This window comes from Phascolarctos cinereus, unplaced genomic scaffold (assembly GCF_003287225.1).
Source record: "Phascolarctos cinereus isolate Bilbo 61053 unplaced genomic scaffold, phaCin_HiC Scaffold_9;HRSCAF=440, whole genome shotgun sequence".
Taxonomy (NCBI): Eukaryota; Metazoa; Chordata; class Mammalia; order Diprotodontia; family Phascolarctidae; genus Phascolarctos; species Phascolarctos cinereus.
Genome location: NW_027556402.1, coordinates 224,524,768 through 224,668,946, shown reverse-complemented (window position 1 = coordinate 224,668,946; position 144,179 = coordinate 224,524,768). Strand labels below are relative to the sequence as shown.

General features: G+C 39.0%; 1 protein-coding gene across 2 annotated transcripts; it reads right to left on the bottom strand.

The window, feature by feature from the left end:
* Positions 1 to 25,782: 25,782 nt before the first annotated feature.
* Positions 25,783 to 112,052, bottom strand: BBOX1 (gamma-butyrobetaine hydroxylase 1). 2 transcript variants are annotated; one of them, XM_020977789.2, is made up of 8 exons: positions 111,931 to 112,052; positions 91,366 to 91,619; positions 89,583 to 89,697; positions 60,172 to 60,370; positions 44,037 to 44,142; positions 34,069 to 34,265; positions 27,857 to 28,023; positions 25,783 to 26,384 (listed from the first exon to the last, which is right to left on the bottom strand). In XM_020977789.2, exons 2-8 carry the CDS (start codon positions 91,585 to 91,587, stop codon positions 26,224 to 26,226), a joined length of 1,167 nt encoding a protein of 388 aa, XP_020833448.1. In that variant the 5' UTR covers positions 91,588 to 91,619; positions 111,931 to 112,052; the 3' UTR covers positions 25,783 to 26,223. The 2 variants fall into 2 exon arrangements, with proteins under 2 accessions (XP_020833448.1, XP_078004390.1); XM_078148264.1 differs by having other exon boundaries at positions 91,366 to 91,616.
* Positions 112,053 to 144,179: the final 32,127 nt, after the last annotated feature.

Genomic DNA, 144,179 nt, shown 5'->3' with positions numbered 1-144,179 from the left:
GTTGCTATTATGGGTGCCCTGTGACAACTAACTGCCTTGAGGGGCTGGTGACTCGGAACAGAAGGGGAGAGGCTGAGAGCATGCCCACAGGAGGCCAGCTATGAGGGGAGAATAGTGGGGTAGAATTGCTTGTTAATGGGAAAAGGGAGTGGGATAGTTGTATAAAGACAGGTTGTTTGATTGGCTGTGGATTGAGAGGAAGATGGATTTGATCCTTCTTCTGTCCTCTGGTCAGGGTATCCCTTGGATTAATGTAAGGGCTCACGATGGTGGATGGGACCCTACTTTTGAGACTGCTGCCCTAGAGTTCACATTGTCAGTGGATCACAAATGAGGGCTTTTTCCTTCTTGGTATTTTAGCGCACACCTTGCTTCTTTTATGGGACATTCCAAGAGCTTTGTGCACTGTTTATTCCTAAGAAGAGTTCTTTGTCCTTTGAAAGGAAATCTGGGAAATGTAGGGAATCTTGTTACCTGCAGGTCTCCATGTGGAATACTGGGGCTTTTTAATACAGGAGGCTCAGCTGGCTCTGGGGATAAGCAATTGATGTTTTTGGCATCAGAGTTGACTTTCTGACTGCTATCAATTACCCCATAGCAAAAGCTTAGCCTTTGGGAGCCAGACTTTATTTTCCTTGCAAGTAACACCAGGAGTAACTGGGTATTTATGCTGCACATAAAACAGCATTAATTTAAACAGAATATAGACTGATTTAGAGAGCTACAAATATTCAGCGTGACTTTCTGACTTAATGCTGATGTTTTTTCTTCTAATGCTTCATCACGGAGCCTTATAGGAGAACAAACATAGTCTTAGAAGGCCTACAGAGTTGGCTAAAGAGTGCTGGACTTGGGAGGCAGAAGTGAATCAGCGAGTGTTTATTAACCAAGCATTAGGTGCCAAGCACTGAGATATCCACTGGGGATATAAATCAATCAACAAGCATTGTTAAGTACCTACTATATGCTAGGGACTGTGCTGGGTGAGGAGGCTACCAAAATGAAATGGTCCCTGCCCGCAAGGAGCTTACATTCTATCAGGGGAGACAACACGTACAGAGATAACTACAAAGTAATTGGGGGGAAAGGCATTAGCATCTGGGGAGATGGCAAAGAACTCATAGATCCGGGCTTGAATCCTACCTCACAAATTTACTAAGTGTATTGCCATGGGCAAGTGACTTCATATTTCTGAACCTCATCTATGAAATGGGGATAATAATACTCATAATATCTACTACTTGGTATAGTAGATAGAGAAACAGAGTCAGAAAAATCTAGATTCAAGTCCTGACTGATTCTGGCCACTTAAGGAGAAAGGGAAGAAGCACTTATTAAGCACCTACTAGGTGCCAGGCACTGTTCTAAACACTTTACAAATATTATCTCATTTGATCCTTAACTTTTCAGAGTTACAGCAATTCTTCTAAGAGTACCTGGCATATAGGAAACATTTAATGAATGCTTTATCTAATCACAAGATTATAAATGACAAAGGAATTAGTAATTTGAATTGGTGTAATGAGTTTCCCACTGGGAGTTCACCTAATGGATGAATTCACTGGTGGTGGTAGTAGATAGAGTTCTAGGAGGAGTAGGGTCTCTCTCTCCTAGGGTTGTTGTGAAGCACAAATGAGACAAAGTATGTAATCCTTAAGGGTGATAGAATTGTCAGCTTTTTCATCGCCAAAACAAAAGGAGTGATCTGACCCTGAATTTAAGGAATTATTTACTTCCTCATGGCATTGATGTGATCCTTGTCTCTTCTGGGAGGTCCAACTAAGGTAGAAGGCTTTAAATATGAGCAAATAATAGATGTGTCTTGAATAAATTTAATAAGGGTGGACTGAGGTACATACTTCCTGAGCAAAACCAGTTTATTAATAGTTGTGCATATAACTTTTGAGATATACACACACCCAAACCAGCAACTCCAATAAGAAGGGGAGATCCTCTATTGAAAAACAAGAAAGAAGGGGATCTTGGTAGTTGTGGCGCATTATAATTGGCTATACTAAGAAAAGTGGGCTGGCCTTTAGGTGAAGCTAATCCTGCTCCTCTGCTAATTAAGAAGTGTTTATGGGACCTACCTGTATCTTGTAATTTTTTGCCAAGAGGATCAAAGCTACAAGAGTTGCTTTCTCCTTGAAAGAGATAAAATTTCCCCTAATTTCACAGGGACTGGCAAGGACCAATGACATCTTTTGGGGATGGTTACTTGTGGGGCTTGGAAGTATCCTAATGGATACTGGTATGAGAGGTTACTTTAAAAAAAATATTCTTTTGAAGTAACTTGGAGGGAAAGCTAAATTCCTGAGCTCAATTCAAGGACATAGTAAGGTGACTTTAGGCAGATGCAGACCCAATTATAAAATTAATGCAGTATAAAATCAATTATAATATAGAATTGATACCGTAGAAACTTGAGGCAATATTAATTTTTATCTTTTCAGATGCTGTATCTTTTATTTTAGATAAATATAGGGAGACTTAAGAAAGGATTACCATCAGGAGATTGCTTTTTTAAATTAGATTTAAAATTTTAAAGCTGCCACCATTTATGAAGATGGTCTACTTTGAGTATGGAGGGAGTAAAATCTGCACTGGTTACATATAAGATGGGAGTTGGGAAGAGGGCCCCACATTGGCAAAAATCAAAGATCTCTACAACTGTTGGTGAATCAGCTTCAGTAAGTGAAAAGCTGGCCATGTATTTTGAGTCTTAGAAAAGTTTAGTTTCAGCACGCTATTGGGTCAAATGGACTTTTATTTCTACTAAAGATCTGGTATGTTTAGGAGATTTAACCTATTTCACCAAACATGACAAAACTTAAAATATCCACATGAGATTCCTTTAATGTAATTAAATTTAATGCAATGAATTTAATCCCCTTTAATGTAATTCCTTTGAGAGGTTTCATATTCCAATCTAGCAAACATTTATTGAACTCCTACTATTCACTAAGGTTTCCACAAAAACTTCATTCCAATGACTCATCGTTGTATGGACATGACCCTGGAGTAATGAGAATGATGCTAGATTCTGCCAAAATGGAAAAGCATTGAGTCGAGCGGGGGAGGGGGTGTTCTGGCAATGTACTGAATCTGCCTTCCAAGGACCAGCCTAGCTAAGTAGTAATAACAGCAACATTAGTATAGCTAGCATTTTTATAGTGCTTTAAGGTTCATAAAATGCTTTAAATAGATGATCTCACTGGATCCTCCCAACAACCTTGGGAAGATGGTACCATTATTATTCTCATTTTACACATGAGGAAACTGAGGATGAAAGAAGTTGAGTGATTTGCCAGGGCCCCATAGCTAGCAAGTTCCTGAGGGAAGATTAGAATTTGGTCTTCCGAACTCAGAGTCAAGCACTCTATTCACTATGCCACCTAGTTGCCTCTAAGGAGCGAGACAGACAGACAGACGTCACTGGTCAGTCATTGGTACGGGATCTGGGCAGGTAGTGAGCACTGTAAATACTTATTGACTTGATGGTCAATCAACCAATATTTATCAAGTATGTGCTATGTGCCAAACACTGCTAAGCACCAGGGATACAAAAAGAAGCAAAAGACAGTCCCTGCCCTCAAGGAGCTCCTTTGATGGAATGGGGGAGGCAGTGTGATTAGTGGGCTGGCCACTCGATGATGAGATCTTCTGGTCATGGAAATCCCTGAAACAAAGAAAAGTTCAGCATGGCCCTGTGTCGTATGAAGTCCTCTCTCCTTTTGCAGTGACATTGTAAGAGTGCTGGTAAAAGGGTAGAGGATGCCAAGAATAACATAATTATCAGATGTAGTAAATTTCAACTTGGCCACTGCTATTCCCCATGTGAGATCTTTATTGGGTGATCAGTAAGAGGAAATACTGCTAGAAGAATGATAATAATCATGACATTTTTGATATAAAAGCAATTAGAAGAAGACAAGATTGGTTGGTTATGTGGTGAGGAAGGAGAAAGATGGATGGAAAACCTGAGTGTCCCTCTGGTAAGGATAAGTGAAGGTCTCTGCCATGGTTGTTCCACTTGTGGAGAACTTATGGGAGGGGAGGGGCAAACATGGTTAGGTTTTGATCTTCATTGGTGGAGGGAAGAGCCAAATTGATGACATTATAGATAATCTCCAATATTTAGTGTCATATTTAGAGGAATAAACCTGGAAAGGGATGAGGGATCCAGATTGTAGAAGGCTTTAAATGCAAGACTGAGGGTCTTATATTTTAACCCTAGAGGTAGTTGGGAGCCACTGAAGCTTGGGGAAGACAGGAGTGACACGATTTGATACGTCTTTCAATGAATGTCAGTTTGGTAGCTCTGAGGATGATGGATCAGATGGGGAGAGAGGCTGCAAGCAAGGATGCCAATTAAAAGGCAATAGCCTTTATACATAAGATTTATATAGTGATTTAAGGTTTGTAAAGCAATATACACATGTGTGCACGTGTGTGCATGCATTTGATACTCACAATAATAATCTGAGGGGGGCACTCCTACTATCCTTATTTTACAGCCAGAAAACTGAGGTCAACAAAGGTTAAGTGACTTACCTAGAATCACACAGCTAGTAATTGTCTGTGGAAGGACTCAAATTCAGGTCTTATTTACCTCAACTCTACTGTGCAAGCAATTATGGTCCAAGTGAAACATTATCAGGTCCTTCCTTAGGGGAGAGATATCGTGGGTTGAGAGTAAGGGAATAGATTTCAAAGATATTCTTCATTGAGGCTGTCACTTTTCAGAACTAGAAGGAAGATGCTTTTTTGAAAGTAGCTTTCACAGCTGGTTAACAGGCCACAGAAGAGAAGTCGCCTTTCTGCTGTCTGGAGATTTAGGTGGGAAAACATAGTGGGGAGTACTGTTTGGGATCAGTGATGAATCATGACTCTCTAGGAATGAGGTCAGAAATGGTTTTTTGAGTTTTCTGATCTTTGTAACTTCAGGCAGCATTTCCCAGGTTACTTTATTCACCAGACTTGACATTGGATGACTTTTGTCCTGTCTAGATGTCAAGTCAGTCCTCAAAGGACAGAGATTTTTCTCTGCTGAGGATATTCCCAAGGCTTGCCTTGGGCTTGAAGGCTAATTCTGAAGAGAACATCTGTAAAAAGTCTGTGGTAGTGGAATGGCAGCAGCATTGATCTCCCACATGGGTGGCCTCCCAAAGACTTATTCTGTTCCATACCCACTTATCGACAGGGATTCTACACTACCCCCATGTTGTCTCTCTTCCATTGGTTCAGCTTGGGTCCTTCTGATCAGTGGTTTAATTACTCTCAGTTATTCAACCCATTCTCCTAATTTCTAGTTTAAACAAAGCCAGGATGCCTAGGTAACTGTATAACATGGTAAGCTTGAAGCATGTTATGTGGAAAAGGGAAGTCAGGTGAGCTGTTGATTTCGTGCAATCCCAGCAGAGGAATTCAAAACTCATTGACAGGCTATGGCTTCTAAATATCCCTGGTTTCTGGCAACAGGTCCCCTACAATTCCTTTCTCTCTGGTGACCCAGAACTTCCTGGGTCTAAAAAGTAGCCCAAAAGAAATTGGTTCCCTGAGTCATAGGCTGCTGTGGGCTGCCAAATGAATGGTGGATTTAGATGGTAGTAAGTTTGAGTAGAAGGAATGCTGATGGGTTTATAATATGTCTCTGCTACTTACTTGTTGTATGATTATTGGAAAGTCATTTCTTCAGTAGGCCTCAGTTTCCTTATTTGTAAATGGGGATAATAATGCTTGTGCCATTTGCCTCGTAGGTTGTTGAGAAGCTTGAGGGATAATGTATGTAACACGTTTTGCTAACCTTAAAGCATTAAGTAAATGCTAGCTGTTAATTAATTTTGATTTTGCATACTTAGGTCATAGGATATATAAGAGCTAGACAGGACCGTAGAGTACGGAATATCAGACTCTCTCCTGACCTTCAGGGCTGTGTTAACAACCTTCATCTCTTTCCTGTACTCTGTGTTCTAGCCCAAATGGTCTGCTTCCTGGTCCCAGTACACGAGATTCTATTTCTCCACTCTCTTCCTTTGTACTGGCTGGGTCCCTCGTGCCTGGAATTCCCTTCTTCCTTGGGTCTTGGCTTTTTGCCTCTTAGATGTCCTAATTTACTTCAATATTCAGTTCATGTCATCTTCTTTGTTTTTTTTTTTTTTCAGTCCTGTCTGATCCTTCTCTATCTAGCCGACCCTACTGTCTGTGGGGTTTTCTTAGCAAAGATACAAAGATATTTCTTTTTCCAGTGGATTAAGGCAAACAGTGGTTAAGTGACTTGGTCTGGGTCACACAGGCCAGATTTGAACTCAAGTCTTCCTGACTCCAGGCCCAGCACTCTATCCATTGAGTTATCTAGCTATACCTCCAAGGCAAACAGTTTTTTGATTTTCATCTTTGTATCTCTCCAGTTCCTAGCACAGTGCTGGAAATACAGCAGTTGCTTAATAAATGCATATTAGAGTGTTGACAAATTGATTAGATGTAGATGGACTCTTAAGGTCTAAATTTATGTTCCTATGATCAAATAATGTAAGGTCTGAGACTGAGTAATTATTTCTGCTACTAGGATTTGGGGAAACTGAGCATAAATCAGAAAGTGGCCTGAAAAATGTGTTCATCTCCTTTTGGCTTGTCTGAGGGAGCTCTAGGCTAAGTAACATATCCCCCTGTTGTTACAGTAGATGGCAGAGTGTTTCCACTGAATTGCTTAGACATTTACATGTTAGGACCCTACTTCTCCTCTCAGCCACCTGCTGCCGGAGCTGCTGCCCTTCGAAGCTGATCTGAATTTTACAAGCAATGGGAAGGAGCCCAGATTTAATTGAGGGCAGCAGCCTCTACTGGCTTCCGGAGGCCTGCCCTTTTCAAGTCCTCATGGTGACATCTGGCTGAAGGAGCCACTCCTTGGCCAGTGGGGAGGCAGAGAAGAGGGTGCGATGCTCAGCTGACTGGAAACGGTACCTTGCATTCTGGGTGTCTGCCCATTTCTACACCTGGTGAAATGTTTTAGATGCTACTGGCAACGGGAGGTGCCACCCACAGAAACTATAAACCTAGACTCAGAAGACATGGATGCATGTTGAGCCCCAAGGCTTTAGAAGTGACTAAGTCATTCTCTGCCGGCCTGCCAGGATTTCTGTGGGGAGATTATATTTTTATTAAATTTGGAGCCCTCTAGTTTGATCTTTCTCTTCTATTTTATGTCCAGACAGTTACTTTCAAACTAATATAATTTATAAACTACACAAAGCTCTATTCATGCTGGTCCCATTTACTCTGATGCAACAGCGGAGAAGGATTTTAGTTATATCCATTGCATGGACAGTTGTTACTTTAAAAATATGCATTTAAAAAAAACTACGCTTATTTAAGCAAACATTTATTAAATACCTACTGTATACAAAGCACTGTAATAACCCACTGGTGGGGGGTGGGGAGCCCAAGATAGTTAAAATATGGTCCCTGCCATCTTGGACCTTATGGTCTAACAGGCAGATTAGACATATACACAAAGAGGAAGTAATGTGGACCTATTAAAAGAGCCCTGGTGGAATATTCTGGGCACCACTGGCAGCAGAAGGTGCCACCCACAGAAACTGAAAACCCAGACTCAGAAGACACGAATGCATTTTGAGCCTCCGTCATGCGTCATAGCTAAACTCCTAACTGCAGAATTGAAATAAAAGAATCAACTTGGGGACTTTCTATGTGCTCATGAACTTAACTTCTGATTGGTCTATAACTCAGGTTTCTGGTTCATGTGGAGTGCCTGGGGCTCTAGGCCTAAACCTGTTTCTCTATTTCCCAGATGCTGGAGGAGTTGCAGGAGGTGGGGAGTAAGAAAGGAGAAGGAGGGAGAGGAGGAGGAGGGACTAGGAGAGCAAGTCCTGAATCCAAGCCGGTGTGATCCCTAAGAATTCTGACTCTGCCTCCTACCGGGTTGAGAGCAGTAATCTAGGAGGATGCAAGGCAGAGAATCCTTAGGGTCCATGCTGACATCTAGCTTAACAGAAATTGTTGTTGTTTGTCCTTTGTCCTCAAAGGAGGACCGTGACATCAGCTAGGTGATGTCATCCCTTCTAAGTGAGTTGGATTTAAGTGAGAGAGGGCTGTTCAAAGTCACCAGGAGCCATCCGAGTCCAGTGGCAAGATAGAGATCAAGATAACTAGAGATGGCCCTGGAAGCAGTAGCAGACCTTGGCCTTTTTAAGTTAAGGTCTTCCCCAGGTCTTAGTTTTTATCTAGCCTTAATCGCTGAATGGGCATTGCCTCAGTCAAACTGGGCTTAACAAGAATAATATTGGAGAGGATGTCACAAGCAATGGAGAAAGCTCTGCCTCTGCAGTCAGGGGACCTAGGTTTGTCACTGACTACCTGGGGGGCCTAGGGCAAGTCGAACCATTTTTTTCTGGTCCTCAGTTTCCTTAACTGTAAAATGAGGGAGTTTGATTAGACAACCGTTAAGGTCTCTTCTAGCTTTAAATATATGGTTTTATGAATTCATGGTTTCTTTTAAAACAGCAATTTAGATGCTGAGAGAGTCTTTTCCTCGCATCAACCCTGTGTGGTAGGAACTCTGTTTTATAAATGAGGAAACTGAGAGATCTGAAATGATTTCCCTAAGATTGCATTTAGTGTCAGAACCAGGATTTTATTCAGTTCTCTCAACTGCAAGTACAATCCTCTGTTTGGAGAGTACAGCAACAAAGGGAGAGATAGGAGAGAGTTTGTATAAGCTTCAATGTAGATTACCTTGAGTAGAGTAGTGTATAACCAGGGTCAAAAAGTAGGTAGGTGTCAGCTTATGGCCCTAAGGTTAAGTTTGGATTTTAGTTAGTAGGCAAACAAAGGCTTTGGAGCGGACGGGCAACGTGGGCAGAACTGTGCATAAGGGAAACTAATCTGGCGGTTTGTCCTCTTTGACTTGGCATAGAAATAGAAAAGTTTGCCCCAGATCTCAGGGTGAAGTCTTGTCAACATGGGCTAGACATTTGACAAAATAGAAACGGCCATTTTGGGGCTGACAAATTCAAGTCAGATCATGGCAGAAGACAAAGTTATATAAAGGCAATATTTAAGAATACTAGCTTCTACATCATTCTTTACATAGGTATACCTGAAACAGAAACTAGGGGAGAGGTTAGGTGATGCTTTGGCAAATAATCAGGTGGTGAAAGATGCACAAGAAATATGCAAATGTGATTTAATCTCTGATCTCTTAATAATATCTATTTCTCTTAAAGTGCTTGATTTAAACCTAGCCTTTCCTTGGGGCTCTTCAAGGAAGAAAATAAAAACTGAAAAAAAGTTGAATCTTTTTGATATTTTAAAATAATAAAACATTACAGTTTCTTTCTTACCCTTAGAACCAAAGCCAAAGGCAGACAGATGTGTAGAACATGTGGATATGTTTTTATGGACCTCTTTTTATATTGAAGAATTCCCAATCAAACCCTGGTGACACCCATCTAAGCAAAGTGGGCTCCAGTTCAAGAGGATCCCATTGCTCAAAGATCAAAATTAATTATGTTGGAGCCCTTGGTTAAATGTATTAGAGGGTATTTTGACTTCCAAAATGTGTGTTTCAGAAAAGGCAAAAAAATCAGTTGAGGATATTGCAGACATATCTTGTCTATTGCAGGCACATACTTGTCTTAAGAGAATGGCCCAATCCTATCATGCTGATTTAAGGTGCGACATTTAAAAAGTTTGAGAGACATAGTTTCTGGGTAATTAATAATTTCTTATTGTTATCAAATAATTAATAAAAGGGGCCAGTGACATTCTTGAATGCCAAACATCCCTCATGAAACTCACTCAATGCTTATGTGCTTTTGGAAGAGCTGATGTTCCTAAGGGTGGCAATCAACTCTGATTGGTTAATACATGGGGGGAGGGAGGGGGGGAGGGGGAGAGAGAGAGAGAGAGAGAGAGAGAGAGAGAGAGAGAGAGAGAGAGAGAGAGAGAGAGAGAGAGAGAGAGAGAGAGAGAGAAAGAGAGAGAGAATGAATATGAATATATAACTTGTAATGAGAGGTGGGCATATTCTAATGAGGGGCTGGGAGATGTGACTTTGATCACTCAGATCTGTCTGACTAGAACATAATAGGCCAGATTTCACCCAATTAAATTAAATTTTTTATAAGAGTCTCTAGTGGAGTGAAGCCTCCCACTCAGGATTGAAAGGCATATACCCCAGGGATTTGAGCAATCTCACTGGTCATCAGTGTCTTTCAGAGACTGAACAACCTATAGGCTTCTGAAAAAAACTCCTGGTCCTAATTCAATAATTGGTTCTTAATGTAAGAGAGAACTAATCACTTCTCCCAAAGGTGAAAAAAAAAAACACCAGCTCTCTCATGGAGGTCAAGTTGAGCCTGTGTGTTTGGGAAGAAATCTCCCCAGGGGATTATATATGAAGATTTTGAGTCTTCCTCAGTTGCCTTGGCTTATCTAAGAGTGTGAATCTTGTCTTATTCTGTGATTGTTTTATAGAACCAAGGAGCACTGGGCTTGGAATAAGAGGACCTGAGTTCAAATCTTGTCTCTGACTCTTTGTTTGGGGGTTAGAACTAGGCTGAGGAGAGCTCACCTGAGCTGAAGAGGTCATTTATTCAACCAGCATTTAATAAAGGCCTTATATACTAGGATGTTCAAGAGCCAACCTGATTGTTAAATTTTTGTTGTAAGCATTTACACCCAAGAAATCAGTCAAAGCTACAACTGGGGTTTGATTTAATGTTTTGTTGAATGTCCAGACTTAAGAAAATGATGGGGAAAGTGTTAATGATGTAGATTCAATTTAAGCGTGTTATGAATTTTTTTTTAAAGGAGAGCCTGTCGTTAAACATTTATTAGCATGCCTCTGCTCCTAGTATCAGGTACAGTGCAAGGTTTTGGGGCAGCAGAGAGATAAAAAAGGAAAAAAAAATCCCTGACCTTATCACGGTACAATGGAAAGAGGCTCTGAAGTCAGAGGACTTGAGTTCAAACATCAACACCTGGAATGATTCCCTCCTTACCTCAGACTCAGAGCTCCCTTGACTTATTTCAAGGTTCAGCTCAGATGTGACCTGCTTAGGGATCTTGCCATCTTTGACACTTAGTACTCATGTTTGAGTCTATGGTCTATGACATCTCTGGGCCTCAGTTTCCTCATCTGAAACATGAGGGGGGTTGGCCAAGATGGCTTCTGAAGACCCTTCCAGATTTAAGTCTGATCAGTGAAAAGGTCTTTTAGCTTGGGCTCTGTGGATAGATTACAGGAATCTTATGAATTGGGGGAGGGGAAAAAACCCATGTCTTCAATTTCATTAACCTTTAACCGAAATTCATTTCCTTCAACAGAAGGTGTCCTTAGGCTTCACCAAGTGGTTCATCTCACACACACACACACACACACACACACACACACACACACACACACACACAAAGCATAAAATCTAGGATATCTCTGGGCCTTGGTTTCCTCATTTGTTTAATGGGAGGGATGGACTAGGTGATCTCTAAGGTCCCTTCTACCTCTAGACCTGGGATTCCCAGGGGGAAAAAAAAGAATAACCATTTTTTCTGCTTTGCTCTGCTCACGATGTTGCTTTTTCTCAAAATTCTTGAATAGCAGCTCCCTATTGCCCAGAAAGTAAAGTAAAATTCTTCAGCCTGGCATTCAAACCCTCCACGCTCTGGTGCCCTCTGCTATTTCAGCCCTAGCTCATGTTTATTACCTTCCTTGTACTCTGATCTCTAGCCCAACTGGACGGCTTGTTGCCCCTGAAGAGCTTCGGCTTTCCCATTTCCTTGACTTGGCTCATTTTCTCTGCCATGGCCTGAATTCTTGGCTACTTCTCTTTTTGCCTGTTGGATCCCTGCCCATCCCTTACAGGCTAGCTCAAATGCCTCCTCCTACATGAAGCCTTACTTGATCTTCCTGGTCAGTAAGTAGCACTTTATGCATCTCTCATGTAACTGTATATTCTCACTATAATTATTGGCAGCAACTGCTTCTGAACCTGAACTTGGGTTTCTAAATAAAGGGAAGGAATAGCATATTATTTGTTCTAGTCACTGCTAATTTCCTTCCTTCCTTCCTTCCTTCCTTCCTTCCTTCCTTCCTTCCTTCCTTCCTTCCTTCCTTCCTTCCTTCCTTCCTTCCTTCCTTCCTTCCTTCTTTCCTTCTTTCCTTCTTTCTTTCTTTCTTTCTTTCTTTCTTTCTTTCTTTCTTTCTTTCTTTCTTTTTCTTTCTTTCTTTCTTTCTTTCTTTCTCTTTCTTCCTTTCTTTCCTTTCTTTCCTTTCTTTCCTTTCTTTCCTTTCTTTCCTTTCTTTCTTTCTTTCTTTCTTTCTTTCTTTCTTTCTTTCTTTCTTCTTTCTTCTTTCTTTCTTTCTTTCTTTCTTTCTTTCTTTCTTTCTTTCTTTCTTTCTTTCTTTCTTTCTTTCTTTCTTTCCTTTCTTTCCTTTCTTTCTTTCTTTCTTTCTTTCTTTCTTTCTTTCTTTCTTTCTTTCTTTCTTTCTTTCTTTCTTTCTTTCTTTCTTCTTTCTTTCTTTCTTTCTTTCTTTCTTTCTTTCTTTCTTTCTTTCTTTCTTTCTTTCCTCTCTTGCAACTGAGGTTAAGTGACTTGCCCAGGGTTACACAGCTAGTAAGTGTCAAGTGTTTGGTCTGAGGCCACATTTAAACTCAGGTCCTCCTGACTTCAGGGCCAGTGCTCTATCCACTATGCCACCTAGCTGCCCCTGTCACTGCTAATTTGCAACCCAGCCTGAATTATTCTTGGCCTGGTATGCAAAAACCAGGTAGAGGATTCTCTGTTGATATTAAGTGCAAAACTTGTTAAGAGACTTCATTTCTTCTCTGGTAGATTCTAATGCTTCCTATTTCTTCTGTGGTAGATTTTAATGCTTCCTATCTATCTATACCATGTGGGAAACACATTGTACAGGAATTTAAAAAAACAGGCCAAACCTCCTAGGAAATTTTCTTTTAGAACAATCCTTGCTGGAATATATTCCTATCTGTGTTTTTCTGTATTTTGTCTACAATCAAGGATTAGATCCTTCTATGTGCTACTGAGAGTAGGGCACTTTTTTGGGGTAGGTGGGATGAGGTTAAACAGTAGGGAGAATAGGAATTTCATTAGTGGAAAATCTGTCCAGTTGATGTAGACCACGTGTTGACAGCCAGCCAATTTGGACTCCTTGCTGCCTCCTGACCGTCATGTGCTGTCCCATTTCCTTGACTGTGCTATTTTTCTGTCTTTGCTAACTTGTCTGTAATTTGTAAGCTTAGGGAATTGTAGGATTTGGAGGTAGGGATGATGGAATGTTCATCATGAGAGGTTGTGACTTGTCCAGGGTCATACAACCAGTATATCTCCAAGGCAGAACTTGAGCCTGCTCTGAGATCCATACGCTGTCTCCTGGTGCCTCTTAGGTGGTAATGCCATTCACTAATTTTGTACATGGGCATTAACAGGCAACCCTGGAATTTATGTGTCTAAGAGCGAGTGAACACAAGGCACTCAGGACAGCTTCCAGATATCTCTTGGACAGAGACCATGGTGATATTTGGGTTCATCAGCCATTACTGACAGTGATTGCTTCCATATGGCTTACTGGGACTGAAAACGAGAGTCGGGTCCTATAGCTTGTTCTGGACACAAACAGTTCTGAAGCCAACTTTTGTAGTCAGGAAAAATATTTTGCCGTGAAATTAAATTCAGCCTCTTGAGAGACCAAATGTATTAGTATGTCCTCCCAGACTCAGTGGGTCAGAGGACTATCAGAAATGTCATCTCGTATGGAAAGGGGAAAACAAAAGGTCCCTTGTTACTTCCAACTTGTTCAAAGACCAAATGCAGAGCTCCTGAAGTCTCCCTATGATTGTAGTTTAGACCCTTGGATGTCATGATTGATAGGTATGTTGTGTTCTCTGCTCAGATCACAGACAAAATGCTGCCTTCAGTTATGGTCATCACATTTTACAAGGGTCATTGATAAGAGAGGCAGCCTATCATAGTGGTTAGAGATCTGGCCTCGGTGTGAAAGAGATCGGAGTTCAAGGTCTCATGTTTGCCATTTATTAGCCCTAAGAGCCTTAAACTCTCATTACCTCTGGCAATTCACTAAGGCTATATGTTACAGAGAAGATAGCGGTATGCTGTGGTAGGTGTTCCTTATAGGCAGCCTCTTAGGTCACGCCTGCTCTGAGATTCTCATATTCAATCAAAGTTGGCTTAATTGAACTGAATACGTCTACAGTAACTATTCAAACCCACGCCCATGTTGGAGCTAACACCATGGCTTGAGCTAAATAAGAAGGAAAGCATCTTTGATTTGAAATGTGGAAGCACTGTCATGACTACATGTGGTATTCAATGCTCTGAAATGTCCTAAGGTGGAGAAGCATCAGGAGTGGATAATGAATACTTTTTGACAGAATCAACTGTGGTATCTTCCAGATCTTTCAGATGAGGTAGCTTGCCATGGTGTGATGTGTCCACATGTGCGAACACACGTGTGCACACTCACACACATATACACACACACTTAACTGGAAGCAGATACTTGGGTCTGAGCCTAAGCTTTGTGTAGCATCTTGTTGTGTCAACCATGGGCTGGGCCAGGGACTCTGTGCCTGAAGACCACATGTAGCCCTCTAAATTTTCAAGAACAAATCCCTTTAATAAAAGGATTCTGTTAAGTTTGGATTCAGTCAAAGGGTGGGCTCTTGAGAACCTAGAGGGCCACAGGTTCCCCACCCTTGCCTTTGACCATCAATCAGCAAGCCTTCAATGTTTCAAGTACTAAAGATGCAAATACGAAGCAATCCTTATGCGTGAGGACCTTATATTCTAAAGGAAGGAAAGAAGAAAGGAAAGGAGGAAATAAGCATTTATTAAGCTCCTACTATGTGTCAGGCATGTCACAAATATCCTCTCATTTGATCCTCTCAACAGCCTTGGAGAGATTGGAGTGGGAGTCCAGAGAAATGGATGCACAAACAAGGCTGGCTTGGGCACTTTTCTTAAAATGGAGGCTCCAGGAGAAACTGACTCATCAGCGGAAGGTGAGAAATGAAGGTGAGAAGACTGTCAGGTCATGAGAGAGAAAGGAGTCCAGACCATCAGGAATAGAGCCCATGGAAGAATGATGGAGTCATGAAGACCACTGCAATAATCTAGGCGAGAAGTGACGAGGGCCTGAAGAAGGTAGTAGCTATGTAAATAGTGAGGAGTCGTGTTTGAGAAATGTGGAGGTGGAAATGGTGAGATGCACAACACAGAGCACAAGGTTCCTTGCCTGGCCTTTCATTTATAATTACTTAGATCCTGTGTGATTCAGACTTGACCCCTTTTTCTCTTGGAAAAGATTAGATTGCTTCCTCTCAACCCCAGTCACTAGCATGTATGAGCCCACTGAAGGGGTACAACAATGGAAGTGGGCTTTGAACAGAGAGCCAAGGATTAATGATTATTTATAAGAAAAATTAAGTTGGGAGTTGCTGGTCATTCATAATACTGACTACCTAGCCTACTTATTCAGAACTTATGGGGCAAGAGGAAGAATGATGAATTTATAGCCAGAATACCCGAGTTCAAATCCTGACTGCCATTCGTTATGCCATAGTGTAAGCTATTTTTGCCTCTCTGGGTTTCACCTTTTAAGTGAGGGGGTTGGGCTAGGTGACCTCTGAGATACTTTCCAGCCCTAAATCTCTGGTCCTCTGGTCCTAAGTTAATTTTGGCAACTGTATGAAGAATGGGTTGGATAGGGGAAAGACTGGATGCTGTGTGTTGTTAAGAAGGAGACCTTTTCAGGGGTCTAGATAGGGGATGATGAGCTTGGGTGATGAAGTAGGAGGGCAGTTGTATGAGCAGAAAAGGCGACGAAGAAGAGAAAAATGTTGTAAAGGTTAGGTCATCAAGACCTGGAACTTGATTTCCTTGTTGAGGGTGGGGAAGGGTGGAGCTGTGTGAGGTCAATGGGAGGACCAAAGATGACCCTGCTTGTGATCTAGTGTGGGTAGCAGGCCTTCTCTGCCTCTTAGGATCATGGGATTATAGAGCTAGAGCGCTAAACGATCTCAGAATCCATCTTGTCCAATCACCACTTTTTACAGATGAGGAAACTGAGATTATGTGACTTTTCCAAGGTCGTACAGGGAATAAACTTAAGAGACAGGATTTGAACCTAGGGCTGACTCAAGTGTTCTTTTGATTGAATCCTTTGTGATTCCATGCCTTTCCCTAGAGAGTCTACCTAAGGCCCTAGAAACTTCTCTTTAGGTGTGATTGTTTCTATTTTTTTAGGTCTCACCCCAGTGCAGTACCCTGGCTGCTCACTTATTGCTAGATTGAATCCAATGACATCTTGTTAGACAGTGGCCACTAACACTTATTCCTGTCTCTGAGCTAACAGAATGGCCCAGCAGCATAGGAAATGACTTTGGAGGCAAAAAATTTCACTCCTTCTAAAACCACTGTAATATTTCCTTAAAGCACATTACTGCAGGGATCAATGCAGGCTGACAGTGGGCCCCAATCCCACAAACAAATCTGTTGCAGAATTGTTTTTATGCTGCTCAAATGTATGATTAAGTGCTTATATCAATGCTATAGTCTTAAGGCAAAAAATATTTCCTTTAATAACATCTGCTAACCCCATCTGCATTCCTCTCACATTGTTAATATTTAGCTGTAGTAAGGAAAATAATTAATTTCCTGCTGAAATAAAGTCGTGAGCTAGTTCACAGTATAGCCATTATGCATTCTTTGGGTCTTTGGAGGAAAAAATTCCATATAGATGGTAAAAAGAGGCCTTTTCAAAATTTTTACCAGGTCAAAGACCTTCTGTAAAAGGTTGTAGTAAGTTTCAGTGTCACGTTGTTTCACAACTTTTATTTCAAATGAGATAATAAAGCTAAAGGTCTTCTCAGACTTTAAAGTACTATATAAGTAGGAGTAGGAAGAGTAGTACCACCACTGGTACTGCTGCTGGTACTACTTTTACTCCTACTCCTACTGTTTATGTTGGAGGAAATAGAAGAAACAGTTACTAACGACACCTGACTTCACACAAATATTCAGCAACATAACTCATAGGAACAGTATATAGTGCTTTAAAATTTATAAAGTATTTTACTCACAACAGCCTGTTTTAGAATAGAGGGAAATATGGCTTAGCAAAGGTCAATAAAAAGTGGCCCAATTCAATGGCCAATAATACATGAGGCAATAGGCCTTTATTAACTTCCTTTGGAAAAAAAAAATCAAACCGTGAATGAGATTGGAGCAATCAGGGATACAACCTGTGAGGATGTTGGAGCCTTGGGTGGGATGATCTTCTGGCCATTAGAAGAGAAGGAAAGAGAAAGGGGTGTGTGTGTGTGTGTGTGTGTGTGTGTGTGTGTGTGTGTGTGTGTGTGTGTGTGTGTGTGTGTGAGTGTGTGTGAGTAATGGGGCAATACCAGCCATGTCTTTGCAAGAGGCCACTCTCAAATTTGACAAGCCCAGGTTACTGACTGATTATTCATTTCTGATGCCAGAGTGGGCATTTCTCCCCAAATCTGCCTCTAAGGAGATTCTGGGAAGTGACTGGCAAGGTCCACAAATGTGGGGCATAGGCATCTCTAGCTTGGTTTGGAAGCTTTCAGAAAAAGGCAGTGGGAAATATCAGTGTTAGACATGTCAAGAGTAGAGGGAGCATGAGGTAAATTATCAGAGAAGGTCCACGAATCAAAGGTGTTTGGTTTGTTGTTTTTTAGTCTCATGAGAAGGAAAACCTTTTTTTTTTTAAACTAAGAGATTCAAGTGAAGGCTGGGTGTTGGTTAAATTGTTGGGGGAAAGGGAGTCTTGATCAGACCTAGGTTAGACTAAATGGCACCTGAGGTCTCTTCCAACTCTTGAGACTTTGGATCTGTGACTGATCAAACTTCACATTGCCAGGAAGTCCTGGCACCAACACTTGAATACAGGACTTAAGACTGTCCCCTTTTTCATCAGCATTCTCTCGACCACTGAGACCCCATGTCATCACAAGATATTTCAGAGGATCTCAGCAGCATCAGGGACCTGAGAAGTTGTCTAATTCACCCTCATCTAAAGAGAAGTGCTCTCTGCAATATCCCTGAAAATATCCAAGCAGTTCTCTGGCCTCCAACTGAATAACTCAAGTGTCTGGAAATGTATGTATGATAAAGGTATTATACAATTCACTGGCCTGAGGAATGGAAAAAGTGATCAGGTTAAAATCCTCCCAGGTAAAGGTTACAAGATGGGTAAACTGTTAACTCTTGGCATCCTGGTTTATTCATTCATTCATTCATTTATTTTTGCATCTTCATGATCTGTCAGTGACTGGTCAATTGAGCAAAAAAAATCATCCAAGTTGATTGTCATTTGCATAAACATTCTTTTTAGCTGGTTGTATTGGTGACAATGTGCTCACCTAGGCCTCATTTGTACATACTAGAACCAACAGAACATGGAATATTTATCTGCCAGGGTCTTAGAGCCTGGACAAAGCCAGCATTTTAAAATAAAAACAAAATAAGAAAAACCTAACAAACACACTGATATGCTCTATATGAGCACAGAACTTTCAATTAAATTTAGTAAGCATTTATTGTATGTCTGCTAGGTGCCAGCTACTGTACTAGTGCCAGGGATAAAGGAAAAAAAAAAGAAATATCCCCTACCCTCAAGAAGCTTACATTTTAATAGGGGAAAGTAACATGTACATGCATCATTAAAAACAAAATATATGCAAAGTAAATGCCAAAATAAATTTTTTTGGGGGGAGGTAAAAGTTTAAGGTGGTGGAGGGGAGGGATCTGGAAGGTCCTCCTGTGGATGGTTGCCTTTGAACTGTGTTTTGATGGGAGGTCAGGGTTCTATCAGGTAGAGGTGAGGGATGAGAGCATGACAGACACAAATGACAACTTAGAAACATTGTCGTGGGGGTCATCCCATGGAGCATGCGTGGGCATGTTTCTGTGCCCTAGTCCCTTTCAGTGGGCTGCTTGTACTCTGACTCTTTGAAAAATTAGGACATGAGGCTCACCTTATGAGATCAGGGTCAGGGTTCATCCCCATTCATACTCCATGGAATGGTGCCCTGCCTTGGGAAGAATGTGGGTGTCGCAGTGGGTGATTGGACAAAGGGGATATTGTACTTGATACACACTGGAAAAATGCCATAATTAAGGCAGTCTTGAGCTGAACAAAGGGCTTGGCTGTGGCAATGGGAAGAAAGCTAGAACTGAAAGTAGAGTGTTGGTCAAAACAACATAAAAAAAAAAACCCGAAAAACAAACCCAAACAAGCCAGCACCATGACTCGGGGAGGCAAAGGAGGAAATCAGTTGGGGTCCAAAACACAGGATACTTGTGAATACGACTTTTTTAAAACTGCATTTTTTTAACGTCAGAAAATTGTGTTGTCTATGGTGCACAGATAGATGTTTATTTCATGATGTCCCATTGCGTGCATTGCATGCGAGGCCCCCCAGTGGACAGAAGCACAGAGTGGGTGTGATTTTCAAAGTTTTCTTGGGGTACCCAGACATCCAAACTGCAGCACTGGAACTAAAGACAACCTATAGAGAGTCTGTGTTGTGGAGACAGAGGCCAGTGAGAAGATTACAATTCAATCAGAAGATCTCCTACAGGTTGTCTGATACATAGCAAGTTTCTGACTTGTTCCTTACAGTTACTCCAGAGAAGAACAGCTTTCTGTCTTCCTGAGTTTTACTCCAGAGATCTGATTTTGCACAGATTCCCGCTACTCGTTTTTTTCTCTATCATTTGGGAGAGGTACCATTCCCCACTGAAACTGTTGAAGAGAACCTTGGGGTTTGGTCTTTAGTGACTTCTGGAGTCATTCAGATGAACTAAAGATAGTATGCAATACAGCAGAACAATAACAAAGCGAGAAAACGCCTTCCAAGAGCAAATTAGACAACTAAAGCAGGCAGCCAGTCTCATTTTGACGATCCAGGCCTGGGTTCTAATCCAAGTAGCATCAGATCTATTATGAGTTTGGTGGAAAGTCAAATCTGTAGAGTATTGTATCCAGGAAACCTAATCATCCTTAGACTGTAACAGTTGCCGCAGCCCATAATATGTCATGTCATCTCTAACACTTCAGAAATTGTAGAGGTTATATTCAGTCCTACAGTCCCCATTTCCACTCCAGATTTTTAAAAAATTGCAATAAAAATGGAAGGTTAGTGGCAGAGAACACTGTCTCCTTAAGACATAACCTGATGGACCGAGGGCATGATGAATAAAAGGTGTCAGGGTGGAATGGAAGAAGATGAAGTCATTAGGGCAACCTAACGAAAGGCTTGTGAAATTTAAAACAAAACAAAACATTTCATAGTAACATACAAATTGAGAGGTGGAAGAGAACTTAGCAGTTATCTGGTTTGAACTCTTCATTTCACCGATGAGAAAACTAAGGACCAGAGAATGGTCTCATGGGAAAGTAAGTAGACAAATGACTTGCCCAAGTCATACAGGTAGCAAGTGGCAGATCTGGGAATCAACCTTGGGTCTCGTGATTACAAGTCTGGTGCTGTGTCTATTACAGCAAACGCCTCTCAGGTCTTTGAACAAAAGGACTAATTCCACAAGTGAGGCACAAGACTTAGTTCATTTATGTTATGGGTCATATCTATAGATATGTTATTCTGGGCTTATCTGTGGCTAGTATGGGGTGACTGGGGAATTGTCTCAGGATGCCAGCGTTGGGGAGAGTATGCTTCCTCCCTATTGTGGAGGCAGGGGGTTCACTGCTCTCTCTCGTTTTTCTGCCTACCTATTTGCTGCCACTTCTGTCTTCTATTCTGGATCATTGTACAAATCTCTTACCCTAACTGCTTACCTCGGGAATGGTGTTTCCTGGGAAGGTTCCAAGTTTCTGCTCCTCTCCATAGCTAGCTCTGTTCTCTGCTGCCAAGGATCCTATGCCTTGACGCTGCTTCTTCCCTCAAGTGACTGCCTCTCTGTATTCATCTCTGTTTAGAGATTGTGACTGTGCTAGCTGCCATGTCTCCTGGAAATCAAGAAACTCCATCTCGGGTGGAGCCAAGGTAGCGGAGTGAAAGCAGTGACTTGCTTGAGCTCTCCCCAAAATCCCTCCAAATACTCATAAAAAATGTCTCTAAACAAATTCTGAAGCAGCAGAATCCACAAAAAGACAGAGTGAAACAGATTTCCAGACCAAGACAACCTGGATGATTGATCAGAAAGGTGTATCGCACCAGCCTGGGAGCAGAGCTCAATGAGGTGCGCAGGCCACAGTGAAACTGGAGCAGGCCTCAGAGGACTGAATCGCGGGCAGCTGTGGAGGTTTCCAGACTCCTCAACCCACTAATGCCAAAGACAACTTAGGTCAGTGGGAAAAGTCTGTTTCTGTGGTACTGAGACAAGAAGGTGGGGTCTCAGCTTCATTCCCCAAGAGTGTGGCCCTGGGGGGGGCAGCTGCTTCCCTCCCACTGACTGAGGGGAAATCCAGTGGCTGATCAGAGAGGGATTGCAGGGATCTCTTGCTCTGCCCGTGTGTATCTGGGTTACAGTTCTGGGTGGCAGTCCTGGGATGAGGAGGAACGCTGGCATGGTGGAGCTTATACTGGCTGTAGAGAGGAACCCCTCACAGGCAAAGCCAAGATGGCAGAGTGAAAGTAGTGATTTGCTTGAGCTCTCCTCCAAACCCCTGCAAATACTCATTAAAAAATGGCTCTAAACAAATTCTGAAGCAGCAGAACCCATAGAAAGACAGAGTGAAACAAATTTCCAGGCCAAGACAACCTGGATGATTGATCAGAAAGGTGTATCTTGCTGGGGTGGGAGCACAGCGCAGCGCGGGGTTGGCGTGCAGAACGCAGTGAACCTGGAGCAGGCCTCAGAGGACTGAATCACGGGCAGCTGTGGAGGTTTCCAGACTCCTCAATCCACAAATGCCAAAAACAACTTAGAAGTTCAGTGGGAAAAGTCTGTTTCTGTCGGTGCTGAGAAAGGAAGGTGGGGTCTCAGCTCCATTCCCCTAGAGTGTGTCCCTGGGGGGCACAGCTGCTTCCTGAGCTTCCAGCCCACAGACTGAGGGGGAGTCAGAGAGGGATTGCAGGGATCTCTTTGCCAGTGCTGAGGTAGGAATATCTTGCTTTGCCCGTGTTTGGATCTGGGCCACACTTCTGGGCTGCGGTGCTGGGGTGAGGAGAAGCGCTGGTGCCATGGAGCTTGTAGTGGCTGTGGACAGGAACCCCTCCTCACAGTTACAGGACAGAAAGGAGTACTTGTGGTCACAGGCCAGGAAAGGAGTAAACACCTCACCCCTTATCATACCACCTTGGAAGAACTGAAAATTTACAGGGCCCTACAAGTATCTCTGAAAACAGCTATACAAACCCCTGAAGCTTGGGACAGTACATTCTCCACGTTGGAAGCAGACTCTTACCTTAACAAAGAGTTTAAACTCAAGTAATTGGACGGGATCATGACCAAGTAGCACAAAAAGAGTCAGACTATATTATCTTACTTTGGTGACAAAGAAGATCAAAATATACAACCAGAAGAAGACAACAAAGTCAAAGCTCCTACATCCAAAGCCTCCAAGAAAAATATGAATCAGTCCCAGGCCTTGGAAGAGCTCAAAAGGGATTTTGAGAAGCAAGTAAGGGAAGTAGAGGAAAAACTGGGAAGAAATGAAGTGATGCAAGAAAATCATGAAAAACAAGTCAACAGCTTGCTAAAGGAGACCCAAAAAAATACTGAAGAAAATAACACCTTAAAAAATAGCCTAACCCAAATGGCAAAAGAGGTCCAAAAAGCCAATGAGGAGAAAAATGCCCTAAAAAGAAAAATTGGCCAAATGGAAAAGGAAGTCCAAAAGATTACTGAAGAAAATACTTCCTTAAAAATTAGAATAGAGCAATTGGAAGATAGTGACTTTATGAGAAATCAAGACACTGTAAAACAAATCCAAAAGAATGAAAAATTAGAAAACAATGTGAAATATCTCATTGGAAAAACAACTGACCTGGAAAATAGATCAAGGAGAGAGAATTTAAAAATTATTGGACTATCTGAAAGCCATGATCAAAAAAAGAGCCTAGACATCATCTTTCAAGAAATTACCAAGGAAAACTGCCCTGATATAGTAGAACCAGAGGGCAAAATAGAAATTGAAAGAATCCCAGATCTCCTCCTGAAAGAGATCCCCAAAGGAAAACTCCTAGGAATATATAGCCAAATTCCAGAGTTCCCAGGTCAAGGAGAAAATATTACAAGCTGCCAGAAGGAAACAATTCAAGTACTGTGGAAACACAATCAGGATAACACAAGATTTAGCAGCTTCTACATTAAAGGACCACAGGGCATGGAATATAATATTCCAGAGGGCAAAGGAGATAGGATTACAACCAAGAATCACCTACCCAGCAAAACTGAGTATAATCCTTCAGGGGAAAAAATGGTCATTCAGTGAAATAGAGGACTTTCAAGCATTGATCAGAGCTGAATAGAAAATTTGACTTTCAAATACAGGACTCAAGTGGAACATGAAGAGGTAAACAGGAAAGAGAAATCATAAGAGACTTATTAAGATTGAACTGTTTACATTCCTGCATGGAAAGATGATATTTATAACTCATGAGACCTTTGTCAGTATTAGGGTAGTTGGAGGAAAAAAATTATATGTATGTAATGTAGATAGATAGATAGAGGGCACAGGGTGAGTTGAAGATTAAGGGGTCATATCTGGAGAATAAAATTAAGGGATGAGAGAGGATTATACTCAGAGAAGAAGAAAGGGAGAGGTAGAATGGGGTAAATTATCTCACACAAAAAAAAAACAGAAAAGAAAAGTCTCTTACAGTGGAGGGAAACAGGGGAAGAGAGGGAGGGAATGAGTGAATCTTATTCTCATAGGATTTGGCTTAAGGAGGGAATAACATACACATTCAATTGGGTATGGAAATCTGTCTTACCCTACAGGAAAATAGGGGGAGAAGGGGACAAGAGAGCAGGGGGATGATAGAGAGGAGGGCAGATTGGGAAAGGGGTAATCAGAAGTAAATACTTCTGAGGAGGGACAGGGTCAAAAGAAAGAATAGAATAAATGGGAGGGCAGGATAGGATTAAGGGAAATAGAGTTAGTTTTTCACAGCATGTCTACCATGGATGTGTTTTGCATAGCTGCACATGTTGAGCTGCTTGCCTTTTCAATGAGGGTGGGTGGGGAGGGAGGAAGAAGAAAATTTGAAACCTAAAGTTTTAAAAACTATGTTTAAAAAAATGTTTTCACATGCTACTGGGAAATAAGAAATACAGGAAATGGGGTACAGAAGTCTATCCTGCCCTACAGGAAAATAGAAGGGGAAGGGATAAGAGAAGGGAGAGAGATAGAAGAGAGGCAGACTAGGGGAAGGGATATTCAGAATGCATGCCATCTTGGGTGGGGGGAGGAGATGGGGTGAAAATTTGGAACTCAAAAACTTGTGGAAGTGAATGTTGAAAACTAAAAATAAGTAAAGTTATATTAAAAAAAAAAGAAAAAAAAAAGAAACTCCATCTCAAAGCAACATGGCCAAGGGTCAAGGTTGGGTAGAGGGAGGAGAGAAAAAAAAATCTCTCCTCTCCTCTCTTAGGGGTTTGTTTCTTTCTATACTTCTGGGTACTGGTTTGAAACTCTTCAACTTGCAAATTCCTGAAATTTATCTAGAAATTAGCCACAAAATTGTGGCTAATTTGTTTGTTTAATTAAGTTATTTGTTCTCTTCTTAACTCAGACAATTTCTACCTCATAGAGAGATCATAAGATGTTATACCTTGCTAATTGGATCATGATGTGTTAACATGTGGTGACTATAGCAATTGAGATGGAGGGTGGAGGGAGAAATCGCATGTCTTCTGTTACACGTCTATATTTTTGTCTGTTCTTATATGTGTACGTGTTTTCCTGATGTGATATAAGCTTCCTAAGAGCATGGACTATTTCATTTTTAAATTGTCTTTGGCATTGGTGGATTGAGGAATCTGGAAACCTCCACAGCTGCCTGAGGTTCAGTCCTCTGAGGCCTGCTGCAGGTTTGTGGCGCCATGCTGTGCTGCGCTCCTAGCCTGGTGCGATACACCTTTCTGATCAATCATCCAGGTTGTCTTGGGCTGGAAATTTGTTTCACTCTGTCTTTTTGTGGGTTCTGCTGCTTCAGAATTTGTTTAGAGCCATTTTTTATGAGTGTTTGCAGGGGTTTGGAGGAGAGCTCAAGCAAGTCACTGCTTTCACTCCGCCATCTTGGCTCTGCCTCGACTATTTCATTTTTGTAGGTTAGCACAGGGATTGGCACAAATAAGTCTTAAATGCTTGATTGATTGATTAATGTTGAATCATTAATTTTATCATACTGACACAGCCCAATCACGCACAATGAACATCTCTCTCATTGTTTAGGTATGTTTCTTTTACTTATGAAAGAAAAATCTTGTAATTTTTAAAGATTTTTAAAAAAGGGCATGCTGTCCTCCTTAAATACAAGTCACTGGTGTGCAATGATATCCTTTTCTGTTGTCAGAGAATGCTATTTCTATAACCATAACCCCCTAATGAGATCTTTTTTGTTTATTTCTGTCAGTATTCAAAGGGTACCCCATCAGGCAGTTGGAATGTAGTCACTAATAAGTTCATTTTATGGGCACACTAGTCACTCATCAAGCTAACTATTAAGGAAGAAATTACCTACAAAGAACAAAGTTGAAAAGAAAGCAACAAACTCTCAGGCATTGCCATAACATTTAAAAAAGTTTTATTAGTAACTTTTATTTTTATATCACGATCATTTTCTAGATATATTGCCCTCTCCTGCTCCCAATTTACTGAGCTTCCCCTTATGCAAAAGAAAAATAGTTGAGCAAGAGCAATTGACGCTGCAACCCTGCCTGATGGCGTATATAATGTTCTGCACCCATAGTCCTTGTTTTTCTAAGGAAAGGAGAGAGACCTATTTCCTCATCTCTTTTGTGGATCTAGTATTGTTGCCATTACATTTACAAAAACAAAGGAAAAGGTAATCTTGTGAATCTGGCTGCAATGTTAATGTCAGAGAAATTAATATCTATGTGATATTATCATCCATATACCAGTGATTGTGGCAAGTGGTGATTAAGTCCCTTTTATCTTACAAAAAACCATCCTTAGTTCCACTAATGTCAAAAGTGTAGCTAGCAAATTCAATTTTCAATTTTGACAGCTTTCTTTAAGATACGAAGCCTTGACATAACCACATCCCAGTCTGCGTAACCACCTTCAAGATGGCGAGATATTTCTGTTCCTGCTTCATAACTCCGTCGGCCGTGAAGTAAGCGCCAGTTATCGAATGTAATTACATCACCTAGAACAGATCATTTTGAAACATAACAAAGCATATGTTTAATATATGATTTCATTAGAAAATGCAAATACCTTAAGAATTGATGTCCTCATTTGTCATATCTTTCTTCACTTGAGTCAGATCACATCACGAGGTGCTTTAAGACTTATGATACTAAAATTAAATGCTGTAGCCTATTTAAAGGTTCTGGTATTGCTATAGTATTAAAAAGGGTCATTTTCCACAGTGAAACATAAATCAGAGGAATCTTCCATATTATTAAGACAATGAAGAGGAACTATTCTCCACTTTAGACAGAAAGGACTCACAGAAAGTAGAAACTAATAGAATCAGAGAATTGGAAGAGATCTTTGATTTCAACTAGTCCACTCTTATCATATTAAAGATAAGGAAATTGAGGGCCTTTAATGGGAAAATGATTTCCCCAAAGATCACACATGTAATATATAGAGCTGGGATGATAGAATACAAGTTTCTTGAAGGCAAGGATTGTTTTGTTTTTGTCTTTTTATCTTTGGCACCTGACATATAGTCAGCTCTTAATAAATGCGTATGGATTGATTGGTACAAGATGTCTTCATTCCAAATAACTGTTTTTTCTACTAAGCCACTTGAAGTCTAGAGATATAAAATGACTATCCATCATCATACAATAAGCAGTGGCAGAGCTTGAACTTCAACCCAGGTTTTCTGACCCTTTCTAGAGTTCTTTTCACTTAACATGCTGTAAAGCTAGGGATAGTTGCAGGGTTCAGTTATCTAGAGATACCCTGGAAGAAATAAGAATATTTCTTCTCTTCATTTGTTTAAAATAGCTTCTCATTTTGTAAGGATATGTAAACTAGGTTCTGGGCACTGTACTAAGAACTGGGGACACAAATACTTGCAACAAGAAAGACAGTCCCTGCCCTCAGATCTCTTGCATTCTGGGGGTTGGTGTTGGGGAAAGGTGGCTAACTCCAGAGAATCAGAAGTTACAGGATATGAATGAAGGATGGCTGGTGTAAATAGTATTTCCTTGCTAAATATAGTTTTAAATGAGATGAATGGTGAATCTAGTTTTTCAAGGCTTAAAAATTAATAACCCCCCCCCCCTTTTTTGTTAAATGACTGTCAGGCATATAATGCTATCACACAGGAATAAAATTCTTCAATAGCTTGGTTGTGACAAGTTTAAACTCTGGAATCAAAGATCTTTAACCTGTTTTATGTCCTGGACCCCTTTGACAGGCTGCTGAAGCTTATGGATCCCTTCTCAGACTGGGATTATTAAAGATATCAAATAATATGCATGCAACTACCAAAAACCAAAAACAAAATAACAAAACCCAAACATATTGAAATATATTTATCTGTATCTATATCGAAAGTTCACGGACCCTAATTTGAGAACTCCTATATCATGCTTTGGCTAATTAGTAAATACCAAAAAAAGTTCTCATTTTGTGCATTGATAAAACTTGCATACTTACCTGGATGCATCTTGAAGGTAAACTTGTTTTCTTTGTTGTTCATAAGGTCAACAAACTCTTTCAAGGCAGCATAGAATGGCTGTACTTTTTCAACAGGAATGTCAAATATTGTATCTCTAGTTGAGTTATTGAAGTTGATGCGAATCACTTGACCTTTATTGTCTACTCTGTAAAAAAATTTTTTTAAAAGATGCTATAATTGTAAACAACCCAGGCGCTGGCTATATGCTTATTTAAAGATACAGTCCTTTTTTCTTAGAATCATATCTCAGAAGCTCCTCAGAAGGCCTCATGGGTCTAGTTCAACTGCTAGCTAGAAGGTGAATCCCTCCCACTGGATTACAAATGTGCAGTCATAAAGTCAGAGAATCTGAACACAAGAATCACAGAAACCACAACCCTAGACTAAGAGTTCTTTCTCCAACAGCCTCAAAAACCAGTGTCCTTCAGCCTTTACTTGAAGATATCCAGTGAGGACGATCTCATTGCCTTCCAAGGAAACCCATTCTTTGGAAGAGCTCATTGTTGGGTGAGTTTTCCTTACATCAGGTCTAAATGGCAAATAATACTAATAATAATCATAATCATAACTACCATTTATGTAGTTAGTCAATAAGCATTTATTAAGCACCAACTCTGTAAGGCACGATATTAAGCACTGGGGATACAAAGAATGGCAAAAGACAGTTTTTGCCCTCGACAAATCCACAATCTTTAAGGTTATACAAAGTGCTTTATGAATATTATTTCATTTTGTCTATGTCTCTGAAACTTTAAGTCATTGTCCTAGTTCTGCCCTCCGGGTTCAAGTCAAGCTAGTCTTGCAAAATATTATAAATACAAGATGTCTCCATACTCTTAACACAGTTTTAAGCTATTAAAGCTAGGCCACACATTCCTAGTTTATTTAGCTTATCTCCATGTGGCATATTATCCACCCTTCTAAGTATTCTGGCTACTCTCTTCTGGACACATTCAAGCTTATCTGTGGCTTTTCTTAAAAGTACTAAAAAGCACTTAAAATGGGGCCTCACCAGGGCAGAGTAGACCAGAAATATTACCCCCATCTCTCTGAATGTTTTGCCTTTATTAATATAGCCTAGTATTGCATGAGCTTTTTTTGGCAGTCACATAATATGACTGACTGCAGTGGATCTCAGGGAGTTCCTTAAGATCCCCAGATCTTTTTTTCAGATCAAATATCATCTAGCCATGCGCTCTCTACTCTTTGTCTGAAGTTTTCTTTTTTGTTTTAGAATCCAAGTGTAGAACTTTATCTTTTCCCCTATTCAGTTTCATGTTTGATTTGGCCTAACCTTCTAACCCATCAAGATTTTTCCAGATCTGGGTTGCCATCTTGAATTTTAACTATCCGTTTCCAAGTTTATCATCACTTGTGAAGCACAATATCTCTGTCTTCATCAATGTCAGTGATCAGAATGTTCAGTTGTGTAGGACCAAGGACAGATGTATGGGGTACTCAATTGGTGACCACTCTCTCAATTAAATATGGAACTTTCAATGATTACTCTTTGGGTCAGGTCATTCAGTTAGTTCAAAAATTGACATTACTGCACTCTAATCTAGCTCATCTCTTCCCATATTATCCACAATTGTAGCATGAGAGTCTTAGTGAAATGCTCTGTTAAAATATAGCGTAACATAGCTATAGCATAATCCTTATTAACCAGTTGAGTTACTATGTCAGAAAAGGAAATCGGCTTAGTCTGACCTGATTTTCTCTTGAAGAAGCCATATTGCACTTTGGTGATCCATGTTTCTCTTCTCAAGCACTCAGAAATCACCTCCTTAATCACGTGTTTTAGAATCTCACTAGGTATCAAAGTTAAGCTCATTGGTTAAGAGTTTGCACATTTTAACCTCTTTCCTTTTTCATTGAGAGGATAAAGGTACTTTCCAGAAGAGGACAGCAAGCCTCTGTCTGAAAGTTGGTACAACTGAGGCAGCCTGTTCAATTGTTTTGATAGCTCTTATTGTCCAATCTGTCCCTTTCAACTTCTACATTTGTTCCTGGGCTGCCCTCTAGACCAGGGCATCTCAACCTGGGGTCTGTAAGCTTAACATTTAAAAATAATTATTTTTCGATATAAGTTGGTTTCCTTTGAAATCATTTTTTTTTTTGCATTTAAAAATGCCATTCTGAGTAGTTCAGAGGACTCACCTCTGGCAAAGAGATCTCTGACACATAAAAAGTACAAAACCTTTGCTCTAGACAAAGCAGAATAAGTTGAACCATTCTTCCACTTTGCAAGGAAATAGCTACTTGGCTTCTATAGGGTTCTAGGGGGTAGAGCTGGAAGGGACCTCAGAAGCTAGCTACTTTACTACCTCTTCCCAATTTATAGATGAGGAAACTGAGGCCCAGGGAAATTAAATGATTTGCCCAAGATCGTATGACTAGCAGGCATCAGAGATGAGATTTTAATTCAAGTCCTATGCTTGCACAGCCAATGGTTTTTCCACTGCACCACGGCTGTCTTCCCTTCTATTCTCTCTTGCTTTCTCCTTTCTCTCTCTGTCTCTGTGCTGGGCGCCTTCATTTTTCATTGTCTGGATGGTGTTTACAGGGCTTCCTTATTGAGTAGACACTGGATCCAAATTACAGATTCAAGCTCAGTTACTACCAGTATTTCAGTCTGTTCCAAAACCCCAAGGACAGAATCTAATTCTTTTGGAACAGAAGAGACAAATTGATTCAAACTTTTTGGATCAGGAATAAGAAAGAGGGGAAAAAAGAAGATGAAGAGAGTGAGTAGAGGATGGTCTATAAAACTGGAAGCCATGAGGCAGAAATGGATGCATTTTTCTCTCTATCCCCCCAACCCTCTCCTCCACCCCTTTAAAGCCTGATTGTTTTAAGAGCCAAGATCCCAAGTATTTGAGCAAAGGAATTTGCCAAGCTAAATAACGAACTATAGTCAAGGACTATTGTAACTCATTGGAGTCATTGATCTGCCAACACCAGGCATCAGTTCCAATAAACCATCTTGTCTTCAATCACTTTCCTACCCACAATAGCTTTTCAGAAACTTGAAGGCAACAGTCTTGCCTATGTCTAGACTTTTCTTCCCCAGATTAATCATGTCTCTTTCCTTCTATAGGATACTGGAGACAAATGTGAAAAACACTGTGAAAGATCCCCCAAAAAGGCCCAAAGGGCCTTTAGTATCAACAGCCAGGATTCACCATTTTCTTAAATACCTTGATCTTTTGCAATTGGCCACCACAAGTGACAGTTTGAATGCTGGGATTGCTAGCCCAGTGAAGGTTATTTTTCCTGCACTTATGTAACATAGACTTTTCATTTAAGTGATGTTTTCTAAGACTAGTTTTCTTAATTACTCTTATTGGAGAGAAAAATGTCATTTTGTTGTGTTACAAAAATTACATCATCATGAAGTAGTTAAAACTCCTTTGAGCTTCTCTGTTGGTACCTGTCTTTCACAGCACTGTAGAATCACAGAATCTAGGAGCCTGATGGGACCTTAAAGATCACCTAGTCCAACCCTATAATTTTATGGATGAACAAATATGTACTGTAAACCGTCAATTAACCTGAAGTCTAGTAACTGAAATCATGCATTAACTGGATTAAAGAAATTATAATTGACTTTTAGGAGTAATAGACAATTTTAACAAAACAAACTCAGCAAAATGAATTGAGCCCCAGAAAGATGAAATCATAGGGTCATCACAGGGTCACAAATTTAGTGCTAGAAGGGACCTTAAAGGCCATAGAGTATAAACCCCTCATTCTATAGATGAGGAAAGTGAGGCCCAGAGGGTCTTATGACTTGTCCAGGATAATGACTTATCCTAGGTCACTTGACTAGTAAGTGTCTGAGGCAGAATTTGACCCTAGGCCTTCCTGACTCTAGCTAGGTGGTGCCTGGAATCAGGAAGACTCATCTTTGTGAGTTCAAATCTGTCCTCAGACACCTACTAACTGTGTGACCTTGGGCAAGTCACTTAACCCTTTTTGTTTTCAATTTCCTCCTGTGTAAAATGAGCTGTAGAACTATAGTGTTTTTGCCAAGAAAACCCCAACTGGGCTCATGAAGAGCTAGACACGACCGAAATGACTGAACAACAACTTCCTGGTTCCTGTCCCCAGTGCCCAATCTATTGCACCATGTCAAGGTGATGGAGCTAGGTAGGGTTAGATCCAGAAGGAGAACATGGGTTCTCTGCTTTTTAATCTGATGTTTTGTTCTAGGCCTTCTCTTCTTTCTATGCTTCTTTCTCACTTTCTCTTGGCAATCTCATGAACCTCCATAATTCAACTACCATCTTCAGGCTGATGACTCTCTAGCCTACATATCCAGTTCTCACCTCTCACCTGAGCTCCAGGCTCCCATCTCCAGCTGCCTGAGGGAGATTGTCCCATAGTTATCTCATACAAATCAACGTGTAGTTATTTTGTCTGCATCCTGACCTGACTTGTCTGTGAATTTGTATCCTGCTGAAAAAAATCTAAGTTCCTTGTGGGTAAGCATTGTCTCACTTTTGCATTTGTATCCCCAGTGCATATCACCATGTTGTTTTTCAGCCATTTTTCAGTTATGTCCAACTCTTTGTGTTTCCATTTAGGGCTTTCTTCATGAAGACACCAAAGTCGTTTGCCATTTCCTTCTCCAGCTCATTTTACAGATGAGGAAATTGAGGCAAACAGGGTTAAGTGACTTGCCCAGGGTCACACAGCTGGTAAGTATCTGAGGCTGGATTTGAACTCATGAAACATGAGTCTCCCTGAGTCCAGGCTCAGCTGGGGCCCTTGTAGGCAAGAACTGTCTTCCTTTTGCATTTATATCCTTGGTGTATCTCACCATGCCCATAATAGACTCATTGACTGCTTGAGGCTTCTTTATACTAGTCGTGAGATTTTACAGTTGAAGAAATCTGAGAGATTGCCTAGTCCAACCTTCTCATTTGAGATGATGAAAAAATCCCTTTATTGGGGATTTGTTCTGTGAAGTTTGGATTGAGTCAAAGGGCCGCACTGGAGGACCTAGAAGGCCACATGTGGCCGAGGCCGCTGATTCCCCACTCTTGGATACTATTACATTGAGGGGACAGCCCCTCAAACTCATCCAATGTCTCTTCTCTCTTAGTCCCCTCCCGATCCTTACTTCCCTCCTTTGGATATGTGCAATGGGTTGTTGTATATGTTATATATCTGGTCAACCAGAATTGAACATAATGCTCCGTGTATGGTCTAACCAGCCTAGAGCACAGTGAAATAATTGCTACCCATGAAATAGACTCTATACTTCTATCTGTGGAGCCTAGGATTGATTGTGTTAGATTTATCAGGGTCTGCATCACACTGTTGACTCATATCGGGCTTGTGGTACACAGAAATCTCCTGGGCATTTGTCACACAAAGAGCTATCAAGCCATATCCTTTCCCCATTCTTGATTTAAACAATTTATTTTTTATCCAAATGCAGAACTTTACATTTATTCCTATTAAGTGAATAACAGATATCTTTATATGTGTTCTAGCCTGTCAAAATCTCTCTGAATGTTGGTTTTTCTCATCCAATGTGTTTGGTATCCCTTTCAGCTTCGTGTCATCCATAAATCTGATAGAAATACTTTTTACATCTTTAAATCATTGCTAAAAATGTTGATCAGAACATGGTTGAGGATAGAGCTCTGTGGCATGTCACTAGAAATTTGGTTCAGGCTGATATTGATCCTTTCATCCCCTTCTGTACACAATAATTAGCTAATAATAGTATCTAGTATTTATATAGCACTTTAAGGTTTGAAAAATGCTTCGTAAATAGTGTCTCATTATCTCTCTCTTAGAACTCTTAGAAGGTAGATGCTATTTTTATCTCTGTTTTACAGATGAAGAATCTGAGGCAGGAGAGAAGTGAGTACAAATCCATCTAACTACTATTGTCCAGTCCACATTTTATTCTTATCCATAGGGATACTGGGAATCTTGAAAAAGTTTCCTTCTAGCACTAAATCTATGAGAAATTTGTAAAGGTGCCTTGATGAAATCTAGTACCCTATACCTACACTACTTCCTTGTTCAATACAATGATCACAACAAGAAATGAGGTTAGTTTGACAGTGACTTTTTCTCAATGAACCCAATGCATAGCTCCACATTCCTGTTCATAAGTTCTCATGCTACCCATTTAATAATCCACATGATTTTAAAATATATTACTCACTCTATAATTTTGTGCTTGGATTGCACTGAGAAATCACAAAAGTCAACTCCGATATCTGTAAAATCCACAAAGGTTGAAGAGAGGATCTGGAATGCCTTAGGATTTTGTTCCTTGAGCTGTCGGCATACATTAAATCCATCTACAATTTCACTTTCTCCACCAGTGGCTGTTTGCTTTATGCAGTGAAGGAATTGGACCTGTAATCAAAAGGAGAAATAGTTTTTAGAAGACACTCAATTAATTAAGATTGATTGATTAAGAACACTTTTTTTTTTGTCTCCCTGATCAGGACAGTTTCAAGATTTTTATTAAAAAAATATAGTCAAGCATTTATTGCAAGTCTTTTGTGTCCAAGGCTTCACAGGGGATACACAGGAGTGTAAGACTCAGTCTATCCTTGTCTTCTAAGAGCTTACACTTTAGACAAAAGGCATTCCCAACACTTAACACAGTGCCTGGCACATACTAAGTACTTAATATATGTTTGCTGACTGACTGGTAGGTCAAATAACAATACAAGATTTTGATGACAATTCAAGGTAACACTGAAGAAATATTAAAGGGTGAGTGGTATTATAATTGCATGATGAGTGATGAAGCCAATGTATTTTTTTTTTTTTTGGGAGAGGCAATTGGGGTTAAGTGATTTGCCCAGGGTCACACAGCTAGTAAATGTCACCAATGTATTCTTAGTCAGCAGAGGGAGATCACTTCAGTTTGGGGCTAACAGAGATAGCTGCATGGAGAAATGGGGCCTTTGAAAGGTGGGTAGTTTTAGATAGTAGAGAAGGATTGGCAGGAAAATGGGGGTTGTTGGGTGGAGAACAATATGGGCAAAAGTTTGGGAACCATAATCTCATCAATACTGCCATTCTTCTGGAAACTATGTGTGCCAACCCACTCACCTATGGATCCACTCACCGTCTTGATACTTTCTCAAGCCCAAGTCCCCCTAATATTTACAGCCTCTATATATGTTGATTATTAGAATGGGAGCTCCTTGAGGGCATAAGCTGCTATCACTTTTCTATTTGTGTCCCTAGTGCTTGGCACATGGTAAAAACTTAAATGTTTTTTCATCCATTCATTTCAAAGCAAAAAGAAAAAAAGTTCAAGGTGTGTTTTAGGGGTGGCAAGCAAAATGTATGGCAGGGATGGAGTAAGAGATTAAATTAAAGAGATAGGCTGAAGCCAAGTTGTTCTCAAATATCAGGCCAAGGAATTTGGGCTCATTTTATAGGCAGTAGGGAGCTGCAGAAGGCTTCCCTTCTGTAGGGAAATGATATGATGAATGTGTAATCTCTAGAGTGATCATTATCCTGGGATAGATTGGAGCAGGGTCAGACAGAAGGAAGGAATATCACTGAAAAACTTTTATGGTGGTGCCATGGAGATGGTGATCATGACCTCAGTCAACTAGGGTGTTGGACAAGGAAATAGAAGAGAGATAGAGTTTTTATCAGTTTTGTACTAAAGTATATTAGGAATGAGAATCTTAGGTTGTTTTCTTAGGAAAATTGAAAAATCTAATTTTTTCATATTCTTCTGGGTGGAGTCCTTTTGAATTAGTTGGATATGTGACTTATTTTTATTATCACTGTGGATGTTTGTGTAAAACTAAATATAGAGAATTATTTTCAGCAGGAAGAAGCCATTTAACATCATTCAGCTGTGAAAACTACATGCCAAAGTAAAATAAAAATAAAAGCCAATGTCTGGCTGAAGGGTCCCTAAATGGGAGAGCCAAATATGACCAAATTCAGATATTAGAAGGTAGCAGGTCCAGTGAAAGGAATTTTAAAATTAGTTTGCTTGGTTTCCCTGCCTCCCTCCATCAACAGGCCAAATATAACAATTCCCTGACTCTTACTCTGACCTGAAGGTGAGGGAAAAAAGCTTCATACAGCGTACAAAGCTTGAGAGGAAGGAACAGCATTAACTCATGAGGATTTTCCTCTTTAACTTTCTTAGTAACTAGAGAGTCAGCTCTGTCCAAATGGAAAGAACACTGCATAATGCTTCCTACTTTCCCCCATCACACTAATTATGTGACATTGAACCATTCGTTTCATTTCTCTGAGCCTCAGTTTCTTCATCCTTAAAATGGACTTAGTAATCACAGTACTTAACCTCATAGGATTGCTATAAGGTTCAATAGAGAATGTATGTAATTCAAACTATGTACTCAAATTTGCACCATTGAGAGTTACAATTATGTAAAATACAGTAACTGGTTCCAATTTAGTGGAAACACAAAATGTGAATTTGAATAATGCTACCACTTCAGGGGAATTCATTATTTGCTACTTTGTAATATAAAGCATTCAACTGATCTATGACCAAACATTTATTAAAGTGCCTGTCATGTGTTGGGATCTGGAGACACACAGACAGAGATGAAACAGCCCTTCCCTCAGAGAACTTAGATTCTATTTGGGTATACTATAACCTGTCATTGTTGGCCAAAATGTATTAAAATACATAACTAGAAGGACATAGTCATGGTTGTCACAATCTTCATGGAAACTAAAAAAATAGTTTACCTCCTACCATATCAGATTGACAAATATGACAAAAAAAGAAAAGAAAACGGAGACTGTTGAAAGGGAATGTGCAAAACCGGGAATGTTAATATACTACTGGTAGAGCGATGAATTGGTTTAGCCATTCTGGAAAGAAATATGGAACCATGCCTCCCAAAGTCACTAAACTGTACAGGTAATTGATGCAGTGATAGCACCACTGGACCTATATCTTAAATTTTGGGGTCTAACGAGATAAAGAAGAAAGTAGCCATAAGTTCTCAAGATCTTCAGGGATGCAACCCCCTTCCCCCAAAGCCAGTTGTCTACCTCATATCTACATCAAATTGGAAAAGATGATGGAAAGGGAAAATAGCAAATGTGGCTGGGAATGTGCCCAAACAGGTACATTAATACACTATTAGTAGAGCTGTAAATTGGTCCAGCCATTCTGGAAAGCAATTTGGAGCTGTACCCCAAAACATGACAAAGTTGAGCATACTCTTTGACCTGTGATACTATCACTAAGCCTAAACTTTAGGGCCTAAAGAGATAAAGAAAGGTGAGAAGCACCTAACTCTCCAAAAAATATTTACAATGTTGTTGTTATTTGTAGTGGCAAGAGAGTAGAACGAAAGGGCTATTCATCAACTGAGTAATGGCAGAATAAATTATAACACTTGAATGAAATTGAATATTATTATACTTGAAGAAGATGAGAGGAGTGGTTTCAGAGAAACTTGGGGAGACCTGCATGAACTGATGCAGAGTTAAAGTGAGTCAGGAAAACGATTTTTATAATGACCGTGTTGGAAAGACAATTTTGAAAGGCTTAAGAACTCTGATCGTTGCAATGACCAATTGGGATTCCACTCATTTGGTCATTCGACAAGCATTTTTTTATTAAGCCCTTATTATATGTCAGGCACCACTGGGGAAAAACATATGGTTCCTGCCTTCAAGGAACTCATATTCTAATGAGAACCAATGATGAAGCATGTTACTTTCTGAGAGAGGTGATGGATTCGAGATTCAGAATTAGACATATGTTTTTGGACTTTGCCAAATGTGGAAACTTGTTTTGACTGCATATTAGTTACAAGGGTTTTCTTTTTCTTTTTTTCCATTTGGTGGTAGGTGTGAAGGAAAGGGAGGCCAGGGATAGCATGTTTCTTCTTCCCTTCCCTCAAATGAAATGAGAACATAAAGAAGGCCAGAAGGAGTCATAGACAAGCAGGACAACTTTGAAAATCACATGTTGAATTTATTATATACACCAAAAGAAAAGCCTATATAATAGAGATTTGCAGTTTTATATATAATCTTTTTCTGATCTGCTTTGTGTATGGAAATGCTTATTTTATTTGGTGTTTAAGTTCAGAACAAAAATGAAAAAAACCTAAAAACAAACTTGTTTCTTCAGAGTGATGGAGAGTTAAGTGACGTGATTAGAAAAAAAAAACAGAAAAGTTAACCTCAAAATAAACCAAATTCCTTGAAGATAATATGGTATAAAGGTATACTTCAGGGAAGCAGAAAAATGTTCTTAAAATCACATTTTAGATTTTGACATAAGAGAACTGCACATTTCAGGAATAAAACTTTTAAAAATCCAACTGATTTCTTTTACATATGGTAAGGACCGTGGACATCTTTGCCATCTAGATTTTTAATATAATTTTGTGAAAGAATTTTAAATGTAGGAGCCAGACAACTTAACACTTGTGCTAATCCAAATGGTTAATATGTGTCTGACATATATAAAACCAAATTTTATTCCATACAAGCGGTTCCGAGCTGAAAAGCCTTTTTATGTTACTTTGTAGCAGCATGTGATTTTTGGCTCAGATAAAGACAATGAGCTAAGCTGCATGTGGTTTGAATTAATGGAGTGAACCCACTCTTCCTGTCCCATGTTAGTGATTTTGATCAAAATGAATTCTCAACAGGTAACTAATTTGTCACCTGGACCACTTGGTACCAGTTTAGGATGAAAAAAAAACCCAACCTCAGTTGTTTGACCTGCTTTTGTTGCATTAAAATTTCAGCCCATTGGACTGAAATAATTTTATGTAATAGACATGTATTTTTTTTTAAAGTGGAAACTTGAACTATACCCATGTTAACCACTATTCCTTTGGAGCTAAAGATTTCAAGAACCAAGTTCTACCAAAAATCTCTCTGAGTATTTATCCTCTCCCATGTAATTTTAGATTTTTCATTGATCATTTTGTTTGGAATCTGAGAGAGAAGGAATCCTATTTGTTGTTTCTCACCATCTTGTTGTACCATATTAGCCAAGTGAAGAGGAAAACTTGGGAAATTGCCCAGCTTTTTCATGCAAAAATAGGTTTTTGTTGAACACTTACATGGTGCAAGACACCATGCCAAATGACATTGGAAATATGAAGTGCTGTGAAAAAAGATGTCTGAATCACAGTACCTGAGATCAAGGAACTTAATGATACTACGAAAAAATGTATAAACTATAACTGTGACTCAAAACTCGGAAGACTGGGTAGAAAGACTGGTCTAGCCTGGACTCAGTGAAGAACAGCGACTCAAAACTTGGAAGAGTGTGTGGAAAGAGTTCTGGGTCTAGCCTAGGCTCAGTACAGCAATTACTTTGTACAATGAATGGCTCATTATTAGCTATTAGCTCATGAACTTTGCTAGGTTTCAATTTTCTCTGTGTAAAATGAGTTAAACTATATAGTGTAAACTGTATGAGGTCAGAGACCACAGCTTCTCCAAACTTGATGTCTCCTGTGGAGCCCAGTACTATGTCTGAACACAATAGGAAATAATTTGTGAATTTCAGTTGAAAACAAGTATTCATGAAGCACCTACTGTGTGCTGGCCAGTGTATTAGGGATTATAGAAACAAAGAACTTCCATTCTATCGAGTGGAAACAGCACACAAATACACATCACTAAGTTTTAAATTTACTTTTAAGTAAATTTACTTAAAATATATATAAGTAAATTCAAAATATTGACCAGACAGTCCTTAAGGTCGCTTCTCATTCTAAAAATTTGTAGTTGTCTCCCTCAAAGAGTTTTTTAGAGGCTCCAATAAGAAGCACATGAAAGCATTAAAAAAAAGTCTATAAAGCACTGTTCAAATGTGAGGCATCATTATCATACAGCAGGGAAGTGTGTGGAGTCATTTAATTAGTTTTATGTAAGTTTAGATTATGTCTTAGAAACAATACGTAAGCTTGTGAAAGGCAGGATGAGCTTTTAAAAATCAAGCAGTGCCTTTGGTTTGAGGGTGTCTTCCTCTAAAACTCTGAGTTTCCCCTCTTTCTCAACTGGCTTTTGGCAGAGAAAGGGCTGAGCTGATCAGTCTGGCATTTAACCCCTGGACTTTAAGAGGTTACTAGATTCCAAACTTAGGCCATATTTAGAACAATCACATTGCATTTCTCTTCTCTCCCTCCTCCTATCCCCCCAAGGTGCCTCTGGAGGGTCACTTCTCTGTCATCATTTAGTTCAAAGAACACATGTGGTATTTTTGAATCGACACAGTAATTTAAAACATGTGAAGTCAAATATTAGATTCCAGTATTATTTGTAATAATGATAGCATGCCTTCCATAAAAAGCCCTCTCCAGTGCCTCGCTGAGTCATGGAGGTAATCCTGAGATTCTCAAAGGCCATTCCGGTGAGGTATGGACTTCAAGAGGCCCTGACAACATGGAGAGGACCCAACTCTGGGTCTGGCAACGACATATGCAGCTGATGTCTGAGGATGAACCTATGTTAGCCTAGAGACCGGGCCCCAAGTGTCATATAAACGTGTATGTCAGGATCTATAGCGATAACATAGTTTTGGCCACAATAACTCATGAGACTATTCACTAAGTTATGGAGGTGATATTAAGATATGTTGCATTAAGTGGAGAAAGTGTCCATACTTCATTTCTATTTGTCTAAATCCAACACTTAATTTTAGCCCTCTCTTCTTTAAAATCTCCCCTCACCATTCCACACTACAAAAATGTCTCATGTCTGAAATCTATTAGCGCATACTGACAGCACCATTCTTTTTCTTTATTGTAGAGTCATCTCTTATGTATGCATGACCTACGTGAAGTGTAGAAACCATATCTTGTGCGGTTTATACATAAAAGATTTTTCTTTATTGGCAGGGTAGGGCTTTAGCTAGATCTGTGATTTCATCATGTATGAGATCCTGGTAAGGAACTCACTCTCTTAATACATGTGGGCATTTCTTCTGCATCACATATTGTTAGGAGTCTGGGGAATTGAAATCTAAGTGAATTGCCCAGGGTCACACAAGCAGTCAGTGTTAGAAGTGGGATGTGGACCCAACTCTTTCTGGTTCTGAACCCAGTTCTTTATGCTAACTCTCCTACATAGAAGGAATTTGGTAAATGTGGATAGCCAGAGATATACTGTGAATCATCCAGGTCTGAAGAGGTTTGGCTCTTCACCTTCTACACTGGACTTGAGTAAGGGACCTGAGTTCAAATCCAACCCTAATGATTACTTCCTGTGTGATCTTGATCACTCAACTTCCCTGGGCCTTAATTTCCTCATCTGTAAAATGAGAGGTTGGACTAGAAGGTCTGTAAGGCCCCTTTTAGTTCTAAATCTCTGATCCTCCATGCCAGTGTCTGAATAATCCTCCTATGCATTTCTAGGAGCATATCACTCTTGTATTCAAAAGGTTTTAATGGTGTTCCATGCATCCATTGAATAAACTTATGATCTAGGTATTGAGTGCACTCCAGACTGGTTCCAACCTACCTATCCAGCCTTATCTTATACTACTCCCATTCATTGTGGTATAATGGATAGAATGCCGGACTGGGAATCAGGAATAGCTTCATTCAGTTCTATAACCCTGAGTTCACATAGCCAGACAGCTGTAAAATGGGGGGGTGGGTGAAGGGGAGTGTCTTAAGGACTCTTTTAGCTCTGAATCTGTGTCCTAGGATTCTACCTACTCTCAGTTCCAGATAAATTTTTCTCTTAATAATAATACTGATAGTAATTAGCATTTATGTAGTTCATTCAGGCTTGCAAAGGGCTACTTATACAGATATTACCATTTCATTTGATCCTCACAATAACCCTGGGAAATAGGTACTATTATTATCCCCATTTTACAGAGGAAGAAAATGAGACTGAAAGGGGTTAGGTGATTTGCCCAGGGTCATGCAGCTTGTAAGTGTCTGAGGCTGGATTTAGACCCAGGTCTTCCCAACTCCTGGTTCAGCTGTCTTATCCACCAGGACACTCCGTGGCACCTTGTGATTTGTTCTGGTCCCTGCTTCAGCTTCAGCTTTTGTTCCTTTGCTCATGCAATTTCTCATGTCTGGAATGGAATTGTGATCAGCTTCTATTTCCATCTGGTGATTTTCCTCCAATGTTTCACTAAGTTGTCATTTCTTCTATGATACAGGCAAAGCATTTTCTTCCTTAATTTTCTGTGGACTTCTGTAATGATCTCACTCACCTTTGTCCCAACTGTTTGTGGATTTGTTCTTTCTTCCATTAAGTTGCAAGTTTCTCATGAGCCAGACCTGTATCCTCTCTATCTTTGCATTCTAATACTGAGCATAGCGTCTTGTACATTCATACACCTAACAAATGTTGAAATGTGAACTGAACGTCGTTATTGACAGTTGACAAAAACTTAAACATCTCTCTATAATTCTGTAGGTATATGCTGCCTAAAGTAATTTACTGATTCTATGAAAATATGAATACAGGTGAAACTATGTTACAGGGGGTGGATCAATTCCACATAAACAATGTTAAAAATCTGTTAATCAGCTGGGTGATGTTACTGGGCTAGATTTCCCCAGTATTGCTAGCAGGTTTGGTTAGAATGTATTAATGATGATCATAGGACCATATATTTATAGCTAGAAGGGACTTTTGGAGGTCATCCGCTCTACCCCCCTCATTTTACAGATGAGTAAACTGAGGCCCCGAGAGGCTTGGCACTTTTGACCAAGCTTACCCATGTAGTAAATGGTTAAACTGAGATTTAAATTTGGGTATTCCGACTCAAAAACCAGTGCTTTTTCTCACTGTACCGTAGCATACTCCTTGCGGATGTTATTGTCAAAAATGTTCACAGAAGCCATGTTACATTGAATAAGCTTATATATATATATATATATATATATATATATATATATATATATATATATATATATATACGTTGTTGTTTTTCAGTCATGTCCAACTCGTGGTGATCCCATTTGGGGTTTTATGGCAAAGACACTGGAATGGTTTGCTGTTTCCTTCTCTAGCTCATTTTACAACTGAGGAAACTGAGGCAACCAGTATTAAGTAACTTGCCCAGGGTCACACAGCTGGGAAGTTTCTGAGGTTAGATTTAAACCCCACTCTTCCTAACTCCATGCCCAGCATTCTGTCTACTGACACCTAGCACTCTCTCTCCCCTCGCCCCTCTCCTTCTTCCCTCCAGATATAAACATTTCTATACATGAAAGACAGAAGAGGATTGTATATGAAACTACAAATCTCATATGTGTGTATGTATACAAACCCACAGTAATAGAATAAATTCAACATATTATTTCCAAGCTATCCTGTTTATCTGTAAGAATGAACTTAGATCAGACTACTTAAGCTTTTTTTTTTTTTGTATGTGTGTGATGGATTCCTGTGGCGCTATGGTGAAGCCTCTGGACGCTTTCCTCCTCAAAATAATATTTTTAAATGCATAAAATCAAATGAAAAAATGAAGAGGAAACCAATTATGTTGAAATATAATTATCAAAATATATATGAAAAGATTCACAGCCCCCAGGTTAAGAATCCCTGACCTATATGTAATACATGCACACACAAAATTAGAATCTCAGAATTGAAAGGGAACCCTGAAGGCATCATGTAGTCCAACCCATAGCCATAGCTACATCCCTAACATTCCTCGACAAGTGGTAATTCAGCGTGTAATTGAGTATCTTCCAGGGGATCTCATGGATGCATGTAAATACACGCATAAACATACACACATATGCAAGTTTCTCTATGGTTTATCTTATATATTGTATATACATGTCTATATACTCACACATAATTCAAGGACATTCATGTTACAGATTTAGGATTTCATAATTGAAAGGGATGTTGAAGGATATCTAGTCCATTCCATTTCTAAAGCAATCTCAATAGCATTCCTTGACAAGTGATAAGCTTTCACTGATGAACATATAAGTATATACATCAATCATAAATGTATGCACATGTACCCTTCATTATTGTATATCTTGCATATAATTTAGATGTGTGTATATGTATATGTATGTATCCACACATATATCTCTCACACACACATACATACACAAGGAACCCATAATCTGTTGGCTTCAAAATGATTGAAAAAATTCAGTTCCCTGGCCTGCCTTGTGGAAAAAGTGATGAGGCTCACCTTACCCCAGGTGGGTGATGTAGTGCCGGATAATCTGTGTGAAAGCTTAGCTTTCCAGTTGTGTAAGCCACGTTATTCGCATCGATTTTGTCTTGTACTTGCCAAGTATGTCTGTAAAATAAGAGAAACACATGTTTGCACAGGCTGCTGCCAAGCCAGACAGACAAAACGTGGAAGTATGAACTCGATACCCAGAGGTGGCTGGGCCTCTTCAGAACAGAATATGAAGTGGTGGGTGAGGCTGATGAGTGGAACAGGGAGTCCCTGGGGTCCTGTCCTGCTCCAATCAGCCACTGGCAAGGAGGCTTCTCCCATTCCTACTCCCTGTAAAGAGGCATTGCATGAATGCTTTTTATCCAACAAGCTTTCTCCAGGGCTAGCTGCGATGAGCCCACAGCTGCAGCGTTCCAGAATAGGTCCCTTTTCTTGTTGGGGCTGAGGGTCAGCCTTTAGCTTGATTGATACGAGGTGTATTTCTTCATGACATTTTGATACTCATGAGCATTCCTATCCTATAATTCACTCCAGCTGTTCTATGAATATTTTGGTGTTATTTCTTGATTTTATGCACATATGTATGGATATATGCACATGGAAACCGACCTCTGGCCTTGGTGTTTCCAATGCCATGCCTAAAGTCTTGATGGTTTTTTAACTGGTCTCCAATCTTCTCCAATAAGCACAAATTCTCTGTGCAGAAGGCTGGGACACATAGCAAGGGAGCCAAGAACCATGAGTAGAATCTCTTTTCTATGTGACGGCTTTCCCCATAGTTAAAGACAACTGCCATGTTGTTGCTTACATGATTGTTTTTCAGGCTAAACATTTCCATTCCCTTTAGCTGCTCTTCCTAAGGCATGATCTCCAGCCCTTAACCATCCAGGTGACCTTCCTCTGGGTTTTTTCCACAGAGGATCAACATCCTCCCTAAGATATGGCACCCCGAGCTGAGTCTAGATGGGACCTGACCATGGCAAAATATAGGACCTTATGCAGAATCCTTTATTTTTCTTGGGCTCCTACATAAACCACACGGAGATGCATACTGAGCTTATGGTCTGCTGATACTAACTAGATCCTAGTTAGAGAAATTATTGTTCAACCACATCTCTCTACCTTATATTTTGTTGTTGTTGTTTTTTTTTTAACTCAATGTACAACTCTACATTTAACACCATTAAATTCTGTCTTAGTAAATCAGGCCCAAAGCAAAATTCTTTGTGCCTGGAATTCCCTTTCCCCTCTCCTCTGCCTGTCCCAAAACTTACTCATTCTGCAAAGGTCCTAATCACATCCTATTGTCATCCGGTTATTTTTCAGTTGGGTCTGACTCTTTGTGACCCCATTTGGGGTGTTCTTGGCAAAGATTCTGGAGTGGTTCTTTCTCCAGCTCCTTTTACAGATGAAGAAATGGAGGAAAACAGGACTTGTCCAGGGTCACTAGTGAGTGTCTGTGGCCGGATTTGGACTCAGATCCTCCCAACTCCAAGCCCGGCACTCTATCCACTGCACTACCTAGCTGCTCTTAAAAGGGCCTTCTTTGAGCACTCCATCTTACCACAATCTCTGTTATTCTTGAACTTGAGCGACACTTTCTGATCGAGCCATTATTTCACTCATATTGGTAGTTATTATTTTTAAAAAATAAATATACCAGTCAGCCAATAGGCATTTATGAAGCACCTGCTTAATAAGCACCTACTATATGCCAGTCATTTTGGTAGGCACTAAGGATTCAAGTACAAAGAATGAAACAAGCTATACTTTCAAGAAGCTCATATAAAGTTCCTACTATGTATATATGTCCTACTTCCCCACTAACTTGTAAATTCCTTGAACGTAGGGACTATCATACATCACATAGACATATAATATCACATGTTATTTAAATTTTATTATTTATATTATATGCCATATCATATTAAATTGTTATACTATATTATGTTATGTTATATTAATATATATTGTTACATGCTATAACATGGTATAATAAATATTGCTTGCCTCCTTGAATTCTTGGGGGGTAGGGGAAGGATCTTTTATTGAGCAGAGATAATGCCATGTTAAGGGGTTTTAAAAATACCTTATAAGGAGTGTAAACTATAACACTGTCTTTTCTTTAAAATATAGCAAAGTCACACCCTCATCTATCACCTGAGAATATCTTTCTTATTGAATAAGTGTACAGTTTCTTCCCTGTCCTGGGGACTAAGAATGAATTTCTTTATTTCTCTGTTTTTCTCACCTAAATTTAAGATGGAACCACTAGCAAAGCTTTCGGAACTATACCAGGCAGTGTAGGGTCATGAACTGAAAAGCTGACTGAGTGAACAGAGCAGAGGTATTTATAACTTATTGCAGCACATTTCAAGGTTGAATCAAACAATCCATTATATCGTAGCAACTGGAGCCAAGACATATCTGTTCTTTATGGCGTCCATGTAATTGGATGCACTCCATAGGTAACACAGAATTCAGATCCACACTATTGTCAACATAGACAATTTATGCATAATCAAGATTTAGGAAATTTTAAAAGGGGCGGGGGGAGGGAAGGAAAGGGAAAAAAAGGCTCATTTCACCAAGATGTGGAATGTGTCTTCTCCTCTCCATGAAGGCAAGACTCCTGACTTGTCCGTGGGACATGTGTTTTGAATTGAATTGATTTTTATCCCCCTGCCCCCAAATGGTGATGGTTTTTCCTTGATCCTCTTCTGCCCACTTTTTCATCTTGTCCCCTTCCTGATCAAGGGGAATCATTTGGGAGACAGCTGGCTGGAGTTCAGGGTGCCATCTGTTTCCAAAAAGCAGCATTTTTTCTCTTTTTGAAGTTAACTGGATCTCATAGGGATCAAACCTGAAGCTGCGACCTAGGCTTTGTCAGTGTTCTTTCTAGCTAACTGGCAGGTGATGAGTAAATATTTCTCATGCTCCCACATTAACTTAGGCATGGTATAGGACGAACCAGACTGAAAGATTGAACCAATACAGAAGTGAAGATGGGACTAATCAGTTCTGGTCACAACGTATTTTGGTAATGGTTATAGAAAAGGTCTGGGAAGGATCTTGTGAAGCCATCTTTCTCCTGGGTGGAACTGAACCATTCCACAGAGATAGCTATTTATCTTCTATACCTATCATTCTTTTTTTTTTTTTGCAAATATTAAATCTTCAAGAAAACAGCAGAAATAAATGCAATGAACTTGACTTTTATAGAACACATACAGCCACATTGCTGTACCCTTCAGTTTCATGGGGCTCATACACACACACCTACGAATATATGGCACCCATATATATGCATATTGTACATATGTACATGCCCACACATATACAGACATACAACACACATGTATGCACGCACACACATACACACACAGGTATGCACGCACACATGTACATGGTATACGCACACATACGTAGACATGGATATACACACACATGCACACATGGATCTATGCATGCATGTTTATGTATACATACACATAGTACAATACACATGCACTAGCATATACATACACATGCAACACATGTATACACACATGCATACACACATGTACATGCACACACATGCACTTACGTATATATGTATACATGTGTGCATGCAACATGTATATACACATGCACACATGTATATGTATTTCAGGAAAATCTGGGGAAAGAGGGTAAAATTAGAGGGTCGATATACTATAGGCCCATTTGTGTTTCCCTGTATGCGATATTCCAATCCTTTGCATCTTTCTATAAGTTGATTTTTCAGGACTGGACACTCTGTCTTCCACTTCAAGGCTAATCTCACCTACCACCTCTAGTCCCCCCAATTGTTAGAGCCCTGTACCACTAAAACCAAATTCCTTTGTATCTATCCTCGTCTACTTTCGTATCTACTGGTTCACTGCATCACCATTACCCTCAGTAGAATGTAAGCTTCTTGAAAGAAGGAATAGTTTATTTTTGCCTGTGGACCTCAGGACCTGACATGTAGTGGTGCTTAAAAAATGCTTCTTTAATTAAACTACCTTGAACTGACTCTATGGAAAGCATCGTATTCCCTTATTTTATATGGCCTGGCAAGTCTGTAACTTGCCCAGGGTCTCACAATTAATACATGAGAGGTCTAGTCCTGGATCTGTGTCTTTTGATTTAAAATCTATAGCTCTTTCCACAGTTACTTGCCTCTCAAACAGGGATGTGCTGGAGGTGGCTCAAAGCTTCTCATAAGAGTTGATCATTAACATCCAGAAGTGGGCAAGCTACAAATCGGGACCTGATTTATTGCTTTGTTGTTTAAACTTAAAGAGACGGGGAAAATGCTAATAATGAAGATTAAATTTACAAGTGTGTAAGGCATGTTCTTTTTTTTTTTTTGAGAGCTGGCTGTTAAACATATACCAGCACATATGTGGTCTTAACTGGAGAAGGAAATGGCAAACCACTCCAGTATATCTACCAAGAAAACTCAAATGGGGTCGTGGAGAATTGGACACACCTGAAAAATGACTGAACAACCATGACAATCTGCTTTCAAGGTACTAAATATTTACCAAATTGACTTCATATTAATAATAATTTATAGAGTGACTTCAGCAGTTATATTTAAAAAATTAGTTTTCTGTTCTACTCTTATCAAATGAGGGTCCATGAAAGCTATATTATGTGGATGAAAATGCATTTCAGTACCTTTTTTTTTTTGGTGCATGGATATCTTAAGATCTAAAACAAATTATGAACAAAACAAAGGACAATTTTCCATTTTTATGTGACATTCCTTAAATTAAAACAAAAAAGAAGCTTTGCGGCATTTGCAATATGAAAAAAAAACTAAAAATAAATGTGTGACTCTGAGCAGGTCCCTTAACTTATGAGAGCCCCAAGCATCTCTCTGATGTGAGAGACTGCAGATATGAAGAGTTCCATTACTGCAGGAAGTTTACGCATTAAGAGTTACCTTGATCAGTGAAACCCACAGATCTTGACCAAGCCTACAAAAAGTAAAGAACCATTTTAATACTAAAAAATCATTCAATTAGTATGATAGCTTTGGGTGTTTGGAGGACCTGGGTTCAAATCCTCCTTCTGATGCTTACTATCACCATGACCAGGCACAAGTTACTCAAACTTTCTCAGGCTCCTTATCTGTACAATGAGGTAGCTGAACCAGATGTTTGCTGAGACCCTTTTGACTTTGATTTCTACCGTCCTATGACCTTTGATTCTACAAATTTAGCGAAGCATTTTTTGAACACCTGCTAGGCAAGACTGAAACAGATTAGCCTAGGGGTGGGAAACCTGTGGCCTTGAGGCCACATGTGGCCCTCTAGGTCCTCAAGTGTGACCCTTTGACTGAATCCAAACTTCACAAAACAAACCCCCTTAATAAAAGGATCTGTTCTGTAAAACTTGGACTCAGTCAAAAGGCCACACCCGAGGACTTGTAGGTTTCCCACCCCTGGTTTAGCCCTTGCATTCAAAGAATTTTCATTCAAATAACAATAACGGCCTCAACCAACTGTTGTTGTTCGTCCTTGGAAGAGGACCATGACATCATGGAGGTGATGCCATGACTTGCAAGTGAATTGGATTTAAGTGAGGCAGGGCTGTGCAAAGTCACCATCCTCGCTTTCTCCTCCAGAGCCATCTGGGTCCAGTGGCAAGAAGTAGGTCAGGATGAATGGAGATGGCCCTGGGTGCAGTGCCTCAACCAACTAGTTAATATGAAAATAACTAATGAGGTCAAGAATTTAAAAAATGAAGTCAACGGTGAGAGTTCAGTATGAAGTTATTGCTTTATTTATCAAATGGTATGGTACTTACTATGGACATTTCATCTGGCTAGGCACTTGGTAAAAGGGTAAATGAAACTTAGTTTTCAAACTCATAGAATTTATAATCTAGTGGGACATCTAGTATGTATCTTCAAATAGGCATAAGTAAATGCAAAAAAGGCATGGGTTTGGTAACATGAGCTATCAAGTCAATTGAAGAAGAGATGATTTCCCATGGGGGGTGACATACGTTGAGAAATTCTTATAGTTTACTGTGCATATTTTAACTGATTAGAGCAATTAATGACTCCTGGGTTTTTTTTTTAAGATTGAAAACAAAGGAGGCTAAAAAGTAGTTTTTGGTGTCAAATAATTTTTATTCCTATAAAAATTCCATACCTGCTACATTTGTACTTTATGCTTCCTTTGAGTGTTAGAGAAGAGTACATGGCCATTTCCTAGACAGGCCACTTAGCTTGTTTCCTTGAATCCAAGGGTCAGTCACCTGGCAGGAGACGAAGCTGATGATGAATCCATTAGCAGGGAGTAAAGGGAAAGCCATGTCAAAAACAAGGGCCACGCCATCTGACTGCAGTGAGTTGGGATGGAAGCCAGTTAACTGAATCTATGAAGGAAAGGCAATGAAGCCCCGAGAACTGTGGTGCAGGATTGTTTTTACCAGGGTGTCTCATGAATTTCCACAAATGATTTCTGGAAGAGCATGAGACTCACAAATTATTTTTCCTTTCATATATGAGGTGACCTCATACTCAAATGGTTTTGTTGGCATCCATGTTAATTACAGAGAAACCTAATGCTACAAGGAGACCCCAAGGGATGAGCTCTTGGCTGATAACCTGAACTGGGACTCACAATAGCCTGAAAGAACTTAGCTTGACTTGACTGAGGGGGGAAAACTGCCATTCCTTGGGGTACACATTTTTCAAGATTTTCCCCCTAATTTACCATAATAACAAATTTTTCTAAAATAGGTTTTTAAATGTCCCAACATACATACGAAAAGGGGCTTTTCTAACAAGCTTCAAAATTTAAAGAGGTCTTTTCTGTTTTCCTTGCAAGTCAAACTGATTTGTAGGAGAGAGGTCATTATTGTTGAGGGTGGGCTGCATGGTTTTCTCAAGTTTTCATTAGGAGCTGCAATAAAATGAACATCTTTTTCTTTCTGTATTACCTAAGCAGGTAGATGGTGCAATGGATAAAATGTTAGCCTTGGAGTCAAGAAGATGCGAGTTCATATCCTGTCTAAGACACTCACTGTATGACCCTATGAAGATCACGTAGTCTCTCTCTCTCTCAATTTCTTTTTCTTTTTTTTAATCTCAGTTTCTTTATCTGTAAAATAGTGTGTAAATCTGTAAAATCGACTTCATAGGTTGTTAGTGTAGACAATTCAAGTTTTGCAGACCTTAAAGTGATACATGACTGTTAGCTCTTACTATTTAATTTCAGTGGTCTGTTTTGTTCTCTGGTGGCTCTTTCAAAGTCAGTAGTATTTTCTACTTAACCAAGAGAGGGAGTGTTATATGTCACAAATCAGCAGCCATTCTTTGTTCTGTTTGGCTAAAACCTGCACATCAGTGGTAATACTCAGTTACTTGTGTGCTTTCAGTGGGCCAGACGCCAAGAAATAAGCATATTTGCTCAGACACATAACCCGGATCCATAACATTACCAAATGTGTGAAATGCCACTGGGCTGGCTTGCAGAAGTGCTTGCAGGAATATGGTGAGTGTTGGAAAGACTGTGTGGATCTACCTTCCCCTATCCCCTGCCCACAGAGGCTATTTCAGATACTGTTAATTCTTAACTGGTCTGGCATGCTTTCTTTGACAAAGATCCCACCAAGAATATTTTAAGGGCACATTTTGCTTTCACTTTATCAGTGGATAGGGCTTATGAAAAAGACATCCATGCTGATGACAGGGCTAGGGCAGTAGCATTTTAGATTTCCATGCAAGGATCTGAGAGTGTTTGGCTGAGATAGGAATGAACTCCCCTAGCTTAAGTGCTAGCTGAGTATTCTATGGGACGTAGGGATAGGGGAAATTACATGGCAAGGTGATACCAATGGCTTCCCAGCAAAGAACCAGTGATAGGACTATGCTTAAACTCAATTTCCTTTTCTTTTATTTCCATTTGTGGCTTTTCTGTTTGATGGATTACATATACTTTAGTGTTCCTGATAGTAACTTCTCTTCCTGTGGCTGATAGGGTCCTGAACTTGGAATCGAGAAAACCTGGATTCAGACCTTGTCTCAGAAACTCACTAGTTAATGTAATTCGGGACAATTTCCTCATGTGTACAATGGGGATAATAATATCACTTATCTCTAGGTATTGTGAAGATCAAAGGAAATCATGTACAAAGTACTTTGCCAACCTCAAAGCACTAAATAAGAGGGAGGGGAGGAAATAAGCATTTCTATAGCATTTACTCTATGCCAGGCACCATGTTAGGTGCTTTTACAAATAATATCTCATTTGATTCTCACAACAGCCCTGTGAGGTAGGTGGTATTATTATCTCCCCTTTACAGTTGAAAAAACTGAGGCAAAGATCAAATGACTTGTCCAAAGTTACGTATCTAGTAAATCTGAGCGGTTGTCATTTCTCGTAAGACAGTGTGGCTCAGCCAACCAACACGTATGTGTTGGGCATCTACTATATGTAGGGCTCTCTACTAGAGTTGTAAAGAATACATAAAGAAAGATTCAATTATTCTTCCACTATAACTTGTAATTATTTTTTTGAGGCAATTAAGGGTTAAGTGACTTGTTTAGGGTCACACGGCTAGTAAGTATCAAGTATCCAACAAGGTTGGATTTGTACTCGGGTCCTCCTGACTCCAGGATTGGTGCTTCTATCCATTGTGCCACCTAGGTGTCCCCGATCTTTCTTAGTTTTTTTTTTTTCCCTTAGATTTTTGTTTAAATAACTTCATAGGACTGACACCTTGCAAGGAGTCTTACATGCCATAGATATAATAAATGTACTTTTATTCTCTGTCATTATATCCCTGTGCATAGCAAACTGTCATACATGTAGTAGGGTCTTAATAAATATTTTTCCTTTTCTGTTCTCCAAACAATTACTTAGAACCTACTATATTGAAGGTATAGTGCTAGGGGCTGGCATTTGAGAGGCAAAAAGCCCCTTCCATCAAGAAGCTTGTATCATATACGGGAGATATCTATATAGGTATGTGTGTATGTATATGTATATATACATACATGCACATTACATTTAGGTATACATACATACATACATACATATACATATATGTGTGTATATGTATATACATACACACACACACACATACACACAAAGTTATGCAAATTAATTTCCAGGGCGAGCTAGCACTAATAACTTGAGTTGGGCTATATCAGGAAAGACCTTGGATAGGAGATGGCACCTGAAGTATGCTTTCAACTGGCTAGTGATGCTAAGAGGTCATGGTGAGGAGGAAATGCACTCCAGGAATGACATGTGCGCAAGAATGGAGAGAAGTGGAACTTTATGTCCTGTGAACAGCCAGCAGGCCAGTTGGGCTTGATTGCACTCTTGAAATAACTCTGGGAAGGTAAACAGAAGCCACGTTGAATCGGATTGGATTGAATTGGGGCCAAAGTCAATGACTAAGGCAGTACGAATTCTTCCTTTGTCCTCCCTTCTCTCTAAGCAGTACAAATCAATATTTCATATAAACATGTTTTTTTAAAATTATCTACATAATGGGCTTGCTAATCTAACCAGTTCATCATTTGTAAGTAGCATGTGTTCAGCTACATAGTAAACATTTTAGAAGAGAAATACATCTCAACTTCTGTACCCTCATTGGAAAGAAGGCAACTATTTGCTATCTCTTTTTGGTGTATAAAGCTTTTCAGGTGAAGGAAGAGTTTCTCTCAGTTGCCTGAAGAGATTTGATTTTTAAACAAAGGCTCTGAGATTGAAAAAGGGGTATAAAAAGGGATAGGATCTCTGCTGTCTCTGTCAGAAAGGTACTGATGGCTTAGTCTGGGAGCCCCGTGCTCAATTGATCTAGCTGTGAGATGTGTTGATAAAGTAGGAAACTTTCTATTGGACAAAGGACATTGAGGATAGATATGCCCCAGCTGCCTGCTGCCAACTTGGTCTTAATGTTGTTTCTGGTTCTGAGAGATGAAGACCCACACCAGAAGTAGTTAGACTGGATAAGTGGTGTCATACTCTGTCAATCAATTGGTGAATCAAGTGTTTATTAAGTGCCCACTATGTGCCAGGCACTGTGTAGGCTCTAAGGATAGAGAACAAAACTGAAGAGTCTTTGCCTTCAAGAATCTTGTGTTTTATTTGGGAAAACATGGCTATATGTTCATAATTAAAATATATACACACAATAAACATAAGGTAATTGTGTGTGTGTGTGTGTGTGTGTTTGTGTGTATGCATGTGTGTGCGCATGGGAAGACAGCTGGGGTGATTAGGAAAAATCTATGTAAGGAGATAGAGCTTGAAATAAGGTTTGAAGAATTATGAATTTTAAAAGGTAGAGGTGAGGAAGGAGCCAAATAATGATAAACAGGGGCTTATATAACTACTTTGAATGGGCTGTATCTGATGGACAACATCAGTCATTCTATCTGTTGCTACTTGTGGGTCCTTCATCTTCTCTTTGGAGAAGAAGGTTCACCTCCTTATATGAGATCAGTGATAGATGAGAGATGATGGCAGGGAGTATCTGAGTGCTGAGAGAAGAAGGAGGTCTTGGTCAATGGCCTCATTTTTTTTTTCAGTGAAAAATAAGATTTTCCGTGGAGAGAGTCAGGACAGGGGGAACCTAGGAAGTTTGAGGAGGGGTGAAAAGGTTTGGAAAAACTGCTATGGTGAATGGGATAGTTATCTGATTAGAGGGATGAAAATAGATTGCTTTGCCATATTGAGGGCTCAATTGAGCCCTCAACTGAGATTATGTAACATGAATTTTTGGTGGATCCAGTCAGCATGATTTACTGATTCTCTCCGGTTTGTAAGTGGAAGTTAAGGTGGTGGATGAATGGAGTAATATCAGGCTGAGGCTTGTAAAGGCAACATCCTCAATTGGATAAGGGGGCAAGGGACTTGAGAAGAGGACACAGGGAAGGACAAATGTAGCTAGTGCAGGGGTGATGGTCAGGGAAAATTCTGATAGGTGGATGGATTGGAGCTCTATTTCTTTGATTAGTTTCCTCTTCTATAACACGAGGGAATTGTATTAAATCACTTCTATGGTCCCTTCCAACCCCAAACCTAAGATCTTTTGAATCCAATCAAGTTGCATTAGCTTACCACTACCTATCTTCTTCATCTTAACCCTTGGGTATAGTGGTACCTGAGTTAAAATTCTTAAAAAAGTGTCCTAAAAGTAAATAATAATATTATTATTACTAATGAGAGATGAATAATAATAACAATAGTAATAATAATAATGATAATGATAGTTCCTATATGTGCTAGGCACTGTGCTAAGTACTTTATAAAAATATTTCATTTCAGCCTTGCAATGATCCTGGGAGGTAGATGCTATTATTATCCCCATTTTACAACTGAGAAAACAGAAAAATAGGTTAAATGATTTGTCCAGAGTCACGTAGTCGGTTTCTGAGCTTGGATTTGACTTTGGGTTTTCCTGACTTCAGGCCCAGCACTATACCCTCTCTACCACCTACAGTGGAACAAAGAAATAGTCATTTGCTCTTATAACAAGGCAATCCATCATCCACCATGCTATGTCCTTGAGAGGGAAGCATCTAAAAAGAGGCATGTACCACATTCTTCATGCTGTATGTTATGACATATAGCATGCTTGGAAGAAGAAAACTTTCTATCCATTTCTTTGGGATCTGTGGGCATATACAAACTAAGGGAACTTCCCCTTTAAGTGATGGCGTGCTTTATTTGTCAGAATATGAATAGCCTTGTTATGAAATAACTAATGTTTGCTCTTTGTTTGTAACAACTGTTGATGGGGTTTGGATTCCATACACTTCTTGGCTGTCTCCAGTGTTCATATTAATGAGATTATTGCCCAGTTTCTGATTTGTTTCTTGCTGCGCTCAATTTGTGCAAAACTTTCTGCATATTTTTAATCTGAGATTTATCTATTACATGTTTCTTCCATGGTACTGCTAAGATATCTCAGCTCCTATCACTGCAGTGGCTTTGTAATTGGTCTAGAATATTTGATGTAAAAATTTTAAATGTTAAAAATCACCATGCCTTTCCTAAAAGCATGATGTCAGAAAAACACTTTGAATTATGAAGCTACTTAACTGCCTCAGTTTCCTTATCTGAAAAATGAGAGGGTCAGACTAGATAGTTTTTGAAGTCTCTTCAGCACTTCTCAGTATGATCTTATTCTTATTATGATTCTAAATAAACATGACCCTAAATATAAACTATCATTAACTACTCTAAAATATTTCAAATCTCAAATAATCAGAGATAGATTCATTAAAACAACCTTGAGGTATTACCTCATACCTATCAGACTGCATGGGAAAATCATATTAGATTGGCTGAAGGAAGAAGACATACTACAGCAAAATCTATGTGCAGCAGCTGGGGAATGGCTGAAGAAATTATGGCATGTGAATGTGACAGAAAATTACTGGACCATAAGGAATGACAAATATGAAGAATTTATAGAGTAAGGAAAACAGAGCTGAAAGAACGACATGTGCAACAACTAAAACAATACCAATTAAAAGTCAACATGGAGAGGCAACAAAATATGATGAGTTACACAGTCTTCTTTATCACTATGCTGCCAAAGTTCAAGGACATATCGATCTTTTCTGTTAATAAATAAAGTCATTTTCTTGGAGAATGTACTTTGAAAAGTGGTTTGGGTATTGGGAGGAATCTGTAATGGCAACACAAAATACATCAAGAATTCACTTAAAAATAAAGTATAACATCCCTGAAGAGCAGTTTTGTTTTGTGCGGAAGAGGTCTGGGAAAAGATCGAGACATAAGAATTTAAGAGCTGGAAGAAGGGACCTTGGAAATCCCCAAGTCCAGTTCTGTCACTTTTACAGATGAGAAGAATGAGGCCCACAGGTGAAGTGATGGATTCGAAATAGCCTGGCAACAAAGGGACAGGCCAAGCTGCAGGGCTGGAACTCAGAAGTGCTTTTAATTCCTGGTCCAGTGATTTTTTTTTTCCACTAGCTGACTGATTATAGAGTAGGAAATTCTCCTATTAACTGCCAGAGGATGTGGTTCCTTTGGAATTTACTCCGGGATGCATCATTCAAAATTTTGGAATATTCATTGAAGATAGGTGGGTATAAAGAAGCATCATGTCCTAGGAACATTCCACTTCTGGTTAAGTCATGTCTCCTTTTAAGACTCCTTTTGGAAATCCTGTTTTAATCTCATTCTCCAAAAAAGACAGCAAATGATTTCTCCTTTTCCCTCTCACCACCTCCACCCCCCCTTCCCCACCCCAGTTTTAAATGTCTCCAGGGATCTGTTGTTATCGTCTTCATCATCATCATCAACACCACCATTATTATTATCAGGCTATTTATTCAACTCAGTTATTTAATTGCTCTTCATCAGTTGTATTCCCTGGAATCATAGGATTACATAGCTGTATAGCAAGAAGGAAACTGAGCTCACCTAAGCCAACTCTCTGTTTTCACAAATGAGGAAACTGAGGAAAAGAGGAGGTAAATGACTAGTGCAAACTCACACCCAGGGTCTGTGATATTCTTTCCATTGAACCACACTACTCTAAAAAAAAAAAAAGGTGCGAGTCCCTCCCTCCCAACCATGGTATCTTAATTTCTCTGGGTCTTGTGTTCCTCACTTGTAAAATAAGGGGATTTATTAGATTCTGGTTCTCAATCGGTGACACTACATATACATGAAGTGCTTAGCATAGTACCTGGCACATATTAGACAATAAATGTTTACTGATTGATGTGAAAGCATGGCCTTCCCTCTGTTCTTATTTTTCCCTTACTGAGCAAACATTCATCCTTCGTAAAATAGGGACTTATTGACCATTTTATCTGGTTGTGCAGATAACGAGCTGACAATTTGATGACATCATCTGAGAAGAAGTAGCTGCTAAAAATGACATGTGTTTTGGCCTCTGGGCTGTAGCTATTTTGATCTAATATTTGTACAGTAGCACCTTAAAATTATTTTTTAGAGGCACAGAAAACTAAAAAGTCACTAAACTATGCATGCTCTTTGATCTGGTGAGACTATTACTTGTCCTATATTTCTATTATTATTATTATTATTATTATTATTATTATTGGCTAGGCAATGAGGTTAAGTGATTTGCCTGGGGTCACACAGCTAGTAAGTGTTATGTGTCTGAGGTTGGATTTGAACTCAGGTCCTCCTGACTTTAGGGCTGGTGCTCTATCCACTGTGCCACCTAGATGCCCCCTATATTTCTAAAAGATCAAAGAAAAGGACTCATATATATGTATATGTGTATTATATATATATATATATATATATATATGTATATATGTGTGTGTGTATGCACATATTTATGTATATATACATTTATGTGTATAAATAGGTGTGTGCATGTATATGTATATATGCAAGTCTTTGTGGTAGTTCCAAACTAGAAATTAAGAGGGATGCCCAGTTCTTGGGGAATGTCAAAACAAATTATGTTGTGTGAATGTAACAGAATGTTATTAAGCCAAAAGAAAAAAAATCCTTAATAAAGGTTTATTGAATTGATTTTTTATGAACTTAAATGTCTCCTTATGTTAGGAGTATTTATAGCACTGAGCTGCCTCAAGCCCTTTTGGAAAGAGAGTGAGGTATACCACTTAAATAATAGGAAGTGACTGAAAGAAAAATAATCCTAGGTTTAAAGACATCAACTTCACAGAAGGTTTAATGTGGAATATGCTGTAAATATATTAAAACTATATCATCCAAGGAAGCAATAGGATAAGGTATATCTCTGTGCTGATTAGAATGTCCAAGTGCTATTTGTCACTCTTCTTTATTTCTTAATCATTTAATATTTTATTCACTCCCCCCCAATTACATGTAAAAACAATTTTTAACATTTAAAAAAAATTTTGAGTTCAAAATTCTTTCCCTCCCTCTCCACCCTACCCACTGAGAAGGCAAGCTATTTGATACAGGTTATACAGGTGCAGACATGCAAAATATATTTCCCTATTAGTCATGTTGTGAAAGAAAACACAGACAAAAAAAACCCCCAACCAAAAACCAAACAATAAACCCAAGAAAAATAGAGAATAAAAAAAGTGTATTTTGATCTGCTTTCAGACTCCATCAGTTCTTTCTCTGGAAATGTCATCCTTCTCTTTTGAAGAATCTCTTAGGCCCTTCTTTTAAGCAACCTCTTGACTCAGAATGCAAATGCATTATATTTCTGGCTATTTGCCATGGGGCACAAATAGATTATTTCCATTCACTTAAAACTCGTTTAGTCCTGCTCTTATGGGAGATGCAGTGTTGATATAGTCAAGTGGATGGAATACTGGACTTTAGAAAGGGTACTGTATTTGGAATGAGGGTTACCTGAGTTGTAATCCTTACTCTGATGCTACCTATATAGCCTTAGGTAAGTCATCTCACCTCTTGGGCTTCAGTTCTCATTTGTCCAATGAGTAAATTGAGGTCTCTTTCATCTCTACATATGTGATCCTTTGACTCAGAAATACCTAGGATCAAATCCCACTTATAATACTTTGGATCATGGATTTAAAGACAAAAGGGACCTTGGAAGTCATCAAGGCGGACTCTCTTATTCTGTGGATGAGGAAACAAGCTCAGAGAGAGAGAGTGACCCTGGCAAGACACTTTACCTCTCTGAGTTTCAGTTTCCTCATCTGTAAAATGGACGTCATAATAGTACCTGCCTCTTAGAGTTGTTAGAAGAGAGATATAGTACTTAAAGCACTTTTCAAACCTCAAAGTACTGTATAAGTGTCAGCTACTTGTTTCTGCCTCCTCTTCCCAGCACAGATGGTAATTGGTTTCACTTTCCCGAGACTAGGCTTTGTTATATTACAGCTCTAACATCAATGCTGGTGAAATCTGAGTATTTGGAAAGCAGAGTGGGAAGACTTGATCTTCTTACACACTCAAGACTGAATTACCAATTGCTCCTGGCATCTTGTGGCTTTAAAGCTAATTCTGAAAATTTCTCCAGTTGTTGCAAAGCCTCCTCTTTTACAGGCTTTCCTCTTATCTGGCTTCCAGTTGGTTATGGAAATTTCTGCCTCGACATTGATAGCTGAAACAATTCCAGTGAAAGAATTCCTCTGTAATGCAAAGTGGAGCAAATATTATGTATGTTGGCTGAGCCGGAACTCACCCATAAAACGTGAGATACAGGAAGCCAATCCTCTTGCCAAGTTTAGCGACTTCACCCCGCTGGGCAGCTGCTCCAGCTAGCCGCACTATGCCGATTTTCTTAAGAGTGGACAGCCACTTATAGGCATGTTCGTCACTTGTTAAAACATCTTCAAAATCCAGAGTAGGAAGATGGAGACTTGCACCCCAATACTGACATTCTGAGGGTCAAGAAGGGGTAATGTAAAATATCATGATTTTGACATTACTCGTGTTAATTATTATTTAATTTTATTTATTATTTAGCTAATATTTTCATGTTAATAATAGAAAGGCCATCCTTAATAAACCAATGAAGCAGCAACCCTGTGAAGTGGCTAGCATAATAATATTATCCCTATTTTACCAATGGGGAAACAGGCCCAGATTAACAATATGACTTTCCTAAAGACTGCCAACTATAAGGGATAGAGCAGGGAACTCAAAACTCATATGTTTGGGCCCTGAGCCTTCTACTCTTTTTGCTAAATAGGGGAGGTAAGATGTGCCCAAGAAACTACAAGGTAGAGCGTACAAAATTGTTATTAAAGATAAAAAATAGAGATTATTAGGGGACTTCTGAGGAAGAATTTAGCTCTCAGATCTTGGCCTTTTTCAGTGTACAGATAGACACCAATTAAATTTATGGATGATGTGCATTATGAAAGAGACATTCACAATTGGCTAGTATGTCAAAGGGACACACCCTCAGCTTCTGTGCCCCTTGAGTACCTGGCATCTGCCCAGAAATGTTTCTGAGTATTTCTCCTTTATGTACCATCTAGCTGTTTTATTGCAAAAGGCATGATGAAATCAATGTGGATGCCATTTGAAAAATGGGTATGAGAAAGGAAAAGGAAGAACACATGCTTCTCATCAGAAGAGAGACAGATCTTTCTCCAGCTTCTCTCTTCTGAGAAAGGGCTTCCTTGGAGCTCAGTGGAAGCTACCCAGAGTGAGGGCAGAATGAGAACTTGGTCCTGGGACATCAAGATTGTACCTGGGGCTTTAAACCAATGAAGTGGGCTCTTGTTGGCAGCATCACAGAATATAAAATGAGAAATAATGAGAGGCATGGATGCTGAGCTGCTCCTTCTAATCGAACAATGTCTTATGTATAAATTATTCAGTAGAATTATTCATTGTAGAAAGATGAAAGTAAAACCAATTTTGCAATTCTCTGAATTGCAAACTGGTGTCTTCAAGGGAAGACAGAACGGAAAGGAAATCAGACTTTGCCAAAGGAAACAATTCAGATATTAACAACTGTACTCAAGAAGGGTATCATTCCACATCTTTCGCTTTGGTTTCTAGTTCTCATTCACATGTTGTTATAAAGTTAAAACCCACTTTAAGTGTGAGGCGAGGTGTTCAAGATCCTGGAATCAGTCGGTGTCATGAAACACCTCCCCCCCCCTTTTTTTTAACTTGGAATCTGTCATATTAAGGGAAAAGATTCACAATTTAGGAAGGAATAATGAACCAGTGTCATCCTATCAGAGATCTTCATTTTTCCCAGGTTTGCTGGGGAAGGGGAAATAACTATTCCCTCTTTGAAAGGAGCCTGGTTACTCCCTGCATAAAAACAGAGAAAGTTCAAAGGCCACCCATCCTAGGAGCCTTTCTATTGTCATGCTGTATAAGGACATCTATAGACAGGGAGTACTGGAGCCAGCTTGAACCCAACCAGCTGGAGAGCTGATTGTTAAATTTTCAGTGTGAACATTTTCACCCTTGGAAATCAGCAAATGCTACAAACCAAGACTTGAATTTGTTGATTGGACAAAATGTTTGTAATGCGCGTAAAACTGAAAAGTGTACCACAGGCTGGTTGTTAAATATTCAACAGCATACCCCTGCTTGCAGAAGAGTGTGTGTATGTGTATATGTGTCATGTATGTGCACTGTGTGTGTGTGTGCTCATGTCAGCAGTGAAAGGGGGAAGAGAGAGGCTCATATACATAAAATAAACTAGTTTTTAGGTATAACAGCTTATACCACGTGCTAAGTTTTCTCAAGGTCTGAACCAGGGGTGGGAAACCTGTGGCCTTCTACATCCTTGGGTGCAGCTTTTTGACTGAGTCCAAGTTTACAGAGCAAATCCTTTTATTAAGGGGATTTGTTCTGTGAAGTTTGGATTCAGTCAAAGGGCCACACTGGAGGACCTAGGGGCCACACGTGGCCTCGAGGCCACAGGTTCCTACATGCTGGTTGCAGATAGCTCTGTTCTTCCTGCATCCACTAATAGAACGAAAGCTTCTTGAGGGCAGAACTCTTCCATTTTGTGTGTGTGTCTCTAGCATGTAACACGGTATACACACTAAGCATTTAATAAATCCTTGTTGACCGATGGATTAGGCTCCTTCAGGAGTTACCTTAACTCAGACTACTATGATTTCCTTTCTTGAATGATACTTGAGCTGGTCAGACCACACACATCTGTGTTATTGTATTCAATTCTTGGTGCCAAGCTTTTGGGATGCATCAGTAAGTTGGAGTGTGCATACTCTTAGCCCTTTCTCTTCCTTTGGTTTCTGTGACTCTGCTGTGCTCTGGGTTCTCCTATCTACTGCTATGAAAGCTCCTCAGTCCCATTTCTTGGACTATCACCCATCTCCTAAGCCCTCAAGCAAGACTCTGTCTTTGGCCCTGTTCTCTTTTCACTCCATATTCTCTCTCCATGGCATTGGATGCTATGGGATCAATTATCATCTCTATGTAGCTTACATACATACATACATATATACATACATCCACTGCCAATGTCTCTTCTGAACATGAAGCACGTATCACAATTACTGGCTGGCACCATCCATTGAGATGTCCTGTCAACAAATCAACCTCAATGTATCTCAAATGGATAGAACCCACTGTATCTTCCCCTAAGCCTGTTTCTTGTTCAATTTCCCCTTATTCTGGTGATGCCACTACCATGTGCTTCTGCACTCAGATCTGTAACCCCAGAGTTGTCCTTTGCTTTTACCTCCCCCTCTTTAGTCCCCCTCCCCCCCTCCCAAAGGTGAGTGGTTACCTGTCAGGGATGATGTAGATGGGATTCATGATTTGAGTGAGGAGCTGAACTAAATGACTGCTCAGGTGCCTTGCATTCCTGATATTCTCTGATTCAACCCTAACATACTGAATGACAATGCGTCTTCCCAGGGGAAAGTGGGGATCCAATAAACAGTAGATTATAGATGTCAGACTTGAAAGAACCATACAGAATCTATAATAGATACCCTATTTTATAGTGGAAGAAATAAAGATTTGCTAAAAGAATGAATGTAGTCAGACCATTAAATCCAACCTTCTCATTTTACATCTGAGGAAAGAGTTGGGAGCTTCTTTATGTCACAGGTGTTCTTAACATAAGGTTCATGAACTTTTTAAAACATTAATAATTATAGTTTAATATCAATTGATTTCCTTTGTGATCTTTTGCATTTTATTTTATGTATTTAAAAATAGTGTTCTGAAAAGGAGTCCATAGTGTGCTTTACCAGACCACCAAAAAAAGGATAAAAACTCCTGTTCTATGGGAAGAATCTTATTCTGTTTAGAGCACAGGATTTAGAGCTGGGAGGGATATTAAGGTTCATCTAATCCAACTCCCCAATTTTACAGATTGAAAAAAAAACAAAAAAAATCCAACTCTTTCCATTTTACAGATTGGGGAAAAAAAAAGAGAAAGGAACAGGACTGCCCAAAGTCAAGATTTGAATTCAGGTCCACTGACTTCAAATCTTTTCCTTTTCATACTGAATTATTTCTAATGGCACCTTTTAAGTAACTAATGGACTAACCAGCAATGAACTATGGTCAGTTTCTCTTCATCCCCTTTCTTGTTGTTTATAGAGTCCTCTCTCCCCCTCTCCCAGTCCCCAGTTGTACATCTTGGCATAGGGCAAATCGTTAGTGCATAGGTTTTGCTCAGGTTTATTTAAAAATAAGAGGAACTTCCTAAGAACTTTGGATGTCTCCTCTATGGAATATTTATGAGGAAATATGGAGAACTCAAAGATGAGAATCTTAAGAGCTAGAAAGAACATAGGAAAGAAGGGATTTATTGGGGAGAAGGATGGAGAGGCACAAATGATGGGGAGGGGGAACCTGAAAAGCCTTGTGTTAGAGATGAGACAAGGAATTCTAAGAGGTAGAAGTGAATAAGAGCATTCCATGCTTAGGGATGGGGTCAGCCTGTGCAAAGGAACGAAAATGGAGGAATTTGGAGAACAATAAAAATAGATTAACTTATAATGTGTAGTATATGAAGAATAATGTGAAATAACTTGGAAAGTTTGCAAGGGGCTTTAAATTGCCAGATGGACGATTTATCTTAGAAACATCAGGGAACCATTTAAGCTTCTTGAGGAAAGAAATGATGCAGTCAAATCTCTAGGTGACTCAGTCTACCCTTACAAGTCCAACTGTCATTTGTCACTAGACAAATTTCAGATCTGTACTTTCAGTAATGACTTTTCTTGATTTCTGCAACCCAACTGCTTATAGAATATTTCTCTTTGCGCTCTCCATCATCAGGTCAGGTCAATTAGCTTTCATCAAGCACTTAGTTGCCAGGCTCTGTGATAAGTTCTAGGAATATAATACAAGCAGAAAGACAGACTACTCCAAGCTTCCTAAAACAGAATCACAGAATTTAAGAGTTCTGTGTGTGTGTGGGGGGAATCTTGGTGGCCATGCAGCTTAACTCGTACCTGATGCAAGGGAAATGAAAGCCTGAAATGGGTTTAGGCTTCATTGGCCTCATGAATATAATAAGGAAAAGAATGTTAGTTAGACCTGGAGGAGATAGTGACTTTATCCCTTGGGATGAGTTTTGTCTTTTTGCCTTCTCTATTTCCCTGCTCTAGCTCTCATGTATATGAGGGAATAGAAAGGTTTTTAGAATTGAGAAAATGGGAAACCCTGGACCCTAATAGCCCTGGAATGAAAGTGGCTAGGTGGTGCAGTGGATAGAGTGCCAGGCCTGGAGTCAGGAAGACCCATCTTCCTAAGTTCAAATCTGGCCTCAGACACTAGCTGCATGATCCTGGGCAAATCACTTAACTCTGGTTGCCTCAGTTTCCTCATCTATATAAAATGAGCTAGAGAAGGAAATGACAAACTACTCTGGAAATCCCAAATGAGTTTTCCCAACTCACGAAGAGTTGGACATGACTGAAAAATGACTAAACAAGTATTCTAAATAGCTTGATACCTGGCACAGGGAATCTCTTGCTAAAGCTGAAAAACTAAGACTAAAAGGAATGGATCTCTTTTCTTCCTTTTTTTTTTTTGTAAAGCATTTTATTTTATTTTATTTTTTAGGCAATTGGGGTTAAGTGACTTGCCCAGGGTCACACAACTAATAAGTGTCAAGTGTTTGGTCTGAGTCCAGATTTGAACTCAGGTCCTCCTGACTTTAGGGCCTATGCTCTATCCACTGCACCACCTAGCTGCCCCTGGATCTCTCTTTTCTCATCTCTAAATTGTGAGAGTTGGATTGAATGATTTGTTCAAATCCCTTTGCTCTAAGGCTATTGGAATAGGAGCCAGAACACAACCAAAAAGATTTTCTTCTAAGTGGCAAGTTCTAAGGCTTGATAGAAAGTACTGCTGTTCCGAACGAACTATAGAAAGCTTTGAGTCAGAGCTTACTCTTTTCATTAGGAAGAGATGGCACTACAGCAAATAGACACTAGCTAAATCAGAAGCTGGCAGCAGAAAGCAGCTGTATTCCGTGTTAAACTCCTTAGTATTTTGAAATTCCAAGGTAGAGCCAACATGGAGGATTAGAGGCAGCAAACTTTGCTGAGCTCTTTCAACTTTCCCTTCCAAACGACTTTAAAATAATGCTCACATCAAATTTTAGGGTAAGAGGTTTTTTTTTTTTTTGGCTTAAGAAAACTCAGGAGGTTGGCAGGAGAAGTCTATGGCACTGGATGGAGGCCTGTCCAGAGTACATAAACATAGCAGCAGCAACACTGAGTGCAGTAGCAGCGTCAGGAGCTCTCAACCCAGAGATGGTAAGGGGGTCATACGACTGGTCAGAAAGAGATTACTAGGGATCCTCTGTTGATATTGTGTGTAGCTGGTGCTGGATAGACAACTCTCTTTCCCATACATATTTCTGCATTATAGTTCTAGGGTGGAGAGGACTGCTGGTGGTCAGTCACAAGGGCACAGGGGCCCTGGTCACAGTTCTGAGGCAAAGAGGAGCCCTATTGCTTGCATTTGCAAGAGAGGATGGGCCTAGTCACAGATTCAGGGCCAAGAGGAGCTCTAATGCTTGAAGCTGTAGGGGACCAGGGGCCCTTCCTGGGTAAAGACTAGAGTGCAGACCAAGGGATCACCTTTCTCATACATCTCCCCAGATCATACCACCTTGAAAGCATTGAAAACTGGCAGAATCCAGAAGCAGCTCTGAAAACAGCAACACAAAAAAGCTTGAAGCTTGGGACAGTGCCTCCCCACTTGCAGGTGAGCAGAGCCCAACTTTAACATAAAGTTCAAATCAGGAAATAGGTTAAAAAAATGAGACCAAAACAAACAACAAAAGAAGAACTTGACCATAAAAAGCTTCTGCAATGTCATGGAAGACCAAGACACAAACCCAGAAGATAATAATGTGAAAACAGATACAAGTAAAGCCTCAAAGAAAAATGCTAATTGGACATAAGCCCACAAGAATTCCTGGAAAAGTTAAAGAGATAAGAGTGGTAGCAGAAAAATTGGGAAAAGAAATGACAGTAATGTAAGAAAGTTACAAAAAGAGAATTAACAGCTTGGTAAAAGAGGAACCAAAAAAATCATTGAAGAAAGCAACTCCTTAAAAAGGAGAATAGGTCAAATGAAAAAAAGACATAAAAGCTCACTGAAGAAAATAATTCTGTAAAAATTAGAATTGGGCAAGTGGAAGCTAATGACTCCATGAAATATCGAGAAACAATAAAACAAAGTCAAAAGTGTGAAAAAATAGAAGAAAATGTGAAATATTTCATTAGAAAAATAACTGACCTGGAAAAATAGATTGAAGAGAGATAATTTAAGAATTATTGGATTACATGAAAGCCCAGATCAAAGACAGAGCCTAAACACCATATTTCAAGGGCAATTTCTGTGATATGTTAAATAGAGGGTAAAGCAGAAATGGAAAGAATCTACTGATCACCTCCTGAAAGAGATTCCCCAAATGAAAGCTCCCAGGAATATTATAGCCATATTCCAGAGCTCCCAGGTCAATGAGAAAACATTGCAAGCAGCCAGAAAGCAAAAAAACCAAAACAAAACAAAACCATCAAATATTGTGAAGTCACAATGAGGATCACATGAGATGGAGCAGCTTCCACATTAAAGGATAAAAGGGCTTAGAATATGATATTCTGGAAGATAAAACAGCTAGGATGACAACCAAGAATGACCTACCCAGAAAAACCAAGCTTAATCCTTCAGGGGAAAAAATGGATATTTAATGAAATGGAAAACTTTCAAGCATTCCTGATGAAAAGACCAGAGCTGAATAAAAAATCTGACATTCAAACATTAGACTCAAGGGAAGCATACAAATGTAAACATGAAAGAGTAATCATAAGTTAAGCCGTTTACATCCATATATGGGAAGATGATGCTTGTATTTCCTAAGAACTTTATCATTATCAGGGCAGTTTAAAGGAGTTTACATAGACAGCATGGGTCTGAGTAGATAATGTTGGAATGATTTTTAAAAAATGAAGGGATGAGAAAGATGAAACTACTGAGAGAAGGGAGAGGTAGAATTGGGAAAATTATTTCACATAAAAGGAGGCAAGCAGGGAACAGTTTTACAGTGGAGGAGGAAAAAGGGAGAGAAGTGAGGGTCAACGCTTGAACCTTACTGTTGTTGGCATTGGTTCAAAGAGGGAAGAATGTATATATGCATATATATATATGTATATATATATATATATATATATATATATATATATACATATATATATATGTGTGTGTGTGTGTGTGTGTATAGATGCATATATACACATACATACACTCATATATACACATACATACATATACACATATACATATATACACATTCAGTTGTATATAGAAATCTATCTTACCCAATAAGGAAATAGGAGAAAAGGGAAAAGAGAAAGGGGAAGGTGATAAAAGAGAGGATGAATTAAGGGAGTCAGTGGTTAGAAACAAAATAGACTTTTGAGGAAGGACAGGATAAAGAGAGAAGAAGAAATAGAAGAAAATGGGTTGGAGGGAAATACAGAGTTAGTAAATCAAAACCATGAATGTGAATGGGATAGGCTCACCCATAAAATGAAAGCAGATAGTAAAATAGATTAGAAACCAGAATCCAACAATATTTTGTTCACAAGAAACACATTTGAAACAGAAAGACACAGAATTAAAATAAAGGACCAGAGCATAATCTAATATGCTTCAGTTGAAGTAAAAAGAAAAAAAAAGAGCAATGGTAACAATCATGATCTCAGATAAAGCAAAAGCAAAAATAGATGCTAAAAGGATAGTTAGAGAAACTACATTTTGATAAAAGGCACCTTAGATAATAAAGTAAATAAAAAAATTCACAAGTTTTTCTGATAAAGATCTCATTTTTCAAATGTACACTGAGTATAGAACTGTGTCAAATTTATAAAAGTACTAGCCATTCCCCAATTGATAAATGGTCAAAGGCTATAAATAGGCCACTTTCAGAAGAAGAAATTGAAGATATCTATAATCATATGATAAAATGTTCTACATCACTTTTGATTAGAGAAAAGCAAATTAAAACAACTCTGAGGCACCACCTCACGCCTATCAGAAATGACAAATGTTAGAGATGATGAGGGAAAATAGGTCCACTAATGCAATGTTGGTGAAGTAGTGAACCAGTCTAGCCATTCTGGAGAACAATTTGTAACTATGCCCAAAGGGCTATACAATTGTGCATACCCTTTGACCCACCAGTACCACTTCTAGTTCTATAACCCAAAGAGATAAAAGAAAAAGGAAAAGCACCAATACGTATAAGAATATTTATAGCAACTTTTATTGTGTGGTGGCAAAGAATTGGAAATTGAGAGGAAGCCCATTGATTGAGGAATGGCTGAAGAAGTTGAGAAATATTATTGTGACAGGCCACTGTGAAAGACTTGGCTGCGCTAATCAATACAAAGATCCAAGACAATTTCAAAGGACTCGTGATGAAAAATGCTATTTTCCTCCAGAGAAGAAATGCTGAACTGAGTGCAAATTGAAACATAACTTTCTCACTTTATTCTTCTTGCTTTTTTTTGAAATGTGGTTAATATGGAAACGTGTTTTGCATGATTTCACATGTCTAATTGATGTCATATTGCTTGCTTTCTCAGTGGGTGGGGGAAGAAGTGGGAGAGAGAGAATTAGGAACTCAAAATTTAAAAGGAAAAATGTTAAAAACAAATAAATAGTAAATTAAAAAAAACTTCATGCTTTTTCCAGAGCATATTACACATAGTAGGTTCTCAAGAGCTATTTATTAGTAAGTTGATTGATCAAGGAATTTCGAGTTAGACAACATCTTGCATTTAGTCCAGACCTCTCACTTTACAGATAAAGAAACTGAGGCCTGATGTGAAGTGACTTGCCTAAGGTCATCCAAGTAGTAAGCAGCAGAGCACAGGATTTGAACTCAAAGTCCCATGACTCCAAATCCAGTGTTCTTTCCAGCCCCAGACAGTTACTAGTTGTGTGACCCTGTGCAAGCCATTTAACCTCTGTTTGCCCCGATTTCCCCAACTATAAAATGGGTATAACAATAGCATTTACCTCCTGGGGTTGTTGTAAGGATCAAATGAGTTGTTATCAAATGTGATAAAATGCTTAGCACAGTGCCTGACACATAGTAGGTGCTATACAAATATGTATTCCCTTCTTTCTCCTATATATTACACCATCTCTCTTCTTCTCTGGTATGTCTAGGTGTAAGGAATCTACATGGATCAGTAGAATTTGTTGATTGGTGAGATGAAGAAGAAAAAATGGTTACTTTTTCTTAAAGTAAAATTTTCATTTTAACATGCTTGTTCTTAAGTTATCAAAATGGAATTAGCATCCATTAAGATAGTTTTTCCAAAGGTTTTTTCCCCTTCCCTAAAGGTGGGGATAAGAGAAATGTAGAAGGAGGGGAAAAAAGTCCTCCTTTATCAGGAGCCAGGATGGTATTGTAACAAGCACCCTTGTACCATAAGCAACAAATTATCCTGGATTCCATCCATAACATTTTTGTCTGAAGCCATCTGGGTAGAACTCTCAGCAGTTCTGACAGTATTTGAACAAGCTGATGAAGAGTAAACATTCCAGTTTTGTAAGTCTGTCCGATCCTGTGAGTTTAATAAGGCTTCTTGTAAAGGCAGGAGTTGTGCTGACTTGTCTTTAAAGGACAAGGAAGGCTTGAGAGTGTTTTAAAGCCTGCAAATCTTCAATTACAAAACATTATTTAAAGACACAAAACCACAACCAATACCCTACCCCTACTGATTTTTCTTTGTAGGCTTGAAAAAGCACACAGCCCATGGTGACTTTGGCTAACCCTAACCATCTTTCTTCTAAAGCTGATGGACGCACTTTAGACTGTGGGAAATGAGGATTTAGTTGTTTACGTGTCTGTATTCCTTAAGATCTGCCACCAGTTTTTCTTTTGGGTGGCCCTCATTGTCTCAATTGCTGTTTTTCTTCCAAATGAGCTTCATAACCATGAAGCCAGCCAGCTTTCTTCAGAAAAAGATATCTCCGCTTGGTGGAGAAGTTCATATCATGCCAACATTTTTCTGGCCGCTCCTGGGATTGCTCAATCCATTTTAAATCACTTATCAGGCTATAGAATCTGTTATCGATGGAAAAGGCCCAGATGGTGATAAATACGTTGGATGTTGACTGATCTCTAGGCAATAAAATCGACCAATTTCAAGTTGGAAGAGAATTTCATTATATAGGCATAAAAAAGAAACCACCATTTACTTTTATCTAAGGTTATAAATAAATGAAATATAACTGTCAACTTAGACTGAATACAGATAATGACTTCAATTTTATCAAGCCTGAAACTTAATAACCGATTCATGGAATTTTAGAGCTGGCATGATGCTTAGAGATCAAATGATCAATCTGTCATTCATTTTAGTCTGTTAGGTTCCCTAGGACTTTTGACATTCTGTATAGTCAACAAACCAATTAATTTCTTTTTGTTTGGTTAGCAAACCATGCCAATAAGGGTGAGGACAAGAAGTGATATGGTGGAAAGGACAGGGAACTTTGAATATGAAGACTTGGGTATTCTGGCTCCAACACTGTATGACCTTGAGCAAATTATCTCATTTCTGTAAGCCTTAATTTCCTTATCTATGAAAAGGGGATAGTAGTATTTATTGTTACCTATCCCATGGGGCTCTAGTGAAGAGCAGTGATCATTTCCTGTTATTTACTTTGTAAATGTAACCTATTAAAGGATAATAAAAAGGATCACAAGATTTAGAGCCAGAAGGGACCAAAGAGGCCATAGAGTCCAGTCCCTTCGTTTTACAAATAAGAAAACTGAGGCATAGAGAGGTTAAGCAGTTTGTATGGCCATACAGCTTGTAAATTTCTAAGGCAGGATTTGAACTCAGGTCTTCCTAATTCCAAGCCCAGCATTCTATTCACTATATCGTATAGCTAATTATAAACATATAATAATAATTACCATTATTTTACTCACACAGGTTGGGTAGTGTTACTCTGGTCTCTTAATAACATAAAATAGTCATCTTGCAAACGTATCCCTTTAGTCATAAAGTACACTGACAGAGAAAGCATAGCTGGATCAGTGCATACCTATCACCAATAATGGAAAGCAAATGGGTCTTACCATTGGTGTGCATAGAGTTCTATGCATGCCTATGGTCTTACTGATGCAAAGGACAACATTTTATATTAGACGTCTAAATGGCTTAGCGGATGGATAGCAGAACTGGGAGTTGGGAAGACCTGAGTTGGAATTCGGCCTCAGACTCCCTAGCTAAATGAGTCTGATCAAGCTACTTAACCTCTATCTGCTTCAGTTTTCTCATCTGTTAAATGGGGATATAAATAGTCCCTATCTCATAGCATTGTTGTAAGGATCACATGAGTTAAAATACGTCAAATGCTTGTGAATTTTAAAGTACTATATAAATGCTAGCTATTCCTGTCTTTGCTATACTTACTGAAGAATAACAAATAAATGAAACCTGATATTTGACATGGCATAATGGACAGTATTGGGCTTTGTGCTGGAAAGATATGGGTCTTATTCCCAATACAGACACCAACTGAGTGATCCTGAACTTGATGTTAAAATTCTCAGCCTCAGTTTCCCTCACCTGTAAAATGGGGCTTTAAAATAACACCTGCTATGCAGGACTGTTGGAGGATCACATGAAATGATGTATATAAGGCACCTTGTACACATTTAAGTAGTGGATATATGTGAATTGTTATTATTGTTTTATTATATATGGTCAAATGTTATTATAGCTGAATGTTCAGTATAATAATAATAGCTAGCATTTATAGAGTGCTTTGAGATTTGCAAAGCACTTTACCTATAATATCTCATTTTATCCATACTACAACTCCAGGAGGCAGATGCTATTATTATTCTCATTTTACAGATGAAGAACCAGAGGCTTAGAGGAGTCAAGTGACTTGCCCAGGGTCACATAGCTGATGTGTGAGGCAGGATTTGAACTCTGATCTTTGTGACTCTAAGTGTAGCATTCTAGCCACTGTGCCAAGTATCCTAGTAAAGACAATCAGGACTTGTTTGCTGAATATGAATATTAAGGCCTTGACCTATTTTGGTCTGCTTAATTTCTTTGATTCTCTATTTGAATTCCTAGAACTCTGCTGGTTCTTTATAAAAAGTCCCCTGGGAGACAAAAATGATACTGAAATCTGTCCCTCAAAATGTTAATTTCAAGGCTATGTTTTAAAAATCTTCATCAGACTCTTGGGAACTTGGGGCCAAGAGCTGAGTGCTCCTCTTTTGGTTTCCATTCCTCCGTCCCTCTCTGGTTCTCTTTGTACCTGCCCAACTCCATCTTCTCATCAGACGTCTTCGGTACCCTAAGCATTTCTGAACCTTGAGTCTCTTCTCTCTGTTCCTTCTCTTGCTGATCTCATCCACTCCCCTGCTGGCATCGTCATAATCTCTTGGTGTAAGACTGTTCTATTTATGTTCCCAGCTCTAATTTGTTAGCCACTTGGGCATCCTTTGCACGCCTCCATTTAGCACATTAAAAGTTTTAGTCTACCCCCTCCTCTACACTACCTCGTCTCTGTCGAGGTCGCCCCGCCCTCATCTCTACCCGAGGTATCTGGGTTTAGAATCTGAAAGTTTTCTTTGGTACCTTCACATCATCTCTAAGATCCTTCTTTTCCATTCATTCCCATGGCCTTGCCCAAGCTGTTGTTTTCTCTTAATTGGTCCCTTTGCTTCTACTCTTTCCTTGTTTGGCCTTTCCTTCACACGATTTCCAAATAATCTTCTTAAAGTGCAAGTCTGATCATATCATGACCCTCATCATAAACCTTCAGTCCTTCCTTATTGCCCTCCCCAAATTAAGCACAAACTCCTTCAGGGCGCCAATTTCACACTCAATGCAATTTATTTCCAATATATCTTTCCAGTCTTATTTTGAATGACTTCCCACACTCTGTAATCCAGCCAAGCTCTTCTATATGCTGCCTCCTTGCCTGGAAAATACCATCTTCAGCCTCCATGCATTTGGATAAGCTGTTCCTCATTTCTGCAGTGACCTCTATCCTCAGTTATGCTTCCCAGAATCCTTTTCTTCCTTCAAGGCCCAGCTCAGATGCTTTTTCTTCCATGAAGCTTTCCCCTGATCTCATAGCCTTTAGTATTCCCTCTTCTCAAATATTCCTGGATATCACTATCTGATTCTTCCTTTACTCTCTTGTACTTATTTTATATCTTAGGAAATTAGGTTCCTAAGCTTAGAGCTGCAAAGGAACAGGCCACGAAGTCCAGCACTTTAATATAACAGTGAGGAAACTGAGGCACAGTCAGGTTAAGTGACTTGTTCCAGGATCATGCAGTCAGTGTCTCAATATGGATCTGAACCTAGGTCTTCCAGACTCCAAGTACAGTGCTCAATCTATTATGTAGTACAACTTAAGATGAGAGGATCTTTCATAGTTTTATGGTATCAGAGCTAGAAGGGACTTGAGAGATTATTTTAATTCATCCCCTTCACTTGCGAGTTGAAGAAATTTAGTCTTGCAGAGGTGAAATAACTTGGCTGAATCATACAGAGAATCCATTTCATGCTTGTTTTTGTATTCCCTGAGTTTAATACAGTACTTTACACGGACTAAGTGTTTGACAAATATTTATTGAATTTGGTGTTGGAATTGAGAAAGCTCTTATTTCACCATGCTTGAATCTGAGCATTTAATGATAAATACCACTTAGGGACGAGGATTTCAGCATAGAAAACCCCACAACACAAGCAGGTTTCATTGCACAAGATGATATACAACTGAGACTTGGCATTTCTAAAATGAATAATGGTTCAGCACAGCTAACAATCAACCAGCTTTTTTTCCCCCTTTGGTAACATGTGCCTGTATTTTGGGTAGCCCATTCATTTGGACCATTTGGTTTTGCTTAAGACTGCTCTTATTTTACAGGAAGTTTCATTGAGTTGAGTCTTATGCAATTTTAAAGTCAGATTAAAAAGAAACACATTTGCAGGAAGGTAAATATTTAAACATGCCTGAAGTTGGTCAAAATACTTTGACCATCCAAAAGAAGATGTGTGTAGGGTACAAACTAGGCATGATTGGGTACTGTTGGTATTTTTATTTTTGTTCACTTTTCCTTTTAAGAGCATAGACTCAATCAGATTTTCCGAGCACGGTAGAGGGGAAAGAACACCGAATTTGAACACCAGGGCTGCCATTTACTATGTTATATAATTCAGAGTTGACTGCTCTGGGACTCATTTTTCTCAGGGGTAAAAGGAAGAGGTTGGAGTAAGGAATAGTAATAGTTCACCTTCATGTAGTGTGTTAGATTTGCAAAGCATTTTGCATTTGTTATTTTATTTGAATGTCACAAAACATCCCCATTTTATAAAAGAGAGAACAGCTTCAGAGAAATTGAGTTCACATAAGTGTCTGAGGTAGGATTCAAACCAAGGTTTTCAGGAGTCTGAGTCCAATACTTTCCATAGATGAGGCTATTTTTCCTAATGTTTCTCTTTAGATGAGTAGTATTCAAACTTTTTTGACGTCATACCCTACCAGCAAAAATTGAGTGTGCATTACACTATTTACTTCTAAGTTATGTCTATATAACTATTACGTCAATAATTATGTATATTGCAGAACTTATATAAAGGACAGGAAGACAAAATAATTGTTCCTTGTATCAATGGGGAGCCAATGTCCTGGTCTACAGAAAGGTAACAGTGAAAAACAGTGCCGCACAACTCCGCTGCCCTGCTTATCAGGAACAGCATGACGCCATACCACCACTATTACTAGAATTACGTTATTTGGATTATGTTTTTCTAACTTACCAGACTAAGAGGGAATGGTTATAATGATCTTGAAATTCTGCCAAGGTGGCAAATTCCCAACCACCAGTGCCCCATTGGAGGTTTCTGGCATAAAAAAACTCTAGAGAAATGAGGATCCAAGCACATGTCTCTGAATGTTAGCCATTCATGCAATCTTTTATTTCAGATTTTAGTTTTAAAGAAACTGCTCTGGGACAAACCAGTTATCAAGTTCATTAAGATTGTCAAAGAATGAAAAAACAACCCAATGGTTGGGAAGAAGTAATATCACACTTCATTAACCTGCGCTTGCAAAAAACAAAACAAAACATGATACTGACAGTAGTTACTCAATATTCCTGTCTCCTAAAACTTAGAAACCAAAATAAAATTTAAAAGACAATTTTTCTTTTTATCTCTTCTCAAATGGAAAACAAATACCCAGGGACGTGAATAAAAACACACTTGACTATAATAAATCATATGTCAGGAGAACTCATTCAAAACAAATTTAACTTTCACACTTGGGCATGGGAATATAAACAGTGTAGCAAATTACAGAATATTTAAGGTATGACCCATTCTTTCTACTTTAACTTGTGGCCTTACTAATAAATACTTCCTTGGACATATGCTTCACACATAATAAAATTTATTCACATACAGTGCTGGTTTTCAAGGAGTCATTTGTTGGGATCATGTCTCAGGGTTCAGAGCCACATTCCTGGATCTTAAGTTTCATTTCAAAAGAGAAGGACCTCGAAATCTTCTTTAGAGAAAGACTTAGAAGTCCAGGACATTGGGCTGAAATGTATTATTTCAGAAGCTTAGGAACTTCAACCCACCTGCTGTGAACTGTTCTTTGGCTCTGAGACCAGCTCATCTAATGGGCAGAAGAAGAGCCAATTGTTCTGTATCATTTCCTGTAAATAACTTCTCTGGGCCATGCCCAGGAACCAAAAAAAAAAAAAGGCAAATAGGAATGCCCAGGAACCAAAAAAAAAAAGCAAAATAAGAGTGAACCAAAAATCCTTGCAGAGTGGAAGAACCCTCACTCGGGGCAAAGGACTCTGGAGTGTTTTTCTAGTTAAGAGTGGATTTGTCCCCTCATCTTAAACCTTTGACAATTTCTCAATTATTCTTCTTCTGGTAAAAGACCTGGCATAGAGCTTAATCTTATATTTTAAGGGGGGAAAAACAAATCTAAAAATCCTCTTTGTAATAGACACGTTTCTACCTGTTTTGGTGTGTGTGTATGTAAATGAAAAGATGATGGAATTAAAGTGATGCCCTGGGAACATGGTGGAAAAGCTGCCACTTATCACTATGACTTTGGACTTCTTTGCCTCTCTGTGCCTCAGTTTCCTTATCTGTAAAATGACTAGTCCAGTGGTTCTTAACTTCTTTTGTGAGTTAGTCTGGTAAAACCTAGGGATACCTGAGTGATTTTATTTTAAATGCATAAAATACACAGGACAAAGGAAACTAATTATATGGAAATATAATTTTCAAAATGTTTTAGAGAAAGTTCATGGACCCAGGTTAAGAATCTCTGGACACAATGATCATTGATCATCTGCTCTACTTCTAAGACACCATGTTTATCAAACAATCAACAAATATTCATGACATGTCTTTGTTGTTTAGTCGTTTCAGTAATGCCTGATTCTTTGAGACTCCATTTGGGCTTTTCTTGGCAGAGATGCTGGAGTGGTTTGCCATTTCCTTCTCCAGTTCATTTTACAGATGAGGAAACTGAGGCAAAAAGGGTTAACTTACCCAGGGTCACACAGCTAATAAATGTCTGAGGCTGTATTTGAACTCCTGAAGATGAGTCCTGGTTCTAAGCCCAGTGCTCTATCCACTGCACCACCTCACTGCCCTCAATGAGATACCTATTATGTCCTCACTAGGTCCTGTGATATGAAGGCAAATAGGTAGGCAACCTGGAAGAAGTTTCAGCTATGCATCAAAAGTATAGAGACTAGCGCTATTTTACAGGGCCTCCAAGCAAGAAAACGATTCAATGCATCCTTCAGAAGCCACATTCCAAATTCCTTCATCTGGCATTCAAAAACTTCCCAATCCAGCCTTCATGTGTTTTTCCAGTCTTATTTCCTGCTTCTTCCCTCCACGCAGCCCATGACCTAGAAAAGGAGGATTCCTTGCAGCTCTCCAAACATGGCCAGTGTATTCCTTTCTGTTTGTGTCTTTGCTCAGGTTGTTTTCCCTGTTTGGAATATCCTCCTGTGCGAGGCCCAACCAACCCCTTCCTACCCATTCTTCAAAGATTAGTTCAAATGCCGTCCTTTCTATTGAAGTGCCCTGGATCCTTCCAGCAAGAACCAGTTATTCAGCCCTGCAACTGAGGACTCTATATCTCTCCAATACCATATTTTCACATTCTTCCTTCTATTGTAACCAATCAGTAAACATTTATTAAGCACCTAGTATGTGCCAGGCACTGTATTAATCACTGGCAATATAGAAAGTGTCTTTACCAATTAAGTTAACCAAATATTTATGAAGCAAAATTAAAAAATATATATTTATTAAATGCCTACCAAGTGTAATTTACCATGGGAATACAAAGATAAATTCAACAGAGATCCTGCTCTCAGGGCCCTTAGAACATAAGAATTTAGGGAAAAAAATAAGCAGTTAGATGATTCATGGAAGGACTATGATTAAACTAAGTTTTCCTGTCCTTTTTTTTCCATTTAAAACTTTACTTTTCAACGAGCTATAGCCTTGTCTCATTGATACTAACTTAGGTAGAGCAGCAGAAAAAATGCTGAGCCTGGAGTCAGGAAGACCTAAGTTCAAATCGAACTTTAGTTGTACTAATTTCCTATTTAGTAGCTGTGTGACTCTGGGCAAGTCACTTAACTTCTGTGCCTCAGTTTCTTCATCTATAAAAGGGGATAATAATAGCATTCATATCCCAGGGTTGTTGTGAGGATCAAGTGAGATAATATTAGCAGACCATGAAGTAAACCTCAAAATATTATACAAATAGGGGCAGCTAGGTGGTGCAGTGGATAGAGCTTCAGCCTTAGAGTCAGGAGGACCTGAGTTCAAATCCAATCTCAGGCACATAACACTTACCAGCTGTATGTCCCTGGGCAAGTCACTTAACCCTATTTGCCTCACCAAAAAATATATGTCAAGTGGTTGGCAAATGGTTGTCATAATACTTATTATTTGCAATACAACAAGAAAAAAGAAGCTCCGGTTAGGTTGAGGAAGCTCAAGCACTAGTTTCCTAATTATTTCACTTGGATTTTGGTTTGAACCAACAGAATGAATGACCTCATTATTATACAAATGGACAATATAAAAAAAATGGTGGTCCACATTTCATTCATGTCAGTTGCATAGGGGAGTATTGGAGGATCTAAATCTCGCATACCTGTTGTGAAATTGAGAATAATCCTTGTATATCTCTGGGCTCCACATTGGAATGCTATCCTGAGTTACTGAGTGTAAGCCTACCACCTGGATTGCCTGCTTGAGGAACTGGGGTAGAATCAGGGTCCAGGAGTAATGAGTTTTGACTCTGTGCTTCCTTTTTGGCATGTAGCTTTCCCAACATGTGCGCTGGTAGAATCGGCAAGCCAAAATCTGTCCCTTGGGTGTACGGCCTCTGATAAAGATGAGGCCAATGCATAAAATCATCCAATTCCACTTCACGAAAGTGTCATACCATATAACTTCCAAATTGGATGTTTGCTGTTCAAGCGCCAATGTTATAAAAACATTCCCTGACTATAAAATGGAAAGGAAAGGAAAATGGGGCATGGACTAGGGGGAGGCAGCCTTGTTCATGAGAACGCTGAGTGCTGTTCACCCATGGAAGAAAATCCTTTCTAGTTTTCTCCTACTTGAAAATATGGTAACTCATTCTTGCAAAACTATCATTCCATTTGATTCAGCAAATGTTTATTAAATGCTCACTCTATACAGGGCACTTGTAGGAGAAAACAAGAGGGCAGGAAAATGCCCCTGTTTTGCTTTTCCAATTTTACAAAAGTTAATATATTTGTTGGGGTAGCTAGATGGCACAGTACTGGGCCTGGACTCAAGAAGACTCATTTTCATGGGTTCAAATCTGGCCTCAGACACTTACTAGACCCTGGGCAAGTTACTTAACCCTGTTTGCCTCGGTTTCCTCATCTGTAAAATAAGCCAGAGAAGGAAATGGCAAACCACTCCAGGATCTCTGCCAAGAAAACTCCAAATGGGGTCACAAAGTGTAGGACACAATTGAAAAATGACTGAACAGCAATATATTTGCTGTGGTTTTTAAGTTAGTCATCAGATTGGAAAAATAAAAGGGAAAGGAATGAACCATGTGTATTTTACTCTCGCCATTTTTGATGAAACTTCCTGACCTTATAACAAATTAATTCAACTTGTTCTGCTTGTTTCCAAAGGGAAGAGCTAGGAGAGAGAGAATTTACAGAGGGGCTGGCTCATGAAAGGAAAAACTAACAAGTGGACCCTGTCTCAAAACGGCATGGGTGAAATTACTTCTCTATCAGTGTCAGTGGAAAAGAAAGGTCAGTCTGCATAATGATGTTCCTTTGGTGAAAAAGGATTGCCCAAGGATTTTTCATCAGGCCAGTCCCCCGCCCCTTCTCCAGATCTTTAAGAAATATTCGGTATTTGAAGTCTGTTCTGATTATTTAAAAAGGAGGGAAGACACAGAAATGATTTGCAAGTAACACAAAGGGACCTCAGTGGCCACCATTTCAGTCCAGCCTATACCCGCACAAGAATGCCCTGTATACTATACCGTGTCTAAGGATGCATAGATTTTAAAGGGGTAGAATGGGGATTCAAACGCACGTCTTTGGAATGTTTTAACTTCATTCTCAGCGCTCTTTCCATTTACACAAACAGAGCTTGTATATTGATAGTGTTTTGGAAAGCAGTCTGAACTGCCTTCCAAATGTAACACTCAAAGTCAGGGTTTAACTTGAAATATTTCTGTGCTGTTTCAAAGAAATAGGAAAACAGGTTAGCTTTTTGGCAATTAGGAAAAAGAGAGGCAAGCATATGGATTTAGAGTCACATATGGAAGAACACACAAGATACAGATTTTTCCCCCTTGTTCTGTGAAATACATTAAGTGCTGATCATTTTGACTACATGATGGAAATTTTGCATTTCTAAGTAGAAATGAATCTCTGGCCCTTCCAGCCAGCCATATGACAATGGCAAAATTCAGCAACCTTTGTTCCTAAATCTTTGAATGACATTTTGAGTTTTTGGCCAGAAATGTGATATCATGGAGTCATAACTCTATATTGTAAACTGCTATGCATAATTCATAAGAAGAAAAGGGAAAAACCTCTTAACATCCTGTGTGTTCCATTGGTACCCTGGGATATCAAGAAACTAGAGCAGGGGTTCTTAACTGTTTTTGTTTCTTGATTTTAGAGCTAAAAGTTACCTTAGACATTATCACATCCAACTTTCTCCTTTAGACTTTGAGAACTTACGTGATTTGCCCAGAGTCACACAGCTAGTATGTGTCAGAGGCCAGATTTGGAGTCACATCTTCTCTCTGTTAAGTGTCTACCCACTGTGTGCCACCCAGCAGCCTCTATGACCCAGGCAGAACTATTTGCCTTCCCCCTTCACTTTGCCTCTCTCCAAACATTCATATTTTTGTCAAGAGCATGTTTGTCCTCTCAGGTTTATAACCATAGAATCCTCCTTCACTCTTCTCTCTCTACCCCCTTCCCATACTTAATCAGTTGCCAAGTTTTATTAATTGTATTAGCACAGAATCATTTAAAAACAAAACTCTTATCTCTCTTTTTCTTGTTGTACTCTAGGCCAGGCTCTTATCACTTACTGCGCAGACTACTGCAATAATTTCCCAGCTGGACTCCCAACCCCTCCCTTCTTCAGTCTGTATTCCATGAGGCCGCCATGATAGTCTTTTTAACCCACAAGTCTGACCATATCACTATGCCACTCAAAAAAACCTTTTATGGCTCCCAACAGGACAAAAAAAACCCTCCTCAGTCCAGCCTCTAAAGGCTTCCATAGCTGAACGTCAGCTGACCTTTCTCGCCTTGTTTCCTACTTCTCCCCATCCCGTGCTAGATACACTGTAGCCAAAGTGGATCAAGAGCTGTTTTCTGAACTTAACATTGTCTCTTTTATCTCCACCTATTCCTGCCAGGCTTCCCCATGTCTTCAATGCAACCACCCCAACCTGGGCCCCCCAGAATGTTTACCATCATTCACCACTTCTCCATCACTATCGATCACTATCGCAGTGGACGCTTGTTCCGTCCCCTTCTCCTCGAGCAATCTGATCTCTTTCTTTGCGTACGTGTTGTCTACTCCTGTTACAATATAAGCTCCTTGGGGTGGGAGGGAGCTGGGAGCCGTTTCATTTTGGTATTACATTCTCCATGCTTTGTGTACAGTAGCTATTTAATAAATGTTTGTGAAACTCACCTTGGTGATGAACTTCTCTGTACTTTGCTAGGCTGGTTCTCATCCCATAGATATATGGTCCATTACTGGGCCATTACCAGGGGTGGGGAACCTGCAGCCTCTAAGCCACATGTGGACTTCTAGGCCCTTGAGTGCGGTCTTTTGACGGAGTCCAAGTTTTACAGAACAAATCCTTTTATTAAAGGGACTTGTTCTGCGAAGTTTGGATTAAGTCAAAGGGCTGCACTTGAGGACCTGGAGGGCCACGTATGGCTTTGAGGCTATAGGTTCCCCACTCTAGAGTCTGTGTGCTGCTACCATTGCCACTGAGAACCCAGGATTATCTTCTTCTCACGGTGAGGCATCATAATAGAACTTTACTGGAGAATCTTTTATAAATACACTGAATTGCATACTAATTACAAAGTATAAATGTTTGGTGGAAGAGAGTAATAATAAAGCATGTAACAAAACAGAAAAACCCTCCTAAATATCCATATAGATATCTATACATAGCATTGTTTCTTCTTTGACCCACAAATTCTATGGCTTGGAAATGTGTTTTAAAATTCAGGGCCCATTTGAAACCATGACAAAGTTTTCCAGTGTGTCCTGGTAGCAGAAGCCAGTTACCTTCATGTTTTTCTGGTCCGTATTCTGGTCTGTCAGTATGATTCCATTTTTCCACTGTCTAAATGAAAATCATATCACTTCTATTTTGCTCCATTCTGCTGGTCCTGGCAGGTATGTCACTATACCTTACCTACATTATTCTCTCTCAGTAGCTGTGATTTTTTTATCTGTGTGAATATACCCTCCACTGAAGCTAATTGTGACCCCTCTGCGACCAAAGCAGAGAAGCTGGACGATTCATCTGTGGGGCAGAAAGGCCACATGTGCAGTCAATGATCCTGATGAAGGCATCGGCCTGTTTTTCATGCTGATGCTGCCTGTGGCTAGCACAGAGAGATAGGGAAATCTAGACCCTCCAGCCTGCTGTTTGTTGTGGTTTAGGATGCAGTTTGTTTTTTGGGTTCTGTTTGTTGTTACTTCATTATATGACAACCGAAGAGCTAGGTGTGTTGGAAGGTGAGAGAACAAGAAGGTTGAACTGTGCAGCATTAGGGTCTGGTTCTGCTGGGTGGCTCTCCCGATGTCTGGAAGTATTGTACACTCAGCAAATTGATATGCCTGGGGCCAGAGGCAGGCATAGCAACAGCAACAGCTATAACAATGACCATACTACTGCTAGTGATGACAATGATAATAACAGCTGGCATTTACAAAGTGCTATAAAGTTTGGGGCATCTCGATGGCTCAGTGGGCAGAGCACCGGGCCTGGAGTCAGGAAGTTATTGTTCAATCATATCTGACTCTTTGTGACCCCATGGACTATAGCACTCCAGCATTTCTATCCTCCACTGTCTTTCTACATCTGTCTAAGTTCAGGTTTGCTGTTTCCATGACACTAACTATCCATCTCAGCTTCTTCCATCCCTTTCTCCTTTTGCTTTCAATCTTTCCCAGCATCAGGGTCCTTTTTTTTTTTTTTGGCAATTGGGGTTAAGTGACTTGCCCAGGGTCACACAGCTAGTAAATGTCAAGTGTCAAGAGGCTGGGTTTGAACTCTGGTCCTCCTGACTTCAGGGCTGGTGCTCTATCCACTGTACCACCTAGCTGCCCCATCATCAGGATCTTTTTCAATAAGTCCTATCTTCTCATTATGTGGCCAAGGTATTTAAGCTTCAATATTTGCATTTCCAGTGAATAGCCTGAATTAATTTCTTTAAGTATTGACTGATTTAATTTTCTTCCTGATTAAGGACTCAAAAGTCTTCTCTAGCACCACAATTTGAAGGAATCAATTCTGCGGTGTTCAGCTTTCCTTATAGTCCAACTATCACAGCCATACATTACTACTGGAAAAACCATGGCTTTGACTAGATGGACCTTTGCTGGCGAGGTGATGTCTCTGCTTTCCAGTGGCTGTCCAGATTTGCCATAGCTTTCCTTCCAAGGGGCAAGCATCTTTTAATTTCATGGATGCAGTTGTCATCTGCAGTGATCTTTCAGCCCAAGAATATAAAATCCGACATGGCTTCCATTTTTTCTCCCTCTGTTTACCAGCAACTGATTAGAACAGTTGCCAAGATCTTAGTTTTTTTTTATGTCAAGCTTCAAACCAGCTTTTACATTCTCCTCTTTTACCCTCATGAAGAGGCTTTTTAATTCTTTATTTTCTGACATCATTAAAAATAGTTCAAAGATTTTATTCTGGTAGCTTTAATTATAATGCTTGCTTGTCGAAATGAAAACTGAAGACAAGTATACAAAACAGTTGATTACTAATTGTGTATTGAAAGCAGTAAGAGATTCCACAACAGCAAACAAACCAGTTCTGAGTTTTTCCTGAGATAAAATTTAATAACTCCAGCATCTTTAGTATTTATCAAAATATAAAAGAAAGATAATCATATTTTGTTTTCAGATGGCAGATCTGACCCTTTTAGTATGAGGGAAGTAGTAAAGCAAAGTTCACACATATGCAGACACGGGAATTAATCCAAAAGGAGATGGGATACTTCTAGAATGGTGTCAGAGTGGTATCATCTGCATATCTGAGATCATTGATATTTCTCCCAGCAACCTTAATTCCAGCTTTTGATTCCCCCAGCCTGGCATTTCACAGGCTGTATTGTACATATCAGTTAAATAAATAAGGTAACGATATACAACATGATCATACTCCTTTCCCAATCTTAAATCAGTTGTTCCATTTTTGATTCTAACTGTTGCTTCTTGGCCCGTGTATAGGTTCCTCAGAAGACAACTAAGATGATCTAGTACTCCACTCTCTTTGAGGGCTTGCCACATTTTGTTGTGATCCACACAGTCAAAGCCTTTAGAATAGTTAATGAGGCAGAAGGAGATGTTTTCCTGGAACTCCTTTGCTTTCTCCATAGTCCAGCTAATGTTGGCAATTTGGTTCCTATGCCTCTTTGAAAACCAGCCTTTTCTTCTGGTAATTCTCAGTTCATGTATTGCTGAAGCCTAGTTTGCAGAATCTTGAGCATAACCTCCCTGGCAGGCGAAATGAATACAAGTGTTTGGTAATTTCAATGTTCCTTAGCATTGTCCTTCTTTAGGACTGAGATGTAAACTCATCTTTTCCAATCCAGTGGCCGCTGTTGGAGTCAAGAAGACCTGAGTTCAAATGTGGTCTCAGATACTAGCTGTGTGACCCCAGATAAGTCACTTAATATTTGTTTCCCTTAATCCGCTGGAGAAGGAAATGGCAAACCACTCAAGTATCTTTGCCAAGAAAACTCCATGGACAATGTGATTCATGGAGTCACGAAGAGTCAGACATGACTGAATGACTGAACAACAGATGATGTTTAAAAAGCTTTTTTTTTTTTAACAAATATTATTAACTCTATTTTATAGTTGTGGTAATGGAGGCATTTAGAGGTTATATGACTTGCCCAGGGCCACGCAGCTAGTAAATATCTGAGGCAGGTTTTGAACTCAGGTCTTTCTGATTGCAGGTCCAGCCTTCTCCCCATTGACTCATTTAACACTGAATTTATGATGATTTTATGTCAAAAGGTCACTGACTGTGCCTACCCAATGGGCCAGGTGCCTTCCTCAGGCTCTCTTGACCTCTAAAGGATAACAGTGGACCAGAGCTCTCTATTGGTTACCTCTTGCGCTCACTATGCGAGCAGTTCATCTTCTTTCTTATCATATAAGAAAGGTCAGCTCAAAGAAATAAAATCATAATGGCCAAGAAACATTCATATACTGTGCCTGATACTTTTACAATGCTTGAAAGTTATAAGCTTTAGTAATAAAAAAGAAAGCTTTCTTATTGTTCAAATAGTCAAAACGGACAGCAGGAAATTTTTAAGGAAACAAAATCAAGAGAATTTTATTATTTAAAAGTCAAATTAGGGGGGAAATCCTTAAAGAATGATTAAGCCCTAAGATGGTGGTGCTTAATAATGACAGTAGCAGCAAAAATAAAAATAGCACGTTGGCACCAGCTGTTCTATCGTGATTCCACCGTGGCAATCTTCTTGTCAAAGTACATGAGTTAATATTTGATTCAGAATGTTAGTGTTGGGAAGGTGCTTAGGGATCACTGAGTCTGACCTCCCAGTTTTATAAATGGGGCACAGTTCCAGAGAACTTGTGGAAAGGCATGAGCTAGTTCATGGTACATAGGTCCTGGATAAGGACTTGGGTCTGCTGCTTTGTACTCAGTGTTCCTTTTAAATGATGTGCTGTTTGACATTCATCTTTACTTAATTTTTAATCAGATTCTTCATGAAAAAATTGAGAAAGAAAACAGGTTCCATTCTCTTTTTCTAAGGTAGGAAAATGCAGATAATTTCTTTTCCTTTACATGGGAGGGAAGAATATCCTCTGATAGCATCTCAGCCACATTGTCTTGTTTTGGCCAAACTGGATAAAGGGTAGGACGGATCCAGGGAATTTTGTCTAGCTCCTTGCAGTACAGTGCCATCTTAAAAGTGCTAACAAGAAGGATCTTTCAGAGTTTGATCTCACCTCAAAATAGGAAAGAAGCAATTTTACATGCTGGGCTGATAGTCCAGGAAAGGGGGAAGCACATGTTATAATGGACAGAGTGCTGGTGATCTGAGTCAGGATGTCCTCATTTGGCTACTTGTGACTTTTATAACGTCAGAAATTCACTGGACTTATGTAGGCTTATGCTTGAATGTTTCCAGAATGTTGTTAGCTTTGGAGTCAGGAAAGATCTAGGTTCAAATTCTACATTAGTTCAAAGCAGCATGTGGAAGCCCCCTTCTCTATAAGTGCTTTCCTCTTTTATAAATAACCAGATTGTATTAATTGATCTCTAGGGCCTCCATATTGAGTCAGCTGCTAAATCTTGTTGGCCCTACCTCTACAACATCTCTTGCAGTAGCCCTCTTCTCTCTACCCACACAGTACCCTCTTAGTTCAGGCCCTCATTACTTCTTGTTGAGACTATTTACGATAGCCTCTTAATCAGCATCCTGATTCCAAACTCTCTCGTCACCAATCCATCAACCACATAGCTGTTAAAATGATATTCTTAGACTACAGATAGGGCTTTTACTGTCCTTACTGAAAAACCATATTCAATGGCTCCCTATTGCCACTAAAATAAAGTTAAAAATCCATAGCCTAGCATTTAAAGCCCTCTTAATATTGTTGGTTGGTTGTGTTCAACTCTTCATGACCCCTTGGACCATTTTATGCCAATATTATCCATTGGGTTTTCTTGGCAAAGATATTGGAGTGGTTTGTTATTTCCTTTTCCAGTAAATTGAGGCAAACAGAGGTTAAGTGACTTTACCAGGGTCATGTAACTGATGTCTGAGTCTGAATTTGAACTCGGGTCTTCCTGACTCCAGGTCCAGCTCTCTAACCACTATAAAATGAGCTGGAGAAGGAAATGGCACCACTCCAGTATCTTTGCCAAGAAAACCCAATGACTGAACAACAACAACAACAAATGAAGAAGCCATAGTAGCATAGTGGATAGAAGGCCAGCCTCAAAGCCAGGGTTTAAGTCCTGTCTGTGACACATACTGGGAGTTAAAGGACTGGCCCATAGTCACACAACTACTAAGAGTGAAATGTGGGATATGAACCTATGTCTCTCCTGACTTGTGCCATACTGCCCATTACTGTGTTCTAAGTTTACCTTCACCCCTAAAAAGACCAATTGCTCTGACTTTCCAACTCATCTTTTTTTTGTCACTCAGCATTTACTAAGTGCCTAGTGAGTCCAGTTCATTGTACTCAGCCCTTTGGGGAAGCCAAAAAACAAGCAGACAGACAAACAATTGAGTAAGATAGAATCCTTGCCATTGTGGAGATTATAGTCTAGATAGAAAGATGACTCTTAGACCTTTAAATATCACTGACTCACTAAACGCTCAGTATTTATATATAGCACTTTGAGATTTGCAAAACTCTTTGCAGATGTCTCATTTTATCTTCATAACAACTCTGGAAGGTAGGTGCTATTATTATCCCCATTATATAGATGAGGAAATTGAAGATGACAGAGGTCAAATGACATGTACAAGGTCACTCAGCTAGTTAGTGTCTAAAGCTAGTTTAGAACTCTTCTTGACTCTGGTCTAATGCTGTATCCATTGCACCGTCTACTGCTATGTAGTAACAGCAAATGCTTAACTTTTGTACATCAAGGCCCATCTAGTCCTGACCTGGCTCTTAGTGGTGCTAGCTGCTTATGAAAAGATTTGCATTGAAAATTAAAACTAGATTATCAGTAGACATAAAGCTGTGAAGAGAGAGGGCAGAAGGAGGCAGTTCAGCAACAGAGGGATGAAAAGTGAAGGCATTTTAGGGATGATTACATTAGATTTGGATGGCATTCAGGTTGGACCTAGAAGGACTGGTAAGACCTGGGGAGGTGGAATTGGGGGTTAAAGGTGAACAAGGCAGAAGGGATAGTTAGGAGCAAACAGAAGGCTGGACAGAAAAGGGCACGTCTGAGGAACAGGGGATAGTCCTGCAGATAGTAATAAACCTAGAAAGGTCAGTTGGGACCAAAATGCCTCTGTAGTCTCAGCTTCCAATTAGTAACCACCTTGGGAACAGGAACTGTGTTTGCTGTTGTGTTTTATTCTTCTCATATTCATTGCACTGCCCTAATAAAAGGGATAGCCGTAGATGAAACTGATCCATTAGGTTCTGGTGCCCTTTCTTCTTTGTCTGGGTTTCCTGAGTAACCATCACTTGCCTAGACACAAGTACCTAATGTGGACAAGCTTTTAGTAAATCCTCTTTAGAAAATCACTTTTTTAATTAATTTATTTTGATTTATCAACAATCACTTCCATAAGCTTTTGAATTTTAAATTTTCCTCCCCCTCCTTCTCCACCTCCCTCCCCAAGATGGAGTGCAATCTGATATAGGCTACACATACACATTCCTATTAAACATATTTTCACATCAATCGTGTTGTAAGGAAGAATTAGAACCAATAGGAGGAACCACAAGAAAGAGGAAACAAAACAGAACAGAAGAAAAAAAAAACAAATAGTGTGCTTCGATCTGCATTCAAATTCCCTAGGTCTTTCTTTGGATGTGGATAGCATTTTCCATCATGAGACTTTTGGAGATGTCTTCGATCCTTGCATTGAAAAGAAGAGCTAAGTCAATCAAAGCTGGTCATCACACAATGTGGCTGTTACTAGAAGATCACATTGGCTTTTTTTAAAATCACATGTTAGGGAATGATTTCAGGGCGGGGGGGGGAGTGCTTTAATACGATTTTAAAGATTATAATAGATTTAAAAAGTACACCTACCTGGAAAAAACAATTCTTTTTGGAGTTTTGCTCTGGATTTTTGGGAAAAACATCTTTTCTTTAGCCATTCTGCTTCGAAATCACTAATGTGTTCATCAGGCCATATGATATGTACCTTTTAACACAGTAAACAAACGTGTGTTTATATGCTGTTAGACACTCAGTACTTTTCAGTAGAAGCTTCAAACTCAAATAGAAATGGATCTCTGTTGACTTAGATCTTGCCTGTTGACTTAGAAAACTGCAAATTAGCATTATCTTTGTTATATTGTATTTTTATTTATTTTGTTAAACATTTCCTAATTACATTTTAATCTGATTCAAGTCTTTCTGGAATTTTGAGCCTGTCACCTCTACTCTACAGTCACTTAAAAAAAATGTGGAGAATTGGGAGATTTAGCAAATATCTGGATTGAAATGTAAACCAAATTACTCTTTAGCATAGAAGCCAAGAATTCTAGAGTTTTGAAGTCTGTCTAGGCCCAACACTTCATTTTGTAGATGAGGAAACTGAGGCCCAGAAAAGAGCTGTCTCTTGCTTAAGGTCGCATGATTTGTTAGTGGCAAGAGTCAGAACAGTGGCTCTGGTCTCCTGACTCCCAGTTCTTTGTTTTGCTAAGTCATCCTGCTTCTGAGGCTAGGTATAGTTAATGAAAGATATGAAATTGGCACGTCTGGGGTTGTGACATGTTACAGCTGTGTGACATGCTTTAGAGTTCTAGATGGAGTTAAGGTTGCATCCTGATGAGAACATGGTCTCCTCTCTCCTCTCTGGTTGTGAAAGCACAGGCTTTCAGCCTTTGTACGAGACCTTTTGTTGATTTATCCAAGTCTACGTCATCATTGTGAGGTCAGGCTTGGGGTCCGGGAATGAGGGGAGTGGTGTTCAGGAGCACATGAATGCTAGCAGTGAAATCCTTGAGTCAGTGAAAGGCCCAATGGGTGGACAGCACAAGGTGGCAGAGTTTTCCTTCCTTTCCGGGAGTCCATTTCAACATTAGAGAGGTGGATTATGGTAAAGAAAGGCTATGTGTGTGACTGTAGCAACCAGATTGGTAGCCAAACCACATACAAATTAAGTTCAGGAGTCAGCACACTTGGATTTGAGTTTGAGCTTTGGTCCTAACTTCAGGTATAGCCTTGAATCAGTCACTTAGTCAGAAGAACAGAATTTTGGAGCGGAAAAGGACCTAAGCAGCCATCTAGCCTATCCCCACATCTGGAACAGAAAAACCTTTCTGAATATTAGTTACCTCAAACACAAAAATGAAAAAGGTTCTTAGCTGGGATTTCATTGACCAATGGATAGATTTCGGGGGCTCTGTGAACTTGGTTAGAAAAAAATTCAATCTCATTTTCACTAATTTCTAACAAAAATTTAGCATTTCATTTATTTAAAAAAATGATTCTGAGAAAAGTTCCGTGGGCTTCACCAGTGTGATGAAGGGGTCCATGACACAAAAATGGTTCCAGATCCCTACACTAACTGTTCTTTAAGATCCCTTTCTGAGGATTCCATTCTATTCCATTCAATAAAATTCAATTCTAAGACTTATTGGTAGATCCCAACCTTCTGGCTGGAGATTTCTGCATTGAGCTTTGGGCTCAATCAGTCAATTGAGTATTAAGCACCTAGTGCGCACCAGACACTGTACTGATATCTAGGGATATGGGCATACATTTGTCTAGCAAGGTTAAAAAATAGCCCCTTAATACAAATTTCTTCAAAATTAGTTTAACTTTTTCTTAAAGGCAATATTAAAGGTTTAAAGAGAGAAAATACCTTTCTTTGGTTGATCAAAGTTAAGTGCTTGACCCATGTGTTAACGTCGAGGGCTTCGATGAGGAGTTTACGAGCTTTTGCAGAGTCCAGGTAGCAGCAAGGGCATTGGCAATTGTCTCTCAGCCACACGGCAGGGTAGAGAGACTCTTCGCCGTCATCCCAGTGAATCTGGACCAAATGGTCGGCATCCAGAGCCTCCACCTTCAGGATAGCTGAACTCATGCTGCCAGCCCTTGGCAGGAATGTCCAACCTGCTGTGGGAGAGCAGAGTTAAAAGGACATAGCTTGTTCTTTTGCCCCACAAGCAAAGTACATGGTGTGTTTGTTCTTTACTTAGCTACCACGATTCACATTTTGAGGAGACCTTTGTTGCTGTTAGATTATTTTACATGCTGGCAACAGAAGCAGTAGATGGAAAATAAACAAGATAATTATTTTGAGTCAAGGACTGGGAAGAAAACAGTCCTTCAGTTCTTCCACTGTGATTTTAAAGAATCACATGCACTGAGTTTGGACTCGATGAAAATTGTAATTTTATCATTATAACTGTATGAAATTTTTAGAAAGCAAAATTCTCCATAATTGAAAAATATACCTAAGCTTATTTGTTATTTAATAACAAATGCCTATGAGAAATGGAGAGAAAGAGGACCTTAGGAAGACTTAGGTTCAGATCTTGCCTTTGACACATACTGACTATGTGACCCTGGGTAAATCACTTAACAGCTCAATTGCCTGAAAGAAAATGGAGACAGAGAAATAGCCTCAGGCAGGAAGACCTAGATTCAGGCTTGCATCTGAAATATACTGGATGTGTGATCCTGGACTAGTTATTTAAATTTTCTTTGCCTTAGTTTGCTTATTTGTAAAATAAGTGAACTTGTTCCAACCCTGAGAGTTTGTGCTTATTATTTATTTATTTATTTAATTTTTTTTGATGGGGCAATTGGAGTTAAGTGACTTGCCCAGAGTCACACAGCTAGTAAGTGTTATGTGTCTGAGGCCGGATTTGAACTCAGGTCCTCCTGACTCCAGGGCCAGTACTCTATCCACTGTGCCATCTAACTGCTCCTCTGTGCCTATTTTTTTTTAATATAAATTTATTTATTTGTAGTTTTCAACATTCATTTCCACAAATTTTTGAGTTCTAAATTTTCAACCCATCTCACCCTCCCCCCATCCCAAGATGGCATGCATTGAGAATACCCCTTCCCCTAGTATGTCCTCTTTTCTTTCTCTCCCCCCTTCTCTTATCGCCTTCCCCTTCTATTTTCCTGTAGGGCAGGTTAGACTTCTGTACCCCATTTCCTGTATTTCTTATTTCCCGATAGCATGTGAAAACTTTTTTTTTAAACATATGTTTTTAAAACTTTAGGTTTCAAATTTTCTGTCTTCCTCCCTCCCCACCCACCCTCATTGAAAAGGCAAGCAACTCAATATAGGTTGTACATGTGCAGTTATGCAAAACACTTCCATAGCAGACATGTTGTGAAAAACTAACTCTATTTCCCTTAATCCTATCCTGCCCTCCCATTTATTCTATTCTTTCTTTTGACCCTGTTCCTCCTCAGAAGTATTTACTTCTGATTACACCCTTTTCCAATCTGCCCTCCTCTCTATCATCCCCCTGCTCTCTTGTCCCCTTCTCCCCCTATTTTCTTGTAGGGTAAGACAATTTCCATACCCAATTGAATGTGTATGTTATTCCCTCCTTAAGCCAAATCCTATGAGAATAAGATTACTCATTCCCTCTCACCTTCCCCTGCTTCCCTCCACTGTAAGAGACTTTTCTTTTCTGTTTTTTTTGTGAGATAATTTACCCCATTCTACCTCTCCCTTTCTTCTTCTCCGAGTATAATCCTCCCTCATCCCTTAATTTTATTCTCCAGATATGACCCCTTAATCTTCAACTCACCCTGTGCCATCTATCTATCTCTCTATCTATCTATCTATCTATTTATCTATCTATCTACATACATGTAATTTTTTTCCTCCAACTACCCTAATATGACAAAGGTCTCATGAGTTATAAATATCATCTTTCCATGCAGGAATGTAAACAGTTCAATCTTAATAAGTCTCTTATGATTTCTCTTTCCTGTTTACCTCTTCATGTTCCACTTGAGTCCTGTATTTGAAAGTCAAATTTTCTATTCAGCTCTGGTCTTTTCATCAGGAATGCTTGAAAGTCCTCTATTTCACTGAATGACCATTTTTTCCCCTGAAGGATTATACTCAGTTTTGCTGGGTAGGTGATTCTTGGTTGTAATCCTATCTCCTTTGCCCTCCGGAATATTATATTCCATGCCCTCTGGTCCTTTAATGTAGAAGCTGCTAAATCTTGTGTTATCCTGATTGTGTTTCCACAGTACTTGAACTGTTTCCTTCTGGCAGCTTGTAATATTTTCTCCTTGACCTGGGAACTCTGGAATTTGGCTATATATTCCTAGGAGTTTTCCTTTGGGGATCTCTTTCAGGAGGAGATCTGTGGATTCTTTCAATTTCTATTTTGCCCTCTGGTTCTATATATCAGGGCAGTTTTCCTTGATAATTTCTTGAAAGATGATGTCTAGGCTCTTTTTTTGATCATGGCTTTCAGATAGTCCAATAATTTTTAAATTCTCTCTCCTGGATCTATTTTCCAGGTCAGTTGTTTTTCCAATGAGATATTTCACATTGTTTTCTAACTTTCCATTCTTTTGGATTTGTTTTACAGTGTCTTGATTTCTCATAAAGTCACTAGCTTCCAATTGCTCTATTCTAATTTTTAAGGAAGTATTTTCTTCAGTAATCTTTTGGACTTCCTTTTCCATTTGGCCAATTTTTCTTTTTAGGGCATTTTCTCCTCATTGGCTTTTTGGACCTCTTTTGCCATTTGGGTTAGGCTATTTTTTAAAGTGTCATTTTCTTCAGTATTTTTTGGGTCTCCTTTAGCAAGCTGTTGACTTGTTTTTCATGATTTTCTTTCATCACTCTCATTTCTCTTCCCAGTTTTTCCTTACTTGCTTCTCAAAATCCCTTTTGAGCTCTTCCAAGGCCTGGGACTGATTCATATTTTTCTTGGAGGCTTTGGATGTAGGAGCTTTGACTTTGTTGTCTTCTTCTGGTTGTATTTTTGATCTTTTTTCACCAAAGTAAGATAATATAGTCTGACTCTTTTTGCTGCTTGCTCATGATCCCGGCCAATTACTTGAGTTTTAAACTCTTTGTTAAGGTAAGAGTCTGCTTCCAGTGTGGAGAATGTACTGTCCCAAGCTTTGGGTGGTTTGTACAGCTGTTTTCAGAGATACTTGTAGGGCCCTGTAAATTTTCAGTTCTTCCAAGGTGGTATGATAAGGGGTGAGTGAGGTGTTTACTCCTTTCCCGGCCTGCGACTACAAGTACTCCTTTCTGTCCTGTAACTGTGAGGAGGGGTTTCTCTGCACAGCCACTACAAGCTCCATGGCACCAGCGCTTCTCCTCACCCCAGCACTGCAGCCCAGAAGTGTGGCCCAGATCCAAACACGGGCAAAGCAAGATATTCCTACCTCAGCACTGGCAAAGAGATCCCTGCAATCCCTCTCTGACTCCCCCTCAGTCTGTGGGCCGGAAGCTCGGGAAGCAGCTGCCTCCCCCCCCCCATGCTCTTGGGGAATGAAGCTGAAACCCCACCTTCCTTTCTCAGCACCGACAGAAACAGACTTTTCCCACTGACCTTCTAAGTTGTCTTTGGCATTAGTGGGTTGAGAAGTCTGGAAACCTCCACAGCTGCCTGTGATTCAGTCCTCTGAGGCCTGCTCCAGGTTCACTGCGTCCTGCACACCCAAGCAGCCCTGCGCTGTGCTGTGCTCCCAGCCTGGCCCGATACACCTTTCTGATCAATCATCCAGGTTGTCTTGGGCTGGAAATTTGTTTCACTCTGTCTTTTTGTGGGTCCTGCTGCTTCAGAATTTGTTTAGAGCAATTTTTTTTATGAGTATTTGGAGGGGTTTGGAGGGGAGCTTAAGCAAGTCACTGCTTTCACTCCGCCATCTTGACTCTGCCCCCCTCCTCTGTGCCTATTTTGGTGACTGGGAAGTATGACTAGATAGTTGCTCACGTGTAGTAAACTATAATCTCAGTGCAAATTAGCATTGTATTTGGCATCCACAAAAAGCTGTTTTGAATTTAGGCTGCATCAATCCATCAAGCATTTATTAAGCACCTACTATATGCCAGACGCTATGCCGAGTGCTGTGGTATACAAAGAAAGGGCCAAAATATAATACTTTCCTTCAGGGAATTCACATTCTACTGGGAGAAATAACATGTAAACAATTAGGCAAAGATGCGATATAAGTAAAAGGTACTGATCTCAGGAGGAAAGTACTAGAGAGGGTGGGAGGGGGAATTGGGAAGAATAGCCTAGGAAAGAAGAAAAGATTGGAACTGAAGCCAGGGAAGGTAGGAGGCAGAGGAGAAGAGGGCGGGTATCGCAGGCGCGGGGGTCAACCAGTGCAAAGGCACAGATTGGGAGAGAGTGTTGTGTGTGAGAAACAGCAAGGAGGTCAGTGTAGTTGAATCTTAGAATGAGTAGAGGTGAGTAAAGACTGGAAAGGTAGGAAGAGGCCAGGTTGTAAAGGGATTTACATGCTAAACAGATGATTTTATATTTGATCATGGAGGCATCTGGGAACAACTGGAGTTTATTGAGTTTGGGTAGAGAGGGGACTGGTGTGGCCAGAGCTTTGCTTTAGAAAATGAGAGAGCTGAGGCAGGGAGACAAAGATCATCATACTGCAAGTCATGACAGTGTTCCAGATGTGAGATCAACAGAGTCTGTACTGGGGTTATGGCTTTGTGAGTCTAAGAGTCTCTGAATTTAATTATGTTGAGATTTGGGCAGAATTTGCCTTTGGCCCCATGTCTGAAGACCAGCATTCGTGAGAACAAACCTCAGAATGTGAAATAGTTTTAGAGTTAAATTTATTAGGTTGTTTGGAAGAGTGAAAAAGAGGGAGAGGGGAAGGAAGGAAGGAAAGAGGGAGGGAAGGAGGGAGGGAGGGAGGGAGGGAGAGGGAGGAAAGGAGGGAGAGAGAGAGAGAGAGAGAGAGAGAGAGAGAGAGAGAGAGAGAGGAGAGAGAGAGAGAAGAGAGAGAGAGAGAGAGAGAGATGGAAATAAGAGGTGGTTCCCTTTCCTCCAGGTTATGGAAGGTTTACATTATGTAGGATTTAGACAACTGTACCCACACATGAACCCAAGTATGCAGTTATGCAAGTTTCCCACCAGAACAATTTGAAAGCAAAGTAAATTGAGATGGATATCAGCAAATATAAACAGTCAGCAAAATTGAAAAACATAAGGGAAACCCAAACACAAACTTGATTGGACCCTAAGAAAGACCTGGGCAAATGGATCCGAAACATAATGTTTGGGGTGGATCCAGGAGCTGGGGGACCCCAAAATTTCTTACAGCCATCTCTGGTATTCCTAGAAAGTTACTGAGGTCAGGGCAACATTCTGGGTTCAAACAATCTCTAGTCACATGAAGGTATATTTAAACAATATAATAATTATTAAAATTTCTGAACAATATAGTAAAGTGTTTTCCACAAGACTTTCTAGATTGATAGGACTTGCTATGGCTTGCATTCCACTGAGTAGCCAGTGGGTTATACGTGAGAAAGTCATTTAACCTCTCAAGTGCCCTAGCCAGCTCTCCCAGACTATAAGCTGTAGATCTGCTTTGGTAGGGGTTCCCTTCTGATTGGTGAAATAACAGGTCCAAACCAAACTGAACCAAATCAAACCAAACAAAAGCACACCCTCCCCAGGCATTTAATATCATTACAGAAAAATCTAAGCTTGTTAAAATGCTTCTTCTCCAAATCAGAATGTTAATTCTAATAATTAAAGCCTCATGAAATGAAACTCTTTCAAATAATGGAAATATGAGGCTTTGATTCAAAACCCAGATAATCTCACGGTTGGACAGGACCTCAGAGGCCACCATCTCATTCAGTTTCTCCCTGGATAATAATAATAGGTGGTGATAATAGATAATAATTAGCTTTGAAAGCCCTTCACAACCTGGCCACTTTCTACCTTTGAAATCATCTTATGCTTTGCTTCCTTCTACTTATTCTATAATGTAGCAACACGAGTCTTCTTTCCGTTCCATCTATTTGGTATTCTATCTCCCAACTCTGTGTCACCTATGCCTGGAATGGTCTCTCTCCTCACCTTTACCTATTGTTTTCCTTGGCTTCCTTTGAGATTCAGCTGAAATCCCACCTCCTGCAGCAGGCTTTTTCTGATCTCCATTCTTGCTACGGATGCTGGTGCCTTCCTTCTGGGATTACCTCCCATTTCCAGTATATCCATCTTATATGAACATAGCTGTTTGCACTTAGTCTGTTCCATTGGAATATAAGCTCCTTGAGGGCAGGGACTGGTTTTTTTTTTTTGCCTTTCTTTGTATCCCCAAAGCTTAACACAGTTCCTGGTATATAATAAGCACTTAATAAATGCTTATTGATTGATTGAACACTATTTCTGCCATACCATAGCTTAAGTTCAAGTTGCTGGTTGCGGCAGCCATGTACAAGGTCGATTCACATAGAGCTCGTAGTCTGCTGTATATAAACTGTTCCGTATATATGTTTTTCATTCTAGAATCAAGTGATTCGCATAATTTCACTGTTGGAAGGGATTCCCTTAAAGGAAAACAAAGGCCTGAGAAGGTCAAACCTTTGGAATAATTAACAGAGCTGGGAGTTAAGTCCAGGCTCCCTGGCTCCAAATTCACTGCTCTTTCATTGGCCAGCACCTGGTATATATTTATAGTATATATTTATATCTACATAGTAGATAGTTAATACATGCTTACTGATTGATTTTTTAACCATACTACCTCTATTATAATATATGTGAAGCCCTTTACAAACTATAAAACAAATGTTGGCTATTTCTATGATTATTTATGCAGTTGATTTTTAAAATCCAAGTAGAGAATTTTTCATTTGTCTCTATAAACTTCATCTCTAGAGGTACAGTGAATAGAAAGCTGCCTTGAGGAATCAGATGGACCTGGGTTCACAAATATTTGTTTTGAAGCAGGTTAAATATCTCCTTGCCAAAGTTGTAGGCCCTCATGAATTTCTGTGGCCAAGAAACATTTTGTTACCTGCTAGGCAATAGTTGGCCCTCATGCTGATTAAAACTGTAGGAGGAAATGGCAAACCACTCCAGTATCTTTGCCAACAAAACCCCATAGACAGTTTGTCCACAGTGTCACAAAGAGTCAGCCGCTATTGATTGACTGAACGACAATAACAAGGCAATAGTGTGGTGAAGAACTTCCCTGAAACTAACCAGGCTGGGGTTTGGACAGAGTTTGTCTACAGGCCCCTATCTGAAAGCTTTCTAGATTGGTCAGAGCTGCCACAGCTTACATCCCACTAGTAATATAGTCTACAGGACCCAGCAACTCCTCCAAGGCACCATGGGGCTCTGACACTGACTGATTGTGTGATACTGGGCAAGTCATAGCTCAGTGCTCATGATAACTTTTTTTTTTAATTTTTAGAATAAAACAAGCAATTCTATAACATAGTATAATAAAAAAAGATGACTATGAAACTAAAAAAAAAAACAACAACCCCAAAACAAACAAAAAAAGCTAAATCACAGAGAAAATCTTCTGACCTACATTGGTAGAAGTGCTTCACCAAGAGCACCCCATGCCTATTAAATCACAGGTCCAGAAACATTAAAATAAGAATCTTATTAGATTTGATCAATCATTCTGGCTTGTTGAGTCTCTATTGTGTAGACTGGGAACTCATCGAGGGCAAAGACTCTTTGTTTTTTGTCTTATTTCCTAGTTAGCATGAAGCCTTCCACAAAGCAGTACTGTTTATTGAATTCAATTGAATTTGTTGAATTTGTTTTCATGGGTTTTTATGTTTAGTCAGAAGAGTTGCACAAGGTGCTGCTGGCTATTGGAGATGGCACTTGTGCTGATGAAATCAGCCTTCATTGAAAATATCAGAGCAGGCTTTACTCGGGCTATTTACTACATATATTAATAGATCATAACTTCAGAGCTAGAAGGGAATTCAGACACCTCTGGTCCACATTCCCCCTCCCCAATTTTACAATGAGGAAAATGAGATTAAAATGACTTGCACAAGCAGAGATTTGAACTCTGGTCTTGTGATTCCAAATACAGCATTCTTTCCATTGTAGTGGACTGCCTCTGAATCATAATATGGCATAAAGAATATACATCTTGTAGTTTGAAAAAGTGGGTCTGAGTCCTGAAGGCTGCTAATTCCCTCTGTCTTCTTGGATAAATCATTTCCCCTCAATAGATCTTCATCTATAAGATCATTAGATCAGATCTCTACGGTCCTTACTAGTTCAAAGGGCTGACTCAAATCCAATTCACGCTCAAGTTAAGACATCACCCTCATGATATTGTTGGTTCTCCTCAAGAACAAATGATGAACAGCAAACAATAACAATTACATGTTTTATGATCTATAGCAGCAAACTTGCCTCCACCCCAATTAAAATTTTAAAAATTGTATGCATAATGCCCCTAACCAAGATTTAAGGCTCATATTTTAAAATCCATTTTTACAAAGTAGACTATTAGTACAAATCTCCGCATCTATCAATCTGTCTATCTAGATATCTACCTATAGTATTCTTATGAACTTTTAAGATCATAGGATTATAAATTTTGAGCCGGAAAGGTTCTCAGCAGCTTATCTAGTCCATCCTCAGTATTTTATAGATAAAGAAACTGAGGCTCAGAGAAGGTGTTTGCCCCAGGTCACTTAGCTGGTGAGTGACTGAGGTAGGGCACTGAGGTCCTCTCACTCCAAATCTTGGGCTCTTCCACTGTTTCTTTCTACTTTGATGGCTCATTGTAGCTTGGATGTGATGTAGGATTCTTGAAGGCTACACCATTGGAACCTAAGCTAAAGCAGGTCTTACCCATCTAGAAAGCCTTTAGAATGGGGCCTGAAGACAAGTTTTAAGTTCTAAACTGACAATTTCAGGAAAACTCTTCACCAGAATGTTGCCCAGTAGGTGAACAATTATTATTATGTTAAATAATATTTTACTTTTCCCTAATTACACATGAAAACATTTTTAAGCATTCATTGGTTTTTTTTTTAAGGTTTTGAATTCCAGAATCTCTCCCTCCCTCCCTCTTCTCCCCTTTCCTTGAGATGATAAGCAACGTATAGGTTATACATTAGCAGTTATGTAAAACATTTCCATATTAATCATTTTGTGGAAGAAAACTCCAACTGAAAGCAAGCATGAAAGATAGTATCCTTTCTTCTGTATTCAGACAACATCAGGTCTTTCTCTGAGGCAGATAGCATTTTTCATCATGAGTCGTTTGGGATTGTCTTGGGTCATCTTACTGCTGAGAAGGGCTAAGTCATTCCCAGTTGGTAAAGAATTATTTTTGAACACAGAAACTCACAAAGACTATCCACTAAGACAAGGAGTGATTTGATTTACTTCAAAAACAAATATTTATGCATAAGAGGCTGCGCTTGGTTTATTACAGGGCGTATTATCATTACCAATTAAATTATAGGCAAATATGCATCTGATGAATAGATGTGTGTTTTCTATATACTTTGCTATAAGCCTTCAAGGAAACAGATTAATAAATTTGTGGTCCCTGACCACAAAGAGCCTATAATCTTATAGGGAATATAGGACTAACAAATGTTAAATAATTAAGGGGTAAATAGAAGTGACTTTTTGAAACAGTACAGAAAAAGAATAGATTAGAATAGACTTGAGTGGTGAGGGAAACTTTGATCAAGTATATGAAACCGTGAAGAAAGGATGGGATTTGGATAGGTAGAGAGGAGGAGGAAAAGTATTCAGGTAGAGAGAAGAGTGAAAATAAAGACATTGCAGCAGTCACTCAAGAAAGAAAGCATTTATAAAGCACCTGTTGTATACCAGAGCCTGTACAAGGGGATACCAATACAAAAATGAGACAGTAACTGCCCTTAAGGAACTTATATTCTTTTGTTGTTTGTTGTTTAGTCGTTTTCAGCCGTGTCTGACTCTTTGTGATCCTTTTCTGGGTTTTGCTTGGCAAAGCTACTGGAATAGTTTGCCATTTCTTTCTCCAGATAATTTTATAGATGAAGACACTGAGGCAATTAGGGTTAGGTGACTTGCCCAAGGTCACACAGATAGTAAGTGTCTGAGGCTGTATTTCATCTCAGATTCAGTGCCCAATGCTCTGTCCATTGTACCACCCAGCTGCCCTAACTTACATTCTGCTAAACTGCCACTAAGCATGAATGAGCTTGATCTCTGTGGAACATTACAAATACTAATTTAACTAATGTAGTACAAGGTGCAGAGTGCTAGACCTGGGTTTGAGAAGACTGGACCTTAAATCCAGTCTCAGACAATTACTAGCTGGGTGACCCTGGGTAAGTCACTTAACTGCAATCTGCCTCTGTTTCCCCATCTGTAGAATGTGAATAATAATCACAACTACCTCCTAGGGTTATTGTGAGGATAGGATACAATAATATTTGTAAAGCATTGTACAAACCTTAAAGCACTGTGTAGGTACAAACTACCAGTGCCAGTAACACTCCCACTTCCACTCCCACTCTCAGTACTAAGTTCTAAAGAAAAAATGGTTGGGTAAATAGGCTTGAACAAGTTTGAATATGAGGAGTTATAACTTGATATAGTAGGCCCCCCAAAGCTTTTGAAGATTCTTGTGCAAAAGCACAAGACAAAAATATCTGGAAGAAAGGAAAAGAGAAGTATCTGCAGTGGGAGAAATTAGATCCATTGAGACCAGATTAAGAGGCTGTTGAACAAATCCATGTTTAAGATAACAAGGACCTTTGAAATGAAGAGGGGAAAAAAGAGACAAGGTTTAGCAAGTCATTAACTCAGTAGAGATAAGGAAAATCCAAGAACTTTCAAATTAAAAGGGATGGTAGAGGTTCTATAATCCAGTCTCTTAGGCAGTGAGGAAACCCATCTATTGCATCCCCAAACACATGGGCATCTAAGCCCCTCATTAAATACCTTGGGGGAAAAAGAATGTATATAGCAGGAAAGAGAATCCTAAACTAGGAAGCTGAAGGCTGGCTATAGGCTCAGTCTCTTCACTTACTCCTGAGCCAGCCATCTGATCAGTAAAATGAAGGTAATAACTACCTGTCTACCTCCGAGGGCTATTGTAAGGGTTAGATGAGAACATGTATGAAAAGTGCTGGGTAAACCATACAACACTCTACACAAAAGTAAGTTATTACTATTACCTCCCATGGCAGCCTGCTGGACATATTGTACCATTCTATTAATTAGAGATAACTTCCTTATTGTGATCCAAAGTTTGTCGTTTTGCTCCATTGCATGTAGTTGTGCCTTCTGCAATACCACGGAAGTGCGCTAGTTCATTACAGCTTGTCATCTATTTGAAGACGGTGCTTGATTCTATTTAGTTTTTTTCCCTTCTATTTTCTCAGCTTTTCAATTTTCTATGGAAAGATTTTGGGGAGGGAGGGAGGAAAAAAGTGCACAGCAGAGAACAAAAGAAAAGTTAGAAGGAACCACAGAAAAGTGGGATAGCGTTGAAAATGATGTGTAGTATTTATTACATAGTTTTTTTTTTTAAGTAAGCAGTGTGAAATGGAAATTTATGGTTTTATGTTGAATCTTCTTATGTTGTGCTGTGAACATGAAAACATTCTCTTTTTTGTATCGTTGTATTTAAGTTCAAAATGAATTAAAAAAAATAAAATGAAGGGATTGCACCAGGAGAAAAAAAAGAGTTCGTTGTCAGACTGCTCACCATCCTTTGGATGCCAGTCTGTTAGTGTCCCTCCTAAAACGTGATGCCTAAACCCCAGAAAAGAGCTGAAAAAAATGCATCTCCTCCCCTTGGTGTCAGAGTACTTGACTTCAGATCCCAACTCCAATGCTCACTACCTCTGTGATTTTGGACCAATCATTTAACCTCCCTAGAGCTTAGTTTCCACGTTTATAATATTAGAGTCTTGGACTGGATAGTTTTTTTCCAGTTCTAAATCTGAGTCTCTATGTTCCTTCTTTGCAAAAGACTATAGGTGTGAAATATTGTCATCAGTCTATTAATAAACATTCATTAAATACCTACTATGTGCCAGGCATTGTGCTAAGTGCTGAGGATACAGAGAAAGGCAGAAGACAGTTCTTGCTCTCAAGGACCCTAAAGTCTAGTGAGAGAGACAACATGCAAACCACAATGTACAAACAAGCTATATGTAGGATAAATTGGAGATTATCAACAGAAGAACAGGAGCGAGAGAGATGGGTGGGGAGAGAATCCTAGGCATGGAGGACAGCCAGTGAAAATGCCTGTAGTCAGGAGATGGAGTTTCTGTGTGAGAAACAGCAAAGAGGTCATTGTCGCTGGGTCACAAGGTACAAGGGAGGGGCGGTTTAAGGTGTAAGAGCACTGGAAAGCTGGGGGAGACGTCATATTATGAAGGGCTTTAGACATCAAACAGAGACATCAGATATAGTCGATGTGTTGCTTTTGCCGGACTGTTTTTTTCTCTCTATATTTTTTATTTTTTGTTAAAAGGGGGTGACTTGCTGGTTTAGTGAGTGGGACAATTGATTCAGTAGTGAAGATGATATAAAAACAAATGATACCTACATATATAATGTGTTCTAAAAGTCTCAGTACATGTATTAAAGCTTGAATATGTGTGTATATTTATTTATATACCTACACAAATATGTCTGTATATATAGGGCAATACATTTTATATATGAATGTGTATGTACATACACACACACACACACACACACACATATATATATATGAATGTATGTGTGTGTGTACATATATATATGAATGTGTTTGTATGTGTGTGTGTGTGTATATATATATATATGTGAATTTGTGTATGTACACACACACACACACACACACACACACACACACACACACTGCATCTCTATCTCTTTCCCTCTGTTTGACCAGCACTTACTATAGTGGAATTGGCCACTTTACATGAAAGAAGATTCATATATGACTCCAATATTCCTGGTCTTTCAGAGATGGTTTTTTATTATTAGTAGAGAAACCACAGACAAGAATGGGGTTGTGGTTGGGGGGCAGCTAGGTGGTGCAGTGGATAGAACACCGGCCCTGGGTTCAGGAGGACCCGAGTTTGAATCCGGCCTCAGACACATGACACTTACTAGCTAGCTGTGTGACCCTGGGCAAGTCACTTAACACCCTTGCCTAGCCAAAAAAAAAGAAGAAAAGAAAAAAGAATGGGGTCATGGGAAAGGGGACTCACTGTATTTGAGGGAGTGGGTGTGGTTGGATAATGGGATTGTAGGATCATAGCTCTAGAACTGGAAGAGGCTCAGAGGCCATTGAATCCAGCTCCTTCAGTTTACAGATCAAGAGAGTGAGGCTCAGCTAGGTTAAGTGACTTATTCAGAATCATATAGGTTGTAAGTGTTAGAAGCAGAATTCGAATCCAGATCTTCCTGACTCCATGTCAAGTACCATATTCACTTCCTCATGCAGTATCTCAAAGTAAGGAACTAATGAGTTGGAGTTTGACCAGATTAATTGTGAGGTGACAATGACTTGCCCAAGGTCATATAAGTAGGGAGCATCAGGGGTGGGGTTTGAACCCAGGTCTTCTGACTCCGGATCTAGCCAAAATATTTTAAGAGAGACATGTGGGGATTTCCTTTGTGGACGTCTCAAGGGCAGCTGACAAAATAGGACCAGAGTTCGGGGGGAGGGGTAGGAGAACTGGGGACATGCATTTGGGAACCATCAGCATTGAAGTGATAGATGATGCCAAAATAGTCTCCTTTTTTATTTTAGTTTTCAAAAATGATTTAATTAAGTTGGTTTCCAAGACATTTCAAATAATGAATCCACTAATGGCTTTCAAACTTTGTTGGTCTCATGGACATGTCAATGATTTTAATGAGGTAGCATTACTATTTATGGAGTATCTCCAAAGAAGTGAAACTGCCTTTGCTATCCCTAGAACAGGTCTTTCCTGACTTTATTGTGTTATTCCTACTTCCCTGAATGCTCTCCTCCCTCATCTGCACCTGTTAGAGTTCTCCCTACCCTTCAAGGATAAGCCATCTTTGCTAAGTTTTCTTTGATCTTCCCAGGTGAAAATAACAACAAGTCTTCTACTGGATTATACATTCTGAAGGGTATTGACTGTATCTTGCTTATCTTTATATCTGCCTAGCACAATACCTGGCACATAGTGCGGTATTAATAAATATAAGTGAAAAAACAAAACAAACTTTCCAGAAGACATAATGGAGTTTCTGTATTGAAGAATGGCAAGGAGCCCACATCACACTTACTGTTCATGCAACCGTACACACAAACATTGTCCAGATAAAAATTCGTCACTCTTGGGTATGCTCTTTTGAGTTTTTGGCTTTATAGTTTTCTGTTTTTCTTATTCTCTTTTGAAATATTTGAACTAGATATCATAAGGAAGGGAAAGTGTTAGCCAGATGTTATGGGAAAATGAGAATCTTTCCCCAACTCACCTAGCCAAAAGAGTGTGCCAAGGAAGATATTAAATGAAGGGTGGAGAGGGAAGAAGTTTGGCTGTTGGGAGACTTTCAGGCACATGGGTCAAAGTAGAAGAATTGGAATATTGCTATTCCTTCAGCTTTCCCTTGAAGGATTTGGTTTCTAGATCTGGGGAGCTGAATTTATTTGGGTAATTGTGAAAGAATTTTGCAGGTTGTTTCTATCACTTGCATTGTGTATGTGTGTTTATATGTAAGAAATGGGTATGGTTAATATGAAGAGGAGAAAGTAAAAATCAAGGAATTTTCCATGCTAACTTTTACTGGCTCCCTGGAAGTCTATTGTTGTAGTAAGGTGACAGAGACAAGGTCAAGATCATAAACAAAAATCCATATTCAAAGTTTATTCTGCTTTGAAAATTTTTGTAGGTTCGAATGGGAGGAATTATTGGGCATCTGATCTCTCTTAGAGAGACTCTTGAAAATTGGATCTATGAGGAATTAGTATCAGTGGAACAACTCTATGCTGAGTTAGATGGGAAACTGATGCTCTAGAAGAAAGAGACCACAAGAAAATGCCATATTTCCATGCAGAACCTAGGGTTAGGAGGGTCAACAATGCACACCGTTCAGAGGGCACATCAGCTTCTCAGGCCACCACTCACTTGGCTCCCTGGACCTTTCTCAAGGAATGCCTGTTACAGGAAGATGTTACATTCTGATAAGTTCATCTAGTACTTCTGCAGATTGCCCAGTGCAAGAGTTTGTGAAATATTAGATTTGGCTGCTATGGAAATGATTCCCTGCTGCTCCCTGAAAACGGAGCACTGGGGTTTCAGGTTTTGCCTTTATCTGATGGGACTTCTTTCTCTGCATTTCTAATACTCATTTGATTATTTGTTCCTCTGCCTCTCCTTGCCCCACCCCACCCACCACATTAGTTCTCCTCGAGCTTGGCAAGTCCCTGTGGGACACATGTGAGCATTTTTCTACATCAGCCTGCCTCATTATGGTGAATCATATTAAGGAAGGGATCCTGGTTCAGTTGAAAATACTGGTTGTGAAGTCAGGATGCAGGTTCAAATCCTGCCTCAGATGGGTACTGTCCCTTGGTGCCATAGCTAAGTCCTAGTGTCATTGGCCTCAGTTTCCTCCTCCATAAAATAAGAGGGTTGACCTTAGATGGCTTCTTTTTTAAAAATAATATTTCATTTTTTCCTCAATTACATTTTACATTTAAATTTACTTTAAATTAAATTAATTAATTTTTAATTAAATTTGCATTAGCAAATTGTAATTTACAATTACATTTTAATGTTTAAAAATTTTTTTGAGTTCCAGATTTTATTCTTCCCTCTTTCCCTTCCTTCCTCCCCAAGACAGCAAGCAATCTGATACAGGTTATACATGTGCAATCACGTAAAACATATTTCCACATTAGTCATTTTGTGGAAGAAAATTTGAACCAAAAAAAAATACAAGAAGGAAAGAAAGTAACAAATAGTATGCTTTGGTCTGTATTCAGATACTATCAGTTCTTTCTCTGGAAGCAGATAGTGTTTTTCATCATGAATCCTTTGGAACTGTTTTAGATCATTGTATTGCTGAGAATAGCTAAGTCATTCACTGTTGTTCCTCATACAATATTGTTGTTTATATGTGCAATGTTCTGGTTCTGCTTACTTCATTTTGTATCAGTTCATGTAGGGCTTTCCAGGTTTTTCTGAAATCATCCTGCTCGTTATTTCTTATAGCACAATATTATTCCATTCCGTCAGTACTTAGATGGCTTCTAAGGGCCTTCCAACACTAAATTTATGACTATTTACTCTTTTGGTACAAGTCAAGATTGCAGCAAAACTCCTTTCTCTTTTAGATGTATGTTTCCGAATGAATCAATGTATTATTTTTTTGAATTGATTTCTGTAGCCTGACTTGCAAAATCAAAGAGCATCCCAGAAAGTAATTTCGCATACTAATCACAGATATATGTAAAAGTAGAATTCTGTGACTATTAGAGGGCAGTTAGGTGGTGCCACAGTGCACAGAGCGTCCAGACTGAAGTCAAGAAGACTTGTGTCTTCCTGAGTTCAAATCTGGTTTCAGACACTCCCTATGTGACCCTGGATAAGTCACTTAACCCTTTCCTCCTCAGTTCCTCATCTATAAAAATGAACTGGAGAAGGAAGGAAATGGCAAACCACTCCAGTATCTTTGCCAAGAAAATCCCAAATAGGGTAACGAAGAGTCAGACGTGACTGAAATGACTGAACAATAACCATGACTATTAGAAAGACCCTTCATTTTACAATATGGAAGCCCCCCCTTCCAAACTGAGGTATGAAGACCTTAAATGACTCTGTTCAAAATCTTGCAGATAGTGTAAGTCATTGTTAATTAAAATTGGAGTGACCTTAGTAGGAATCAAATCCACTCCCTTTCTTTTACAGATGAGGAAAATGAATTCCAGAAAGAAGCAACCAACCTACTCAAAGTCACAGACGAGAGAAGATTCTAGATATCACGGGGCAGGTAGGTGGCATGGTGGATAGAGCACCGGCCCTGGAGTCAGGAAGACCTGAGCTCAAATCTGACCTCAGACCAAACACTTGACACTTACTAGCTGTGTGACCCTGGGCAAGTCTCTTAACCCCAATTGCCTAAAAATTAAAAAAAATAGATTCTAGATATCAGGTCTCCTGTCTTTTAGTTTCTTGGGTGTAATGAGACTCAAACAAGATACTGGATGTAAAGCATTTTGCGAACTTTAAAGAGCTATATAAATACCAGTTATTATTACTATTATTATTTTTTTCAGTATTATTATTAAGGTGGTCACTAGACCTTCAGTCTGGGGATAACTTCCTTGCCTGAGCCTTCCACTACACTCTTGCTGAATTCAAGCAATGTTTATGGAGCCATATGGGGTGGTATGCTGGTATATATTTAACAACCAATCTCTCCATGAAAAAAAAAATGGACACACACACTTTCAAGTTTAATTTGCATTATTAACACTTTCTTAAGTCTAAATTAGCAAAACAGGCAATCATGCCCTGATTTGTAACTTGCTGATCTTGAAGGTGTAAATGCTTACAGTGAAAATTTAATAATCTCTCCACAAGGGTGAATATGCCTGTTTAGCTCTTTCCGTGATAGTACTTTGCCTTCCTTGGTAATATTTGGATTATAAAATTGAAATAGTAAGAAAAAAATCAAGAATTTAAATTAGAATCTGTATATGTAATAACAAATAACATTATAATCAGATGGATCTGTGATCTTATCCATCTGGCTTCTCCCTCTCTTCCAGTAATGTAGATTGCAACTCATCCAGGTCTCTCTTGTTGAACCCATATTTAATACTTGTTGGTGGATGTCTACACTTAATGCTGTTTCAGTTGTGTCCAACTCTTCACAACCCCATTTGGGTTTTTTTTGGGAAGGACACGGGAGTGGTTTGCTATTTCTTTCTCCAGCTCATTTTACAGAGGAGGAAACTGAGGCAAACAAAGTTAAGTGCCTTGCCCAGGGTCACACAGGTAGATAACAAGTGTCTTAGGCTTCATTGGAACTCAGATCTTCCTAACTCCAGCCTGGACGGTCTATACGCTGGGCCATCTAGCTGCCCCAAACACTTAAGGGGAGGAGGACAAAGAAAAATTATTTTCTTGGGAAAGCCCAAGAAGAAACTGTCAATCAAGAGTGCTAAAAGGCATCAGGATCCTGGAAGACAAAGGAGGAGGAGTCAGGGTACAGCTGTTGGAAAACATCAGGGAAGGGAATATCCAGGGGGAGTGGGTGGTCATTGGTATCCAATGCTGCAGAAAAAGTCAAGGAAGGTGAGGACTGAGAAGAGGTCAGTGAATTTTGCAGTTAAGTGCATTGGTGACCTTATGGAACAGGATCAGTAGAGTGATAGGGAGGGAAAGTAGCTTGTAGGAGGTTCATGAGTGAATTGACAATGAAGTGCTGGGAGATTACATACGACAGAAGTTTAGCAGAAAGGGGAGAATGAGGACGAGGTGAGGTGGGGTGAGTAGTGGTGGTGGTGAGAGGGTCAAGGGGCAGTTTTAGGATGAGAGACCCAAATCTGATAAACGCTGAATAACTAAGAGGCTGATATATAATACACAATTAAAGCAAGACTGAATATTTTTAAATGACTATCACACATTCACTTAAAGTATGCTATACCAGTCACAAACATTCAAAATTCAGAATTCAAATCAGTGAATTGTGGAAGACATTGTTCATGTAGACCTTTTGAGCTGTTAGAGCTAAGGGTATCATCTAGGGATCGTCTTAGGTATCATGTTGGTCAGGAGTTCTTAACTTGAGGTCCACTGACTGCCAAGGGGTGCTGGATGGATTATAAGGGTTGGTGAACTTGTATGGGGAAAATTACATCTTTATTTCAATAAAAATTATTTCCTTTGTCAACTTTTTTATGCATTTAACATCATTACTCAGAGAAGGGGTCCATAGACTTCACCAGACAGCCAAAGGAGTCTGGGATACAAATATGGTTAAGAGCTTTTGATTATCAATCCCTTTACTTTACAGATGAGGAAACTGAGTCCCAGTAAAGTGATAGGGCTTGCTTAAAGTCATATAGTGAGTCAGTTTTGAGTTGGGACTACAACCCAGGTCAGTATAACCACTATACCATATGTCACCATTAAGTTTCCAGAACTTATTTCCTGAACATTATAATTGTAATATTGTATATATGCATGTATGTATGTAAGGGTATGTATACATCCATATCTATATTTCCAGTTCTTTAGATCTTGTCCTATTATGCATATAGTAAAAATTAACTTATTAATTGAAGGCATAAGAGCTAATATGAATGAGTGAAAAGTCCATGTTAGACTTTTTTAAATGTAATTTTATGACTTCTAGGTATAGAACTGAAAGTAATTGCTAAAATAAAAAAGTCTCCTAGTAGTAGAATGTCCTTGGAATTGGTTTGTTCTCTTGAGTAGGTCAAACATCTCTCTCCATCTTTAGCTTGTCTGCAGTATGGCTTTGCTTGGCAAACTGTCCCTTTACAGAAAGCTTAAAGTTAAACTTTGCTCCAACCCTCAGTGGAATTCCTTTTCAAAATTTATAGAGCTTAGAGCAGTAAGGTTTTTCTCTAGTTAGTTTAAATAGAGTGAAGCAGTTTGGTATAATGGATTATACTCTTGCCTCAGAGTCAGGAATACTTACTTTCAGATTCTGCCTCTGATACATACAAACTGTGCGATCCTGAGCAAATTACTTAATTTTCTGTTCCTTAAGAAGACTTTTAAAGACTATCTGCATGGATGAAGGGAGTCTCCACACAGGAATTTCTCTACCTCAATGAAATGGCAGGTCAGAACCAAAATAAAGCACTTTCTATTACTGATAAGTTTTAGAAAGGAAAATGAAATTCACAAACTAGAAATCTCATTTCTCTAGAAAATTCAGTATTGGAAACCTTATACTACTAATTAAGTATATTTTTCTTATCCGTCTCACCTACTGTTCAAAAGAAATGACTATGATAATAGATTCCCTGAGGCTGCATCTATATTCAATCCTTTGGGGTTCCCCAGAACAAGGGTAAGATCTGCTCTGGATATTTAGCAGGGCACCTTTCTAATCTCAAGACAGGTTTTCCTTGCCACCTTGCAGTCTCAGACTGCGTCCCTTTGTGGTCAGCCTGTGTCAGATCAGAAAATTCAAACTTATTTGACTATTAAAACAAAAGTAATTGGAGATCTGTGACAAACCAGTCATACAAAGCAGTGTTGGCTCCTTCATATTCTTTCCCGTCACTATCTGGACTGAATTATTGAGAGTCACAAAAGAATTCCACAATTCCTTGCCCTCCCCCACGGCGCATTGTCCTGAATTTCCTTCCCTTAAGGGAAAATAAAGCTCAATCCATAGGGTCTAAGTGGTACTTCAGGTGTGAAATCACACAAAGTTTTTGGTAAACCTGGAAAATAATAATAATGATAAAAAGTTACCTCCTTTTCTGAATCTCCTCCACGTATCCCTTTGCAAATGGGTGGAGACCAATTACATTGCACAGTGTCTCCAATCTTCTTTTGCAATGTGATCCTGCCTTTGGTGACACTCTTTCTAAGAAGCTGGTGTTTGCTGCTTCTGCCAGTGGCCCTGCTGCCCTGCCCCCAGCGGGTATATGACACAATGCCACTTGCAAATGAAGGGGGATGGTCCAATCAGAAGGTGCAGAGAAACTCTGCAGGGAACCTGAGGGTGAATGAATAAATAGAAAGAACCTACAGGCTTCCAAGCCTTGAAGTGGTGAAGCTGAGCAGGGGAAAAAATGTGATTGCCAGAGAAACCCATAATCCACCCTCTCCTGCCTGGGGCCACTGAGTCCCTTCTCTGTCCTGGGATAGCAGCAGCTTACAGTCAGCTGCATTTTTTCCCCCTCCATCTGTTCCTAGCATGAGTTTTCTCCTGGCTAAAATGCTAGGGCTTGGAGCCATACCTATTTAGCAAATCAAAAGACAAACAACCTCTACATTACCCCGTGACCTGAAACTCCTTTGGTCTCCCTGGATGCCCAGTTTCTAGTTCCCAGAACAATGACCTTGAGAGGGTCAGAGAGAGGGGCAAAGACACAGCCCTGAACATACTGTTTCTACTGATTCTCTTATCTGCCAGCTCTCCTGGACACTGATTATTAAAGAGCCAAGCCCTGTGCCTGCCTGTCTTCTTCCTTCCAAACTCTAGGCAAAGTGTTGGGAGCTCTTAGGGCTGGCACATGGCTTCCTTATCACCTAGGGCTGCCTGACGAGTTGATCAGTCACAAACCTCCTTAGAAGAGAGGGAGGAGGAGAGAAGAGAAAAGGATGAAGACCAGAAGGGTGAAGAGGAGGGAGAAAGACCAGAAGGAGATGAGAGGAAAGGGAAGAGGGAAAAGAAAGAGGCAGGAGGAGGGAGGAGGAAAGGGAAAAAGGAAAAGGAAAGGTAAGGGGAAGGAAGATAAGGAGGAGGAAGAAGAAGAGGGTAGAGAAAGAGGAATAGGAGAATAAAAGAGGGGTAGGGAGAAGGTGGGCAGAAGACTAGGTGAAGAGAGGAAGAAAGTGTAAGGAAGAGGGCGAAAGTAACCAGGAAGAGGAGGGGGGAGTAAGGAGAAGGGGAAGGAAGAAGATCAGGAGGATGGTGGAGGAGGAAGAGCAGGATGGAGGAGGAAAGGCAGATAAGAGAATCAGGAAGAATGAGGAGTAGAATAATAATAACAATAGCTAGCATTTACTTGGCACTTTAAGGTTTGCAAAGCTCTTTACAAATATTACCTCGTCTTACCCTCACAACAACCCTGGGAGGTTGGTGCTTTTATTATCTCCATTTTACAGATGAAGAAACTGAGGCAAACAGGGTCATAGAGCTAGTAAGTGTCTGAGCCTAGATTTGAACTTAGAACTTCTTGACTTCAAGTCCAAGGGAGGAGCGTTAGGAGAGTTGAGTAAGAGTTGGAGGAGGAAGGTTAAGGAGGTGGAGGAAGATGACCAGGAGAGTGGAGCGTGTGCGTTCTTCTTGATCCTCATGACTTCTCATTTTCATGCATGGTAGGGAAGAGGAGGAGGAGGAGGAAGAGGGAGGAAGACCAGGAGGAGGAGGAGGAGGAATAATAATAATGATGGAGTCTAATTCTAGGAGAAGCAGGAGAAGGAGGTATTGGACCCGGAGGAAGAGGGGTGGAAGGCAAAAGAAAGAAACCTAATTAGGCCATTGGCAGCCTGGGGCTGGAGGGCTTGCCATATAGGAGAGGGGGCGAAGAACAGACTGTTGGGAGGGGACTGTCCTCTATAGCATTCACACCCTCCCCTCCTCCGCCAGTCTTCTGTCTGGGAAAACACCCATAGTCACCACAGCCCGTAGCCTGTTGTTTCTCGTCTAGTTGGTTTTCCCAGCTGCCTACGAGGGGAGAGTACACTGAGAGAGGCAATGGGCAGGGCAGATTGGCCAAGCCCGTGCCATGTCCTGCAGGTGGTTACTGGCTTGTCGAGGCAGCCCTGCACCTTAACACTGGTATATTGTCCAAACCTCAGAAAGATGCAGCCACTATAGGACGACCTCTTTTTTGGAACACAGAATGGGATTGTACATTGCGGTGCCTCTGACAGGTGGTCTCGCCTCCCTCCTTCCTTTCTTCTTCCCTTCCCTCTCTCCCTTCTCCTTCCCTCCTTCTTCTCTTTCTTCCCTCCCTCCCTTTCTTTCTGCAATCATCACTCCCTTTGCTCCTCTCTTCCTCTTCCCTCCCTTCTTTCTTCCCTCCTTTCTTCCCTCCTCCTTTCCCTTCCCTTCTTTTTTTCTCTCCATTCCCTCCTTCCCTTCTCTCCTCTTCCCTCCCTATCTTTTCTTTCATCCCTCCCTTCACCCTTCCTTCCCTCCCTCCTTTTTCTTTCTCCTCTCCCTACCTTTCTTCCTCCTTTTACTCCTCTCTTTGCTCCTCCCTTTCTCCCTTTTCCTTTCCTCTTTACCTCTTCCTTTCCCTTCTTTTTTCTCTTCATTCCTCCCTCCATTTCCTCCTCCCTCCCCTCCCCTTTCCTCCCTCTACTTGAATTTCCTTCCCTTCTCCCTTCTTTCCCTCTCCCTCCCTTCCTTGCTTCCTTCCTTCCTTCATTCCTTCCTTCCTTCCTTCCTTCCTTCCTTCCCTCACTCCTTCCTTTCCTTTCTTCCACCCTTCCTTCCTTCTTTTCTACCCTTCTTTCCTCTTCCTATTTGACCCTAATTTCTTCCTCTCCCATCTCTTCCTGTGCCCTTGCTCTTCCAAAATCTGCTTTCTACCCTTACCACAATAAATAGTAACAATAGCTAGCATTTGTATAGTGCTTTATAATATGTTATCTTCTTTGATCCTCACAGAAACCTTAGGAGGGAGTTACTATTAAAATCCCCATATTACAGATGAGGAAGCTGAGGCTGAGAGAGGTTGAGAGACTTGCCCAGGGTCACACAGCACATAAGTATCTGAGGCAGAATTTGAACTTGCATCTTCCACTTTCAAGTCCAATGCCATCTGTTGTTTTACCTAACTGCCTTGTCTCCCTGCTTTCCCAAGCCATGACCCCTGCTCTTGTCTGACTTTCTTCCCTTCAAAATCTTAGGCTGATAATTAACCAGCTCAATTTCATACCATCCTTTATCAGTGAGTACTTTGCTCTCTTGTCCTATTGCTTGACTAGGAAATGCTAGTTTTGATTTTGATCTGTCTCCTTATCCCTGTAATTGTGGATTTCTAGTCTCATCACTTTCCATACTCCAACCCTGGGTTGCTTCCACCATCTGCCTTCTTAGGTTCTCTTGTTGCTATATTTAAATGGAGGAGTCACACAACTGTGCTGACTGGGTCTACTACAAATTTGTTTTGTCTGATCTCCATTAGGCCTTCATTTCTGCAGGCCAATACTTTTACTCTTACCTGAATGACTCTCTGTCCTACTCTTGTGAGAATCTACTACCAAGTTTATCTTCTTTGCCCAAGCTACCTATTTTCCCCTTTCCACTCCTTTTAAACAGACGACCTTATCAAATACTTTTCTGGAGAAAACTGAGGCCATCTGTTAGGCATGCTCTCTTCTCCCCAATTTATACCCTAAATCTTCTGTCTGCCCAACATTTCTACTTGCTCTCCCCTGCTTTGCTCCAGTCTCAGAGGAAGAGTTAGCCTTTCTCCTTACAAACACCAAGGAGTTAGCCTTTCTCCTTACAAACACCAACTTCTCTACCTGTGCCCTTGGCCCCATCAATCAATCCATTAGCACTCGATAAGTTAGCATTTATTAGAAGTATGAAGACAAAAATGAAACAGATTCTGCTCTCAAGGAATATTCTTCCTGTCTCCACTGGAATCTCATTCTTGAATTATAATCTCTTCCTAATTTTCAGTCTTTCCTTATCCTCTGGCTCCTTCCACCCATAAATATGCCTAGATCTCCAGTCTTAAATTAGCCTCCCTTTGATCTTACCAGCATCTTACACTGTATGCCATAATAGCCTCAAAATGAATATATGAATTGAATATTAAAAATTATGTGCTTAAAATATTAGGAGAGAAGCACTTTCAGGGGGAAATGAACTCTTTTTTTTTTTCTGGTGAGGCAATTGGGGTTAAGTGACTTGCCCAGAGTCACACAGCTAGTGAATGTTATGTGTCTGACGCTGGATTTGAACTCAGGTCCTCCTGACTCCAGTGTCAGTGCTCTATCCACTGCACCACTTAGCTGCCTCCATGAAGTAAATTCTTAACCAAATAAGAGAGAGAGATGATCATAAAAGATATAATTCATAATAATATAACAGGTTTCCATGAACAAAATGAACATGAATAGCATGAGAAAAGAAGTTGCCAACTGGGAATAAAATCTTTGCATTAAATATTTCTGATAAGGAGCATTTAATATTCAATGTGTATGTATATATGTATACGTATATGTGCATACACATATGTATATCGCACTGGGAAAACATTGCATTAAATATCTCTAAAAGACTGAGAGCTTAAATATATATGTCTATACACATATATACACTTATACATATACATGTATGTGTAACAAGCACGTATATGAGACTTACACAAATAAGTTTGACTAAATTTGATGTGTAGCCTAGTAGTCATGTCTGACTCTTTGTGACCCTATTTGGGGTTTTCCTGGCAAAGATACTGGAGTGGTTTGCCATTTCCTTCTCTAGCTCATCTTACAGATGAAGAAACTGAGGCAAACAGGGTTCAGTGACTTGACAAGAGTTACACAGCTAGTAAGTGCCTGAGGCTGGATTTGAACTTGGGTCCTTCTGACTCCGGGGCCAGCATTCTATCTATGTGCTACCTAGCCACTCGATATGACCAAAAGCCATTCCTTAATAGATAAATGGTCAAAGGATATGAGTAAAACAATTTTCAAAAGAATTGCAATCATATGAAACATTGTTTCAAATAATTTTAAATTACAGAAATGTAGAGGCCAACCAGTTAGCAAAAAAGACTAAAAGGGGAATAGCCAATTTTGGAGGAGTTGTGAAAAGCCAGGCTCATTAATGCACGTCTGTAGCATTCTGGAAAACAATTGGACTTATACTAAGAAAATGACTCAAATGTCCATACTTTGATCATGCTTTGATCTTACTTTGAGTCTACACCCCAAAGAGGTCAAAGAAAAAAAGAAAGGTAGCCCATGCATACCAAAATGTTGTAGTAGCCAGTCAAAAAGTATTTATTAAGTACCTTCTATGTGCCAGGAACTCTGCAAAGAAAGGTAGAAAAACAATCCTTGCCCTCATACAATCTAATGGGAGGGGCAACATGCAAGCAAATATGTACAGAGAAGCCATATATAGTTTAAGTAGGAAAGAATCCACAGAAGGAAGGGACCAGAATTAAGAAGAATTAGAAAAAGTCTTCCTGTAGGAAGTAGGCTTTTAACTGGGACTTGAAGGAGTCTAAGGAAGCCAGAAGGCATAGGTGAGGAAAAAGTATGAGGGTCAGCCAGAGAAAATTCCCAGAGCCAAGAGATGGAATGTCTTGTTCAGTGAATGGACAGTGTCCATGGAATAAAGAAGCTATAGCAGGGAGGCGTAAGAAGATTGGAAAGTGTGTGTGTGTGTGTGTGTGTGTGTGTGTGTGTGTGTGTGTGTGTGTGTTTGTGAAGGAGTAGTGGTAGTAGAAGTAGTAGTAGTAGTAGTAGTAGTAGTAGTAGTAGTAATAGTAGTGGTAGTACTAGTACTAGTAGTAGAAGAAGAAGGTGAAGTAGTGGTATTAGTAGAAGAAGAAACAGTAGTAGTAGTAGTAGTAGAAGGGAAACTATTAGTAGTAGAAGAAGGAAAAGTAGTGATAGTAGAAGGAGAAGAAATAGTAGAAGGAGAAGAAGAAGTAGTAATATAAGGACAAGGAGAAGAAGATGAGACAAAGGTCAGAGAGAGAGAGAAAGAAAAGGGAGTCAAACTTGGTCTGACCTGTGCTATAGGAAAATCCCTTTGGAGGCTGAATGGTGGATGAATTGGAGTGGAGAGAGACTTGAGGCAGGCAGACCTACCAGCAGCTATTGCAAGGCTAGGTGTGAGGGGTGGAGGGCCTGCACCGGAGGGATGGCACTGTTTGAGGAGAGAAGGACTTTTATGATGGCAAAGAATCAAAAACAAAGTCGATGTTCATTGTTTGGGGAATGTTGCATGAATGTGTTGGAATGTTGTGCTGTAAGAAACAACGAACGTGATGAATACAGGGAAGATGAGAAGACGTGAAGGCAAAGTCAAGAACACAATGTATACAATTACTATAACAACGTAAATGAGGGGGGGAAAGCCTTGAAAAAATAAAAGAAACTGAATTCTATGAGATGATAATAATCAAGGTTGGCCCTAAAGATGAGGTATTAGAATGAAGCTCCTTCTCTCTCTTTTTTTTTTTCCAGAGGTGGAAGACTATGGGTAGGGAATAGAATACAAGCTATGTTTTGCAACCAGTGATATTCCCTGCATATGTATGTATGTTATCCTGTGTTTTTTTTGTTATTTACATGCTACGTTATGCCCAGTGAGCCAACATTAATTGGTTTTTTTTCTGATATTAGTTAGAAATAGGTCTCATTTGTGTAATACTTCAAGGTTTCCAAAATGCTTTACACTTGGGATCTGATTTAAACCATGCAACAATCTTGTGTGGTAGATGCTAGAGTGCTCCTTTTTTCATCTTACATGTGGTGAAACTGAGGCTCTGAGTGGTTAAATGAATTTCCCATTTGACATATACTTAATGTAAGAAATGGGATTTGAACTCGGAGTTTCCTGACTCCAGTTCCAGGACACCACCAACTTCACCATGCAATTTCCCAAGAACTAGCTTCACATCCTTGGCAAAAATCCAACTTGGTCATAATAAATAATTTTTTCTGGATATGCTTCTATAATATTTCTAATAAAATGTTATTTTAAAACTGTATCAGTATTTACTATTAAAAATTTCAAATCATTCTTTCTTTATTTTATTCCTTCCTGATTTATCATGATCATATTTTTCTCAAGAAAGGAGTTTGATAGAGTTTTCTCTTTATCTATAATTTAGAATAATTTATGCAGTAGCATAGGTATTAATTGCTCTTTATGTTTGGCGGAATTCATTTGTAAATACGTATATGCCAGAAGTTTTTGCTTTGGGTAGTCATTAATGACTTGTGTGACTTCTTTTTTCCAAAGCTAGTTTGAAATCTCTATTTCTTCTTTTGTTAATTTGTCTATTTTTATTGTATCTTATTTTTAAATCATTCATCCATTTCCTCAATTAACTGGTATATAAATAGGAACAATAGTTTCTGATGATTGCCTTTATTTGCTATTTTTATGAATGAATATGTCTTGTTCATTCTTTATTCTGGCAATTTAATTTTATTCAGTTTAAAAAAAATCAAATTAGCTAATGGTTTCCAAGATATTTTTAACCTCTGGCATATAAATTAGACTGGAGGAAAAATGGAAGAACAAAAATGCTGACTGCAGCAAATGGACAGCACACATGCTTCCTTGAAATAGGTCAAAATTGTGCTGTTCATGAGCACATTGTAGGATAAGACGGTCCCTAGCAACCCACTGCTACGACTATAGGGCTGCCTTAATTACAGATATCTCCTTATTATCTAGCATATATGTATAATATGTAGGTGTGAATGTGTGTATAGCTACACACATAGAATGCATATCTGTGCATGTAAGTACATGTATATACATATATGTATACATCATACACATGTGTACCATATATGCATAAACATGCATAATGAAATATGTATACACACAAATATATTTATATATTTGTCTATATAATGCACATGTATATAGGCATATATAAATATATGTATATAAATTCACAGACAAAAATAGGAAGTTGTTAGTAAGAATGACAGGTGAGGGAGAATTGTGTGGTTTCTAGTTGCAGCTTTTTTTCATATTATTCTTTTCATTTGTTCAGCCCTGCTCTGTGCTCAGGGCCTATGTAATCTCATTCCATCCTTCTAAGAGTTTCTGTCAGCTCAAACCTGGGTCTTCTGACCACAAGTCCCAAGTTCTCTCCTTTATACCACAGCACCACTTAGAGAGGACCTGAACTTTGCTCAGTCCCTCTGGGAACAAGTGGGAGAGGATGGGAGGAAAAAATTGCAAGTTGTTTTGCTGGTGATGGAAGCGTATGGAAGGACTGTTGCTGTGATGATTCAGAGCTGTGCTCAGGATTGGCTCATCTTTGCTGAAAAAAGAAAAGCTAGTCTTAGGTGTTCCTGCAAAAGCCCCTAATCCCAAAGTCTTTCATTGCTCTGTGGGAGAATCTGTGCGATAGACATCTTATTTTCTCTCAAGAGGTTCCCAAGGGAACTACGCTCACACAGTTTGCTTCTTTCAGAGAGCTTGGTCCAGTTCCACTTGGCTGACTGTCAGTTTTCTGAGCCTGAGGGAGGAAGAGCTGTTTTCCAGGCAGTCTTTCCCCCGCCGCCTCTCTTCAAAGTATTCTATGTATTGGAATAAGTGAGAGAAAGTAGATTTTGTAAAATGCTTTAAATTTAGCTTACTTCTTATGCTGCCCTCAGCAAAAAATGACTAAGGGTTTCAAACTGAGCAGCTGAGAAATAAGGAAATGATCACCAGTTGACGCTGGGAGTCCCCCAGTGGCCAACATAGGTAAGACCCAAGTTGGGGGCGGGGGGTGTCAGTGAGACAAGTATCCCTGGACCGAGAATCCAAGCTAGCAAGCAGAAACTTCTCCATGCAAAATAATTGCCTCCCTGACTGTTAATTATTTCTATAACATGGTATACACTTAGGGGGAGCATTGCTTTTATAATGATTCCCAGGAATGTGAACTTTGCCTCTGTCAAGGGGAATTGCTATCTTCAAAGTGGTTATGAAAAATCTCTATATTTTGTGCTTTTCCCAAATCAACACTGAAGCTATTTATGTTTTGTTAAGTGTCTTCTGGATGATAATGAGGTCACTAGTGTGGTTATTATTTTATTCTTCTTAATCTGTTTAATGGAATCCACATAGGAATGGTTCTGGAACAAGTCAATACCTTACTATCATTCTTTTATTTTGTGTGTGTGTGTGTGTGTGTGTGTGTGTGTGTGTGTGTGTGTGTGTGTGTTCTTTGGACAGGTAAATAAAATAACTGCTTTTTGTAGTTGAGTAAAAATATTATGAAATAGACTCATCTTCTCTGGATTCCCTAATACATTACTTTAATAACAAGATGATAATATAACTCATCCTCTGCCCACTTGATTTTAATTTCTCCTGCTAGGTCTTTATATTTTGAAAGCATTTCATTATGAGAGGTTTGGAAATGATAAGTATTTGGTATAGTAACATCTGTTATATATTTTGTTCTTACATTTTTATGGATCAGAGTTATATGTGAGTGGTTGTGGGAAACATTTAAAGAAGTTTCAATTCTGGTACATTTTACTCGAATTTTCTTTCCTTTTTTACTTTCCTTTTATACTTTAGTATGTTTTGTCAATATCTTTGGTTTTTACATCAATTAGATTTCCCCTGAATACTTTTCTTTCCTTCTCCCAGCAAGACATTTCTTACCAAAAAAAAAAAAAGAGAGAGAATAGGAAAGAAATCAGAAAAAAGGTGATCAATACATGAAAAAATTTCATGTTACATAAAATATTCCACACTTATGGGCCCCCAACCTCTATGAAGGATTTGGGGGACAAGCCTGTTCTTCGTAATTTTACAACATTCGGTTTTTGTTATTTTGTGGTTGTTTTTCTTTCCATTGTTTTATCTATTGTGTATATTTTTTCTGGCTCTGCCTACTTGAGTATGCATAAGTTATGCATTCATCAGTTTCAGAGGGTATACTGGAGCCAGCTCTAACCAGCTTGACCAAATGTTAAATTTTCAGTGTGGGTATCTGTAATCTACAAAGCAGACTTTGATTCATTGTTTTGTTAATTGTCTAAACTTTAAAAAGAGTTAATATTGTGGGTTAAAGTGTGTATTTACACCCCCCACCTTTTGTTAAATTTACTGCTGGGCCTCTGTGTTCTATAAATGTTACTTGAGCTAGGCAGGAGTGCAGTAAGAGGCTTAGGGAATGAGGTCATCACTAGACTGGGGACCCGGTTACCGTAGGCTAATAATAGTAATAATATTAATAATAATAAGCATTTCTATAGCACTTAAAGGTTTGCAAAGTGTTTATATCCATTATCTCATTATCCCAGCCCCATGATCACATTCGTGGTTTCTTGCAGCATTGTAATAATATTGTATTGTGTTAGTGTACTGCAATTTGTTTATCTGTTCACCAGTTGATAGGTCTCTCTTTTGTTTGTAGTTCTTTGAGGCCACAAAAATATGCTGCCATAAATATTTGGGTGTTTATGAAACCTTTCTTTATGTCCGTGAACTCCTTGGTGATACTTGCCTAACGGAAGAATCTCTTAGTCAGAGGATATATTTTGGCCACTTTATTTGCATAATTTCACATTTTTTTTCCCCAAAATAGTAGTGCTCCACCAACAATTGATGGATGTCTTTTTACAATCCCTCCGATATTGGCTATTCTGATTTTTGTTATCTCGGCCAATTCGCTGTGCATGAGGTGAAACCTCAGGGGTCATTTGATTTGAATTTCTCTTGTTATTAATGATTCTGGTCATTCTTTTATATGGTTGTGAATAATTGGCAATGTTTCTTTAGAGAAGGGTTTGTTCTTTGACTTTTCTATTAGAGAATGACTTTTGTTTCTCTTAGTTGTCTATATATTTTATTTAGCAAATGTATACCAGACATACTTTATAGAAAGATATACCCCCACCCCCAATTGATCATTTCCATTATCTCATGGGCATTGTTTTTAGTGCAAAATCTTTTCAATTTCATGGAAGCAAAATTACCCATTTTATCTTTAGTAATTATTTTTATCCTTTTTTTTTCATTAAGAATTCATTTCCTACCCATAGCTATGAAAGGGGATTGATCAAATCCTCTTCTAATTTTTTATGTTATTAGCTTTAAAATTCAGGTCATGCATCCACTTTGAATTGATTATGGAATATGACATAAGTTTTGGGTCTAAGCCTATTTATTGCCACACTGCTTTGCAATTTTTGTAGCAGTTCTTATTCTACGTTGAGTTCTTTCCTAGGTAATATATGTTCTTGAATTTATCAAACATTAGGTCATTGAATTCCTTTATTTCTGATTCTCACCCATCTAGTCTGTTGAATTGATCTACTTTTCTATTCTTTGACCAGTAGGAAATGGTTTCACTGATTGTTGTTTTATAATATAGTTTTGGTCTGGAAGTGTTCTTCCTTTATGCTTACATTATAAAAAAAATTTCCTTGATGTTCTAGATTTTTTGTTTTTCTACATGAATTTTAAATTTTTTTGTTTTTGTTTTGTAAAGTATCTTTTGATTGGTGTAGTATTAAATCTCTAAATTAACTTTGGTAGCATTGCCATTTTATTATGTTAACATTATATTATTCTAATTCATTACTATTAGCACATGCCAGCTATGAACACTGAATATTTTTCTAGCTGTCTATTTTTCCCTAATTTCTCTAAGGAAGATGTTGTAATTGAATTTTTAATAGTATTGAACATATTTTAGTAGATGGCCTCCCAACTATTTTAGGCGATTTGTAATTATTTTGGATGTTATTTTACTTTCTATTATTGCTTCTTGGATTTAGTTATTATTATATAAAATGTTGTTGCTTCATGGGTTTATTTTGTAGCCTGCAACATTGTTAAATTAGTATTTTTTTTCAATTAGTTTCTTTGTTTATTCTGTAGGATTTTCTAAGCGAATTGTCGTGCCATCAACAAATATGGATGATTTTTAGCTCTTCTTTGCCCATCTTTACAACTTTAGTTTCTTTCTCTTGTCTTATTGTTGGCCCTTCTAGAATAATATGAAATCATAGTGGGGGAAATGGGCATCTTTGCTTTTGGAATTTCTAGTGTATTCCCATATAATGTTTACTTTTTGTTTCATATACTTTTTATATAAAAAAAATCTCTTTATGTCTATACTTTGAAATTTTTTTTTCAGCATAAATGAATGTGATACTTTGTCAAAGGCTTTTTCTGCATCTAAAGAGAGGATAATGTGGTTTCTGATGTTTTTGTTTTTAATACAATTAATTATTTTGATTATTTTCCTAATGATGAACTATTTTTACAACTTGATAAGGATTTTTTTTTTGTATAAATTGCTATACTATGACAGAATTTGTTTAAATTATTATTCATTAATACAATGGTCTATAATTCTTCTTTACTTCATCCTTCCATTGTTTAGGTACAGAAGTATATGCATGTAATAAAAAAATTATTAATAGAGTGCAGATTTTTGTGAATAATTTATGTAGGCAAAGGCATTAATTATTAAAAATTTGATTGAATTTTTTCTTTTGGTAGGTTCTTTACAGTGAATCCATTTCCTTTCATGTGATTTGATTGTTTAAGATCATAATTTAGTGTTGTTAGTTTGGATAATTGTAGCTCCATGATCGTATCTTTCTAGGTGCCTTGGTACTAGACAGATACTAAATTTTTCAACGAATTTTTCACTATGTTATATGCCCCACAGTTTCTACCATTTCATTGCATATCTATATTGATCAAAAGTCTAGGTTCCTAAAGATTAGCTGTTCTGTTATTATTGGTGGCAGTGATCTGATTATGAATCATTATCACAAACCCCTCCATTTCTAGGGAAAAAAAATACCCCTGATTTAACCAGCCAAGTAATATTGACTGGTCATCAACCTTTACTCTTAGAAAGTGAGGTCTGTTTGATCTAAAAGCATTTCTGCAATTAAAAAAAAGCTTATCATATACTTTGAGAACACCTTTTATCTTCTTTTTTTTTCTATAGCTTCCCTGGAATGATATGTCCTCTATTTAATCAAAATTATATGAGTTTTTTTTGTTTGAAGGCCCAGGTCCAGTGTGTTCCTTTTATTATGCCGAAGCATATGTTAAGACTGGTTTTGTGTAGGTGTTAATTACTCTATGTTCTTCCCCTCAGGCTTTGACTCCATTAAGTCTCTTTAATATATACAGCTTCACCTTTTTCCTTTTGCTCAATATGTTTTGCCTAGAAAAAAACAAGGTATTTTTGTCTTCATCCATTGGTTCATTTTCAAAGCCTTCAGTCTGGATTCTTCCTAGACACACATTAAGAATATTACACTTATCTAGTCCAAAAGACATTTTGATATTATTGGCGAAATTTTCCCAAGATTAGTTACTTGCTTAACGTTCCTTTCGTCGAATCCCTATAACTCAAGGGCATCATCTGTGTACATGAAGTTTCTAATATGACTCTAGTTATGATTCCTTTTGTAACTTGAAAGCCACACTCAGTTCTATTCAGAAGTGATACTAATGTATTTAAGATTATGCAAAACCATAGAGGGCTTAAACTGTCTGCCTGGAAGGAGCCATATTTTTTTTTTAATAGATTATACTTGTGTATTGTGTTGGTGACATGTTTTAAGTAAAGAACAACTTTCCACGTGGCTGTCTAATACCCTAACGGCCTCACTGTGCTTGGATCTGTCTTACATATCTATACTTCATGACTCATCAGGGATTGAGGAACTTAAAGACTTTGCATAGTCAACAAAGGTCATCAATGAGCATTGATTAAATGCCTACGATGATGTTTTAGACCCTCTGCTAAGTACTGGAGTGTAAAAATGGTGTAAATGTCACAGTATTTTTATGTAGTAGTAATAGGTCAGAGAAGCTCCTCATACTTAGATGAGGAAATTGAGACACAGTGAATGTTGCTTTTGATACTTCCTAGTTGAATGACCATCATCAAAAGCAACATTCAAACTCCTCCAACCTCATTTAACTCTTCAATCAAATTGTTCTTGACTCCAAGTCCATTATTGATTTCAATACTTTACTAAGATGTTACCCTCAAGATCACTGGCCACAGCCATAATAGAAGGTATATTGGAATTACAATTAGAAATAATTGCTGTCAAACTCCAGTTCTGATTCTTATTAGTCATGTGTTGAGAAAATCTATAATACCTCACTAATTGTCATTTTAATTGGCTGTAAAATGGACAACATGGTAATATTTATACTATCTCATAGGGTTATGAGGAAAGTACTTCATGACTCTAAAAGTGATATTTCAGATGAGTTATGACTATTAATGGGACGTTTATTGTATTTCACATCAGAAAACTGATGTTTTGAGTTATGGTTATGCCAACAACTCCTTGTGTGACTTTGGGCACATCACTTTGCCACTCTGGGCCTTGTTTTCTCCATTCGTAGAACAAAGAAGTTAAAATGATGGATTTTAGTTTGGACCTTAGGCTCTAATCTACAGTCTTCTGACTTAATGTTTTGTATATTTTCCAATATAGCACATTCATATTCAACAAGGACAAACCACTTAACGTCTTGTACCTTCTGGCTCTTCATCTTTAAAATGTGGAGGTTGATTAGATGGATTTCATTAGACTGTAAGCTCCTTGAGGGAAGTGACTGTCTTTTGTCTTTCTTTTTAATCTGTTCTTTCTGATACTCAGCACAGCACCTGACACACAGTAAGTGTTTAATAAATATTTATTGATTGGTTGGTACTTTCTGTACATCTATAATTCTGTGATTTAATTTTCCTTTTTTTTTGATTCTTTGAGCATCTTTTCTAAGCAAAGCAAAGACATTGTCTCAGTATCTCAATTGTGCTTTTATACATAGCTCCTTCTACAAAACAGTTGCATAGAAATTATTATTATAGTCTTGAAGAAGCTGAAGAACACTTCAACAACCCCAATTCCAAACCAACGTGAATTCCAACTCCTCTGTGACTTAGCAGAAACTCTTTGAGAAGTGTAGTTAAGCTATTTATTATGACATGACCAAGTTGATTATGGGCCTCTCTAGTCTTCTTATCTTGGATGTTCCTTGGACAGAGTTTATCCATCACTGGGCCTATATTTTACGCCTTTCTGGCTTTCTTTGCCCTATGTTCTGTTGGTATAGCCTTTGAGGGATGCCTAACGTCCATAGTACAAGAAAGCTACAGTAGCATAGTGTCTAACTTTATAGGGTTAGAGAATTGGGTTGTTGTGTTAACATTTACCATTTTTCAAATTACAAATCATACTAGACAACATTTGATAGTAAAGCACTAATGTCTTAATGCGAAGAAAGTGGCACTAGAGGGGTAATGGGGACCTGCAGCTATGGTTAAAAAGTCTCCAAAAGGGAGAAGTGGAGGGTTCTAGCTGATTAATCTTATCTATTTCATGGCTGTGTCCTACTCACAGATATCCCCTGTCTTCACTTCCTCTTAATCCCTTCTCCTTCCTTCACCTTTCCTCCATGTCACAGAAGTCGCGTCAAGTTGCCCCTGGTTATAGAACCATCGTTTCCTTAGACAACTGATGAACAAAAAGCATCTATTTTTCAACAGAATCTTTTGAGTCTGAGGACTCAAGTCACTTAAGACTTGCACTAATTTTAGATAGCTGTTCTCTCCCACTTCTCCCCACATCCCTGGAATACTTAATGTCTTGCTGTTTACTTTAAAGAAGAAAGTAATGTTTGCTGAAAATACTATATTGAGAAACTGGATATGAGAGAGAGTCAGTTATACCTCAGCATGGGGTTAAGAGTCATTAAGTATTGGCTTCTCATGATAGTTAAATGGGATCGTAAGTGGATGTTGTGTCTTATTCCCACATTTCCATGTTGGAATTAATTAGTGTCATCATTGTCTCAGGGCAAAGGCTTGAATAAGTCATGAAGTTAAACTAGTCTTTTGGTTTATAATGACACAATAACAACTTCAAGGGATTAGGTGAGATATAAAGAAGTATTCTTTATATTGTGATACTTATTCTCAGAAAAGATAATAATATAATTTTAAAGTGAAAAGACCCTAATGATAATGAAGTCCTTAGGCACATGGCATGTGACCAAGAGACAAATGTGAGCTGCTTGATTTTGCCTGAGATCTTTAGCTGAAAATTGTTTATCCTAATTAGTTCCCATAAAAAGAGTAGCTGGGAATGCAGAGTTAAAGTTACCTGCTCAGTGTTTATTGCTAGGCAAATTTCCAGGGTAATCTGCGTGGTTCTAATACCAGCTGAAAAAAGCATATTGGGAATTGAAAGAGATTTAGTCATCCCCAGCTCAATTATTAAACAGACTTGGAGAGCTTCCTGCCAAGGAGCAAGTAAAGCAGGCAAAAAGACAGACTTGACCTGAACAAACTATTTGTTGGCTGGAAAGGTATGACTCACAAAAGGGCTGAAAGAGCCTTCAGCTTAGGACTGACTCACAAAAGAGCTCTGAACACTCCTTTCAGGGACACAACCTGTTTTATGTGGCTTCTTCTTTCCACTCACTTGTCCATCATTCTAATTTAGGCCTTTATCACCTCTCTCCTGAATTACTGGAAATTGCCTCCTAATTGGTCTCCCTGGCTCAAGCCTTTCCCTTCTCCAATGTATTCTTAACACAGCTGCCAAACTGATATTTTCAAAACAAATTTTATATACCATGTTGTATCTCCCACTCAGAAGTTTTCAATGGACTCATAGTACCTCTAGGATAAAATAGAAATGCCTTCATTTGACATTTAACATTCTTTACAACTTGGATCTATTCTGACTTTCCAAATTGATTGCACACTGCTCCCTAGTGTAATGCATTCCATATTTCCGTCAAATTAAATTACTTCATATTCTCTACACATTCTTTCTCCCACCTTCATGAATTTGAATAGGCTATCTCCATTCCCAGAATATTCTCTTCTCTTAGAAGGCCTGGCTCTACTCAAAAAGTCATATCAAATAGTTCCTATGGAAACCTTTCCTGATCTTCCTGGTTGCAGTGCTGTCCCCACTGAAATTATTTTGTTTATACATATATGTATATATGTACACACATATAACAACATAACATATGTCATGTTATTTACTTATTTGTCTACATGTTATTTCTTGCCATTGGAATGTAAACTCATAAAGGGCAAAAGTTTTCATTTTGTCTTTGCATCCCTAGTGCTTGGTACTTTACAGATGCTTGACAAGGGTGAATTGCATTGCATTGAATTGATTCCAAATGACTGGAACTAAAGCTTTGTGATTACAAACTGGGGTTAAGTGGCTTGTCCAGGGTCACACATTTTGTGTCCGAGGTCAGATTTAAACTCTAAGTGGAATGACTCAGGATTGATTTTTGGCCTTGGGATAGTCAACTTTTTTTTTTTTTATCAATGATTTGGAGGGAAGAATGTTTAATAAATTTGCATGTGACAAAAAAATCGTAGGACTGAACAGATAGATGACACATTTTATAACATTCAGGATCTAATATAATCTCAATAGTGAATCTAAGAAGATACAATTTAGTAAGATAAGTTAAATGTCAGTTTGTAAACTTGGGCTTTAAAAAACAAAAATGTCAAAAGTAGAAGTTGGGAGAGGCATGGCTAGATAGCAGTTTGTCTGAAAATGATATGCACTTTTATGGACTGCAAGCTCAACATGTGTCCAAAGGGTGAAACTGTAATTGAGAGAGAAATAATGTGCTGGATTAGGTAGATGAGAATTCCTCTATGTCTGCCTCCTCAGAGCACATCTACAGTATTATGTAGCATTCAGCATTTCACATTTTATAGTGGACATTTTTAAGTTGTAAAAAATCCACTAGAGGAAAATAAGGAAAGGAAAAAATCCTGGAGATCATGTCACATGAACAGGACCATTTGAAGAATCTAGAAACATTTCCATAGAAGAAGAGAAGACATAGGGGGTCAGCTATATGGGCTTCAAATAGTTGAAGTCCTTGAGGCTTCTTGAGTAGGGGAAGTGACATAGTTAAAACTGTTTCAGAAATATTAATTTGACAGATGTGGGGAGGGTACATTGGAGAGGGGAGAGGCTACCAGGTGGAAGAGGGATACTTTGACCCAGAAAGCAATGGGTTAAAGTTTCAGAGAGACTGTTTTAGACAGTGGATAGGAGCACTGGGCTTAGAATCAGGAAGACTCATCTTCGTGAGTTCAAATCCGGCCTCAGACACTAGCTGTGTGACCCTGGGCAAGTCATTTAACCCCATTTTCCTCAGGTTCCTCATCTGTAAAATGAGCCAGAGAAGGAAATGGCAAACCACTCCAGTATCTTTGCTAAGAAAATCCCAAAAGGAGTCATGAAGAATCAGATGCAACTAAAATGACTCATCAACAAGGACTGAGAGCTATCCAAAAGGCGATTGGAGTACCTTGGAAGGGAGTTGAGTTCTTGTTCATTCTAGGTCTTACTGAAGATTCTATTGACCAGCAGGATGCTGTAGAAGGTACTCTCATTTAAGTCCTGTTTTTCTAAATGGCTTCAGAAGTCCCTTCCAAATTTGTGATTCTATGATATTAAACTTCTTGTGATCTTGTTAGAGTGGATATCTTTTTTTTTTTTTTGTGGCTAGGCAATAAGGTCAAGTGACTTGCCCAGGGTCACACAGCTAGTAAGTGTCAAGTGTCTGAGGCTGGAATTGAACTCAAGTCCTCCTGATTCTAGGGCTGGTACTCTATCCACTGTGCCACTGAGCTGCCCCTATAATGGATTTCTTAAAACACACACACACACACACACACACACACACACACACACACACACACACACACACACATATATACAAGCCTTGAACAATGGAGGAAAAGAACTAAGAAGCCAACATACACCTAATGTAAATCATAGCACAGTAGCTCACGTTGACCTGAAACACTTTAGTCATAATCACTTTGTTAAGCAAGTAGTACAGAAGTTATTATCCCCATACCATAGGTATGGGCTGGGAGGCTCATATTACCATTGACCTTTCCCCTTCCCCTCTTACACTGGGCTTACATTCTGTGAACACCTTTGTCTTCACTTTAGACATGAGGAAACTGAGGCTTAGTGTGGTTAAAAAAATGACCCCCTGTGGTCCTACAAATGCAGGAGAAAACCAGGGTACAAATGTTTCTGGTCTGGCTACAAATCAGTCCTCTTTCTCTGTATTGGGTTGTCTTTTCCTATAGATAATGTCTTAGAGGTTTGCATCCTTGGGTTACCAAATCTTCAATTATCTCATATATTATCACTTGTAAAAAAAAAATCGATAATGTAGAAAACATGTCAGAGACTTGAGTTTCCAACCAACTCCAAGAAAGTTTCATGTTGACATATATGCTTTATTTTTGAGTGCATGAAGCATTTTTAATTTTGAGAAGCTTTTAGCTAGATAAGTTGGAAACATAAAAGCATCTAAATGGGAAAGTTCTGTTCCTCTCCCAATAAATTTCTTGAAAGATTTTAGTATGACCCATTAATGCTTTAAAAAAAATCCTGATAAACATAGAACTCAGAGATGAAAACTCTGCCAAGTTACAGACAAGAAATCTGGAACTGATTTATTTTATGGTGCATTAACATAGCTTGGTAACTTTTATAGCCTCACTTAGAGGTTCTTGTAACAGAAAATTATTTTTCTATGACTCCCCCTATAATTAGTAAGGAGATAATATATTTTTGCTGATGCTTACCCAACCAATAATTGGGTGCCTTGTGGTTGATCTGATTTCATCAAAGTAATTCTCTATTTACTGTGAGTGTGAAGCGCTAAATTCATAAACATTGACAGATTTATAAATTGAGCGTAGTGCAGTTGGGGGAAAAAAAGATGATTACTAAAGGAGAAAGTGATTGCTACTTGAAAAATATCACTTAAACATTTTTAAGATTCCAAGTAAACATTAAAAGGGATTGGCTAAGATTACAGAGCTTAGGAACCCTTTTCCATCCAGGACCACTAATCCAAAAAAAAAAAAATCAAGGTCATATGGAAGTATAAAGCAATTTAATTTTGATAGTTTTTTTTCATGTTTCAGAGGGAAGCATAAATGTTTCAATAATTTGAAAATTAAGAACACAGCACATAAAGCCATTCAATAACGACAACACATATTGCAAAAATATAGTTCAATTCCATGTTATGGACCAGTTTAAAAAAAGAAAAAGAAAAGCCTCCCTCCTTAATGCTGCCCAAGAATTTTTGTCTTTTGGAAGGATGGGGGATTTCTGCTCTCACCCCAAATTGTAGTCACAGAAGGCCCAAATGTCTCCATTGAATCGGTCAATCAAACGTAAATGAGGTGTACACTCGAGTGTGTAGCAGGCCGGTAGAGTGAATGTCAATGACTTTTGTGGGACAGGTGGAAAGTGAGGAGAGAGTTTTTTCTCTTTTTCTCCTCCTTAAGTTTAACTCTGAAAAGTCAGAAGATCCAGAGTCCCAATCAGTACTGATGGCAGTGTCCACCAACAAAAGTTGCAGTGTCCTCAGAGTGTCACTGGCTGAAAGATTGTCTACTTTGGGAGCTGAGAGTCATAGCAAGGACAAGGAAGAAAAACCAAGGCAAGATATCAGCAAAATTCTCTAAGGACGCTGACCCTTGGACTCTTGGAGTCCAACATAGAACTACACTTAATAGGAACTTCATGAAGGCTCCAGGAAAGAGGAAAAGGACTTATAATAACTAGGGGTTTATTCTTTAGCCACACGTACTCTCTTAAATTTAAACCTTCTTTCCCCAAGGACCTTTTATGTGCAAGGGGAGAGCATGCAGTTTGAGGTGGATGCTTTAATTAGAGCTGTCTTTGTTATACCTGCTTAGTCTACCTTATCTTTTTAATTAATTAAATTAACTAATTAAATTAACTAATTAATTAAATTAAGTACAGTTGATACTCAATGGGGAGTATAGAAGTGGGGACTCATAGATAATAATATTAGAAAACCCCATCAACCCTCAGGATTACCCTGAGAATCCTGAAGGAGTAGTAGAGATTGCCCTTTGGGGACCTAGCCTGTTAATTTGAGTGGGAGTTGGGGAAGCATCTCAGAGTGGGTGTTATCCTTCCTTGAAAGCTTAACTCAAGTGCCACCTCCACCATGAGGTCTCCCATGCACCTTCTTGTTTTGGTCTTCTCTTCCTTCTCCTAGATATATATTAAAATAAACTCCTACAGCCAGGGCTGCTTCATTCTTTGTACTGGGATCCTCTGTGCCTACCATAGTTCCTGGCACATAGTAGGGACTTAATACTTGTTGATTGATTCATTCAAGAACTCCTTATCATTTTTCTTTCTCAGTTTAGCTCGAGTTGCCTTATTCTTTTTCTAGGTCATCAGTCTCCTTGGTACTGGAGGAAGTGCTGAGGACAAGATGGTTTGTAAAATACACCCGCTCATATACAATTAAGAGCTGTTGGCCCTGAGCAAAATATTTTCAGGGATTGTTTGCTCTAGAGAAACTAGTATATTTGCTCGGCCAGAGCAATCATTTGTTAAATGCTGGCAGTCGTGATTTGAACCCACATCTTCCTGACTTTAGGTTCAGCCCTCTCTCCACAAAGGTTTTTTTAGAGTTATCACCATTTAGCCTTTTCCCTTGAACAGCCAGATGATTTAACAAAGAGTATTAGGTTTAAATCTAAAAAAATTCAATCTCAGAGTTAATAGGACCAAGTCCCTTATTTTTTACCAGTGAGGTACTGAGACCTGGAGAATGGGATTACCCTGTTCATTGTCATCACAGAGGCACTTCAGAATTTGAATCCAGGTCCTCTGATTTTAATCCAGTTTTCTTCCACCATACTACATTTCCTTTCAATGGACTGGCTCTGAATGGAATGAACAACCACAGCTTTCTATTTGGAGACATTTTTCCCCCTTGGATACTATAATTTTGCTGTTACTCTTGGGCAGTATGGACCCCTGGAGCCAGAGGAGACCAGAGTATATTGTAACTTCCTTCTGGTCAGGAGCCATGTTTTATTTTTTATCTGTAGTACCTGGAAAACAATAGATATTCCATAAATGATGATGAGAGTGACATGGGAGACAGTGTGCTATAGTGGAAAGTCCTGAAGGTCTTAGAATCAGATCTCTGACTTCTGACTGTGATAATTACTGGGATTATAAAACTGAAAAAATGACTGTATCACTCTGAGCCTCAAGTTTCCCATCTGTAAAATGGAAATGGTGATACTCGTACTCTCTACCTCAGAAATATTATGAAGAAAGTATTTTGGAAACTGTAATGTGCTATCTAAATGTAAGCTGTCATGATTTAGGATGATTGCCTTCTGGTCAGAGGTTACCCATCTTTTAATGCAAATAATGAATCCTACATAGTGGTGTCATTCAAATTTGCATTGCATATCTCCATTGGGAATATAAAACGAATGACCATATTCTACATAGACTTAGAATAGTGTGAATTTGAATATGAGCTCCCACTTCACAGGCTTTTATTTGCACTAATTGGTACCTAGCTGTATCTATCACAACCAGAATAGACATTTTATGGTCATACTTGGAGAGATTCATTTATCAACACACAACTGTTCTGTCCATTACAAATTTATATTGCCTAATCTCAACTGGGCTCTCCTGTCAGCTAAGGAATCCCTTTAATCTTCCCTAATTGGCTCTTTATCTGTACTCTTTACATCAGACACTCCAAACCTTTTCTTTTCTTAAGCCTCCCATATTATCTCTCCCAACTCTCCTTTACCATACGACCTCACTTCATAATTTAAAGCAAAACTAGAAGCCGTTTGCCTTGAGTGTTCTTTTTTTTTCCTGCGTCTTTATATACTCGAACTCCTTGACTTGATCACTTCTCGTTTCCTCTGATGAAAAGGTGACCTGCACAGCACATGATAGCCAACCTATCTGCATTTATCCATGATCCTATCTCCTCCCTTCTCCTTGAGTGTACTGCCGCTGTAATCTTACCAATTCTTCTCTAATATTCAATCTCTCCCTGTCTTCTGGCCTTTTCCAGGTTGTGTATAAACATACCTGTCTTCCCATCCTTGAAAAAAACAAAACAAACAAAAAAACCCCACCAATACCTACCACACCTGGGAAGCTAGGTGGCGCCATAGTGCAGAGAACAGTGGGCCTGGAATAAGGCTCAGATCCCTGAGTTCAAATCTGGCCTCAGACACTTACTAGCTGTGTGACCCTGGGCAAGTCACTTAACCTGATTTGCCTCAGTTTCCTCATCTGTAAAATGAGCTAGAGAGGGACATGGCAAACCATTTCAGTATTTCCACCAAGAAAACCCCACATGGGGTCACGAATAGTCAGACACAACTGAAGTGGCTGAAAAATAGCAACAAGTTACTGTGATTGTTGGTTATTCATCTCCCCTTCCAATTCAGCCTCTAAGGGCGTCTATAGTATATGCCTCTGCTTCCTCACTTTCTTCTAACCCTCTGTATTCACATCATAGGTTTAGTATATAGTTAGGTATAATATATATGTCATATGAGAAAATATATATTCACATACCTTTATTATATACTCAATTGTATAATATACAACAATAAATGTTATATTCACACAATAACTTTATTATATATTTAGTTATAATATATGTTATATGAGAAAATATTATATTCACATACCTTTATTATATATTCAATTGTATAATATACAACAATAAATGTTATATTTACACAATAACCTTATTATATATTTAGTTATAATATATGTTATATGATAAAATATTATATATTCACATACCTTTATTATATATTCAATTGTATAATATACAACAATAAATGTTATATTCACACAATAACCTTATTATATATTTAGTTATAATACATGTTATAAGAGAAAATATTATATATTCATATACCTTTATTATATATTCAATTGTATAATATACAATAAATGTCATATTTATACAATAATTATATATTTAGTTATAATATATATGTTGTATGAGAAAATATTATATATTCACATACCTTTATTATATATTCAATTATATAATATACAATGATAAATATTATATTTATACAATAACTTTATTATATATTTAAAAGAAAGAGCAAGTTGTACATAATAGACTTAGTTTCATCTGCAATCATCTTTTTTATTATATTGTGTCATGGAAGCACTTGTTTTATTCCATAAATTAAAAATTAAATACATTGAAAATTTAAAAATGTCATCCTTCTTAATCTCTCTATGGCATTTGACATTACTGACTGCCTATCTTCTGTCCTCTCAGTTGTCCTTCTACCTGTTTGACCATGAACTCTGGGTACCCCCCAAGCTCTGTCCTGGGTCCTCTGCTCTTTTTCCCCTGCTCTCTCTCACTTGGTGAAATCATCAACTTCCACAGGTTAAAATTTTCATTTCTATACGGAGGATCCCCGGATGTACGCATCCAGTCTGATGTTCTTTCCTGACCTTCAGTCTTACATCATTTTATATCTTAAAATGCCTTTTATAGCATTTGATATTGTTGATTACACTTTGCTCCTAGTTACTCTGTGCTTCTTGATTTTTCATCACCATTCTTTTCGGCTCTTTGTTGTTGTTCCTCTGTTTTTCAGTCGTGTCGGACTCTTCGTGACCCCATTTGGGGTTTTCTTGGCAATGATACTGGAGTGGTTTGCCATTTTCTTCTCCAGCTCATTTTACAGATGAGGAAACTGAGACAAACAGGGTGAAGTGACTTGCCCAGGGTAACACAGCTAGTAAGTGTCTAAGGCTGATTTGAACTCAGAAAGATAGAGTCTTCCTGACGTCAGGCCCCATGCTCTATCCACTGCGCTATGTAGCTGCCTTTTCTCTACTCTTTCTTATCTGGGCACTTTTTTAGTTTTACTTTGCTAGATAATCATCTATTTCTTATCACCTATGTTCAGGTATACTCCAAAGTTGTATCCAAGGTTGCTCTCATTTCTTCTTTCTTTTGGTCATCTCTCCAGTTCTCATGAGTCTAATGATCATTCCTAAGCTGGTGACTCCTAGATCCGTAAATCCATCCTTTGTCTCTCCTCTGAGTGCTGGTCCTTCATAACCAATTGCCCACTCCTATATACCTTCAACTACATCTCTTATGTAGGCATCTTAAACCTGGTATGCCCCAAACAGAACTCATTATTACACTGATGTGATCACGTTAAAGTATGGCAGCATCTTTCTGTTCCAGAATAGCTACCCCTTCTTCTTCCCTTATATTCTTCCTCAAAATCCTTTTCTTCAAAAAGTCCTATTTGGATCCATTTTTTGAGGTTTATTGTAAAAAAAAAGGTATATATGTGTGGGAGAATGGGTGGGGAGGGGAAAGAGACTTTCAAAGAGCATGTCTTGAAGATTGGGTTAATCAAACAATCCCAACTCTAAAGATTTAAAATATTTAAAATTTCAACTTCCACAAATATTTGTGAAAGGCTTGCTGTGCACAGAATGCTACTTGAAGCATGGGGTGAGATAAGACAATGAAGAAAAACATGGTTTCCGTCCTTATGGAGCTCTTTATCTTGTGGGGTGAAAAGATTTAATAGGTCAACTTACATGTTTTGATATGGGGTAGTAATAATGTGGTGGCTATTTGCAAGTGTGCTGGAAAACGTACATCAGTAATGCTACTTGTTGCTAAAGACAGGTTTACCACCTTGCATCTGTGTTCTTTTCCCTTTAAACTAGGTGTTTAGCTTGGCTTTATTTGGCCGAGACTATTAGACTAGAAACTTGTCCCTCCATTTTGAGAAATCAGTCAGCTCACTTTTCTCATCATTCAATGCAGTTTGGAAAGGAATCTGACACACATTTGCAGAAAAAGATTGTCTGGTTGTAGTGATTCTACTCTATGTAACTACATGATTCCCAGAAGGCCTTCTAAGAAGGCCTGATGTTCTAAGAAGGACCTGATGGGTTGTTTCCCCCAAATGTCTACCTGTGCCTCCTTATTTCCAAATCGGATTTTTATGAACATGTCAAGTCTCTTGATAGAGTGAGGGCTAAGTGACTGCCAAGGCTGGCTGAGGTCTAAAGGAGTCGAATTAACACAAATCCACAAAAAACTTGGAGCTTTTTGTTTTCAGAAAAATCCTGTCTTTTATGTAACAGCATTGTAACTCCAATTTATCATCCCTATTTTAATGGAAGTTTTTACAAAAGGAAATGCTGTTCTGGGGAAATTTCCACTGGAGTTATTATTTTCTTCCCTAGATTCCTGGGCAATAAAAAGTAGTCCCCAAATTTTCCCTGTTAAGAAAGAGAAGTCTCGGGGAAAGCTCCCAAACTTTATCCATGCATTTCCTCATTTATCCAGATGTCCCCTAGGCAGTAACTTTCCTGTACAGAATATGGATAAAAGTCAGAATAAAAAAGGAGGATAGACTTCTGAGCATCCAAAGTGGTGTCTGTACTAAAACTTGCACACCTAATCTGGGAAGCCTTTTTATTTTTATGTTATACACAGTTCTAAAAATAATAATTATTATTATTACCATAACACTATTTAGTCCTTTAAGGTTTTTGAAGCTCATTATAAACATTTCATTTTATTCTCATAACAATGGTCAGAGGTAGGTGCTTTTATTATCTCTATTTTATAGATGAGGACATAGAGGCAGACAGAGGTTAAGTGATTTGCCAGGATCACACAGCTAGTAAGTGTCTGAGATTGGATTTGAACTCAGGTTTTTCCTAGTTCCAAGTCCAAGTTCTAACACAGCTGCAGCAGATTAAAGGTAGCAAATTAATAAAGCATGAGATTAGGAAAATGGTGGTTGAAGAAGGCATGTCTACAGCATTAGGAATAAAGTCTTGGAGGGTTAGGGCTACCTTCTGTTAATAGCAGTTACCCCTGGTCTTGACTTTCTGAATTTCAAACTAAGGCCTGGGTACCTCTCTCCTCTCTATTCTTCCCTTTCTCCCTTCCTTCCCTCCTTTCCTTTCTATGCACTTGATAAATAATTATTGATTATTGATTAATCAAGAAGTGAGAGAAGAGTCATAAAAATATATGGAGACAGAAAAATACAAAGCACAGAATGCCATGAGATAGTTGATTTTGAGCTTGAAGGGATCTCAAAATTCATCCAGTCCTACTCTGACATTTTACAAATGAGGACATTTAGGACCAAGGGAGTTAAATGACTTGTCCAAGGTCACACAGGTATTAAACAGCAGAAGTAGGATTTGAATCTGGATCTTCTGACTCAATAGATAAAGCACTTTTTGTTGGTCTATACATGGCTGGAGGAATTCAGTTCAGGAATTGAAAGTCAGCATCTTCTCTGGGCTAGGAGTCAGAATGCCTCTGTTTTAGTCCCAGCTCATCTGGGTCCAAGATGTGTGACCTTGGACATCTTCCCCTCTCAGAGATATTTTCTCATCTGCTGAATAAAGTTAGGCCTTCCTGCCCAGGCCTTGAAACCAGTTCTTAAGGATCCTGACTCCAAGACTCTGTCTACTGTGCCGCAATGCATATATGGACATTTTGGCAACATTTTCACCCTTGTAATTTGAGGTGTATTTTCCTTTGCTTCTTTCCTCAAAAATACATCGTAAATGAGAAAGTATGATTAAGAGGAATTGTTTCTGTATAAACACAATGTGATGTCTGATCAGACTCCTGTTTAACAGCCAAATGTGACTGGCCTGTTTTCTCAAATGTAAAATGAGGAAATTGGATTAGATCAGTGTTCTCCAAATTTTTTGATGCATACGTAGCAGTAAAAGTTTTTGAACACACCCATGTATGTGGATATAATATTATATAAAGAAATACATATACAAATACAATACACATATGCATTTATAAATTATATATATGTACAGAATGTAATCTAAAATCCCAAAGCCTGTTGGTATGAGACTTTCTCTTCGTTGTTGGAGATCGATACCCTATTCCTGAATAAGGGGTGGGGCAGAGCTGGTGATGATAGTAGGAGGGGAGAGAACTCCAATTGTTTGAGTCTCTTCAAGTCTCTTTGGGGCTTGGCAGCTTGGCAGTCACTTTGGGTGCTTCTGGCTTCCAGAGAGAAGATGAACAATGCCCATCTCACTATAGATTGTTGAGGGGAAAATAAGAACAGGAAGAAGTTGACATGAGAGGAGGTGGCAGTTTCCATCATATCCCTCTCTCCAGCTACATTAGAGATTTTGGGGAATTTCCCTTGGGATGAGATCGGGAATTATCTCTCAGCTGATCCAAGTTGCCTCATTCCCAATCAGAGAGTTTCTTTGCTCTATATAGAGTGTGTATTCTCCCATGTATGCTTTTTACGCTTTATGCTTTGCTATGAGCTAGGATAAAGGAATTTCTTTGCTACTTTCTCTGTGTGTTCATTGTGGAAATGGTATTTTCTGGGAAGGGAGTCTAGCCTTGGGTAGAGAGCTTGAGGGTCTTCTCCCCATAAATGACAAGCAATCAGAAGTTGAGCTTGAACCTAAAAACCACATCCCCTGGACTAATAATATTTAAAGGATTGGATAGATATAATTCTAGCCTTGGTACAATCTCTCTTTAAGGAGAGCAGAGTGGCTAAGCTTCTAGCCCCAATCTTTGGTTTCCATTCCTGGCAGGAAATAAAGTCTCCTTTGGAGAAGGGTGGGGAAGAAGAGGTTAGAAATGTCTGTTCTCCATCTTTCAAGCCACACAATGGTACCCCCATGCTATATGTGGGAGAGAGCCTCAATACATAATATATTAAATATGTTATAAAATATAAACAAAAAGTGGAATGTTTAAAAGGATAAGGAAAAGATGAATGAGATTCAAATGTTTTAAAATCTCATTTCTTACTGTTACAAAAGACTTTTTTCTCTTGCTTAAATATCATTAATGATATTTAAGTTGGAAGCAGTGTGATTAAATATGATTCATTATTTTTGAAGAAAAATCCCTGTTTTGGTTCTGGGGGATAAGGTGGACTCAAAAAAATAATTATTAATTAATAACGACTTAGTGAATTTGATCAGTAGAGTGAGCGTAGATGCTTTTTGTTGAAATATACACAAACGTCTAATAATAGTTTGCAAGAGTGAGCAAACATAATAGCTTTTCAGTTGGGGTCATCTTTGTGTGTATATATCCACCATATGTAGGGCAGCTAGGTGGCACAGTGAATAGAGCACTAGGCCTGGAGTCAGAAAGACTAATCCTCCTGAGTTCAGACTCTGGACTCGGACACTTGCTAGCTGCGTGACCAGGGCAAGTCACTTAATCCTATTTGCCTCAGTTTCCTCATCTGTGAAATGGGCTGAAGAAGGAAATGGCAAACCACTCCAGTATCTTTGCCAAGAAAACCCAAAAGGGTTAGAAAGAGTGGGACATAACTGAAAAACTGAACCACAAAATTTGCTATATGTAAATGCAAAATCATCAAGGAGTTGTCTCTGATTCCAATTCAGTAGGATATTTTTACTATAAACTCATTCCACTTTCTTCACCTGGTTCTGCTTAATGGATGGCATCATACCTTAATTTCCTATTCATATTTGGATATTTTATTTGTGTTTTTATACTAGTGTGAGAAATAGAGAAATACTCAGTTTGTCTAGACAACAGAGTATGGAAAGGGGGATAGTATATAAGGTTGGAAAGCTGAATTGGGACCAGGTTGTGTAGGGCATTATGCATCACACTTAAAAGAGTACGCATTTTAAGAGGAAGCCACTAGAGTTTGAACAGGGCAGTGCCTGGTGAGGCTCGTGCCTTAGGAAAATCACTTTGGAGGGTGTGCAGAGGAGGGATTGGAGTTTTTCTCAAGGCAGGGAGGAAACTAGAAGACTATTGTAATAACACAGGCAGTCTATGAAAGGGCCTGAATGATGTCAGTGGCTGTGTGAGTGGAGGGAAGGGAATGGTTTTGGAGGTAGAAATGACCAGATTAGGCCCCTGTTTGGACAGAGGGAGTCAGTGATAATAAGGGGGTCTGAGTTGAGGTGCCCTGAGTAACTGACCCAAGAGCAGAAGGGAGGAGATTGGGAGCTTACATAGAAAAGGCAGGAAGCAGAGTGACAGAAAATGGATGAGTGGTAGGTATGGTTATGTTGGAGACAACTCCCCCTGCCCCAAATTGGCTATTATGGGGAGGGTAGAATGTAGAATGCAGATAGGGATGTGCTGGAGCCAGCTCGTACCAGCCCATGAGAGTCAATTGTTAAAGTTTTAGCATGAGCATTTGTGCCTTGGGAATGGCAAATGCTACAAATATATTGGATTGTCTAGACCAGAGATGTCAAAGACCACAGGTGGTCACAGGGCTCCAGAGTAAATCATAACTCATAAAACAATAGATAATATTGATATGTGGCTTTCTAAGGAAATATGTGGCAGCATTAATTCTTGTATATGATTTAGCAATATGTTTCAATTTTAATTTGACCACACTGGTCTAGATCTAAGAAAGTGATGGAGAAATGTTGATCATACAGATTAAACTTAAAAATTTGCCTGTTTTACATATATATATATATATATATATATAGAATATATATATGGAATATATATATATATATGAATATATATATATATAGAATATATATATAGAATATATATATATACACACATACACACACAGACACATATATACTCACATATATTATATATATGTGTATGTGTGTATATATGTATGTCAGTATATATATATATATAGAATATATATATGGAATATATATATATATATATGAATATATATATATATAGAATATATATATATATATATACACACATACACACACAGACACATATATACTCACATATATTATATATATATGTGTATGTGTGTATATATGTATGTCAGTATATATATATATACACACACACATATATATAATATATGTGAGTATATATATATTATATATATGTGTATGTGTGTATATATGTATGTCAGTATATATATATATATATACACACACACATATATACACACGCACATACATACATATACATATTTGAAAGTCTATTGTTAAACATTTACTAGCACACCACTGGATTAAGCCTCTCTCCACCTATACCTTGCTGATCACACACCCTTGGTGCCATGCCATGGTCTTTCATGTAGATAGAGAAAGCATTTACCAAGTACTTCCTATATGCCATACCCAGTGTTAAATACTGGGAATTTGAGTATAGGGCACACACCAAGACAACTCTTGGCCTCTAAGAGCTTAGGATCTAATAAGGCAATTCAATAAATAACAGCAGAGGCGGGTGAGGTGGAGTGCCTGCTGTGGCCAGGTTTGGAGATAGCTGTGAATGAGTGTGGATGGCTGGTTCCAGGTAGATGAGGGGAATGCTCATCTAGAAGAACCCAGGACAATTCTAGGGCAGAGTCCAAGGTACCAGGGGGGATGATGGCCATAGTGCAAGTGGCACAGCCAGGAAGATGATTAAGTCCACACTTCAGTATCCAGGTAGCTTTTGAGGTAATGAAAATGCTTAATGGCTAACATTGTGTGTTTATGGAATGTCAAGCCTGGAGTAGGAAGACCCAAGTTAAAATCTGGCTTCACACACTTACTAGCTGAGTGAATCAGGCAAATCGTTTAACCTCTGTCTGCCTCAGTTTCCTTATCTATATAAAATAGGGTTAATAATAGCATCTACCTCCCCTAATTGTTGTGACTATCAAATGGGATCATGTAAAGTGCTTAGTATAGTGCCTGGCACATAGTCAACACTATATAAATGTCATCTATCATCACCATCATCATTATTTTTTCAAGTGCTTTACAGTTTGCTAAATACATATACTATCTAACTTGATACCCACAACAGCCCCATGGAGGTAGATGCTATTATCCCCGTTGTACAGGTGAGTCTAAAAGTGTTGATGTGACCTGGCCAGGGTTACACAGTTAACAAGTGGCTAAGATAGGATTTGAACTCAGATCCTCCTGGCTCTAATTTCAGTGTGACACTTGGCTATCCTTCTTATGTCTCTTTTTCCTCCAATCTATTACCCTGTCATCCTTAAATCAAGATGAAGCACTTACAGTATTATCAGAAAACAGATTTTCTTATCTTGGAAAAGGGAGTACATGTTTAGGAGCAGGGGGCAGCAATCCATAACATTCTTTGTTGTCAAGTCAATCAGCATTTATTAAGTACCTACTATATACTAGGCAGTGGTGGTGCAGTGGCCTAGAGTTGGAAAAATTCCTTTTTATGAGTTCAAATCTGGCCTTAGACACTTACTAGCTGTGTGACCCTGGGCAAGTCACTTTGCTTCAGTTCCTCATCTATAAAATAAGCTGGAGAAAGAAATGGCAAACCACTCTAGTATCTTTGCCAAGAAAACACCAAATGGGGTCATGAAGAATCAGATATGACTGAAAAAATGACCGGATAACAAAACATCTGCTAGGTATAGTCTTGA

What these genes read in the sequence shown, in the direction of transcription:
- BBOX1 (XM_020977789.2), bottom strand. Translation starts at nt 91,587, where the DNA reads ATGAGTTCAGCTATCCTGAAGGTGGAGGCTCTGGATGCCGACCATTTG. An exon ending in CACTACATCACCCACCTGGG is followed by an intron (nt 34,266 to 44,036) that starts GTAAGGTGAGCC and finishes TTTTGATTACAG; the next exon opens with GTCCAATTCCTTCACTGCAT. An exon ending in TACCTTCAAGATGCATCCAG is followed by an intron (nt 26,385 to 27,856) that starts GTAAGTATGCAA and finishes GATCTGTTCTAG; the next exon opens with GTGATGTAATTACATTCGAT.